A 138,765-nucleotide genomic window follows, 5' to 3' on the forward strand; every position below is an offset into this window, starting at 1 on the left:
AATAAACCTATGAATGAATGGCTTTGGCCATCTAAAGTCCACCTTCTAGCAATACTGCACCCAGACCCTCCAAGCCCAGGACAGGATTTTGCCCTCAGGACTATCACCTTCAATGTAAGTGTATTCTGAATAATATTTAAATATATTTAAATAAATGCCAATGACTGAAGACGACTATCTGTCCCTCACCCAATCTTCAAAGGTGACCATGACCTTCTTGTTCCAGTTGGTTGCTTTCTCCTCCTACATGTGAACTGATTTTTTTCTTACTGAAAACTTTTTAAAAATCATTTTACTCGGGGCTCATACAGCTCTTATCACAATCTGTACATATATTCCATTGTGTCAAGCACATTTGTACATATGTTGCCATCATAATTTTCAAAATATTTTCTTACTACTTGACCCCGTGGTAGCCATTCCTCGTTTTTCCCCCACTTCCCCATGAATCCTTGATAATTTATAATTTTTTTTCATGTCTTACAGCAACCACTGTCTCCCTTCACTCTCCTCCCCCACTTCCCTTACACTCCTAGTATTGCTACTCCCATTATTGGTTCTGAGGGGTTTATCTGTCCTGTATTCCCTGTGTTTCAAGCTTTTATCTGTACCAGCGTACATGTTCTGGTCTAGCCAGATTTGTAAGGTAGAGGTGGGGTCATGATAGTGGGGGCGGGAAGAAGCATTAAAGGACTAGAGGAAAGATGTGTTTCTTTGGTATTGTACTGCTCCCTCACTGGCTCATCTCTTCCTTGTGGCCTTCTAACAAGGGATGTTCAATTGATTACTGACAGACTTTGGGTCTCCACTCAGCCCTCCCCCTCATTCACATTGATCTGATTTTTGTTTTGTGTCTTTGTTGCCTGATACCTGATCCCAGTGACACCTCATGTTCACTCAGGCTGGTGTGCTTTTTTCCATGTGGGCCTTGTTGCTTTTCAGCCAGATGGCCTCTTGTTTATCTTCAAGCCTTTACAACCCCAGACACTATATCTTTTGATAGTCGGTTACCATCAGCTTTCTTCATCACATTTGCTTATGCACCCATTTGGTCTCACTGAAAACATATTGACCTTTTGGAAAGAGACAGGAATTTGTTTGTCAGGGAGCATGATCCCATCATTCAACTGCTGGAACTGGCACATGCCTTTGTCTATGCTGGTTCTGTGTTTTGCCCCAGCACAGCCTGTCCTGCACTGAAACGTGGCCTATCCAGCACCACATACAAATCCTGGCAGGAGGTACCAAAGCGAGGATAGGTTTGATCCCTAGCTCAATGTATTCTTGGATCCCCAAACCAAAGCTTCCAGTATTTGAAGACCTTCCTGTTCTTTTAGGCCTTTCTCCAAGATCTCTTCTGCTTTGATCCCAACAATGCAGTTTTTTCATTTTACCTCATGACAAGGAATCTGATGGATTATCGAGCTTTGGAGAACACAGGGTTCTGGCCTGTGAGTTACCCTACCACCTGGGCTGCCCAGGTCACTCTGGCTCCTCTCTCCCAACAGCAGCTGTTGAGCCAGCAGTTGGTGATGTGATATGATGTTCCCGCATGGGGTCCTCTTTTTCACCTGGCTTCTGTGTCATGATGGAAAACAGGAAGAGAGACCTGAACCTGTTTGGGTCTTTCAACCTTTCGTTCTATTTTTTCCTCCTCTGAGGTCTCATCCATTACTGCTATTTCATCCCTTCGCTCTATGGAGGTGATTTTCAAATCAATCTCACCTGAGCCCTACCCTTTCTGCCAGTTCGTCTGTATTTCCTACAGCTAGTTGGATGAGTCCATCGGAATGTCTCATTGAGGCCTAAAATCAAACATTGCTGAGGCTTGACTCGCGCCTTCCCCTTAAGACTGGCCTCTCCTGACTTTCTGCTTCCACTTGGGCACTCACTGCCCTCCCAGTCCCTAGGCTCAAATCCTGGCACCGTTTTTGGCTCATCTCCCTGAATGGGCCCCACCCTCACCATAGCACCTAATGTCATGAGTTCAAAACCTGCCTCTGTCTCCTGAATTGCTTTACATCATTTCCATGGCTATAACCTCAGACTGGTCTCCTAATGGGGCTCCCGTTTCTGAGCTCTAACCCATCATAGATTAAACCAATTAATTTCCCTCAAGTGCTGTTCTGATTCTTTTGATCCTGATCCTCTGCTTAGAAGCCTTCAATTGTTCCTCCTCATCACCTGCTAAATAAAACACAAGTTTCATACTCTAGTATTCAAGGTCCCCAAGATCTGTGCCTAGCTTTCTCTCTCTTCTGTCCCAGTACTGCCTAAGATGAACATTGGCCCCAAATCAAAACCACACATTCATTGCTCTACGTACAATGCACTTTATTGTCTCTAACCCTTGCTCATACTTTTCAGGCTAACAGACATGCTTTCCTTGCCCCTTCTAAAAAAAAGTAATCATCGTGTCAACGGTACAACTTCCGTTTTCCTCCCTACTGAATCTTGCTTTTACCAGGCTTCTCATAATTCTAGGAAGGTTCTAACCATGTTCAGGCATGCAAACAAACCCACATTCATTTATAACACAAATCATTTCATATATACTATGCTGCAACTTGCACATAAGAGCACCTTTTTTACACCTGCACATAATGATTAACCTCATTCCTGTGTACAGTTGCATAGTGTTCTAGTGAGTGGCCATGTTATAATTTATGGAGTGAGTTCCCTACGGATGGACATGTAGTTTCCAGCGTGTTCCCCTTCCTATCAGAAGCAGTTGTAAAGGCATTCGACTGTGTGGATCATAACAAACGATGGAGAGCCTTGAGGAGAACACCTCATGTGCATTTGAAGGTGCTGAATGTTGAAAGTACCATGGGCTGCCAAAGACAAACAGACCTGTCTTGGAAGAAGTACAGCCAGCATGCTCCTGAGAGGCAACAGTGGCTAGACTTTGTCTCATGTTCTTTGGCCATGTTATCATCCCTGGAAAAATACTTTATGCTTCGTAAAGGGGCAGTAAAAACCAGGAAGGCGCTCAAGGACATGGATTGACACAGGGGCTGCAATACTGGGCTCAGACATAGGAGCAATTGCGTTATGTTGCCCATACGGTCCCTATAAGTTGAGTGAGCATTGACTTGCTGGCACTTAACATCATAAGCAGTGCTGCATTGAGCATCCCTGGACAATTTTCTTTGTGTACTTGCAAAGATCTATAGAACAGGCTCTAAGAAGTAGCATTCCATTTTAATGGTTGTCAAATTGCTATCCTTCAAGTCTGCACCGATTATATTCCCAATGCATTAAAAATGGACACAGGGCCAATCCTTGCGATGTGAAGATAATTCATGCCTGAGCTCTCCGACTCCTCCATCTCTGGCGTCAGCCACCATTTGGCCTTTTCTCTCTATGAAATTGCTGGCAGCGGATGAGGTCCGGGATGCCTGTCACTGTTCTAGCCAAATTCCGAGACCAGGTTGATTTAAGAAATTCTAAGTGGATGCAAGCGCGTACCAGAAAGAAGCAGCGGGATTGAAACCTCCCAAACCTGCTTCAAAACTCAATGAAAGGCAAGCAAGTTGTATGCCTTCAACTCTGTGGCAAGTGGAGGGACTGTGGAACAGGTTTGGTACAATAAATGAAAAAGGGGGTTTCAGCGATGGGGCAAAGGCGGCATGGGTCACGGAAACAGGAAGCAGCCTCTCGAGGTCTCAGGCTCCACTCTTTATCTAAAAGGCCTTGCTTTCCTAGATGGGTTTTGTTCATCCCAAACTTGCTGAATTAAAACTTTCTTAAGTCTAAATGGGGGCTGTACTGCAAGGAAAGGGGTGGTTGTTCCCTTGGATCGTTCTGCAATCCAAGTCTTCCACAGGCCAGACCTCATTGCCAGACATTAACAGCAGCCTAACCCATTCCCACTGGTCTCATTCCCTAGTGCTCATCTACATCACCTCATAATCCAGGAGATCTGTTTAAGAAGGAAACCATGGTGCTGACTTTTATTAAGCATGTAGTGGGGGCTGGTTCCACAGAGGTGCTACCGGCTACACAGACATCTGAAATGTTCATCGCATTCATAACTAAATATACCCCCAAATTCTCATAACTCTCCAGAGGGTTAATGTGCCAGGCCACGTTCTCTGGGATATTGATAAGAACAAACTTATGAGTAAGACCATGCAAAGCACATTTTCAGTGCATCCAGTGGTTCTGCACTCTATTCTTCAGAGGTGACTGACTGGGTTCACTCGGGTGTGGTCTATCCCAGGCTGGACTCCCGCAAGCTCGAAGGCAGTCAGTGTGGAGAGGAGCATGCCAAATGGTCGGTCCACGGCTCGTTGAGCAGGGCCTGTGGGGAGGAAGTCTTCCATGTCCTCAGAGGAACTCGGGCTCTAGGCTGCACGCTGTGTAGAGAACCTGTAGGAAAGAAAGGGGACCTAGGAAGGGCTAGATCATGCACGATCGACCAAACCTGAGTCCAGTGCCTGACATCAGCCTTTTACCTGAACAGACTTTTCTGAAAATCAGTAACATCAACAGTTGTCCGCAAAGGTTTCCCATACACAACTTCATAAGGGCTCAAGGTGGCTCTGCTTCGTTCCAGGAGCCACCAGAAATAGAGCAGGGCAAGATACACTGTTTTCATTTTAGCTGTGGCTCCTGACAAGAGCTTTGCCATGGTCCTTTGAAAGTGTTTGTTTGTTTGTTTATTGGTGGGGCATTCAACCTTTCCCAATGACTGAGTCCTCCCCATACAGCGATACTTCCATTTGATTTGCAAATTGGTACTTACTGGTCGAGTTACCTCTGACATGAAAGTTGATCCAAAGCCACTCTATAGGGTGATGGCAGGCCGTGCCTGGGAATGATCTTAAGTGACTTCAGAAGGTCTCTCAGTCCAACCTGAGAAGGTCTCTACCAGAACTCGTAGACAGCAACAATTCCCATCCTTAAGCAGTTGAGTAGAGTCCACCTGCCAATCCTCAAGTGGCTGTTGACCCTGGTACTATTTGGTAAGGTTAGTTTGTGGTGGGTTTCTTTTGCATTATTTCTCTGGCACAGTCCACGTCTCCTGATGGCTACATCTGCCGTCACCGGCAAACCATGGCCTGATATAATCTGCCAGAGTGCCAGCCAAAGTGAGTGCAAATAGGTAGATGTTGGATTATTGGATTAACCATGGCTCTAGGTAAGAAGATGATTCCTTCCACATTTCATCCATTCCTCTACGTTGAAGCCCTTCTTATCTGCTTGCGCCAACTTGGCAGGTGTATATTCAGGGCTAAAATTGGGCAGGCTTACCTGAGTAAGGAATACCTGAATTAACATAGCTCGAGTAAGTGCCACCAATTCTGCTTTCTGTGCTGAAGTTCTGGGCCTTCAAATGGCAGCGTCCAAAGTAACTCAGATGGTGACTATTGCGTGTCCCACTCTGGGCTCCATTCTCCATGAAGCTGCTTCCTTCCATCCACATGAAGAGTCCAATCTGGATTTGGCAGCGGCTGGTCCTGCAGGTCCGAGCGGCTCAGGAACACATGTTCCAGAGTCTCTAAAGAATCATGCAGAACAGTCTGTTGTGGGTACCAGGGTTAAGGACTGTGTCTTCTACCATCTCGCTTATGGCCCGCAAGTCCTGTACAAAGCTTACTCGCCATTTCTGGGTTTCTCACCCTGGAGGATTAGGTGTTGTGTCTGGGTAGCGGCCATACCAGAGATGCCCACCCTGGAGGAATTCTGATCAAGGGCTAATCCTTTCCAGGGCCTCATTCTTCAGTGAGGATTGTTTCCTGTGAGGAACTCACATACCAGGTTTCATCTTTACGTACCTTGAAGAAACATGCTGGGCCCGAGCAGGCATTCCATTGGTCCAGATGCTTGGAATTCCCCTGATCCTCCAATTACGAAAGACAGCTGTCTAGCTTTCCCTGTTTCCTTCTGAAGGAGTGGCCGAATGTGTTCATTGGATACTTCAAGGTATAGCTGGCCTCTGGCCGAAAAAGGAAACCTGGGTGGTAAGCTTTGGTGCAAGTCCCCTCAAAGGAGAACAGGGCAGCCTGGCCGGCCCGTGAACAACCTTGTGGGTGAGCTTTTCCTGGAAAAGGCACTAATCTTTAGCCCTACGCAGTCACTCCAGCGACAACAACTGCTTGTTGAGGGCAAGAAGCCAAACGCTGGTCCAGCACTGAGGAGGTTGCTCCAGAATCTACCAGAAACGTTTACATCTCTACCTGCTTCTAGTATTTTCACCGGGGCTCCTCCTGAGTGGGAGTGAGGAGAGACCTATGTCACTCACTGGAGCAGAGTCCAGCTTCAGCCTTTCCTACCTGTGAAAGCAGAACTGAGGCACTCTGGGCAGCTTGGGTTTGATTTCTCCCTGTGGTTAAACAACTTGACGGTGATGCCCACCAGCTGTGAAGCCTTCATTCCAAGGCCTCCTTCCACTCTCTGCGATTTCTTGTGAATATCTGGGCGGTTCTGGGCGATAGTGATTGTGAATCACCGGAGTCTTTTCTGGGGCCTCAGGATTTATAACTTTTGAGCCTAATACAGTCTTTCCTAGAGGAGGAGGGGGCCTCATCTGCCCGCTGTTGCACACCTTGGGCCATAGTGAGACTCTTCGGCCTCGGCACCCCTTTCCTCATTCCCGCCTGAACATATCTTTCATAATGTTCCCGCAGCCCTATTTCTCCATGACCTTGGGTCCCAACTGGGCTCAGTGGTGGGAATGGCAGCTGCAGGAGCCCGGTCCCCTAGGGTCCTCCTCATGAAGCTGTTCGGCTACATCCCCAGTCTTATTCCAACCAAGCCTCCTTTCCTCAGTGGTGTGAGCAGAGTTAGTAGCAGTGCCCGTATAGCACGCCAACTTGAGGGCTGCGAGGTGGAGAGGCCCATTCTGTCATCTGGTCCAGATCATCTAAGTAGGATGGGCAAGCAGTTTTCCAGCTGATTAGACCTGACGTAGAGAAGGGAACATGTGACCAGGACTATATTGCTGGCTGTCCACTGGTAGTGACGCCCATAGTGCCATAGTCGCACTGGGCATTGCCCTACCCTGCTCACAGACTCTCTCTGGCCAATCTGGCGACCGGAGGGACTCTAAGGACAGGGAACCAGCAGAGTCTCTTACCTCACTTCCTCTGGGGGAGTGAGCCAGCCAGCCGGAGGGGAAGGAGAGGAGGGGGAAGTGGGAGGCGGTGCCAGAGGCACTAAGGGAGCACAAGTCCTAGCTGTCTCTAGATCTTCCCCCAGCAGTTCTCCGGGATCCGGCAGTGGCTTGTCCCTGGGAGGTTTCAGGAAGGGGTTCAGAATTAGGTTTGCACTCACTGCCACTGAGTCATTGCTGACTCACAGCAAAACATCCCCCACCGCCACCCTCATCCCCACTGAGTTCCAAGGCTGTAACTGTACACAGGAGAAGAAAGCCCTGCTGGTGGTTTCGAACTGCCAACCACGTGGATCGCAGGCCAACATGTAAAACCATTACACCACCACCAGAGCTCCTGTTTGTCAGTAGCATCCATGTTGGGAGTGGGCCCCGAATCAGAGTCAGTGACAAACCATCGGCTCATACACCAGAAACTATATTTAATCTTACAGTGAAAATGCCAGGGAGTGGCGGGGAGCAAGACCTGGAGAGCTCACAGGGCTCAAAGCCAGCACTGCACCTGCCCTCCCAGGCTCCCCAGTCCAGGCAGCCGAAAAGGGACCCTTCCCCATGATCCCTGCTCAGTGTAGTTAGGAAGTGAAATGAACGTGCAGGTGCTGGCAGCGGTCTCTGTCTCACGCAGCTAAGTCTGGAGGAAAGAAGAGTTAAAAGGATGGGCGGTGAGTCATCCTTGGTACAGGAATGGGGTCTGGTTGCCCCCTGAAGTATGTGAGCACCTTGGTATAGAGTCTTTCTGCTGATCGTCATCTTGAGAATTAAGTTGTCATCCTGATGATGGGCTTCACTCTGTCTCTGAGAGAACAACTTCAAGGCTTGAAAATAATGTATTAGTTATTGGGAGTTAATACATATATCATTCCATAGCTCAATCACATCAAACAGAATTGAAACTATATGGTTAATGTACTTCCCTCTATTTTAAGAAAAGACAAGTTATAAAAGGTAATGGAAATTAATTCTTACAGACCTTCATATTCCTTATATTGTAATCCTTCCCTTATCATGAGCACATTCACTCCTTTCTTGCCCGCTTCTTTCCAAACAACTTACTTCAAGTTTCTTTTATTATCTTTTATATTCCATCATAATCAGACATCCTATTACCAGACAGAAAGACCTTTCCGCCCATCTTACTCTTTCTCTTACTATCTTGTTTACTCCGACCTTCTGCAACTTACTGTATCCATCTAAATTCCTTTCTCCCTTTCTTCCAGCTAATTTATACATTAGACGTTAAAACAGTTGCTGAATCTGAAAATTCCATCACTTTTTTAGCTCAACCTCATCACAGGGTTAAGCTGTTCTAGGGGAACTTCCTCTTACCCTTCTGGCTCTCAAGAAACAGGGTCCAAGGCTAAAGCAGCCCCAGGGAAGGCAGAAGAGGCAAATGCCTTCTTCAGTGTTTATTCACATGCATATCTGAACCAGCTCCAGCAAAGCAGAGTGGGGAAAAGCTTGTACACAAAGAATTTCATCTTGTTTACTTAACCTCCTGCAAAACAATTCTAACTGTAAAATAGTATGATAATTTAGAGAACCACTGAGGGGACATTTCTCCCTTGAATCCAGATTATACAAAGGCCAAGTGTTATTACAGCAAATACATCATATTCTTTCTAGTCACAGGAAGACCAGCTGGGCAGAATGCACCCAACTGGGATTCTCTATGGATGGACCATTCAGAAACCCTTACAAACTACTAGATTTACAGATTACAGAAAATTTACTGAACAGAAGATGCCCTGGTAGGCTTTTCTCCCAGACAGACAGTTTGGAACAATCAAATGTACAGATTACAGATGAGAGAACTCCCAGGCACAGTTGCATATGTTGGAAATGCAGAGGAGAGACCTCTGGGGCCACAGTTAGGAGTGATCTAACTCACAGATGAGTGAACTCTCAGGTACAGATAAAAGACAAGATCTCACCGATGCAGTTACGGATTGCCAGCCCTATGAGCTGCAACTTTCAGGGATGTAAGTCACAGTATGCATACAATTACCAGATATGGCTAAATTAGAGACTGAATTCTCAAGTGGAGGACAGCAGCTTGTCCGAGCTCTGGAAAGAAAAAGACCTTCAGCTAGAGGTCTCTGGTACGCCCACTCCTGGGCCCTCTAGTCCTGGCAATCTCTGTCCCCTCACCTGCAAAGGTAGTTCCCCACCTGGGGTTTCTCAGCTTACCCTAAGTCCTCTGCAAATCTGAACTCGGGGATCGACAAAATGATGCTGACTGATAGGGCCAGGATGCTTGTCACTGTTCTTGTCAAATACAGAGACAAGGTTGATTCAAGACATGCCCACGATAGAAGGAAGCTGTGGGGTAGAAACCTAGCAAAAAGTACTTCAAAAATTCAGAGAAAGGCAAGCAAATTGTATACCCTCAAGTTGAAGCAAGTTGAAGGGATGCTGAACCGCTGTTACAATGAATAGCTACTTCAGCCAGGGGACAGAGGAGGCATGCAGAAGGCAGCCTGTCACTCCCTCGAGGTCTCAGGCTCCACTGCTTATCTAAAAGGCCTTGCTTTGCCCAGATGGTTTTGTTCATCCCAAACTTGCTGAATTAGCACATTCTTAAGTTTCAAAGGGAATTTTACTGCAAGGAGGGGGACTGAGTTGGCTGTGATATTTGGATTTTTCTGCACACCAAGTCTTAAACAGATCAGATCTCAAACTATGTCTGATGTAAGCATTGATTAACAGCCCGTTAACTCAATTCTCCCCCATCCCCCCTGTATCAGCATGACTGCCTACACAGTCCTCTTCCATCAGCAGCCACTCAAGGCTAGAATGCTCACAAGTTAGGACTCTACTAATAGGCAGATGCCAGCCCCCTTGGCTTCATGGCCCAGAAGCAAGGATGGGAAGACTTTATCGCACAGACTTTGAACGTGTTACCGGAGGGACCCGTCTTTAGAGATGACATCATTCTTGGTAAACTCATTCAACTCACTGCCATTGAGTTTGGTCTTCCTGTGGTTTTCTGAGACTAGGTGTTTATGGGAATAGAAAGCCCAGTCTTTCTCCCAAGGAGCTGCTGGTGATTTTGAACTGCCAACCTCTTCAGATAGCAGCCCAAGGCATAACCCCGACACCACCAGGGGCTCCATTGCTTGGTAAAGTAGAGGGTTATCGAAAAAGAAGGCCTTCGAGGAGATGGATTGACCTAGTGGCTGCAACAATGAGTTCAAGACCAGGTGGAATTTAATTTTCTGGTGCAGAGGGTCACTGTGTGCTGGAAGCAAGCCAAAGGCATCTAACTACATTTCCAAGAACCAGCGACAGGACCAAATCTTTCTTCCTCATTCCCACCAACCATGTGTTGAGAGTTTTATTCCTCCGAAAAGGGACCCTGATGGGATAGTGGTTATGAGTTGGGCTTCCATCTGCAAAGTCAGTCATTCAAAACCGCTATGCGGGACAGAGACTGGGTTACTTCTGTGCAAAATTGCAGAAATTCACAGGGGCAGTTCTACCCTCTTTATCAGATCACTATGAGTTGGCACTGATTTGAGTTTGTTCTTTTCTTTTTCTTTTTTTGGTTGTTCCCCCAAATTCTGGCCAACCCAAGGTTGTTAAAACATTTTCATTTTTATCAAAAGTCCGATAGATTTTTGATATACCTCTGATTAGAAAAGTCTAACTGTAGTTTTAATTTGCTTATACTCACCCCCTCGCTGTTAAAAGCCCACTATAATCAATTTATTTATCCTTGAAACCTCAGATTTAAAGTCCATTCCCTTTACAGAATTTTCCCTTCACTAGCTACTAATTGTTTCATGTAATCAATTCTACACGGCTTTGAATTTTCACGGCTTTTTTATTTCCTACCACAGTAGACGGCAAGTTCCTTGGAGTTGAGGGCTGATTTTCTTTTCAGAAATATAAATGTCGAGCTAAATAAGAAATTGAGAGATGAACAACAACAACAAAAAGAATTTGAGAGATCAGATTAAAGAAGCTCCTCATTTTATAAATAACAGAATTACCAAGCATTTGTAGAAGGGACAGTTCATAAAGGCCCTTCCTAGACCTTTTACATTTGTTATGTAAAAGTCCTCCCACTAGAAGGTTCAAGCCCACAATTCCCTACCCTCATCCCATTCCACTACATCCCTGCTGCCTTTTCTTTTCTGCATCGCATTTGCTGCACAATCAAATTTTGGTAAAAGAAATGACTGCAAAAAAAGAGAAAAAGTGCCGAGTGTAGACAACATCTGAAATTAAATAAACAAACATGCTGCCAGCCGCGGGCCCACAGCGCTACGTACTCCTTTCTCCCTTCCTTTGGGGTGGTGGGCAGCTTTCCGGTTAGTGACCCTCTTTTCCTGCTGGTAGCACCTTGCCTGTAGCAGGCGCGGCTCGGTCCTGAGGGAAACAGGACGGCACGGCCCCTTTAAGGCTGCGGGCGGCGCGTGCTCACAGCCCTTTCAAACGGACCAATCGGAGCGCGATGGGCAGTCAGTGGCGGACCAATAGACAACGAGGACACTGCGGGGTGTGCGGCGGCCCAAGCGGTTTTAAACGGCTTAGAGCAGGCCCCTCGGTTCTGACCCGGCTGAGGTGAGTGGGCGTTGGTCCCGACCCCCCAGCACAGGCCCGCCGATCCCGGCGTCGCGCGCGGCGAGGAGCCCCGAAGCTCCGGCGGGGGCCCCCCGTGGGCGCGCGCCTCCCTTGCCCCACGAACCCGGCGGGGCGGAGGCGGCGAAGCGGGGCGGAGGCCCGGGGACCCGCAGCTGGCAGTGCGTGGGGCGCGGGCGCGCGGGTGCCACCGAGGCCGGGGCTGGCAGCTGGGTGGCCGGAGGGGCGCGGGCGCTGCCTCCCGGGGTGGGGGGGCCGCGAGCGGCGCACGGCCGCGCCCCGCCGCGGGGCTGTTCCGGCGTCGGGGCGGGGGCCCTGCGAGCCGGCGCTGCGACCGTGCTCTCGGAGCAATTGTCAAATGAATGAATGGGAGCCTGGCAGGCTGCGAGCCCGAGCAGGGCCCGGCCGCGTCGGAGCGTGACCCGAGCCCTGTAGCCAGGCCTGGCCGCGCACCTGTACCCTGCCGGCGTGCTGCGATTTTAACGATGGCGTGCCGTCGCCGCTGTGATGCTCCACCTGGCCGCCTCCCCGGCTGGAGGCTCAGCCTTGCCGACGGTGCCGGCGGAGTGCTAGGGTCGTCACGGTTCTGAAGGATCTGGGGGCAGTACAATAGCCAGCAGGCTGGTTGTGCAGGCCCTGCCACTTCAGGGTGGGGGCTCGGTAAACTGCACTTTTTAGTACTTGCCCGCCAATGAGATGATCGTTCTGTGGCCGTGGCAATTGTCGGGCAGGATCGAAGTGCATTCTGTTTGGTGTCTGTCATAGAAAATTATGAAAGTGGGCTTGCCGAGAGTGGTCCGTCCGGTCCATGGTTGAAAACCTCTTGGGGTGGGGGGCGGGGCGATGGATCTTAACTGAGGGAAGTGTTTTTTGCAGAACTTGCCTCACATTTCTGCATGGCACTAATTTAATTCTCAACGGAGCCAAGACATGGAATCTTGGCCCAGAAAGGCTGCCTGTCTTATTTTATGCATAATTATAGGCATTGAGAACTCATTTTAGCCAGGTGAACTCTTCCTGTCTTGCTTCTTCTCGTTCTGAAAAGCCCCCCCCCTCTTTAACCTTAAGAATAGACCCTACCAGTAATTTAACTAACCTTAGTCATTTGAAACTTTAAGAAAGTCATTAATATTTTTTTTCGGCTGGACAAACAAATGTTTTTTGTAAATTTTAATAAAGGAGAGGGAAGGGTGAAATCAGTGTATTTTAACAGCATAAATGAAACCTGGTTTGTAAAGTATTGATCACAACATTTTAACACAGGTTTTCAGTCAGGCAACAAGCAATGTGTTCTCTCACAGTGAGTTGAACATCTTCACGGTGACGTCTTCACGGTGACGTCTTCACGGTGACGCGCTTACTTTCTGAAAGTTTTCATCATCAGTGTTGCATGATGAAGAGTGGTGTACAGGCCTTCCAGCACAGCCTAAGCTTTCTACGGCCGGCAGCTCGGTTTTAGCATCAGACTTTTAATTGCCCTGCATTCGAGTACATTAGTACTGTGAACACGGTTATAGGTTCTGGAGAAGCAGTTACAATAAATACCTGTTACAGTGCTTCAGGATAGTGTTCAAAGACCTGGAGTAAAGCCTGGCTCCTTTCATTAAATGGAGTCTCGTTCATTGATTTGGCAAATAAGAAAATTGATACCTACTATGTGTTGAACATCATTTAATGGGAATTACATGGATGATTAAAAAGAAAATGACAGAGCCCCAGATCCAAGGGACTGTAACAATTCTATCTCCTCAACAATTTGCTGTAGCAAATTGTAACCTATTGCTATCCAGTTGATCCTGACTCTACAGCAACCCCGTGTGAGTCTGCGCATCTTTACCAGAGCAGTCAGCTCCACCTTTCCTGAGAGAAAGGGTTGGCTGGGACTAAAGGGTTGAACCTCTGACTATAGGTTAGCAACTCAACAAGGTCACGAGGGCTTTTTGTAGCAAATTGTAGTTTTTGTATTTCTTACGGCCCAACTCTGGTCCTTGAACAAAATCAGTTCTCCGGTACCTGTGTGAGCACTGAAAGCAAACCGGACCCACTGCTGTGGGGTAGGTTCCAACTCAGTGATACTATATAGGGTTTTGGAAACGAAATCTTTGTGGGAACAGGCAGCCTTATCTTTCTCCTATGGGTGGCTCCTGGGTTTCATTGTTGGCCTTGCAGCCCAGTGCCATTGATTATTCAGTGGGTGCTGCATGCTCTCTTAATCTTTTACATGTTACAGATGAGGAAACTGAGTCTTGGAAAGGTTATGCATCTTGCTCAAGATCATACAACTAAGTGATAGAACCGAGATTTGAGCCCAAGTCACTCTGTCCCAGGCCCTTTGCTGAGGCCCTTCACCTTAACACGCTCACTGCACTTAAGTTGTCTTCCTGTCAAGTTGACCCTGTAGGACAGAGTGGACCTGTTCTCCTAATTAAGGGTTTCCCAGACTGTAAATTTTTATGGGTGTAGACCCTGTCATCTTCCCCCACCTCCACCCCCCACCAAACCCAAAGCATTGCTATCAGGTTGTTTCTGGCTTATAGCTGTCATAGGTAGGGTTTCTGAGGCTGTACATCATTACAATGCATAGTCTTATCTTTCTACCTCTGAGAAGCTTAGATTTGAACCACTGACTTTGGGAATCAGTCAAACAACACTACCAGGGCTCCATAAGGGAGCAGATAGCCTCATCTTTCTCCCTCCGAGTGGATGGTGGAAGTGAACCCCTGACCTTAACAGCCCCAAACACTAACCCACTGTGCCATCAGGGCAACTTTCTTCATCTTTATAAGTGATGGGATGTGATAGGAAGAATTCAGGAGCAATTCTTTTTGCTACTTCTACTTAGGGTGAAATATGAGTGACAGGCTTAGTAGTTTTTAGAAGGAAGAGGTGGGAAGTTGAAAACTGTTTAACAATATAGTAAGTGGACAGTGACTGTGGTAGGGACTTGGAGGAAGAATGTAAAATTGAGGTCTTGATCACTTATGATTTATTGGTACCTGGTGGGCAGTGTTGGAAAGGTTGGAGGACCTTAAGGGATTCTGATGTTCTTATTTCTAGAGTTGGGAAGATGTTACTTTATCCCATCAGGGCGGGTGTTGCTCCAACTCCAGGAGTGCTGGTGGCGCAGTGGATAAACACTCAGCTGCCAACTGAAAAGTCGGCTCAAACCCAACAGGCAACCCGCAGGAGATGCCTGCTTCCCTCTATAGAGTACAGCATAGGAAGCCCTGTGGGTAATTCTGCTCTGTCTCACAGAATCATTGAGTTGGAATTGACTTGAAGGCAACATGTTTGGTCTTTTGTGTGCTTGTTTGTTAGGGCAGTTACCCTGTCTACTTTATAGACCTTAAACAGACTAAGCTTATTTTGCCTTTTGCACTTGCTATTCTGTCTCCTGAGAAAGATGAGGCTTTCTACTCCCGTAAAGAGTTACAGTCTTGGGAACTCACAGGGGCAATTCTACCCTGCCCTATAGGGTCACTGTGAGTTGACATTGACTTGATCGATGGCAGCGATTTTTTTTTCTTTTTCTTTTTGGTTATTCTTTGCCTGGCAGCACTTCCTACCTCATTGTACCTTTACTGCAATCCTGTCTCCTGTCTTTGTATAACTGCTCCACTCAGGGCTCACCTCACATGTCATCTTAAAAGAGGCATTTTAAGCTCATTAGAGCAGCCTTTCCCTCACTCTTACCTCATTTTGTCCTTTATTTCATAGCATTTATTCCTAGGTGAGGGGTTTATTGCTTACTTGTATATTGTCTGTTTTCCTGACCAGGAGAGAATGGCAGAGATTTTCCCTCCCCCCCTCCCCCACCCCGTTCTGTAACCTCAATGCCTCAAATGATCCCTGGAACAAATTCGGTGCTCAAAACATACCTCATGGACAAAACTAGCATCATGATCCCTGCATTGGTAAGGGCAAGGTATGAGGGCTCCAAAAGCTCATGGGAACATTGCATCACCTTTCAATTCCATTTCTGAAGACCCCTTGTATATAACTAACCAGCTTGTTTTACAGCAAAGACAGTATGGGTTGTGAGCAGTATCTCAATAGACCAATCCAGGGACTCTTCAACTAAGAAAATTGGAAACTGATGTTTTTATTTTTTAATTTTCAAGTCAATTAAAAGCATAGTTTTGAGAACACTCATAGGCTTTTCATTTGAACTTTTGCCGTCTATCTGCAGATACATGTAGAGAGTGCATTCTGCAGTCTGCTTTTGTGAGTATTGACTGGAGTTTTACTAGCTTGAGAACGCCATCTAAGGTGCAACTAGAGGTCTCTCTCTCCCTGTCTGGAACAAAAGAGTGAAGAAAATCACAGATGCTCCCAACAGTTAGTCCACAGGACTAATGGGCCACAGGAGCCTTAGCTTCCAAGACCCTGGGAGAAGAACTAGATGGTGCCAGCCGCCACTGCTGACTGCTGTGAAAGGGATTGCAGAAGCAGACCCTGGATAGAGTGAGGCAGATGTGGGGCAAAGCAAGAGACAAATCCCTTTTCTGCTCACGAGCCGCATTTCACTTAGTTATCATGTCGCTCTTTAGGTTCCTCTGGACTTGGGCAGTGCTTCTCAACTTTCCAAATGTTGCAACCCTTTTACACTTCCTTATGTGGTGACCCCCAACCATAAAATTATTTTTGTTGCTACTTCATAACTGTAAGTTTGCTACTGTTATGAATCGGGTGACCCCTGTGAAAGGGTTGTTTGACACACACACACCGGCACCCCTCCCCCCACAGGTTGAGAACAGCTGATTTAGGACAACTCAGATTTTCCTGTTGGATGGCCTTTACAGTTTTGAGGAGTATTGTCGAGTATCCCTCAGTGGGATATCCGTGTGTGTGTGTGTGTGTGTTTTGAAAATGTATTTAACAAAGTCCTACACTAATTCAACAATGTCTACTTGTATAATTTCATGACATTACCTTCATAAATTATGAAGCCATTATCAATACCCTTTTCCAAATTACTACCATTAACTCAGTGCCGTCTGAGAGAAAACATTTCTTTACTTATCCCCTTCTCTGCTGCCACTAGTAATCACAAATAAGTGTTGGGTTATATATATTTGCTTATTTCATGCAAGTGATATCCTAAAATATTTAGCCTGTTGTGACTAACTTATTTTGGTCAGCATGTTGTTTTCAGGGTTCAGCTATGCTGTGTCATGCATCAAGATTTAATTTCTCTTTAGAATAGTAATCCATTGTATGTGTAGAACACATTTCATTCATCTGATAATCTGTTGATTATCAGTAAGGGTGTGAACTCCACCTACAGGTCGCAAGCTTTAGGGAGAAGTAATCCATTGTCCCCAGCAGCAAGGAGCAGGCCCATCCCTGTGGTGGGGAGAGACAGCAGTCTGGCAGCAGCACAGAGGATGTCTATAAGCATCTGACCTCCCCCCTTGTGTACCCTGCCTAAGTAGTGTTTGTCAGCTGTCTTCTCTGTAAAGTTTCTGCCCCCACTTTATATTCTAGTGTTTGGCATCCTTTTGTAGAGCTAGTTTGTCTCTTGGTCCTCATTTGTTAATTTAGTCATGTATGTATATCTGTATAGATTCATTGGTGTTTATTTTATAGTTTTTATTATATCCAATCCTACATACGGTAATTTGTTTTGCTCAGGCTGCTCTGGCCTTGGCCATTGGAAACTGTTGACTCCTGTGCCCCTTTGACATTTCCTTAGCAGTGTGTAGTGGAAGCTGTGGTGTGTGTTTTGAATATTTCCTTACTTTGTTATATTGTAGGACTCATCTTGTATATTTCTCGCTCCATTACTAGTATCAGTCATTTCTCCTTGGAATCCTGGTTGCTGTTACTGGAAAGTGGTACTAGAAACCAAATACTTAGGTGATAGGTGTGCTCGGTGCTTCAAGACCCTTTGATCTAATACAACCCCAAAAAACCAAATTCATTGCCACTGAGTTAATTCTGTCTCAAAGCGACCCTGTATAAGGTTTCTGAGACTAGATAATCTTTGCAGGAGCTGATAGGTCCATCTTTTTCCCTCCAAGTGGCTGATGGGTTTGATATTTCAACCCTTTAGTTAGCAGCCCAACCCCTAACCCACAGCTTGTGTATACTAGCCCATTTCTACCAATAATATTTTCATATGTAGCCATCTGTGTTTATATTAAGTTTAACATGCGTTTTTATTCATGTATCGAATCCGTTACCACTTGGATCATTCTAGCCTCTTGCTCTTGCTGATCTACAAATTTCCACTTCCGACAATGAGAAACCTAGTTCTCACCAGGGTTTACTTAGCTGTTCAATCCCAGTATGCAGGCAGACCTCAGAGACATTGTAGGTTCAGGTCTGGACCATCACCATAAAACAAAGATCTCAGTAAAGCAAGACACTCATTTGCTTGTTTCCTGGTGCTTATAAAAGTTATGTTTGTAGTATAATCTATTAAGAGTGCAATAGCATTATGAAAAAGTGTGAAATATGAGAATTAGCCAAAATGTAACAGAGGTATATGCTCCTACACTTTGGAAAACGGCATTGATAGTCTCACCTCAACCCAGGTTGCCACAACCTTCACTGTGAAAAAGCTCAGGTAAGTGAAGTGCAATAGAGTGAGACAGCCCGACACAGGTGCACCAGTATCCGAGTAGTTAACCTGTGGAAAACAACTCTGTCGGCTACAGTTCAGTGCTTGCTTGCAGTTCCACAGACCTTTAGTTTTACACACCCACCACCACCACCACCCCACCCCCGTGAGCTTATTTCCTATATTTGTAATGCAGTTAGATTCTTTTGTCACAGTCTTCTTTCTTGGGATTCCCCAATCTCCAAAATGCTGTAGTAAAGCATACATAACAAAGCTTTTCCCTGTAACCATTTTAAGTGTACGAGTCAGTGGCATTAACTACATTTACCTTATTGTACTACCCTTACCACTTTCCATATCGGAAAGTTTTTGATCACCCTATATAGAAACGCAGTGCCCTATAAGGTAAAACTCCTCATGCCTCTCTCCCATCTGTCTCTGCTAACTAATAAACTTTTGTCTCTATGCATTTGTCTATTCTAGATACTTCATTGAAATGGAATCATACAATATCTGGCCCTTAATGTCTGACTCACTTCACTCATCAGAATGTTTTCTAGGTTCATCTCTCCATGTTGTAGCTGCATGTATCAAGCTTTCATTTCTCTGTATGATTCATCTACTAGCACTAAGGTTGTTCCCACTACCCTCCCCCACATCTGACAATTCACTCATAGATCTCAGGAAAGTGCTACATATACACAATACCACCAAACTCACTGCCATGGAGTCAGTGCTGACCTATAGCAACCCCCTATGGGTTGCCGAGACTGTAACTGTTCACAGGAGTAGAAAGCCAAAGTCTTTCTCCTGCAAAGCTGCTACTGGTTTCAAACTGTGACCATGCGGTTCGCAGCCCAACTCGTAACCACTATACCAATATACAATGCAGTGTTACAGAAACATGGTGATGGTTGGACAAATGTTGTAATGTCAGTAAACTATGCACTTAAAAATGATTAAAATGACTAAGTTTTTTATTTTATGTATATATACATATAATTTTTTTAAAAATCCATAGACACTATATTAGTTACCTGGTGCTGTAATAACAATAGCACTATGTTGGTGGCTTTAACCAACAGAGATAGATTTTTCACAATTTAGGAGACTAGAAATCCAAATTTAAGGCACCTGTTTTAGGGGAAGGCTTTTTCCGTGGTTTTGGAAAGAAAGATCCTCATTTCTTTTGAATTTAGGCTCCTGGGCACTCATCCTGTGCTTGCCAATTCCCTTCTTCCATCTCTTTCTTTACTCTCTAATTTAATCTCTTTTTATACTTCAAAATAGAGACGCCCATAAACATAACAAAGACAACCCATTCCCAAATGGGATTAAAATCTTGGTTAGGATTTACAGCACACATATTTGGGGGCACATAATTAAATGTGTAACAGAAAGAAACACAGATTGTGGCTGCTAGGAGCTGGTGAGGGGTTGAGGAACAACTTTTTAATAATATGGGAGTTCCTTTTGGAGTGTTAAATGTTTTACAACTAGAGATGCTGGCTACCCAACATTGTCAACATACGGAGAGCCACTGAATTGTTTGCTTAAAATGATTACCTTTGTGTTATGTGAATTTCACATCAATAAATTATGTTTTAAATATGCGGGAAGGGGGTTCAGAGAGCCTGCTGGGACTGTGTGGTTCTGGTGCAGAGTCTTTCCATGTATCTGCACTCAGCATGCAGATGGACCATCTTGAAAAGTTTAAATCATTATAAATATACTTACTTTCAGAAGCATGCAAGGCCTAAACGTTTTCCTAGGTTTATGTGAAAAAAGATTACATACATAAAAATATTTTATATTTAAGGGCTAAGCTTGTGATGTCTGGAAAATTTGGATAGGTAGAACATATTCATTCCATAAGCACTTTTGTACCTGTTGGCATTACCAGTTTCTATTATTTCATGTCCGCATGAAATTTTAAATTTCTGTAAGTTTAGCAGTACTGTATAATTTCTTGCTTTTGTAAAAGTACACATTCCTCTTAAACAAAACAAAAACTCATGAAAACCTGTGGGTACATCATTTGGGAGTGAAGATCAAATGCTGTATCAGAAATCCCTGTGCAATAAGACCTCTGAGGACTGCCTGCTAACTTTGAATAATGTTTAATATAGGAGATTCCACCAAACCAAATGGAAACAGTGCCCTTGAGTGTTACCAAATGGCATTTAACGTGTCTAACTAATCATAAATCTGCTTTTTGTAAGATAGAAAGAGATTGAATTGCTTGTAGTGGTTAAAGCACCTGGTTGCTAATGGAAAAAAAGGTGGTTGAACCCCGCCTCTGCAATACAAGAGGAAGGTGTGGCAATCTGCTTCTGTAAGTATTTAGGAAACCCATGGATGGTTCTGTTCTGTCCTATATGGTCTCTGGGTGGTTTTCCTCCTCAGTGCCTGAAGAAGCCATTTGTAAGACACGGTGGACTTGCTATTCTACTCCAATTGTGACCTTTCTTGGAGCAGAGAACTGAAAAGTTAGATCTATAGTCTTTAAATGACTTTGAGATGATGGTTATCATACTCACAAATTTATCCCTACCTGTTATGCCTTTCCCTGACTAACCTCTATTCATTTCTTTTAGCTCTTAGCCAATATTACTTTCTCAGGGAGACATTCTGTCTTAGGTATTAGTACTGCCATAACAAAAATACAGTCTCAATTCAGGGCACCAGCTGTGGGGCAAGATTTTCCGTCTGCCAGCTCTGAGGGAAGGGACTTGTCTCCTTGCAACATCTGTGGGCTGAGACTTCTTTGGAGATTTCTGTGTGTCTTTCCGTCAGTCTTCCCCTAGGTCTAGGAGGGTTCTACAGACTTTTCTTTGTTGATGGTAGTGCTTCTCTCCTTGCTCTTTCTCCATTTATCTCTTGTGAGACAAAAAAGAGCTACAGGCCACACCCCAGGGATACTACCCTTACTTCAGACCAGGGCTGTGACCACACTGAGGAGAATGAGAGTATTACATCCCTCCCTAATAATCCCTTTCCATTTGATTGCTGGTCACATCAGATCACATCATGGGAGATGAATGCACCATGACCTGTCACATCGCATTATATAACAGTCAAGCCACTGAGCCAGGGCCCAGCCAAATTGACACATATTTGGGGGGCGGCATAATTAAATCCATGACACCTTCCCTGACCCCCTGCTCTAAATTAGGTGCCTCTGTTACACCCTCTTTTTAATACCTGACTCCTGGGCCACTGTAGTACAGAGTTTGTTCCAGCATCTAGCTCAGTGCCAAGCACAGTAGCCTCACAAGACCTGGCAGGTAAAAGTGTGAGGCTGGAGACTAATATGTGGAGCAGGAGAATAACAACATAGGTGGGAGTTTTAGCACATACAAGGCATAATTTCACTTAATTTTCATAACAATTACTAGTTGAATTTCCCTAGGCAAGTTACATACTTTGTTACCTTTTTCCTTTATTCTTTCCCAGTTTTTTAACTGTGTGCATATGTGTTGTTGTTAGGCTCTAACTCATAGCAAACCTATGTACAATAGAACAAAACCTTGCCTGCTTTGTTTGAGCCCATGGTTGTAACCACTGTATCAATCCATCTCATTGGGGATCATCCTCTTGATGACCCTCCACTTTGACAACCAACCATAATGCCCTTCTCTAGGAACAGGCACCCTGCTCCTCCTGATAGCATGTCCAAAGTACATGAGAGTCTTGTTTCTGAGGTGCATTCTGGCTGTACTTCTTCCAACTCAGGTTTGTTCAGGCTTTTTGTAGTCCATGTTGCATTTAGTATTCTGTACCAACACAATAATAAAAATGCATGAATCCTTTTTTGGTCTTATTCGTTGTCCAGCTTTTTACATGCATATGAGACTACTGAAAATACCATGGCGTGGTCAGGCAGCAGACCTTGAGCTAGTTACAGACTTTTCTTTATTTTGTCACTGTTTTTTTGTGGTTGTTTTGTTTTCTTCTGTTGCTTGTTTTGCTCTGTCTTGTATCTTGTGCATATTATTATCTCTTCAGGTCTATCTAGATAAGATAGACAGGGTAAACAATCTGGAGGAGAAAACAACAGGGACCAACAGTTCCAGGGGGACATGGGAGAGTGGGAGGTGGGGGAAAGGAAGTGGATGTTAACAAACCCAGGGACAAGGGAACAAGTGATGTAAAATCAATGCCGAGGAGGGTGTAGGATGCCTGGTAGGGCTCAATAAAGGGCAATGTAACTGAGAGGAATTACCGAAATCCAAATAAAAGCTGAACACGATAGTGGGACAAGAGCAAAGTAAAAGGAAAAAGAGGAAAGAACTAGGAGGCAAAGGGCATTTACAGAGGTCTAAATACAGGCATGTACATACATGTAAACATATATGACAATGGGAAAATAGATCCATGTGCATATATTTGTAGCAGATAGACATTGGGCCTCTACTCAAGTATTCCCTCAATGCAAGAACACTTTGTTCTATTAACCTGACATTCCATGATGCTCACCCTCCCCACACAATGGTTGAAGACAAAGTGAGTACATAAGCAAATGTGGTGAAGAAAGCTGATGGTGCCTGGCTATCAAAAGATACAGCGTCTAGGGTCTTAAAGGCTTGAAGACAAATGACCATCTAGCTGAGAAGCAACAAAGCCCATATGGAAGAAGCACACCAGCCTGTGTGATCACGAGGTGTCAAGGGGATCAGGGGTCTGGCATCAAAGAAGAAAAAAATCATATTATGAATGAGGGGGAGTGCACAGTGGGGACCCAAAGGCCATCTGTAGGCAACTGGATATCCCCTGACAGAAAGGTCACGCGGGAAGGAGATGAACCAGTTGGTGCAGTATAACACCGATGAAATACACAACTTTCCTCTAGTTTAATGCTTCTTCCTACCCACTTGTGATCCCAGTTCTACCTTACAAATATGGCTAGACCAGAGGATGTACACTGGTACAGATAAGAGCTGGAAACACGGAATCCAGGATAGATAAAGCCCCCAGGACCAATAATGAGAGTAGTGATACCAAGAGGATAAGGGAAGGTGGGGAAGAAAGAGGGAACCGATCACAAGGATCTATATATAACCTCTTCCTTTGAGGAAGGACAACAGAAAAGTGGGTGAAGGGAGACATCAGACAGTGTAAGACATGACAAAATAATTTATAAATTATCAAGGGTTCGTGAGGGAGGGAAGGTGGGGAAGGGAAAGGAAAAAGTAAGCTGCTACCAAAGGCTCAAGTAGAAAGAAAATGTTTTGAGAATGATCATGGCAACAAATGTACAAGTGTTCTTGATACAATGGATGTATGTATGGATTGTGATGAGTTGTATGAGTCCCCAATAAAATGATTTTAAAAAGGAAAAAGAAGAAACAGTGTCTCTGCAATACATTCAGAGAGAGAAAAACAAAACTTGAACTTGGCTGAGAAAAAAGAAAATGAAAAAAATCACAACCACCACAATATTACAACATATAGCTGCAATGCAGTAACTTAATGTTTCTCTTAGCCATAGCCTTTGTTACTCCCATCAAATTTTAATGAGTCTGGGTAAGAAGGTGAGGAAGGTATGGATTGGATTACATAATTCAGCCGAGTGCATGTTAACAAGGTTAATTGTGACTGCCATCCTGCTGGGTAGTCCTTTGGATTCAAGACCCCTCTGCATTGAACTTCCTTTATCCAGGAGATAGGTTTGACACTAAAGTAGCAAAGAAGCAGTATAACTAGGGGCCAGAGCATGAGACAGAGTGGTGACTTCCAGCCCACAGAACAAGTGAAGCTGAGTACTTTGGAGCCAGAGGCTGGCTTATGGAATGGGGTCCTCTGGACACTTTTTTGGGCGAGCTGATTTTGCTGAGCCACAGAGGAGTTGCTGAGTACCTTCGGGCTGAGGCTTACAGTGGAGTGACTTGCCCTTTGGTCATTTATTGGAAGTCCTAAAAGAGGTTTGTAACATTGCCCCATCAGGGCAGAGGCCAGGCCAAGAGACTCGGCCAGAGAAAAGTCTGCTTGCAAGCACAGCAGAGAAGAAAATGTCCTGACTGAATAACTGTATTCTGAGCATTTATCTCATGAATTGTAACCTGTTAATTTCCCTAATAAACTCCACAAACATGAAAAAAGAAAAAAAACCATGGCTTAGGTCAAGGGCACCTTAGTCTTCAAAATGACAGCTTTGCTTTTTAATACTTTCAAGAGATCTTTTGCAGCAGATTTGTCCAATGCATTATTGCCATTTGACTTCTTGACTGCTGCTTCTATGACTATTGATTCCATGGATCCAAGTAAAATGAAACCCTTGATAACTTTAGTCATTTCCCCATGTACCATCCATTTGCAAGGATTTTTGTTTTATGTTGCGGTTTAATCTAGACCAAAGGCTCTAGTCTTTGATCTTAAGTGCTTCAAGGCTTCTTGGCTTTCAGCAAGCAAGGTTGTCTCATCTGCATATTTCAGGTGGTTGGTTAGTTTTCCTAGAATCCTTATATTGGGGTCTTTTTCAGGTAGCTTGGCTTCTCAGATAATTCAAACCGCATACAGATTGAATCAGCATGAAGTGAAAAGATAAAAACCCTAGTACACACATCCTTCCTGATTTTAAACCAGGCTGTGTCCCTTTGTTTACTTTTTCTAATGAGTACTTTGTTCTGTGTACAGAAGAACACAGCAAAATGTTCTAGAATTCCCATTCTTCACAATATTATCCATAATGTGTAATGATTTACATAGTCAAATGCTTTTACATAGTCAATGAAACAAATAACCCATTTCTAACTTATTCTAGTTTTAATTAATTTCTGTTTCTTTAGATTGAAGTTTCATCAAGAGGATGACTTTATTTTGTTGCTGTTGTTGGAGGTTTTTTTTTTTTTAAACAATTTATTGGGACTCATACAATTCTTATCACAGTTCATACATATACATACATCAATTGTATAAAGCACATCTGTACAGTCTTTGCCCTAATCATTTTTTTCTCCTCTTTTCTTTTTTTACATTTTATTAGGGACTCACGCAACTCTTATCACCATCCATACATATACATACATCAATTGTATAAAGCACATCCATACATTCCCTGCCCCAATCATTCTCAAGGCATTTGCTCTCCACTTAAGCCCCTTGCATCAGGTCCTCTTTTTTTTTCCCCTCCCTCCCCTTTCCCCCCTCCCTCATGTGCCCTTGGTAATTTATACCTCGTTATTTTGTCATATCTTGCCCTATCTGGAGTCTACCCTCCCCCCCTTCTCTGCTGTCCCTCTCCCAGGGAAGAGGTCACATGTGGATCCTTGTAATCAGTTCCCCCTTTCCAACCCACTCACCCTCCACTCTCCCAGCATCGTCCCTCACACCCTTGGTCCTGAAGGTATCATCCACCCTGGATTCCCTGTACCTCCAGCCCTCATATGTACCAGTGTACAGCCTCTGTCCTATCCAGCCCTGCAAGGTAGAATTCGGATCATGGTAGTTGGGGGGAGGAAGCATCCAGGATCTGGGAGAAAGCTGTGTTCTTCATCAGTACTACCTCACACCCTAATTAACCCATCTCCTCTCCTAAACCCCCCTCTATGAAGGGATCTGTTGGAGGTTTTTTTGCTATGATTTTCTGTGTATGAAATCCAGGATAGGTAAATCTATAGAGACAGTAACTGGATTGATAGCTTCATAGGGTTATGTCAAGGGAGCTTGGGGGTGAAAATGGGGAGTTAATAATGGATACAAGGATGAAGAAAATGACTTAAAATTGACTGTGGTGACAGTTACAACTCTCTTAATCTTTTTAACCATCAAATTGTATCATACGTGGGTTATATGTAAATAAATTGGTTAAATAATTTTTTAAAATCCTACAAATATCTTTCTGATAGCCTCTGCTTTCAGCCAAGAGCCATCTGACATCAGCAATGATATCATCCCCTGATCCATTGTCTCCTATGAGGACAGTTTGAATTTCTGTCAGTTCCCTGTTGAATACACTGCTGCAACCACTTTTTAGTTATCTTCAGCAAATTTTTATTTATCTGTGATATGAATGATCTTATTATGTATTTCTTTGTAATGGGCAGGAGTCCTGGTTGGGTAGTGGGTTGCCCATTGGGCTGCTAACTGCAAGGGGAGCAGTCGAAAACCACCAGCTGCTCAACTGGAGAGAGAAAACATTTTTTCTCCATAACAAAATTATGCACACAGGCAGTTTTATAAATGAAAATTGTCAATGGCATTGCGTTTGGTTTTGGTTTTGTTGTGGGCACAAATAGTGGGTCTTTTCTAGTTAGTTGTTCAGGTACCTTTCTTTCCCAAATTTTGCTCATTAAAATATTTCATTTGGTATTCTGGTAATTCCTGGAGCTTTGTTTTTCACCAATAACTTCAGTGCAGCTTGGACTTCTTCCTTCCCTACCATTGGTTTGTGATCATATGCCACCTCTTGAAATGGTTAAGTGGTGATGAGTTATTTTTGGTATGACTTTGTATATCCTTCCATCTTTTGATACTTCCTGCATTGTTTGGTATTGTGCCCATCAAATCCTTTATTTATTTATTAAATGTTTTATTAGGGGCTCATACAACTCTTATCACAATTCATACATATATCAATTGTGTAAAACACATCTCATTTTCAAAGCATTTGCTCTTAAGCCCTTGGCATTAGGTCCTCTTTTTTTCCCCTTCCTTCCCCGCTCCTCTATCAAATCCTTTAATCTTACAACTCGAGACTTGGGTGTTGTTTTTTTTCAGTTCTTTCAGCTTGAGAAACGCTAATCATGTTTTTCCCTTTGGTTTTTTAACTCCAGGTCTTTGCACATTTCATTATAATTGCTTTACTTTATCTTCTTGAGTCACCCTTTGTAAGCTTCTATCCAGCTTTCTTCATCATCACTTCCATTTCTGTGGTTTTTTTCTCTAAGATCAAGTCTTATTTTTTTTCCTTTTATTGGGGACTCTTACATCTCTTATCACAATCCATACATTCATCCAGTGTGTCAGGCACATTTGCACATATGCCACCATCATTTTCAAAGCATTCTCTTCCCACTTGAGCGCCTGATATCAGCTCTGTCAAGTCTATTCTGACATCCTTTTTGGACCTTTCTTTCCTGTCTTTTTAATGACCTTTTGCTCTCTTTATATAGGAGGTCCTTCATGTCATCCCATAATTTGCCGAGACTTCTATTAATGTTTAGTGGGGCAAATCTGTTTTTGATTTGGTCTCTAAATCCAGGTGGATATGTGTGCAAGGTCATATTTTGACTCTTATGTACAAATAATTCTCTAAACAGTTTTACTTTGCCATGTTAAGGAGAACAATGAGACTGGACAAGTTGATGGATTATCTGAGTAGCCAGTGTAGTCTTTATCATGTTACAGGATAGAAAAAGTAGCAGTAACGCAAATCAGGTGAAAGAAGTCTGGACTGTTCCTTTGGTGAGCAATCTAAGAATTACTGAGGAATAAACGTTTACTGGGGACAAAAAGTAGACATTCTTTAATTAGTAATTTTGAATTCTAATGTCTGAGATTGAGTTGCAGACTCAGTGGGGTTTTCCTCTTCAGGTTTAGTTGATTAGCACTATGCTGAGTTATCCAGCTGTGAGTGTATATGTGCACAAGTTCTAGCTATGCTATGCTTTGCCTCAGGGCGGTGATCCAGACTCCCATTTCATTGGCTGCCACATTACAGACAGTGTTAGACTTTTGTGATAATTATTTATTAAGCACTTACTCTTTATCACATACTGGAAAGATCCAAAAGATGATTAAGATAGGTTCTAGGCCTTGCCCATGAGGCACTCACTGTCTAATAAGGAAGGCTGATCTGCAAACTGTTATCCTCACAACCGTATGGTAAGTTTGAAGATATAATGAAAAGGTCTTAATTACCTAATTCACAAGTGTCTCAGTCAATTGCACTTTATTTTTATTTATTTATTTTAGTCAGTTTAACTTTAAAGGAGATTAGTATGGTAGTTTAAAATCATACTGTCCTGGTCCCAGTCAGTTTCTTTTTTTGTCACTTAACCTAGAATTCTAGAAAACCAAAAATCAAACCCATTGCCATTCAGTCAATTCCAGCTCATAGTGTCCTTCAGAATAAGAATAACCTAGATGTGTTTTAGTCCCTGGAGAAGGAGGACCCTCCCCAAGATGGATTGATTGACACCGTGGCTGCAACAGTGGGCTCCAACATAAGAACAACTGTGAGGATGACTCAGGATTGGACGGGGTTTTGTCTGTAAGCAGGCTTGCTGTGAGCTGGAAGAAACTCACTGGCACCTAACAACAACAACAACAGATCTGTGTAGTAGAACAGTCTTCCTGTTCTTTGGAATTTAAATTTCTACTTGAACCCTTGTTGGAGATCAAAGATGTTAGGATATATATCAGTCTTTAACTTCACTAAAATCATTTCCATATTGGTCTAAACAGTGGCCTGAAGTTTTAGTAAGGGCAAAAAACCCCAAAACAGTTGTGAATTCTATTCTGACTCAAGACAACCTCCTAAGCAGAGCTGTGTTTTAGAGGCTTGTCAGTGACCAGTTGATTGTTCAGCAGTAGCTCAGCAGGCAGACCTTTCTCCTGAGGCTTCTCTGGGTGGACTTTTACCACCACCCTTTGGTTAGGGGCCAAACATCTTAACTGTGCTGCCCAAGAACTCCTGAAGCTTTAGAAGAGCTGTTTCTTCATCTCGATTAGATGGAGAAATACTCGTGCTGTCTGAACAGTTCATTAACCCCCTCCTGCAGTATGCTGGAGACACGAAGCACAATCAAATCTTGGAAGCTGAGATTGGAGGGGAAATTTTTGTATTAAAAGAAAATTGAAACCAAGATTTATCTCCCTGAGTTATAAATACAGTGTCTTTTACCACTTTCTTAAGGACTCTTTATACAATTAAACATGTATACAAGATTTCTTTGCCTTTATAGACTGATAGCAAATTTTGGACATATCTTTCAACTATCACATGAACAATCCCAAAACCAGGCCATTGAGAGTGGCCCAGCACTTCACCCTTTGTGCCACCCAGGGACTTCTTGCCCACAGAGGGGAAATACTACTTTTCTCTTTGCCCCTATTGTCTTTCTACCTACCTATTGTTCTCTCAAATAGTGTTGTAGGTGAAAGAAGGAAATCATAGAATAAAGGGATGAGGAGGCAAAGTGTAGTGCAAGCTGCTAAAATCCTTTCCCAGGCATCTGAGTGGCCATTTGAAGACCTAAGGGTTCAGGTTCAGGAGAGCTTAATGGACTAAGTAGCTGACATTATAAAGACTGCAGAAATTTACCTTGATGCTTTGGCTATTTCCTGAAGTGGTTCTCCTTTGAAAGAGGGATCAAGACAGTGATAGTGTCAGTGTGGGGTCTGGTCAGCTCCTTTGTTTCTAGAACCTCTGTGTCACACACACAGACACACGCGCGCGCGCGCCGTGGTGAAGCCTTCCCTCTTGTTGACCCTTCATTTGCTTCTTTTGGAAACCCACTGGGCCGGAAGCAGTTCCTGAGGTCATCCAACCCCTGAACAATGTACGATAAGGTCCCTTTAAGCCTTCTGTGTGCGGGAAGAGGGAAGGAGCAAGGCGGGCACTCAGTCACTGGTGCTCTGGGCCCCGCCCCCGGAGGAGGCGTTTCCCAGCAGCCAGCTGCACCAATACCGCCACCGCCCGCCCGGTGTTCCTGCTGATCCGGCTTGGACCTTAGGGCCCCTGACCCCTCCCTGCCAGGGAGCGTAAGTGTCAAACTGTGGGCGGCGGGCGGGGGTCCAGCATCCCCATGCCCCAGCCGGAAGTCCTGGTGGACAGTACGGAGGGGACTTTCCTGGCCTATCAGAGGCTAAGGTGGCGAAAGAGCGTAAACAATGCCGGCTGCTGTGAGCTACAGCCTGGGACATCTGCTCTACCTCTGGGTGGTGACTGCGGCCGGCCCCTAGGATGTTTGTTTGCATATGCAGTGGTTGAGTGGTGCCCACTCCCTGGTTTATCCCAGCCTGGTTCCTGCTGGGGTGAGGAGAGGATTCCCTTTACTAGTGGAGAACTCAGTTGAGCTTCTTATCGGGTGGTGCTGCATCTTTTACTCTGGGCCTTTGGGTCCTCAGCCTGGGAGTAGGAAACCTGGGTAGCTCAGGATGAGTAAGCAGTGGATTTTCAGCCACCTTGCTACAACTGAGCAGTAAAACGCAAAATTGACCTAATTCACAGCCAGGTTTAGATTTCCGACTCCCTAGAGACCCGTGTCGGTGTCAGATCCCCTTTTTGGAGACACTGACAGTGATCATCTATTGGGAAGAGCCCCAGTTAACCTTCTTCCCAGGAGGACAGCGAGCATGTCCAAGTTTGTGGCTATAAGCTGTTAGAGAAGCAATTTAGATTGCTTCCTCAGTAGGGGAGAGTGCTTCAATGAGACACTATCACTTGTCCTTGCTCATGGCAAGTGCCGAGGAGCAATATGTTTTGTTTGTTTGTTTTAAATAGGGAAAGACTATTTTTTTCTATCAGCTAGGAGAGCAGGGAGGTAATTTAGCTAGCCTTGGCCAAGTAATCGAAAGCTTAAATTTTCTGTGAGTTATCTAACCCTATAACACCGAGCGAGACATTTTTATAACATTTATTATAAACCCATGGACGAATGTGACAATTTGGTTACATTTGAAAACATTGCAAATTTTATATTTTTAAAATATATTTTGGTTATATATTGCTAACTATGAAAGTAAAGAGTTAAAAACAAATTCTTTTTCCTGATTAAAAATTCAGGCGTTATTTATAGGGCTAATTGTTTCTTTAGTCCAGATGTCCTTTCCACGCATCTTCTTAGGTTTGAGTCAGGATCCCTGACCTGTACTTCTATTCTGTTTCAGCTCAGTACCTGCTGAGCCTTTCATACACCTACCTCATAGTATGAAGAAGGTGGTGCTTTTGGTGGGCAGAAATGATCCTCAAGACTTCTTCTGTGCTTTCTTCAGGAGCATTTCTTTAGCCAGAAGTGAGACCCTGGGAATGGTAATCCAGTCCAGATCTCGTGTATTGTGTTAGTAACGAGGAGTTTTTGTAGGTCAAGAGCTTGGAAGTTTGCCATAAAAAGTATTTGTATTGCTATGGCATCTTTCCAGGTCGAAAACTCACCTAATCTGTTTAGTAGCACTATGATGATCTGTCAAAGAATTTAAAGTTAAAGGACATCACCCTTGGACCCTCTCGGAGGGGCGAACAGTGGGGAACTGATGGCATAGGTTCTGGGTCCAGTTCTGCAATTTATCATTTTTAATGCATTGTAGTGCCATTCTTTTAGCTAGTTGCTAAATTAGAAAATGCATATACGTATGTCCTGTGATAATATATAATGCATATTTAATTTAATTAGGCAATTAAATTTTATTTGAAAACAGCTAAAAATTTCAGACAATTTGGAATTAAAATCTACTTTTATGTATGGCATTAGAAGCATGTCTTAACCCACGGTCTTAAAAATAAACAATTACATCTCATCTTTTTATTTTATCTGCAGTAGACTATTTGAGCTCTTTGGAAGACATTTTTAGATATAGAATATAATATTTCTGAGCAACAGATTTATTTTAGCTGACCCTTCTGCCTTTGCCCCTGGGCTAGACTAGAGTCAAGTCTCACGAGAGCACTGAATTAAGCTGAAATTCTTTACTGTTTGTTGTCAGGACTAGATTGAATAAACCATTGCAAGCGTCATACATAGTTCAAATTAATTTTATCAATGCTTCTCTTTGTTAATTATAGTCATTCTTAAGGTATGAAACCCTGCTCAGTGGTAAAAACTTGGTTTCTTTATGTTTATAAAATCCTGACCTCTTTCATCACCACTACCACATTTCCAACAACTTGAAGATAACTTTTCAAAGTCTAAAACTAAAGTCATATACCTCACCTTAACTTTTTTATACTCACTGAAAAAAACCCAGAACTTCCAACTTATTTTTGTCATTGTCACCTCTAGTAACCTGGGTTGGAGACACCTTACTCTTTCTTCTACTCCCACTAGTTTGGTTACTAAGGCTTACTGATTTTTCCTTTTTAATGTAAACTCCCTCAGTCTCCCTGGGCCACCCTGGCTGCTTTCAGGAACCTTTGTTTGCATTACTATTCATCTTAGCCTTTGAGTATTGAAATAGTTTCCTATGAAATCTCTATTTTCCATCCCTTCCAATTCATTCCACATAAAATTATCTTCCTAAAAGTGGTATTATCTTACTCCTGCAGTTTAGCCTGCTATTCCAGACCCCATGATCTGACCCTTGTCTACCAGTTTGTGTGGTAAAGTACATAAGTGAGTTCCCACTCCTAGCAACCCCAGGTAAACAGAATGAAACACTGCTTGCCCCCCCCCACCATCCTAGTAAGCACCATCCTCGTAACCGTTGCTATGTCTGAACCCGTTGTTGCAGTCATTGTGTCATTCCATCTCATTAAGGGTCTTGCTCCCCCCACCCCACCCCCGCTGACCTTGTTCTTTACCAACCATGATGCCCTTTTCCAGGTAGTGATTCCTTTTGATAACATGTTTAAAGTATGTGAGACAGTCTTACCAAAGTCTCACTAACTTCTAGAGCGCATTCTGGCTATGTCTTTCAACATACATTTGTTTGTTTTACTGATATTACTTCCAATAATTTGACTCTAATGTGTTCTCTAAACCTCCCCCATACTGTTCTACTTCCAAGCCTTTTTTTGCCTTTCTTGTTTTCTCAGTCTCGCCTTTTGAAAAATCCCACCTACCATTCATTAATGAGTTCACATGCAATCCCTCAGCCACTTGTGATCAGTTCCATCTGTGAACCCTTCTTTGGTCCTTGCTTATGACACTTGCCACACATACTTTCAGGTTAGGATTATTTTGTTTACATGTCTTATTTGTACTATGAACTCCTTGAAGACATTATGGTTTGTCCACAGGAAATTCAGTGAATGAATGCCTTGGGTAAAAATTAGAGTGGAGTAATCTTTATTTGATTCCATTATTAGAAAGGACTCTTAAACATTACAACCAACCAAGATGGTAATTTTAACCAATTGTTCTTGTCTCCTCTGTACTTTTGTTAGTAAACTTTGTTTGGTTAAAACTATTTTGTTAAGATAAAACTCACATATACAGTTTACCCATATAAAAGTATACAGTGCCATCCCTTCGCTTCTAGTAGTCAGTATTTACAGGTTTGTCTTGCTTTTGCCACTCTCATCTTAAGAACATTCTCATTAGCCTCCACCCCATAAACTTCCATACTCTTTAGTCATAAACCCCTTCACTTCCCTACCACCCACTGCGATGGTTTATTGTCCCAGCCCAGATAACTGCTACTCTGCTTTCTTCCTTTGCTGAGCTGTCCCTTTTGGAGATTTCATAGAAATGGAGTCTTGTAATTTGTGATCCTTTGCTACTGGCTTTTTGTACTTATCATAATGTTCTCAAGGTTCATCCATGTTGCATCAGTAATTCCTCTCTTTTTTGTGTTAAATAATATTCCATTTTGAATAGATGATATTTTATCTATCCATTCATATTTGATATTGATAATACTTATATTGATATTCATTAATCTATTTTAATCCTATTCACATAGATATTTGGGTGGTTTCTACTTTGAGGCCATTCTGAATGTTAGTTTGGTCTTAATGTGCTCTAAACATGGAATATTCTGCTGTATGTCTCTAAAGAGAACATTTTGTCTCTAACTTTGTGACTTCTTATGAAATTGTGACTTTTTAAAAAAAATCATTTTATTAGGGACTCATACAACTCTTATCACAATCCATACATACATCAATTGTGTAAAGCACATTTCTACATTCATTGCCCTCATCATTCTCAAAATACTTGATCTCCACTTAAGCCCCTGGCATCAGCTCCTCATTTTTCCCCTCCCTTGATAATTCATAAATTTTTATTTTGTCATATCTTGCCCTGTCGGACGTCTGCCTTTACCCACTTTTCTGTTGTACATCCCCCAACCGGTTCCCCCTTTCAAATCCACCCTCCCTCCACCCTTCCAGTAGCACCACTCTCACCACTGGTCCTGAAGGGATCATCGCCCTAGATTCCCTGTGTTTCCATTTCCTGGCTATACCAATGTACACCCTCTGATCTAGCCACATTTGTAAGGTAGAATTGGGATCATGATAGTGGGTGGGGGAGGAAGCATTTAGGAACTAGAGGAAAGTTGTATGTTTCATCGTTACTATATCGCACCCTGACTGGCTTGTCTCCTCCCTGAGACCCTTCTGTAAGGGAATGTCCAGTTGCCTACAAATGGGCTTTGGGTCTCCACTCTGCACTTCCCCCCTCATTCACCATGATATGATTTTTTGTTCTGATGATGTCTGATACCTGATCCCTTCGACATCTCGTGATCGCACAGGCTGGTGTGATTCTTCCAAGTGGGCTTTGTTGCTTCTGAGCTAGATGGCTGCTTGTTTACCTTCAGGCCTTTTAAGACCCCAAATGGTATATCTTTTGATAGCCGGGTACCATCAGCTTTCTTTACCATATTTGCTTATTCACCCACTTTGTCTTAAGCGATTATGTCGGGAAGGTGAGCACCATAAAATACCAGTTTTAATAGAACAAAGTATTCTTGCATTGAGGGAGTACTTGAGTGGAGGCCCAATGTCCATCTGCTACCATAATACTAAACCTGTAAATATATGCACATAGATCTATTTCCCTATCCTCATATATAAATATGTTTACATATGTGCATGCCTTTATTTAGACCTCTATAAATGTCCTTTGCCTCCTAGCTCTTTCTTCTATTTCCTTTTACTTTCCTCTTGTCCCACCATCATGCTCAGTTTTCATTTGGGTTTCAGTGATTCCTCTTGGTTACATTACCCTTGATCACACCCTATACCAGACCTCCCATACCTTCCTCACCACCAATTTGGATCACTTGTTCCCTTGTCCCTGGATTTGTTAACACCATTACCTTTCCCCCCACTTTCCTTCTCCCATGTCCCCCCTGAACTGTCAGTCCCATTGTTTTCTCCTCCAGATTGTTCATCCAGTCTATCCTATTTAGACAGGCCTGCGGAGATGATAACCTGCACAAAAACAAGACAGAGCAAAACCAAGCAACAATATAAAACAAAACAATAACAACAAACCAATTACCAAAAAAACACAAGAAAAAAAAGCTTGTAGTTAGTTCAAGGACTGTTTGTTGGCCTTTAGGACTGTTTTCCAGTCCAATCTGTTGGGGCACCAATCCCTAGCCCCAAAGTCCACCTTTGGCATTCCCTGGAGACCTCGCCACTCTGTTCCATTGCTGTTCTGTTGCGCCCCCTTAGTGTTTTGCCCCCGTGTGGCGGGATCAGATCGGGCGCAGTTCCCACACTGTATGTCCAGTGTTGTCCCCTGTAGGGCTATGGGTCAGTGAAGGACATCATGTCACATACTGGGGCCGGCCGTGTGGTCCTCTCTGTGGACTGGCTGCTCTGAGTGGGAACATCGTCCTGAAGGCCTGGTGGGTGAAATTGTGACATTTTATGCTGCACATACTCTGTTTTATACTGACCGAAGTTTGTCTCCATTACTTCCTGAGTATATTTTGAATGCTCCCAGGTGTTTACATTCCTTTGTGATAATTATTAGTTAAAAAGTGTATGAAGAGACAAAGTTTGGCTTCCAAATAAATGGCTTAGTGGTGACAACCTCCCTGCCCCTGAAAAAAAATTTTAGTAGAGTTAAACAATCAAATTTAGATCCAATATGAATCAGAGTTCATAGTCTACCACTCTTTTTTTTTTTTAACAATTTATTGGGGCTCATACAATTCTTATCACATACATATACATACATCAATTGTATAAAGCACATCTGTACAGTCTTTGCCCTAATCATTTTTTTCTCCTCTTTTCTTTTTTTACATTTTATTAGGGACTCACGCAACTCTTATCACAATCCATACATATACATACATCAATTGTATAAAGCACATCCATACATTCCCTGCCCTAATCATTCTCAAGGCATTTGCTCTCCACTTAAGCCCCTTGCATCAGGTCCTCTTTTTTTTTCCCTCCCTCCCCTTTCCCCCCTCCCTCATGTGCCCTTGGTAATTTATACCTCGTTATTTTGTCATATCTTGCCCTATCCGGAGTCTCCCTTCCCCCCTTCTCTGCTGTCCCTCTCCCAGGGAAGAGGTCACATGTGGATCCTTGTAATCAGTTCCCCCTTTCCAACCCACTCACCCTCCACTCTCCCAGCATCGTCCCTCACACCCTTGGTCCTGAAGGTATCATCCACCCTGGATTCCCTGTACCTCCAGCCCTCATATGTACCAGTGTACAGCCTCTGTCCTATCCAGCCCTGCAAGGTAGAATTCGGATCATGGTAGTTGGGGGGAGGAAGCATCCAGGATCTGGGGGAAAGCTGTGTTCTTCATCGGTACTACCTCGCACCCTAATTAACCCATCTCCTCTCCTAAACCCCTCTATGAGGGGATCTCCATTGGCTGACACTTGGGCCTTGAGTCTCCACTCTGCACTTCCCCCTTCATTTAATATGGTATATATATACATATACACACATATACACATACATACACACACTTATATCTTTTTTTTTTTTTTTGCATGATGCCTTATACCTGGTACCTTGGCACCTCGTGATCGCACTGGCCGGTGTGCTTCTTCCATGTGGGCTTTTTTGCTTCTGAGCTAGATGGCCGCTTGTTTATCTTCAAGCCTTTAAGACCCCAGTCACTATCTCTTTTGATAGCTGGGCACCATCAGCTTTCTTCACCACATTTACTTTTTCACCCATTTTGGCTCCAGCTGTTGTGTCGGGAGAGTGAGCATCATAGAGTTCCAATTTAATAAAAGAAGGTATTCATGCATTGAGGGAGTGTTTTGAGTAGAGGCCCAAGGTCCTTCCGCCACCTTAATACTTGACCTATAAATATAGACACATAGATCTATTTCCCCATCCTCCTATATATATTTGCATGTACATGTCTTTGTCTAGACCTCCATAAATGCCCTTTGACTCCTAGCTCTTTCCTCCATCTCCCTTGACTTTCCTCCTGCCCTACTACCATGCTTCGTCGCCACCTGGGCTAGAGTATACCTCTTCTCTAAGCAACCTTACCCTTGATCATTTCCCACCAGGCCTGCCACTCCCCCTTCTCTACCATTTGGGGTCCCATGTTTTTCCCTTGTCCCTGGGTTTGTTAACACCACTTCCTTACCCCCCCACCCCAAGTCCCCCCGGAACTGTCGGTCCTGTTGTTTTTCCTCCAGATAGTTCATCCAGCCTGTCCTATTCAGACAGACCTGTGGAGACACTAACTTGCAGGAAAACAAGACAGAGGAAAACAAAGCAACAGTATGCAACCAGACAACAAAACAACCAAAACAAACCACTGACAAAGAACAGAACAAAACAGTTCACAAGAGAAAAGCTTGTAGTTAGTTCAGGGATCGTTTGCTGGCCCTTAGGAGCGTTTTCCAGTCCAGTCTGTTGGGGCACCACGCCCTGGCCCCAAAGTCCGCTTTCAGCATTCCCTGGGGACCTTGCCACTCCATTCCCTTGCTGTTCCGCTGTGCTCTCCCAGTGATTTGCCTCGGTGTGGTGGGATCAGGTCAGGTGCAATTCCCACACTGTGTCTCCGGTGCAGTCCCCTGTATCGCCCTTAGTCACTGATTGGCATCATTTCTCAGTCTACCACTCTTTATTCCTTGTTAATCTCAAAGGGAAAAAAATCTCCTTTTCAACTGGCAGAGCCAACTCTCAGCAGAACAAGGGTTGTTGCCATGGGAGAGGGTTGGACTGCATGGATAACCCCACAGCACAATTAAAACGCTGGTCATTTCTTGCTTGTGAAAGGGCACTTAAGACTTCAAAGGTAATTAGGCCTAATTATTAGTCAGTTACTGATTAAGAATATTTCTTTTCTCAACTAACTGTATTTTGAATTTCTCTAAATTACCTCTATCCTTTTGGGGCAAATATATTTGTTTTTCATGTATAACCTCATATGCTCTGTATACTTTAGTAAAATAACATGGCCACCAAAGTCTTATTATTTGTAAAGTAGAAATATTTTTTCTTATCGATATCTAGAAACCGTATGTGAAGAAATTGTGGGAATCTCACCAAATTAAGAATGTAGAAAACTACTAGATCAGTCTCTCCTACTTAAGTGACCTTGGCCAAGACACTTTACATCACTGATCCTTTATGTCCCCAAATGTAAAAAGCAGATACTAATACCTGTTTTGCCTCTCTTTTTTTGAGACTTATGAAGTTTCAGAGATGAATAAGGCCAAACTTTTGCTTACAAGGTATTAAGAGCAGTATAACTAAGAATAATTTTACTTACAGTAAGAGCCATATAACTAAGAATAATTAAAAAAATAAAAATGAAACCAAAATGAGGTAGCATAACAATGTGCTTGTATTTGTATTATAAAATAAAAACTGTAAACTATATAGAAATAGTTAAATACCTTCTTTACTAATATCTCAACTAAGAAAAATTTTGAAACTGTGAGATGCTGTTAATGGGTTAGCATTAACTCCTGTTATAAAGAGCATTTATGGACGATTGTAAGTAGTGCTCTAAAGTGTTTGAAAATTAGGAAACTTTATGTGAGCACAGACTTTGAAAAGACTTGGGCTTGGTATTGTAATTCAGGGAGAGCCCTGGTGGCATAGCTGGTTACTCATTGGGTGACTAACCCCAAGTTCAGCAGTTGGAAAATACCCACTGCTCCTCAGGAGGCAAAAATGAAACTTACTCCCATGAAGATTTACAATCTTGGAAACCCAAAGTTCCAGTTGTATTCTGCCTTATATAGTGTTGCTATAAATCAAAATCAACTGGATGGCAGTGAGTGACTATGAATGTAAAAATAATGGCATCTTTATTTTCATTAGCCTCTAACTCAGTGGTTCTCAACGGTCCTAATGCAGCAACACTTTAACACAGTGCCTCATGTTGTGGTGACCCCCCCCCCCAACCATAACATTATTTTCGTTGATACTTCAAAACTGTAATTTTGCTACTGTTATGAATCGTCATGTAAATATCTGATATGCAGGATATATTTTCATTGTTACAAATTGAACATAATTAAATAGAATTAAAGCATAGTGATTAATCACAAAACAATATATAGTGAAATATTTATGTTTTTTCTGATGGTTTAGGCGACCCTTGTGAAAGGGTTGTTCAACCTCCAAAGGGGTCTTAACCCACAGATTGAGAACCACTGCTCTGACAGAAATTTCTCATTTCTTTTTGTTCAGAACAGGAGCCCGGGTGCTGCTCTCGGGTGAGCGTTGGGCTGTTAACTGTAATGTTGGCAGTTCAAACCCAGTAGTTGCTCCTGGGGAGAAAAATGAGTCTGTTCCCAAAATGATTTACAAAGCCTCAGAAGCCTGACCTATCGTTGCTGAGTCAGCATTGACTTGGTGGCTACGTGCCTTTTGGTTTATTTAAGAACATAAGAGCATAGAACACTGACCCACAATAATCTTAGAAGAACCTATGGCTCTATCATCAGCAGAAATTACTTACATAATCACATCGTAAAATTTGATAAAATATCTCAAGATATCTTGGCTAGTCATTACCTTAGAATTATAGTAGGTATGTTTTAACATACTAATAATCCCTGTAATCCTTTTTTTTCTTTCTTTTTTTAAATCATTTCATCAGGGCTCATGCAACTCTTATCACAATCGATATATACATCCATTGTATGTCAAATGCATTTGTACATTTGTTGCCCTCATTCTCAAAACATTTGCTTTCTACTTAAGCCCTACGTATCAGCTCCTCATTTTCCCCCTCACTCCACACTCCCTACTCCCTCATGAACCCTTGATAATTTATAAATTATTATTATTATTTTGTCATATCTTATACTGATGTCTCCCTTCACTCACTTCCCTGTTGTCCGCCCCCCCAGGGAGGAGGCTATATGTAGATCCTTACAATCGGTTCCCCCTTTCTACCCCACTTTCCTTCCACTCTCCGGTTTTGCCACTGGTCCTGAAGGGATCATCTGTCCTGGATTCCCTGTGTTTCCCATTCCTATCTGTACCAGTGCACATCCTCTGGTCTAGCCAGATTTGTAAGGTAGAATTGGGATCGTGATGGCGGGAGAGAGAGCATTTAAGAACTAGAGGAAGGTTGTATGTCTCATTGTTGCCACACTGCACCGTGACTGGCTCTTCACCCAATTTCTGTAATTTAAAGTATTTTGTTTTATATATTTAAAAAATGTTATTCTGTAAGCTTCATCTGGTATCAGCATGTCTGTGGCACCAAAAGAAAACCCCTCTTTTGTAGACTTCAGACCAAGTGCAAGGTGAATAGTGTGAATTCCATATTGTACTTGAAGGAGCAAGAGAGAGGGGACAGGGTCTTGCCTCAACTATAACTAGAATAAAGGGAGACACTTGTGAGTTTCAGTGTTTTGTTTGGTCAGAGCTTAGATCTCAGTAAAGAAGGTAAAGTGACTAATAAAAGTATAAGTAGTCTATATACTATACACATATAGTATGTTTTATGCTTTTCCAAAGCTTTGATTTATGTCTATTAATTATATGAGGGGCCTTCAGAAGTTCATGGAAAATGGAATTAAAAGACAGTGCATCTTTTCCATAGACTTTTGTAAGCACTCATAATTTCAAGTGACCGTTATGAATAAAATATCTCCCTAAATTTTGGTTTTGCTATTTGCGTGTGTTGTTTTAATCCTATAAAATTATAAAATAAAGTTAACTATAACTTGTAAGTCAAATAAACATTTTTAATTGAGAATGTCAAATACTACTAACAATAACTTGCTAATATTTATTGAGCCCTTGCCAGATGCCAAGTACCCAATCTAAGAGTTTACCTGTACTAACTCCTTTAATCTACACACAGCCCCTGAGGGAGATAACTCTTATCCCCTCTTTACGTAAGAGCATATGCCTTGACAATGTACCTTGCTCTACAGAGTCTCACCTCAACTTAGTAGTGGTTGTAGATTCAGAATCCATTATTTTTATTGTTAGATTAGTAGACAGAAATAGAGGTTATAAAAATTTTATCTGTTAGCGCAAATAAAACTTGATAAAACGATTACTCCTTTTTGAAAGATTGCCCGTTTTTCCCCCTCTCTCCTTCCACAGTAAGCATTTATTGATCATGTGTGTCTACTGAGCACTGTTCATGACTGTGCGCCTTCCGAAGTGCTGTTGTCCACTCCCTTGCTTTTACTTACTGCGTCTGTTTACTGATAACTGTTAAGGCTTTATCTCCAGGCCAGAACTCTCTCTTGAGCTCCAGGTTTGGCTTGTACACACTTGCCTATCACCTGTCTCAAACTCTGTTTTTCCAAGACTTCATGTCTGTCCCTCTCTTCTAACCTATGTCCACCAGGTAATGACATTCTTTTGTTTAACTTCTTGTATCTCTGAAATCCATCCACTTATCTCCAGGTGCACTGCTGCTGCCCTTTCATTTCATTGCTTCCAGCTTTCATTTAGGCCGTAACAGACTTCAAGTTTGATTTCCACGTTGTGTTAGTACCTTCCAAGTCAGCCTTGAGTGATCCAATTTTGATAGCTTATGAAATTATTTTCTTTCCTACAATTCTTCAAAATCTTCGTTTACCTTTGGAGTAAAGTTTCTGTAACTTGGAGAGCACATGGATAAATTTTCCCAAAAGAATAGTGAGTCAAAAAGTTAACAAAAAGACTGCAGAGGCTATAAGGAAATTGGAACCCTTCTCTGTTGGTTCTAATACAAAATGGTACAGCCATTATGGCAAACAGTATGGCAGTCCCTTATGAAACTAACCAGACCAACCATATGACCATTTGTGCATACCCCAAAGACTTAAAAGCAGAGACTCAAACAGATACTTGTACCTGGATGTTCATGGCAACATTATTCAGAATGGTCAAAAGGTGAAAACAAACTAAATGTTCAACATCTGATAAACCAAATGTAGTATTTACATACAATGGAATACTACTCAGCCAGTAAGGAGAAATAAATACTTGATACAAACTACAATATGTGTGGGACTGGAAGACATTATGCTGAGTGGATAAAAAACATAAAAAGATATTAGTTAATGTACCTTACATCAAGAAGGAAAAAAACAAAACAGGAAAGGCAAATTAATGTATGGAGACCCAATATTATTTTAAGTGGTTACCAGGGGTAGAGGGAAGGGGAGGTATTGTCTATGGGGTAGCAGTTTCATTTGAGAGTGATGAAAAATTACAGTAATGATTAAGGGTAAGATTACAAAGCCAATAAATGTAATTTTCAGTGAATTGTATATTTGTGAAAAGTAGGCAAAAATAGTAAGATATACGTGGGGGTTTAAAAAGTTCATGGAAAAATTCCATCGTCTTTTCATTTCATTCTCCCTCTGATTTTTGAAGATCCTTGTATTTACAGAGTGGTAAAGGGCAGGTGCCAGGGGTGGGGAGTAGCTTCTGAGGCTGCTTCTGTACAACCAAACACCTAGTGGGAAGCTTGGATAATTGAGGATCATAATTTCATGGGGCATACTAGTTAATGACCTAATGACATGTTCAATGCTTCTGTTCTACCTATTTGTTTGTTTTATGATGCTTGTAGTCTTAAAAGTAAGCAGTCATTCATGGTGTAGTTACTAGTCTCTCTCTGCCTAGAGCAGTGGGTCTCAACTTTCCTAATGCCATGACCCTTTCATACAGTTCCTTATGTTGTGGTGACCCCCAGCCATAAAATTATTTTCGTTGCTACTTCATCACTGTCATTTTGCTACTGTTAGGAATCGGACAACCTCTGTGAAAGGGTCGTTTGACCCTCCAAAGGGGTTGCGACCCACAGGTTGAGAACCACTGGCCTAGAGCAACAGGAAAAAGAAAAGTCAGGCAGATAGGTGGACAAAATGAACCACTTCTGCCCTTGCCATGAGAATAGAAGAAGTGCAGGAGGCATCTCATGAGCAGCAAGATCCAGTGGGGAGTGGAGCACCATCCTCTGGACCCAAGATTCCTGTTCAGTGGACCTCCTCGGGCAAGGTAGGAGAACAGGGGAGAACCTACAGAAGAATCCTGAAAAGGGGGAATGAGTACTATTTCAAATTTTCATGGATTCTAGATTTTCTACCACTGTAGAGGCTGGATGAACTACTGAGATAATCTTTAAACCAAATATATCCCAGAACGCTTCTTAACACCAAATAATAATTTTTCTTAGCTAATGAAGACTAATTCAAGAAGCTGAACTATGAAGAATGTGGTATCAAGGTGGGAGGAAAGACTTATAATAATCTGCAATGTGTACATGATAGAACCTTACTTGCTGTGAGAAGAATTTGAAGTACTGGCTGATAAAGGTTAAGGACTGCATGTAAAAACCCAAATCCTCACAGCTTGACCAACAGGTAGCATTACAGTAAACAGAGAAAAGAGTAAAGGATTATTTCCTGCTTGGAGTCACAGTGTTTGTGGAAGCAGCAGTAAATTTGCTGCACAAGACCTCCGTGTTGAAGAGCAAGAACGATGTCTCTTTGAAGAGTAAGGCACGCCTGACCCAAGCCATAGTATTTTCATTCACCTCACATGTATGTGAAATTGAATAAGGAAGACTGGAGGAAATTCAATGCATTTGAATTATGGTGCTGTCAAAATTTGTTGAAAGGATCATGGTCTACCAAAAGAAGAAATCTATCTTGGAAGGACAGCCAGAATACACCCTAAAGGCAAGGGTAGTGAGACTTTATGTGCATGGGACATGTTTTCAACAGAGACCAGTCCCTGGAAAAAAGGACATGGTGCTGGTAATGGAGAGGGCGGTATAAGAGAGGAAGACCTTCAAAAGTATGGGTTGACACAGTGGCTATAACAATGGGCTCCACTGTGACAGTAACAAGCTGGTGCAGGAGTAGGCAGTGTTTCCTTCTGTTGCACCGACCGTTGCTATGAGCCGCTGGCTAGACAGCGCCCAACTACAACAGCAACACCAAGTGTGTGCTTTCAACATCTGTGGAGATCTATGGGAACAAATTGACAATAGAAACTTGCAAGAGAAGAAATTCAGGAATCAGCGAGTTTATGTTCATGAAGAAGGAATAATTCAGAAAGAGAGTGAGAATATTTTCACAACTCAACATCATCACTGTCATTGAATTGTACGAATATAAAAGCATTTGAATCTATTCTGTGTATAGTCTCAACAATAGCAAAATAATTTTTTAAAGAGACTACAAGCAGCATAACATTTTTTAAAGCTCACTGACAGCTATAGCCAATTTCTGAGGACATGCAACTGTGGCATAAAACAAAGTAAACTTCAAGAAAGTTTATTCCATGGAGAGAAGGAATAAGGTAGGAGAGAAACGTGCAGTAATGGTATGGGTCGTAGTCTAACCGTCAGATTACAGTGGGCATGACAGGTCAGTTTTTTGACAAATGCTTCATAGCTGATATATCTTGTTTATAGTTTCTAGTAGATGCTAAAAAATCTAAAATTAATTTTATATTAAATTAATTGTGTGGGGAAATGAAGGGAGAAGGCCTTTTCTTAGTGCATCAGTCCTGAAAGAAGGCGAACACGAAGACAGACCAAGAGTCCCCAGTTCACATGTAGCACAGACACTATCCATTATTGCAGTGGCTGGGGAAATTTTGGTATGAAGCAGGCCCATCCTTGCATAGAAAGAAGCAAAATCATGTAGCAAGCAAATCAAGTAGCAAAATACAGTAGCAGGTGCCATTTCAGAAAAGATAACATAATGGCATCTAAATTTTATATAAGACAGTTAACTTGGATAGTGTTTGCCTTCATGTTTCTGAATAGAGGAGAGCCAACAGAGGGGGAAATATATCCCACGTGAACTCAGGAAAATCACAAATACTGTTTACATCCTCTCGCTTGGAGGATGTTTTGAACACTTCCATGAAGTGTTTCTTTTTGAGGAACAGATAGATGAAGCTCAAATTTTTGCCAAGAGAGTAACATTAGAGGTTTTGAATTCTAGGTGCACACTAGAATCATCTGGGTAGCTTTTGAAATCTATAGATATAGTCGTCGTGAGGAGTCCTGGTGGTGTTGTGGATTGAGAATTGGTGACTAACGACAAGGTCAGCAGTTCAAAACCACCAGCCACAAGACAGGAGAAAGATGAGACTTCCTACTCCCCCAAGAATTCAGTCTTCCCTCAGGCTTGAGGAGTCTCTGCTCTGTCAGCACCAGTTTCTTTGACAGCTACTACTTTTTTACTTTTTGAAGAATGAATATATGTACATGGTAAAATAATTAAAATCATGCAAAAGCAAATAAGCATCCCCCCTGGAGGTCAGCATCCAGTCCCCTAGCCCTCTTCCCCAGTTAATCACTGTTCTTTATCTTCTGTATCCTCTCAGAGCAATTCTATGCATTTACATGTTTATAAATATGTGTGTGTGTGTGTATATATATATCTGCTTTTAATGTAAATGGTAGCATTCTATTACCACCACTACCACCCTCCAACAACAACCAATAAAGAATTTGCAGTCCTGGAAAACCACAGGGGTCCTTTAGGGTTGCTATGAGTCGGTATCAACTCTATGCCAGGGAGTTTGGGTTTACTTTGAGAACGATTGTTACTGTATTGTACACAGATGAGTGCACCATGGAGAGGCAGGAGTTGGTCCTTAACTACATAATGCTTGAGACGCGCTTGCATAGTTCAATTACATTCATTGCTGCGTGACTTTGTGCTCTGAATACATCTCTATTTACTCAGTCTCCTTTTAAGAAATGTGCATTATTTTCAAACCTTGTTTATGAATGGAGTTGCTATGAACTTGGCATCACTTTCTGGTGACTAGTTTGTGGTTGCTGGCTGATGTGCATCTTCATCTGCTGGTTTTCTGTTTGGCTCCCACTCTAAAACCCACTGCTAGTATTTCACGTTGGCTCTGAGGATTCTGGAGAGAAGTGAAAGCTTGCATTATTCCTAGAAACATTTATAATTCAATCTTTATTTGACTATATAACTTTCTCTATGCTATTTCCCTCATTTTGATAGAAAAGAAACAAGATTTTTTTTTTTTTTAAGAAACAAGATTTTTAACCTTTGTGACCTGTGTAAAATGGGGGAAGATCTATCTTTCATGTAATTGGGAATGTTAACTGTAAACCTCACTAATTAAAAATGGTTTGAATTCAAAATTTAAGAGTAGTTCATTTGGAGATTTTATTTTTATAACACTATTCTGATGATAATTATATATGCAAGGTCTTCATAAAGCTCATGGGAAAATTCTGTAACCTTTTCATTACTTTTGCCCGCAGACTTTTTAAAATCCGCCCAGACATACTTGATCTAGATAGAAAATATGGAGATTTTCTGGGTTATTTCCTAAAGGGATTTTAGGTTAACAGTTAACCAAAAACCCTCAAATTCACTGCCATCAAGTCCATTCTGACTTACAGCAACCCTATAGGACAGGATAGACCTGCCCCTGTGGGTTTCCGATACTGTAACCGCCTACTGGAGTAGAGAGCTTCATCTTTCTCCCACGGAGCAGCTGGTGGTTTTGAACTGATGAACTCTTGGAGTTAGCAGTGCAATGTATAGCCCATGCATGTATGATAAAATAATAAGTTCACAAAAATCACTTTGTCTTAAGAGAGTGCTTGACTGCTGGAGTTAATAGGTGTCTATTTTTATCTGACCAGGAATTACTCTTAATTCTAAGGAGAAATTGGAATCACCATGGGAGATGACAGTGAGTGGCTAAAACTGCCGGTTGATCAGAAATGTGAACACAAGGTAAGGCTTCAGACTCACATTTTGGTATCAGTGTCTTGGCTTGTCACTCAGGTTGTCATTGTTTTCTAACTCAATGGAAAAATGAAATTTTCAAGTGTTAAAAATTTTTTGGAAAGAGTTCTAAGAAAGATGTATAAATGAAGTGAAAAGCATGTTGAATATATAAAAATGATTTTATAACAGTTTTTTGTTGTTGTTTTATACTATACCCCATAAAAAACACACAACCCTATTGCCTTCTAGTCCATTCTAGCTCATAGCAACCCTTTATAGGGTTTCTCAAGCTGTAAATCAGCAGCCAGCCTCATCTCTCTTGCAGAGTGACTGGTACGTTTGAAATACCAACCTTCTGGTTAGCCTCCCAACAAGCTAACCCACAGTACCACAGCTTTGTAATGTCTATATATATACACACACAAATATTCAGTAGCTGAGAGCTTGCTATTCATTGCAAAGAAAATTTTTATATGGAGTTGTACTCATATTCTATATTCAACCATACAATTTGAACCTTTTTTAGCTTCTGTAATCAATATACCGGTACTCTGTAAGATTAATACCTACTCTCAACCAACTGATCTTTCTTATTCTTTCTATCTTAAGTTAACAAAAAAACAATTGATTGTGTGTTTATGTATATTTCATCATTATTTCCTCCCAGCTCTCAAGTTGATTTCACTCATTACTTAATGAATAGTTTTCCAAATTATCTTGCTTTTCCCCAATGATCCCTCTAGACTTTTTTTTTCATTTTAAGTTCCCTTTAAGAAAAACATTTACCATTCAGTATGCTTAAAACCTCATTCTTATTATTTTAAGATTTTTCTTAAAAGTTCTCAGATGAAGTCTTTTACTTTTTATGTTACTGGCAGTTCTTTTGCTTCTTTTGGTTGTTGTAAAAAAAAATTAGAGATAACAACTTTTGCTGAATCGACATTTGTCACTTGTGTGGTTCAGTGAAACCAGTTGCATCTCCATTCATCCACCATATTGCTCAACCACCACCAATATCCACTGCCATATTTTCTATCATTAGCATTTCTTTTAGTTTGTTTTGCGTCCATTTCTGTCCCTACTGTTCAGTATTCAGATTTATGTTGTTAAAAATATAGTTAGGTATATTGATTTACACAGTTGTACACTTAAAACTCTCCATATGTAGAGCAGAAATTTGTCATCCAGACCCATATAACTTTAAAAGCCACTTCTTATAATTAGTGAGCTGAATTGAATGCCTTCCCAGTAGTAAACATGTTCCCTCTTCAATGGCCACATTAATAGTAATCAACTTAATTTTTCTAATTAGTATCAAAATAAGCAGCAGATATAATTTTGAAAGGGAATTTTAGAATTTACTTTGAAAGATAGCTGCTTGTAAAGCTTTTTGGGAACTATCTTTTCTCACAGAAAGAGCAGGCAAAATAGCTAAATCTCTTGACCACTTTTCAAATTGGTTACTGTTGGGGAAGAGCTTTGTAATCTAGTATGTTTTGTTGGATTAAAAAAATCTTTTGACTGTTTGTAACCCTACTGTTGAACATTTACTTTTTGTTTGCTTGTCACTTATTATATGTTATGATATTTAGATGGCCTTGGTAGAGTATAATAAATATTACACACTCATATGACATGTTTAACTAGTTAATCTTTTCTGAGAACTATTTGAATTTCTTTAACTCCTTTTTTGCTTCCAATCATGGATCCCTTTGTTCAAGTTGCCCAGTTTGGTAAAGTCATTTTTACCTTTTCTCAAATTAACGATAGGCAATGATATCATTAAGTTTTGTTTTGCTTCAAAATTTTACTTTTCTTTTAGCTGTGGAAAGCAAGATTAAGTGGGTATGAAGAGGCCCTGAAGAACTTCCAGAAAATAAAGGATGAAAAGAGCCCAGAATGGTCCAAATATTTAGGATTGATCAAAAAATTTGTGACTGACTCCAATGCAGTAGTGCAATTAAAAGGGTTAGAAGCTGCACTTGTTTATGTTGAAAATGCACACGTCGCAGGAAAGTAAGTCATTCATTTCTAACAAAAATCTCATCCATGTTTAAAAACCAAAACAAAACTCACCTGGTGCTACATTGATTCTAGCACCTTTAAAATATTTCATTTTCATACTTTCATAACTGCTTGAGCCTTGGTTTTCATTCTGTTTTTATCTACTCAAGTCTAAATGGTCTAGGAATCTCTATAGAGAAAGGGAAAATTAGGAATCAGATCTTGAGCTTTTATCTCAAGGCTTAATGAGCATGTTTTTTTCTTTTTTGAGCCTTTTTAATGGAAACGATTCTAAACTAAACTGGAAAATCACCAGTCTCTTTTAGGAGAAACTGAGGCTATCAGCAAAGGAGTTATCATCAGAATTTAACTGAAGAAATTTAACTGTTTTCTTCTGATATCAGAAGCTGGTTTTCGATAAATGCTTCATGCAATCCCAACCACTTGATTCCACTAATTCCTAGAAGTTCAGGTTTCATTTAATTTAGAAGGAACTCAAAGTTATAAAAGTAGTATGAAGTCTAGCCAGAGACCAGGGAGATAAGAGCAGCCATTTGTCATGAGAGGTGTATACCTATTCTCTTTGTGAAAAAACAAAACTAGTTTGTCCCAGGAAGTGTTTAAAGTGTTTTTTTTAATGCAAGTACTTTTTAATCCTACTTTTTAAAAACATATCTACATATCTTTATCTGTCTATCTGAATACATAGAGAAAGATCTGATAGCTTGAACCTCTAATAGTTAAAAGTAGGGTTTAAAGAGATTTTAGCTTTCTTGTTTGAATTCTACATCTGTAGAATTATATATCTAAACATATATAAACTGGGATTTTAAATACATATAACATTTGAATCTTTGTTCTATTTTTGTTTGTTTTTATTTTAATAAATCATTTCATTGGGGGCTCTTACAGCTGTTAAAACAATCCATACGCCAATTGTAATCAAGCACATATGTACATATGTTGCCATCGTTTGCCAAACATTTTTTCATACTTGATCCCTTGGTATCATCTCCTCTTTTTCACACTCCCTCCCCCACCCTTGTGAACCCTTGATAATTTATAAATTATTATTAATTTCATATTTTATACCCTCCACTGTCTCCCTTCACCCACATTTCTGTTGTTTGTCCCCCTGGGGTGGGGGGTTGTATGTCATTCATTGTGGTCGGTTCCCCCTTTCGCCCTGTTATCCCCCTATCAGCTCTATTTTTTTTTTAGCTGTGATATGTCTTAAATTTTCGTGGTTTGCTTAAAGTTTTTTTAAAATGTACCTGAAAATGAATAAGAAATTAGAGATTTGTTTATTTTTTTACTTATTTATTACTAACCATTTAGTAAAAACACTTATACCTCCTTTTCCATAACCTTTTCCTAGCACTTCCCATGAATGTGTAATTTTTGCTTTTTTGTGGTGGCCCGTTATAATTTATTCCTGTTTATAATCTAAATTACAGAACAACGGGAGAAGTTGTATCAGGCGTTGTAAGCAAAGTGTTCAACCAGCCGAAAGCCAAAGCCAAGGAGCTGGGCGTAGAGATCTGTTTAATGTACATCGAGATTGAAAAAGGAGAGGCTGTGCAAGAAGAGCTCCTCAAAGGTCTGGATAACAAGAACCCCAAGATCGTTGTGGCCTGTATAGAGACGCTGAGGAAGGCCTTAAGGTGAGCACTTGTCCGTGCTGCTGGAGTGCTGCTGATAACTAGGGTATCTGAATCTGAGACTGGCTTCCTGGTGCAGACAGACGTGGAAACTGCTTGCTGGATGGGGACGCCACAACCACCAGTAAAGCACCTGGAGAGTCGGGCTTCTGCTGTGGCTCTTGGCGATGAGCCATTCCGTCTTTCAAATGCGTTGTATAGCTGCTTTATCTAAATGCTTTCCTAATGAAGATGAATGCTCTGTTTTTGGCTTCTCAAATTAAAAATTGACCTTTTCTTGAAAAAGCACTTGAGTTATTTAAACAACTCTTTTCTCTTGCTATTCTTAAATTTGAATTTCTGTGTTTTGAAGTGTTGGCTAAAGTAAACCATTGCCCTTTTAGTAAAGTAGAAGCAAATGCTTTAGGTCTTTAAACAGAAACACAACAACTGCAAATAGAGAATAACTTATGCAATAAGCTATTTTCAACTCTAGACACTCTTGCTGTTTGACAGTGAGGTTTTTCATGAATGAGATCTCTTTTCAGGAGGAAGTGAATCTAATACGCTATGAAAATCCAAATCAGACAAAGCACTGGTGTGTTCTGGTTTGGCAGCCCCTCTAATTTGGTGCCCTATCCCCAATACCATCCATATGAGATGCTTTAAAAAGCAGCTGTAGTAAAATTCTAAGTGCATGGCTTATCCGGAGTGAAGATCATTCCAGCTTTGTTCCTTTGTGATTTCATTTATGACTTACAGTTTGGAGAAACTGTTTCTTTTTGTGTTTATTTTACATGAAAGTACCAAAATTCTTGAATTTTCTTAAACTATCATCAGTTTGTAAGCCCAAATTTTTACATTGTATTTTATTTGCTTCCTAATGTTCTTTATTTTTATAAATTGTGGTTTGAGTGGAAGCTTACAGAGCAAGTTAGCTTGATATTCGACAATTTATACTTCTTTGTTTCAAAATCTTGGTTGCATTCTTCTCAATGTAACATCACTCTTTTCACTTTTCCCCCGGGATCCCCTTTTCATTTGTCCTGCTTTCCTGCACTTTCTTGCTTTCTGGGCTTGTTACTGGGTCCATGCCCATTTGATTGTTCTAAAGACTATGTTTCCTCCTGGTTGTCATTGCTCACTTTCAGGGTCTCTTTTTTGATTGAAAGGTGATCTCTTGGAGTGAATTCCGTTCCCAGTTTGAAGACTGCGTAAGGGCCATAGTGTTGGGGGTACCATAAGTTCCTGTCAAACCAGTAATTCTGGCCTGGTTTGTAGGTTTGAGCTTTGCTCCATATCTTCTCCCACCATGTCCAGAACTTTCTATTGTGATCTTAATCAGATGGGTTAGTAGCGGTAGTCAGGCACCATCTGGTTCTTCTGGTCTTAGGCTAATAGAGACTGATTTTCATGTGGTCCATTAGTCCTTTGTACTATTTCCTTAAGTATTTGATTTCTTCACTCCTCTTTGCTCCAGATGCCAATAATTTGCATCTTTGATAGCTGCTTGCAAACATTTAAGATCTTGTATGATAAAAATTTCTCTTTTTTTCTAGCCTATTATGATATGGTAGGCATTGTAGTTTTTTGTTGTTATTGTTTTAACTGGTAAATGATATGTTCACTTTATCATCTTAGAGTCTAGTGAATTGATTTGCTTATCAGATATGTGCAAGTATCGGTAGTTCTGTTCTGCCTTGGTAGTAATGGAGTTCTGAATAAGACATATTATACTATAGTCTTCTACCTTTAAGCTGGAAGGTTGTCATCTGGAATACAATAAATTGCTTTAGTATCCCAGTCAGCTCAAAAATAAAATTCAGGATAGGAAAAGAACAGATTAGGTGCATCTTCTTATCTATTCCTTTTAGATACTGATTAGTCCCATCTCTGTTGGTTCATTACCTGTCCTAAAGCACCTCTGGAACTAGGTAGTTTCCTAGGGCCCCAAGGAATCTTGAGGCCAAACTGTTCAATCTCAGGTTCCAGGACCTTCTAAAACCTTGTTAGTGATAGCCTCTGGAGACAGAGATTTTGGGACCCTTAAGACAGGCTTCTTCTTTTTTTTACCCTTTAATATCCTACCATTTATTTGTCAGTTTGTCATGTTGTGCTGGCTTGAATGTTGCTGTGATGCTGGAGGTTATGACACAGGTGTATCAAATACCAGCAAGGTCACCAATAGTGAACAGGTTTCAGGAAGCTTCCAGACTAAGATTAAGAAGGATGTAGTGATAAGAGCTCGGACACACAGAATCCAAGTCAGGAACAGAAATGGGAGTGGCGATGCCAGATGCAAGGAAGGTGGAGGGAAGAGGAGAGGAAGGGAGAATTATACTCCCCCCCCTCCCCGCCCCCCGCCACACCCAGGGGGATGAACAAGGGAAACTTGGTGAAGGGAGATATCTAGTGGTGTAAGATATGTAAACACTAATTTATCAAGGGGTCATGAGGGTGGAAGAGGGGGGAAGGGAGGGAAAGAAAAGGAGCTGATACCAAGGGCTCAATTAGAAAGTAAATGTTTAGAAAATAATGATGACAACATGTGGACAAATATGCTTCATACAAGTGATGTATGAAATACTGTAAGGGCCCCCAGTTTTAAAAAATTTAATTAACCAAAGAGGGATGTGATGATCTACTTCGAAAATATTGACTACTGAAAACATTCAGAATAGCAGTGGAACACTGTCTGATTCTTATAATTGTCTGATAAAAAATGGATGACATTGCAAACAATGGAAATTCCACAACAATTTATTATGTTCATGTAGAGCATGTGTATAGACCAAGAGGCAGTCATGCGAACAAAGCAAAGGAATGTTGTATGGTTTGAAATCAGCAAAGATGTGTGTCAGGGTTGTAACTTTTCACCACACTTAACTCAGCCTGTATGCTGAGCAAGTAATTCAAGAACCTGAAGTATCTGAAGAAGAAGGTGGCAACCGGATTAGAAGAAGGCACATTAACAACCTGTGATATCCAGATGACATCACCTTGCTTGCTGAAAGTAAAGAGGACTTGATGATCATCACAGACTACGGTCTTCAGTATAGATTACACCTCAATATCAAAAAAACGAAAATCCTCGCCCCCGAACCAATAAACAGCATGATAAATGGAGAAAAGGTTGAAGTTGTCAAACATACTATTTTACTTGGATCCATGGAATCAGCCAGTAGGAGAGCAGCATTTAGAAACTCAAACAACGTACTGTATAGGGCAAACTTGCCACACATCTCTCTAAAGCGTTCCAAAGCAAACATATCTCTCTGAAGACTAAGGTGCACCTGACCCAAGCCATAGGTTTTTTTCATTCACTTCATGTAAGTGTGAAAGCTGGCGATAAATAGGGAAGTCCAAAGAAGAATTGATGCCTTCAATTAGTGTTGGTGAAGAATATTACTGTATATAATCGAGTATAAGCCGACCTGAATATCAGCTGAGGCATCTAATTAACCCACAAAAACTGCATTAAATGTGTGCTGAAAAACTCGGCTTACACATGAGTGTATATGGTACATGTACCGTGGGCTGTCAGAAGAATGAACAATTCTGTCTAAGAGAAAATTACAGTCAGAATGTTGCTTACAAGCAAGGATGGCAAGCCTTCATCTCATATAGTTCACAGATATTATAAAGAGGGACCTGACCCTGGAGAAGGACACCATGCTTAGTAAAGTAGAGAATCAATAAAAAAGGAAGACCCACAATGAGATGGACTTGACACAGCGGTGCCAGCCATGGGCCCAAACATATCAATGTTGGTGAGAATAAGGGTGCAGAACCAGGTGATATTTTTTTCTGTTGTGCAGTGCATTGCTGCGAATTGTAACCATCGCACCACCACCACCTAACTACAATGTTTAAGGTCAAAGTTAGACATAATTTTGTTAAGCTTGTTTTGTTATTTTACATTTGGACTGGTTCCATATAATTTCCTCTCCCCTCCCCCCCAATCTTTTAAATCTAGGTCAGGATAAAGAAACAAAGAAGTCAGTGAAACTATAGTTATATAAAAGACAATAAGACCCAAATTACACCTGTTAAGTCCATCCTAAGTCATAGTGACTTTAGAGGACACGACAAAACTACCACAAAGGGTTTCCAAGGCCCTCATGCTTGACAGTGCCACTACTTTCTCCTGAGGACTGGCTGGTGGGTTTGGACCCTTTGCATCGCAGCTAGGTGTTTTAACCACTACACCACCGGGCTCCTTCTAAATGGGGATAGTGGTTGCTAGGTACCATCAAGTCAGTTCCAATTATAGTGACCCCACGTACAACAGAACGAAACACCACCTGACCCTGGGCCGTCCTCACACTTGTTCTTGTTTGAGTCCATTGTTGTGGCCACCATGTCGATCATCTTGCCGAAGGTTCTTCCTCTCTGTAAATTAAAAAAAATCATTTTCTAAAGAAAATAATTTTTAATCTGATTTTTAATCTGTTAGCGTGTATCAACAGCTGTTAGAGAAAAATTTTACTGCATGCTTACATCAGATAAAAATCTACTGGGGCCTGCTATTCATATAGATGTTAGTATTCTTTCCTAACTAAATTTCTCTTCCTCTAGAATTAGTTGCTCAGAAATGATAGCAATGCCATCAGAGAGCTGAAATTGAACCATTGGAGACTTGAAAATCTAATATGCAGCAGATATGTAAGGTTAACTGTGTACTCTTTCTTTAAAAGAAGTCAGCCTGCCACTCTTTTCCCCATGGAAAACTGAAGCAAAGAGAGCTCAGTTGCCTGGGGAATTCAGTATGGTAGTTGCAAAGTCTGGGATGAAAAAATCCGCCTGCATCTGTCTAGTTGAGAGAATCTTCTTAGTTAAAGAACATTAGGAATTTCTTAAAGGTTGATTTCACTTAACTTCTAAGTACTTACAAAATGATTTGCATATGTTTTTAAGTTTATGTTATTTTAAGTAAGATTTAAAATATTATACAAGTGCTGGAGTGTTACAGATTTGAATTATTCCTAGCCTGCATATCTTGAAGATTGAATTTTCAATGGTATTATTATTTTGGGTCCTAGACAACAATATTCTTGGAATAATAGAATTGAAATATAGACATGGTTTCAAGTTTATTCTTTTTGGCTTCCCTTTGAAAAGAAAACAAACCTTGTTTATAGAATTATGGAAATATGTTTGACTGAATAAAAGCTAACGTGTATCCAAACAGATGTGTTTGATGATTTTCTCTCTAACTCTTCTAGTGAATTTGGTTCAAAAATCATCTTGCTTAAGCCAATTATCAAAGTGTTGCCAAAACTCTTTGAGTCTCGAGAGAAGGCAGTACGAGATGAAGCCAAACTGATCTCTGTGGAGATTTACCGGTGGATTAGGGATGCTCTGAGACCCCCATTACAAAATATAAATTCTGTCCAGGTGAGCCACCAAGTTGTGTTTGTCTTTGCATAAGGTTGGTATAAAGATAAGTTGTTGATATTCTACCTTTATAAATAATAATTTTTCATTTTTAACTTTAGAAGCAGGTTATTTTCTAAGCATAGCTAACTTTGTCTGATGTTACTTTCAGCTGTGAAGTTACCTACTGTTCATTCAGTGATTTCGGGATGCTGGGGCTACATGTGCAGCAGTATAAACGAGCTTGTTAGCTCGTTGTGATGCTATTGGGTGGCCTCATGTCTGTTGGCCAAAATGAACTCTGTCTTTTGTATTACTGTAGTTGGTTGTGGAGGCTCTTGTCTAATGCAGCTATCTCTGAATCATGAACTACGGAGGCTTACTGAAAGATAGGTTTTGCTCTCTCTCAGTGCTTTAGATATGTCTTTCTTCAGTGTACTAAATGTATGTTGGTTTGAATTTTTTTTTACAAAGTATGTAGTTTCAGTTGAACTGTTCACATATGTAAGACATTGAGTTTTTTAAAAGACATTGAGTTCACTAGCTTTAATTATAATGTCAAGTGTATTTCCTAATGACAGTGATATAGACATGTTTCAAAAATGGTTTATGACTTTTTTAGTTGAAAGAACTAGAAGAAGAATGGGTCAAGTTGCCAACAGGTGCTCCTAGACCCACTCGATTTCTGCGTTCCCAGCAAGAACTAGAAGCTAAACTGGAACAGCAGCAGTCTGCTGGTGGAGATGCTGAGGGAGGTCAGTCGAGTTCAAATATTGGTTTCTATAAAATTTAGCCAAAATGAACACTGACATAAAAGCCTATGTAGGACTGACAGTGAATAAAATTTAAGTTGAATATAGAATTCATAAGCCTAATTTCATTAGTGTGTGAGATATTTGGTTCGTAAAGCCATTCCATCTGTTTGAAGGATTGTTTGGTTTTTTTTTGGAAGGTGGTGATGATGGTGACGAAGTGCCGCAGATAGATGCTTATGAGCTCTTGGAAGCAGTAGAAATCCTTTCCAAACTACCCAAAGACTTTTATGACAAAATTGTAAGTAATGGCTGCACTTGGTTTCATTTTAAAGAATGAGTTGAGTGAAGCTTTTCTGACAGAGGTAGTGTGTGTGTTCTTCTTCTCTATTCCCATAGTACTTTGTAGGTTCTCTTTTAACATGTCTTACCCAAAAATAGAGCATCATTATTCTCCTTCTTCCTCATTGTTTTTCTGATTTTACCTGTAGATAGCTCTGAAGGTCATTCCCGGCCTTCCATCTCCATTGCCACTACTTGACACTTGAGGTTTTTTGACCTTGGCACTGTTGGCATTTTGCTTTTGTCAAAATGTAAAATTACTTGCTTTCAGGGTGCTGCCTGGTGCATTGTAGGATGTTTAGCAGTGTCTCTGGCCTCTGCCCAGTAGATATCAGTAATTCTGTCTGTGCTTCCTACCCTCTTTCCCAAAATCATGAGAATAAGAAATGTTTTAAGACATTGCCAGATATTCCCTGGGAGGCAAAATTATCCTTCAGTTGAGAAAGACACTCTTATCCCAACTTTTCCCATCATCACCATCATCACTTGTCCATAGTACGGCAGTAATCTGAGATTCCCTATCTCTACTCTTGTCTCCTGGCAACCATATTTCACAATATAATTAGAAGTATCTTTCTGGAAAAAAAATATGTCTTCCCATCTTATTACCTGATTAAAACTATTCAAAAGCTTTCATGGGCTTAATATGATGTCTGAAAATTAACTTGTAGCCTTTAAGGCCACCCGTGTTCAGCCCTCCCTGCCTTCCAGCCTCATCTTTAGTTACTGCCATTCGCTGTGCTCCAGCTGCCTCAGACTTCTCCCAATAACTAAGATGCTCTACTTCCTTAAAGCTCTGCATCTTAACACCCTGCGCTTCTCTTTCTGCTTTCCCCATTCACCTGGTGATACCTCTTTATCCTGTAGATCTCACCCAGAGTATCACTTTTTCAAGGGAGATCTTACCTGACTTCCTAACCAGGGTAACTGCTTTCTCTCTCTGACCAAAGCAGCTTGTATTTCTCCTTTTACAGTGGTCACAACCTGCCTAGTTATTTATTAGCCACCTCCCTGGTATCGGACTAACTTCTGATTAATAAACATTTGATAAATGGAATTGAACTATTAGCTTCTCCAAAACAGTGTGTTTGTCATCCTCTTTATGCCCTCAGGTGTTTCCGTCATGGGTGTTCAGATTGTCAAATGATCATCTGATCTCTGCCTAGGACAGCATTTTCTGCTTTAGAGCCATAAAGTGAAAGGATTTCTAGAAATTTGGAAAATAATAATCTCCAAGATTAGAACTGTTTTGGTTGTTGGTTATGTGATTTTTTCTGGACCTTTTTTATGTTGTCAGTGATGAAATTTCACCCCTATATTGTGCCTCTGTAAGATAAGTTAAAATGTTTCATACCAAGGTTTTCTGTTCACCTCCATACTAGAATTTAGGAGCCCGTCCTGGTGGTACAGTGGTTGTTACTCTGGAGCCACGATCTTTAAGTTCCTTAATTTGAAACCACCATCGCCTGTGGGAGAAAGTTGGGGCTTTCTACTCCTGTAACAGCTCACTGCCTCAGAAACTCCCAGGGGCAGTTCTACTCCGTTCTCCATGGGGCTGAGTCGTACTAGAAGTGACCACAACATGGAAAGGAATAAAACCTAGGGTACCTCATCCTGTTTGTTTAATGTACAAGTTAGGAACATGAAAATTTATAAAATAGCTTAAATATGAAATCCTACAAAATATATTCCACACGTGAAAATAAATTGTATACAGAACATTCTGATTGGATGCACAATTTAAAACTTTTGTTTTTAAACTAGCTTTAGAAAAAGTTTCTGGAAACAAATTATGTATCTTTGAATTAGTAGAGAATAAGAAATAGATTTTATTCAGTCATATTTTCTGTTCTATAAGTGACTCTTATTATATCTTTCAGGAAGCAAAAAAGTGGCAAGAGAGAAAAGAAGCTTTGGAGGCTGTAGAAATACTAGTAAAAAACCCCAAACTGGAAGCAGGCGATTATGCGGATTTAGTAAAAGCACTGAAGAAGGTGAGTGTGAGCAGTTGGAACGTGGGTGACACCAATCACAGACCACGTCTGGATTTTTCTTCATCACTCATCTTTTTAGCGCAAATTGTAATCTATTTCAGAAGCATTGTTAATGCTTTTAAAGCTAGCCACATTTTTGTTGACACCTAATCCACATATCCTGCCATTCAATAGTTCGATCATTCAATCCTATCAAGAAGAAATATACAATCATTACTACAGTTCATTTTTAACCTTTTTCAACTCGTGGTTATATGGCCTTGAAGATGAGTGTGTAATCACAGTCAGTTCTAGTGCTACGTTTCCCCTCCAGCCTTCATTGTTGACACCCCAAATCCCGTCACCCTCCCTAGCTTCCAGTGCCCACCCCTACATCCCCTGTAAACGCTGGCATCAGTTGTTTTTGTTTCTGTTTTGTTTTTTGTGATTGTTTGAAGTGACCTGGTTTGCCACACGACTCCAAGTCCATTTCCGTTTCCTTTTCCTCCTTTTTTCTTGAAGCCGCTCAGACCACTGTTTAGATTTGAGGGCTAAGGAATCTGGGGGTTTGGCATCACTTATTATCTCTGTGCATCCACTCCTATGTTTCACAAACTGGGAAACCCAACAGAAACAATAAAATACCAAATCGAAATAAAGTAGTACAGATGAAATAATAATAATAATATAAAGATTACAGTACAGACAGGAACTGCACCCCGTTCCATATAGTCCTATAATTCTAAAGGATTATCTGAACTACTGCTCCAAGCTGGTCTTCAGTTTTTCTGTGTGATCATTTAAGCATAAAGAATACTGTAACTTGACAGTGTCTGTAAGCTTCAAGGTAATGGGATCTTGCTGATTCAATTAGATAGGCCAGGTTTACAGTTCTGTAGGAAAGCTGTTTAAAATGAGTTGATTTAATGGAATAAATAAATATCAAACATGAAGAGTATTTTTATTGACCAGCAGATGGAACCACAATGGTTGTGCAGAGGCAGTGGTAATAAAATAGCCAAGTACTAAATAATAAAACATTTTAAGAAAAAACTGATTGGGTGTTTTGGTCTAACCAGGTTGAGTGCTACTGGTGAGTATATCTGTATTTAATAAGTTTATAGTATCTTGAGAGTATTAGTGAAATGCTGTGGGTTATAGAGTTTGAGGTCAAATCTGAAAACATCTTGACTACATCTACCAAGGTGAAAAGGGTCTTGTTTATAACTACCTCACGACTCAGAGGGTTAGGGTAGTTGTGATGGAGTTGGTTTGTGATTGTGTGCATATGAAAGTAATTCACATAGTGTGCCTTCAGTGTAGACCTGTTGTGTTACAACCTTTGATGAGTCACCAGGCTTCCATCTTGAAGCCCACCTACTCAGGCAAGAGCAATTGAAAGTGAACTGCCCTAGAAAAAAAAAAAGTTTTGTTGAGCTGGGCACTGGTGGGAAAAAAAACGGGAGAGAGTGAAGTGTTTTCTGAGAGGGGAAGTGAGATTCTAGCAGTCTGTAAAGAGAGCTTCCAATTCTGTTAGTTCTTCTAGCATGTAATTTTTTTAACAGAAGTCCTACTGCTCTTTCACTGAATTTTTAATGTGTGTGCATAAGGTGGAGCCCTTGTGGCCCCGTGGTTAAACTGCTTAACTGCTAATCACACGGGCAACAGTTTGAACCCACAACCTGCTCTGAAGGAAAAAGGTGTGGCAGTCTGCTTCTGTACAGATTTACAGCCTTGGAAACCAGAAACCCTATGGGACAATTCAGCTCTGTCCTCTTGGCTTACTGTGAAGTGGAATCAATCAACTAGGCAGCAGTGGGTTTGGTTGGCTTGGTGTGTAAAAGCACCCCCCACGCTCCACTCCCACACCATGATAATTAATTGCTGTTTTCTACCAGCATTTTCTTAGTGTAGTAGGTAGCCTAAGAAACACTGACCTGTGATTTCCAGTGGGACTGTGAAAACAAATGCCTTACTGCACACACACAGGAGAACGTCACGTGGCTGTGCCATCTGGGGCAGCAGGAGGGACTTGTCTGCCTCTGTACATGGCAGGTGGGACAATCCAAGGCTAGAAGAAAATGAAATTCCTTTTTGACTATGATATTTAGAACATCGAAAAGTCAGCCTTGGTTATTTAAGATCATGTGAGGCATGGCATCTTATTTTTTATAGTTGGTTTTTCACTCATCCACAAACAAACTTCATATTCATATACTGACTTAAGAGAATTGTGTCCCCAAGATGAAGAAATGCTGACATGGAAGAATGATTAAAGAATAATGATATTGAGTGATCCCCTTTCCTCCATCAATCTTTTCTCCCCATTGTCTGCATTAAGTATTCCTTTAAGTCTCCCAATTTTTTTCCTCCCTTAATTTACAAGTAGTAAAACTCTGCTATTTTGAAATTAGTTATGATTTTTCTAACATGATTTCTTAAATGACTTCTTTCTAGTTTTTACTTAGCATATTTTATGGACTGTCATGTTCTCATAGATTATCGTATTTTTCTTTAAAAGTGCCATTACCATCACCTTCCCAGCCCCCAAAATGTCTTCTCCAACTTTGCGAATTGGTTGTGGGTATTGGTTGATATGTGTATATTTTAATTTTTAGATTTAGATTTTTTATTTTGAGGCATTTTATTATACAACCTCCAGATTTCCTATGTGAAGATATCTTTCTGCTTTCTCTTTAATTATTTGTTTGTTTTCATCATGGTTTCCCAAGCACAAGAATTCATGATAGGTTTCATTGATTCCCCCCCACCTTTTCCTTCTGCAAAAAAAAAAGTTTGATTTTGTTTTGATTACTATGAGTTAGTGACTTACATACTAATTAAAGATAAAGGCTAATAATCACTTTGCATTTTAACAATGCTCCCTTAGATTAACGAGCGTGAAGGCACTTTAAATTATAGATAATTTCCCATTGTTAGATTAAATTGAGATTTTTATGAACTAAAGCTTGCTTTCCCTACCCTAGAACAGAAGTCGCTCAATGTTTCTTATTTCTGAAGTGGAGGTCCCCACAGACACTGTATTTCTGAAATCGAACACTTCTCTCCTTTTCTTACTCCTATTTTCCAATTTAAAACCACTTGTTTAGTTAAGCTGTAATATGAGACAATGAGTGGTGCTAAGCAGATGGTATACTGAGGTGCCTGGTTCATTACTCACTTGCTACAAGTCCATTCAACTCTTCCCTCTCGATGTAGAACAGGCTTGTAGCTTCTTCTTCATTGCTTTACATAAGGTCCAGTTCTCACTGGCAAGGGAGTGTGATCACCTAGGAATAGATGAATTTTTTTTATATTGGAGTCATAAGGAAAATCGCCTTTTGAACTACATCAAACTACTCATGCCCTTTTAAGAGATCTCAGAACCCCCAACACAATGATTTGCAAGAGAAAAAGACATACTCTTACCAAAATCCCATTCCATAGTCATCAAATTAGAATTTTAATTTGTTGTAATCATGCTTGGTATGTGTTTTTTAAGATGCCAAAAAAATTTTAGCATTTCAGTCATACCTGAGAGGTTTTTGTTAATGAAAATAAAATCAAAATATTAATACATACATCCGTGAGTAAAACAGAAATGGATGGAGAAATTTTTTCTCTACTGACTTAAAGAGTAATTGAAAATTTAACAAAAAAAATTGGTAGGCATCTTGTAAAGAAAATAAGCCTACTATATACCATGAGTGTAGAGGGAAAGCAAGCTTTAGTATAGAGAACAAACGCTTGAAAGTCACACGAGGCCTGGGTTTGCCTCTCTGTGGTGTCCTTTAGAAACAGCCGTTTTGGCAGTGCCAAAGCAAAGCCAAAATCCAGGTTGCTTAGAAAGCAAGTCTCCAACATCTCTGCCATGCTTAGAATCACCTCCTGCAATGTTGACAACCCAGAAATACCACTTTGCCAATTGGTATGGGCCTTGGTCGATAGGTGTTAATTTTACAATTCACACAGTAAGTGAGCAATTTGAAGTATGGTTTCATGTGTAATTTCATTGGTAGAGCTGTAAGATAGGCTAAGCATAAAGAACAGAAGCCCTCATCTTTGTAATGATCAAATGAAAATCTTTACTAGGAAAAGAATATGTACCATTAGCATACTTGTTTTCAGTATCCTTTTGAGAATGAACTTTCAGCCTCCCCTTTTTTCTTCTACCCCCTCCTTAATAGGTTGTTGGAAAGGACACCAATGTTATGTTGGTGGCTTTGGCAGCAAAATGTCTTACTGGCCTGGCTGTTGGGCTAAGGAAGAAATTTGGACAATATGCAGGACATGTAAGTAATACTTCGTAGATACAAATCAACAGATGGCAGGCTCGTTTGCTTTATGCTTTACAACAGCTCTTCAGCATAGAGCTTTTATAGATTGGGCAAATATTTTTCTCACTAAATGTCCTTAATAGTCAGCAGAACTCAATAAAGATGTCAAGTGTAACTAAATTCATTAGCTTTTTGGAAAAAGCTAATGGCCTAGAGTACTTAGTTGAATTCATTTATTTGCTTATATTCATTTCTCTATCCAACTTTGTGCTTACAACATTGTATATATAGTATTACAAATGAAATGAAAACTTACAGTAACCCAAGCAGTGAAAATGGTAAGAAGGGCAGCATAAATCAGAAGTGAGGAGGTAAATATACAAAATGTACATTAGGAGTTTTTTCTGTTTAAAAGAAAAATAACTTAGGTACTTGACATTGTATGCAGTTTTTTATACTGGTGATAATTTAGTGTATTCTAAGAATATCTGACTGGAGATACTTGTTGAATACATTAAGATAGCACTTGTTTGAAACAAATTGAGAACATTTTCTTTGACATCCTAAGTCTGGACCTAGTTAGCTAAGATAGTCCAGCATCTTGAAATCAACCTTACTGAACAGGGTGGGAGAACGTTGACTTAAGAGTCTCCTAATAGCCCCTAGTCACGTGTCATTTTATTTGAGTTATGTATTTGGAGCTTGCTTACTCATAGCATTAAAAATAACTTCAGAGAACTTAAAATAAAGGCTCAAAGATAAACAAGCGGCCATCTAGTTCAGAAGCAACAAAGCCCACATGGAAGAAGCACACCAGCCTGTGTGACCATGTGCTGTCGAAGGGATCAGGTGTCAGGCATCAAGGAACAAAAAAGCATATCATTGAAAGTGTGGGTGAGTGCAGAGTGGAGACTCAAAGCCCATTGGTAACCAACCAGATACCCCTTACTGAAGGGTTGTGGAGAGAAGATGAGCCAGTTAGGGTGCAGGGTAGCAATGATGAAACATAACTTTCCTCTAGTTCTTAAATGCTCCCCCCCCCCCACTATCATGATCCCAATTCTACCTTACAATCTGGGTAGACCAGAGGATGTACATAGGTACAGATAGCAACTGGAAACACAGGGAATCCAGGACAGATGACTCCTTCAGGACCAGTGGTGAGAGTGGTAATGCCTGGAGGGTGGAGAGAATGTGGGGTAGAAAGGGGGAACTGATTACAAGAATCTACGTATAGCCTCCTCCCTGGGGGATGGACAGCAGAGGAGAAGGTGGGGGAGACGTCGAACAGTGTAATATATGACTTAATAATTTATGAATGATGAAGGGTTCATGAGGTGGGGGGGTGGGGAGGGAGGGGGAAAATGAGCAGCAGATATTAAGGGCTTAAGTGGAAGGCAAATGTTTTGAGAATGATGATGGCAACAAATGTACATATATTCTTGACACAATGGATGTATGTATGGATTGTGATAAGAATTGTTCGAACCCCCAATAAAATGATTTTTTTAAAAAGATGCTACCAAATCATAGCTGGTTTATTACCAGGGGAATAAAAGCAAGGATCTATACAACCCTTAAGCAAATAAGTTAGAGCAAAGATTATAACCAATATTTTCCTAATGAGTAATAATGTTTATTATATAATGTGTGTGTATATGTAAGAGAGAGAATACAAGGGAGCCAATAGCTCTGGTGGCATAGTGCTTACACATTCAGTTGGTAACCACAAGGTCTGCAGTTAGAAACTACTGACCACTCTGCTGGAGAAAGACGGGACTTTCTACAGCCTAAGAAGTTCACAGGGACAGTTCTGCCCTGTCCAGTAGGGGCCCTAGGAGTTGGCATGGTGACTCACTGGCCATGAGGTTTTTAATTAGCTTATTAAACAACTTTTTATTGGTTTTGTGTTATTTTATACATCTTTATTAAGAATAGCATTTAAACTAGACACAATTTCTTTTTTTTTTTAAACACAATTTCTAAAATTAATTCTAGCCAGCTCTCTGGTGTGAGTCTGACTGTGGCTTGGTAGCATATTCTTATATCTCTAAAGAATGTCTGCAGTGTTTGATAATTTAAAGATGTGTACCTTTAAAAACTAATATTTAGCTTGTTAATGGTTCAATTTTATTTTCTTTGACTATTTATGAACTATCTTCTTGGAATTATTTTTATATTTTTATAAAAGTGAACCTGAGCTTTATCACCATTAAAATAGTTTGATCTTCAAGTTTATGACTTCTAGTGTTTATGACTCCTATTGTTCATAGACCAGAGGCAAGTTATTCATCCACAACAGGAGGTAGATACTGTGTAGTTTAAGGAAGGGTATAACTCAGGGTTGTATCTTTTTTTTTTTACATTTTATTAGGGGCTCATTCAACTCTTATCACAATCCATACATATACATACATCAATTGTATAAAGCACATCCGTACATTCTTTGCCCTAATCATTTTCAAAGCATTTACTCTCCACTTAAGCCCTTTGCATCAGGTCCTCTTTTTTGTTTGCCCTCCCTCCCCGCTCCCCCCCTCCCTCATGTGCCCTTGATAATTTATAGTTGGTTATTTTGTCATATCTTGCCCTATCCGGAGTCTCCCTTCCCCCCCTTCTCTGCCGTCCGTCCCCCAGGGAGGAGGTCACATGTGGATCCTTGTAATCGGTTCCCCCTTTCCAACCCACTCACCCTCTACTTTCCAGTATCGCCCCTGGTCCTGAAGGTGTCGTCCACCCTGGGTAGACTAGAGAAACATTCATGGAGACACTCATATGTGTATAAGAAAGAGGTTTATACCTCCCTGACACGATCGCTGAAGACAAAGCGGGTGCATAAGCAAATGTGGTGAAGAAAGCTGATAGTGCCTGGCTATCAAAAGATGTAGCATCTGGGGTTTAAAGGCTTGAAGTTAAGCAAGCGGCCATCTAGCAGGGAAGCCACTAAGCCCACATGAAAGAAGCACACCAGCCTATGTGATCATGAGGTGTCGAAGGGATCAAGTATCAGGTATTGAAATATCCAAAACAATTATATCGATGCGAACAAGGAGGCTTGGAGTGGAGACCCAAAACCCATCTGTAGACAATTGGACAACCCCTATAAAAGGGGCAAGCCTGCCAAGGTGCAGTATAGTACCAACGAAACACATCATTCCTCTTACTTCCTGAATGCTTCCTCCCCCTCCACACTACCATGGCCCAGTTCTACCTCACAAATTCGGCTAGACAGAGTACATATATTGATACAGATAAGAGCTCTTGACACTTGCCATCCTCAGGAACAGTAGTGGGAGTAGTGGTATCATGAGGTAGGGGGATGTGGGGGTGGAGGGAGCCCATAACCAAGGCTGGATATATAGGTTCCCTCCCCTGCCCCCCTCCCAAGATTAGAATAACAAAATTCTGAGTGAAGGGAAAAAATTATGTAAGAAACAAAATAACAATGTAGAATTGATCAAGGAATCATGAGGGTGGGAGGGGCTGGAGGTGGAAGGGGGGAAAAAGGAGCTGATAACAAGGGCTCAAGTAGAAAGAAAACGTTTTAGAAATCTTGATGGCAACATATGTACAATTGAATGAATGATAGATTGTTATAAGATTTGTAAATGCCCCCCAATAAAATGATTAGTTAAATATATAGAAAGAAGGAGGAATAGAAACAAACACCGGGAGGAAGTGTACAGTGAGGGGACTGCAGTGGATGAATTGAATCAGAATTTATATGAATTGTTGAGTATAAAACTGAGCTGCTCTGTAAACTTTACCGAATTCCAGTAATGCTGAGCTAAATCTAAAACTTGAGTATGCTGATATAAGTTTGCTCAGGAATTGCTGTAACTTCTGGTACTGGTTCTTTGCTTTTGGTCTAGTGAGGGCACAGGAAGCATCCCACCTGGTGAGGGAGAAGTGTGCACTATACCTATTCCCCCAGTCTAAGCCCACCTGGTCAAAAGTCATTCTGTCTATGGAGAGTTGTTGGAGACAGTTTGGGTGGCTAATACGAGGTACAGAGGCAGAAAGAAGGCTCAGAGCATTGCTACAGTGGGGCAGAATGGGAGCCCTTAATTATGCCACCTTAAGATTTTTATGCTTGTCAAGACGGGAAATAATATTTTTGTTTTGCTGTGGCAAGATGTGTATGACAAAAAGGTTGCCATTGTAGTCATTTTTCCGTATGCAATTCATTGATATTAATTTTATCATGCTATGCTACTGGCACCACTGTCCATTTTCAAAATGAACTCTAAATAGAAAAAACAATACCCTTCAGAGAGAACACCCACTGTTCCCCTTCCCCAAGCCCTCGAGAACCAGTAGGAAACTCCTTTCTCTCCGTATTTGCTCATTCAACTCATTAGCTCACTTTTTTAAAATTTGGTAGAGCCAGGGTTATAGCTTTTTAATAACAGGTTTATTAAAGGACAGTTTCGTTTTTAGAACATTTTTACCAACCCCAATAGAAACGCCATACCTGCTCCCAGCAGGTCTTTTGTGACTGCTTTCACTTGGCTTCATATTCATCCACATTGTAGTATGTATCAACTCTTTGTTTGTTTTAATTACTGAGTAATACGACATTCAAGCTGTCCACTTTTACAGGTTGTACCAACCATTCTGGAGAAATTCAAAGAGAAGAAGCCTCAAGTAGTACAGGCCCTTCAAGAGGCGATTGATGCCATTTTTCTAACCGTGAGTGGATAGTTTGAGTATTTTGCTGAAATAAACTTATCTAAAGTAAATCTTACTGGTGTCCTGTTTGTTAGTGCTGCATTATTGAGTAGAAGAAAGATGAGGCTTTCTCCCCCATCAATAGTTGCAGTCCCACAACTTCAGAGGCCACTCTAGTCTGTTTTACTGGGACTGTTAGGCTCAGTTGACTGGATGGCAGGGAGTTTGTTTTTGTTTTTGTAATTTGGAATTCACTGTCTGCCTTTTCTTTCTAAAGACCACACTACAGAACATCAGTGAAGATGTTTTAGCAGTGATGGATAATAAAAATCCAACCATCAAGCAGCAGACATCCCTGTTCATTGCAAGAAGCTTCCGCCACTGCACTGCCTCTACCTTGCCAAAGAGCCTGCTGAAGCCCTTCTGTGCTGCTCTGCTTAAGGTACGGGCTCTCTTCGAAATTGGGTCATTACTGATAAAACTGCAAGCTTTTTTTCTGAACAGCATACACAATGATGGCTTGTCTTTAAGAATAGGATTATGTGTGGTCTCTTGACCTCTGTTGGTTTGTGTTCCTGTCCTTGAAGAAAAGCCCAATTAGCTTTGTGCTTTAACTAGCCGTGTCCATCTGGATCTGGTCAAGCAGACATCAATTGGGGAGTGTTTGGATTCTACTTGAGAGTGGACGTCTTTGGTATAGAGAGAGGTGGAGGGAGAGAGAACGTTTATTTGCTGAATGAATTAAGAGAGTTTTCCTTAATCCAAAGAGAATTCATGAAAGATTAACAGTTATTTGGCAAAAGGAAAACTACACAACATCAGTGAATTGTGTAAAAGCAAATTCTTTTACCAGCTTCTGCCTATTTGAGTAAAATTGTGTAATGCCTCAATCTTACATTAGAATTATTTTGCTTTCCTCTGGACGATAGCACATCAATGACTCTGCTCTTGAAGTAAGAGATGCTGCATTTGAAGCACTGGGCACTGCTTTGAAAGTGGTTGGTGAGAAAGCAGTGAACCCATTCTTGGCTGATGTGGACAAGCTCAAGCTTGATAAGGTAGGCTAGTGATAGATTGAAAGGCACTTGGACAACAGGCCTATCTCTGCATTTTAGTTTTGACTTTTGAAAACTAGGTAGTACTGGTATTCTTTGGATCAGGGTTTCTCAATTTTCTTTATTACAAACCACAGTGTGAAATAAATTTGACATCCCACAGACATGCAAACAATTGTAACAGCCTTAAAGGAGTCTCATATTTTTTGCTTTCAGTTTTGTCTGTTTTTGTTTTTTTTTAAGCATTTTATTAGGGCTCATACAACTCTTATCACAGTCCATACATATACGTACATCAATTGTGTAAAGCACATCTGTACATTCTTTGCTCTAATCATTTTCTTTCTTTTTTTCTCCCCCTTTTTTCTTTTTTTACATTTTATTAGGGACTCATACAACTCTTATCACAGTTTTGTCTGTTTTTATGAGGGGAAAAAACAACTCATGAAATTTCTGTTGTCCTCTACCTATGGTTGAGACCTGGAATTTGAAAGCCTAACTTTAGAGGATTTAAATTTCACCCCAAGTTACAATGATGTTATTAGTAGAAATTGGTAGAAATATTAGTAGAAAATTTGAATTGTATCAAAGAAAAGCTGAGAGGTCGGTCAATAGAGGTGGTTTTGAGATAAATTTGTTTCTAGTAGCTATAAAATTAACTTTTGAAATAAGAATGTAATCATAAATGGGATCATTATAAATTTACTAAAATTATTTGTTTAGAAATAAAATATCTTATTAATAAGATATCTATAAGATACCTACTTCCAAGAAAGTCTGGTTAGTTTCTGTGTTGAAAAGGAAACTCTTCTTTCCTCTGATTGACCTTGTTAGTAATAATAGTAAATAATAATGTAGTAAAAATATAATAATCACAGTGTAATGGTTTTTCAAAGTTGGTCATAATGATGTTCCTCTCAATTTCATTTTCCAGATCAAAGAATGTTCCGAGAAAGTAGAGCTGGTCCATGGTAAGAAAGCTGGGCCGGCAGCTGATAGGAAGGAACCCAAGCCTGTGCCTGGAAGGACTGCTGCTACTGGGGCTGCAGGAGATAAGGACACGAAGGATGCTGCAGCACCCAAGCCAGGGCCCTTAAAAAAGGCGCCTGCTTCTAAGGTTAATAGCTGGTTTAAAACTGAAAATGAAGTTGGGTAGAGTCTAAGCTCAGGCTCAGAGAATCATTCACATGTGATCTATCTGAGAAATGAATTCATGTTCCAAAGCCTGCAGTTCATCTGTGAAGGCACACACAGCATCCCAACAACATCTAAGGCTATTCAGAGTTTCAGTAGAGATAAAAAAGACGTTGTGAAGGTATAGGAGTATATTTCAGGAAATCAGAAAATATCATTAGAGGCACAACAAGGCCCTTAACCTGAACGCCATCCATCCTGTTTATTTCCCTAACTATACATACCCGTAAATCTCGATGCCAGTGCACGTCTTAATCACCTTTGTCTAGGGTAGCAAAGGTAGACATCCCAAAATAAGGCCTTTTCCCAGTGAGTAGTGTCCCATGGATTCTCTTAAAGGTAAAAAAGATTGTGATGTGAAAAGTTGCATCATTCTTTTCTTAACACCTTCCTGTCCCTGAACCCCAGCGTGGAATTCAGGGGAGAGGGCTGAGAGCGACATCACTGTGTGATGCGCTGTACTTGCGTAATCTTATTTAACCATCATAGCATCCTTGGAGGTGGAAGTTTTCTGATCCCTGTTTTCCCGGGAAAAAAAAAAGGAAACTAAGGCTGAACTCATTACAGTATTTCTCACTCTAAACTATCGCTACTGGATCCACCGTGCATAGGACACTCTGTGGCGTGTAGTAAGAGTTCAACATGTATTTGAATGAAAGGAGTGGTGTGTCTGGGATTTGATCCTCTAGTTGCAGATCTTCTGTACTTTGTGTCACATTCTGTTCTCTGGTGTTTCCACTTTAGGGCGTCCGCAGCCTTTTCTCCTGTCCCTCTGTCATTCTGACCCCCTTATGCCCAAACTCGCTGTCCTTCTCATCAGATTTCTTTTTTCAAAAAGAATGAGACAATGGTCTTCTGCTCCCATTGTAAAAGAGGCTCAGATGTGTGGCTTGAGCTCTCCTCTACACAGAAATGTGATGACAGAAGCAGTATGCAAGTTAACCAGATAATACAAAATTTTCTCTTTTGATAGTTACAAAACCATAAAATTTCCTTCATGACATTTCTTGACAAATACTCAATTGGTAGACAGACCATGTAAGCAGTGTCAATTGCAATACATAATATTACCAAGGTTGGCTTGTGACATACTTCTATTTTCTTGTGGCCTTTTGAAACTGGAGTATAATGAATTTACAGTAATACTTTTAAATAGAATATTCTCCGATAGAATCCGAGTGGTTTTATAAAAATGTCTGATCAGTAAATGAAGCTTATTCCAAGATTACAAGGATGAGTTGATATTAAAATAATAGATCAAAAGAAATCTATAATTTCAGACATTAGAACAATACAATAAATTTCACTGAACCTTCTTGATACAGATACAGAAAAACTACATATAAACACGTAGGGGGAACTTCAGATGTTAATGAACATAGCCAACCAAAAAATTAGTACATGCATAATGGTGAGACATTAGACACATTCACATTGAAGTGAGAAATTTAAATGCTTGCTGCTACCATGATTGTTTCATAATGTTCTATAATTAGACTTAAGAATAAAAAAAACCTGTTAATATTAGGAAAGATGATGTTAAATGTAAATTATTTTTATATTTCATGATTATGTCTTTGTAAAACCTGAAAAATGATTCGACAGTAAAATGATTGAGTGAGATACTTGTGTTGAGCATAACCAGATATTTAACTCTGTCCACCCTTTCTCTGAAAATAATATAGCCCTACATTATTCAATGATCGATCCCATTGCCACTGTGGGTAAATCTTTCAAAAAACATTACAGTTTAGAAACTTGTCTTTGCTAGTGTAGGAATGCTTTAGAGGCACTTAGATACCTGTTACAAATCTGTAAATGTATAATTTAAATTTACCCTAAGTTAGGGTAAACTGCAAAATCAGAGGGAATCATACCCTGCCATGAGGCAAATTTTCGGGAGAGAGAGGTCCAAACCCAGAGCTTCTGGTTGCCCTTTCCCCATTGAATCCTGAATGATTACGTTCTCCTGAGTATGAGCAACAGTACTCAAGAATGTTAGCAACCAAGTGAACTTCATGTTCCACATAACAAAAACATGTTAACAGGTTTTAACAGGTTTTTATGTAGATGATAATTTTATATGAGGAGGTATCTCCCAAAATGGATTTTCCCCCCAAAATAGGTATTTAAAGTGTTTTTTACATCATTTTATCGTGGGCTTTTACCACTCATCACAATCCATACATATATCCATTGTGTCAAGAGCATTTGTACATATGTGGCCATCATCATTTTCAAAACATTTTCTACTCGAGTCTGACATCAGCTCATTTTCCTCCTTCCCCCATCCTCCCTATTTAATTTTTTTTTACAAAACCACCATACCATCTTCAAAGTACTCCATTATACTTGACACATTTGTCAAATCTGCAATTCCGTCTTGAAAACATTTTTCAAATTCATTTGTTTGGATGGCTGCCGGCCCTCCATTGTCTTTTTATCTTCACCTCTTCTATGTCGCCAAATTGCTGTCCTTTCATTTGCAGTCACATGGAGCGAGGTCATATAAGTTCAGTTGGACAAGAGAGGCATGCTGTTTTTGCCAAAAGCTGGCTCACTGAGATGACTGCGTGAGCAGGTGCATTGTTGTAGGGGCACAACCAGTCCCCGTCTGCCTCAGATCAGGCCTTTATTGTCGCACACTTAACGCAGTCTCTTCAGAACCTCTAAATGGAAAGCATGAACAGTCTGACATGGTGGGATGAACTCCAAATGCACTGTGACTTGACATTTTTGTCCGTTTGGAATGTTGACGGATGTCCAGAACAAGGTTTGTCATCCATCGACATTTCACCCTTTTGGAACGAGAAAGCCACTCGCACACGTGGGTTGTTCTTGTGAGCTGTGTTCAACGTCACAACAGTTTCTGGCATTTTTCCCGACAGGAAACAAAATTTGACAACTGCACACACACCTGTTCTCTTGAATCTATCATCACAAAGAACGAGGTTTGATCAAAAATGTTTTTACAGTACAATTCACTGTGACCAGAGAGAACCTTCCCAAGTGACGCCACTGGGTGCACTAAGTGAGTTTCTCAATGCTCGCCTAGTGGGAAAAATATGTACTATGAAAAGTTCCACTCCACCCAGCACAATTCCGGTTTTGGGGGGGATACCCCCTTGTATAATTCTGTCAGTCTTACCTCATTTTACCATGTGAGCCTTCATATCAAATTTTCAAGAGAGTCTGACTCGTGTTAATAAGTCCTTTAAGTGGCTGAATTAATCCATTTGTCTTACTGTTTTAGGCTGGTGGGCCACCTAAGAAGGGGAAGCCAGCTGCACCAGGGGGTGCAGGGAGCAGTGGAGCCAAGAACAAGAAAGGGTTGGATACCAAAGAAATTGTGGAGCCTGAGCTTTCGGTCAGTATTGCTTCGTCACAAGCTTATCAACCAGGGGAAGTGGAAACCTGCGAGGAGATCAGGGTTCTGTCTGAATTTGCCAACAAGTTCTTGTCTTTGAAGTGATTAAAACTGTGCCTTGGATAGAAATCCCCAGACCAAACCCGTGGCTAAGTCCATTCTGACTCCTAGTGTATACTAGAAAGCACATAGTCTGTCGCATACCTGTGAACGTACTTTTTATTTTGGCGGGGGTGTTTTGTCTGTTTCCTTAAGCAGTTTCTGTGTCTTACAGCTAGAAGCGTGTGAAGAAAAGGCGTCAGCTGTCCTTCCCTCTACCTGTATCCCGCTTCTAGACAGCAGTAACTGGAAGGAGCGACTGGCCTGTATGGAAGAGTTTCAGAAGGTGTCTCATCTTCTTTCACTCAGCTCATTCTTGCAAAGAAGATGAGATTTTATGGGACAAAGTTCTCATTCCAATTACTATAATTTACAACAGATATGTGAAGCTGTGTTAACTAAAGATGAGAGTGGGTTGTTTTTTTTTTTGCTTAGTCATAGAAACAGCTTGATTCTGTTTGTCCTCTTTCAATATTTGCGTACTCTTACTTCATAACTTAGTACTTATTCAATAAAATCAGGGTCTTATTCTGAATAATAAGGCTTAGCTGAATTTCAAAACTGTGGTGCTTGTGTATTAAACTAAACGAGACAAGCAGATCTCTCCATGTAAGCTACCTCTCACCCATGTGTTTGTTTCACCTTTTGTCATCCTGGTTCCTTAGTAGAACAGAGCCATCCCTTAGTGTGAGAAACTTCTTTTATAAATCCAGCATTGGAAAGAAGCATAGCAACAGCTCCTTTGGCTTATACTGTGTGCTCTGAAACGTGTAACCGCTTCTAACCTACTCTACTTCACTATTTTTAGAAAAATTACATCGGACAAAATCTGCATAAGCAGTTTCTCCCACCCTAGGCAAATGAAAAAACCATTACTGTTAACTTTCCTTGGAACAAAGAATTTGTGAATTCCTCAAATGTGTAAAAATTAAGAATTTCAGTGCTGATGTCATACCAGCCAAAGCAAGCTTGCATCTTAAGAACCACAGCATCATAGATTATAAAGGGTTCTTCTTTAACTCTCCTCAATGCCATTTCCCTGTCTCCTTCAGATGCACCACTTTTTTTTAGCACTTCTTGATTTTATTGTTTTTTGTTTTCTTAGAACTCAACTTTAAGCCTTATTAACTCACCTTCAATTTACTTTAAGGCTGTGGAACTAATGGACCGAGCTGAAATGCCATGCCAGGCATTAGTCAGGATGCTGGCCAAGAAACCGGGATGGAAAGAAACAAATTTCCAGGTACTTCCAATTAGCGGGTTCACGTCTGTTAAAATTTAAATAGTGTGTTACTATGTCCTGTGAGACTATAGAGGGGTATTATTTCCCATGGTGATATTTAGCACACCCTTTTTAAATCAGTCAGCTACCATGTCAACTCAGGTGATTTCAACTCTGAAATTGAGGACACAGAGTATCCTGACCGAAAAAATGTAATCACTGCCACTAAATTTTTATATGGAAGCTATTGGCCTGGTATATGTTTGGCTGTGTATATTCTCAATATCAACAAAAGAAAGAAAACCTAAACGAAAAGTAAATGTGTAAAATTTAAAATAGGAATGATTGAATTATAGTATGATTTGTGGATTTTATGCCAGTAAAGATGTTACTTTTTAAAAAAACAATAGAGTTTGTATAATCAAATACCCCCCAAAAGTTCTTTTTAAATGGATAAATCAATGTGTTTGGCTGGATCTTGACTTTATGGTGCTTATCCTTGTCAGGTGATGCAAATGAAGCTTCACATCGTTGCTCTGATTGCCCAGAAGGGAAACTTTTCCAAAACATCCGCTCAGATTGTATTAGACGGCCTTGTCGATAAGATTGGAGATGTGAAATGTGGAAACAATGCAAAAGAAGCTATGACGGCCATAGCTGAAGCCTGCGTGTTGCCATGGACGGCCGAGCAGGTTAGTGACACCGTGCTCGATTCCCCACTGCCCCCGAGTGTCCTGTTGGACTTGCTGGTCAAATGCCTGTCCTTTCCTTGAGTGAAATGGTTTTGATACAGCATCACTAGTGAAAAGACATAAATAGTCCAGAGTGTTTTTAATGCTGTTGGCACTTACCTCATTTTCTTGTGATTGTTAGATATTTAATTCCAAAGATATAATTAGCACTTGTTTTTAACATTAAAAAAACCTACCCTCAACCCCACGTCTGCCTTATCACCCTGCTATGTTTCTATAGAAGGAACTAAGCAGAGGGCACTTAACCATGAGGTCAGCAGTTCAGCCCCATCTGCCAATTCTGGGCAAACGATGATGCTTTCTCCTCCCATAAAGGCTTATAGTCTCAGAAACCCTGAGGAGCAGTTCTCTTCTGCCCTGTACACGGTCATGCTGAGTCCGAATCAACTTAGTGACAGTAGGGAGCAGTAAGTATTCTTCCCTAAGAAGTGGGAGCAGAACACATCAATTATTGTTAAATGTTTTTCCCTGTTCCAGGTTATGTCGATGGCTTTCTCCCAGAAAAATCCCAAGAATCAATCAGAAACCCTGAATTGGCTAGCAAATGCAATAAAAGAATTTGGATTTTCTGGGTAAGTCACAGAGAAATCAAATGGAAGATAATTACATATTTTGCCAGCCTTTGGTTGGTAATTATAATATGCCTTAATACGATCTCGTTTCTGAGAAAGCACGTGGCCTGTTTTTGTGCTGTGCTGCTTTTTTGTTGTTGTTTTTTAAATAATTTTATTGGCGGTTCTTACAGCTCTGATCACAATCCATATATCCATCCATTGTGTCAAGCAAGTTTTTACATGTTGCCATCATTTTCAAAGCGTTTTCTTTACTTTAACCCTAAATATCAGCTCCTCATTTCCCCCTCCTCTATCCTCCCTCCTTCCCTCACTCCCTCATGAATCCTTGATAATTTATAATTCCCCTCCCCCCTCCCACTGACTGCTGTCTCCCTTCACCCACTTTTCTGTTGTGCATCCCCCTAGGAAGGGGTTATATGTAGGTCATTGTGATCGATCCCCTTTTCAACCCCCACCTTCTCCTTACCCTCCTGGGCCGTGCTGCTTTTTACAACATGCCTCTTAGCATCCTACCAATTGAAGAACTAGCAAGTAATGCAAAGAACTACTTGTTATGTCAGGATAGAGTTGTTCAGACAGAACACGTTACAAAGTTCTTTCAAGGTTGCTAGTAAATGCCTACTAGGGCATGCCACTCAAATAAACCTCAACCCCAAAGCCCTCTTGCTCCAGCTCCATGAGTCAGTGAACTCAGATCCTGGAATTAAGTTTCCAGAAGCACCCCATTCAAAAAGCCAGCCTCCTTCCTGAAAGCTCTCAGCTTTACTCTGACTGGGACGTCCCCCATGCTGTCTCAGGCACTCGGCTCCAGGTTCTGCTGTTGCTGCTGTGCCTCTCACTCCTCTTACGTCACTGGTACCTTTTGGATCACGGAGTTTCATTGCCCAGTTATCTTGGAGTCCAGAGGATGCACTTCAATCCTGGCTCTTCTGGCATTGAGATCCCTTCTGCTTATAGGAGGTCTTATTTTATATGCAACAGGAAGATGATCACAATGAACCCTGTTCACAAGTACTCACAACTGAAGCCTATCAGCATCTTCCCTCTCTTCTCCCACCCAGACCCAGAAGGACTCTTGTTAGAAAAGCCAGATTAAAATTATCTGCTCAGCATCTTACAATGTTTGTCATGGTCAGAATTAGATGTCTGCCTTCATGGGACCTAAGTCAGAAGTGACAGACAAAGGATAAGCAGTAAAAATAACAGACAGAAGAACAGTAAACTAAAAATAGAGCAGCACAAAGGCTTTATCAGTGCCGTCTTGGAGAATGGTTGTGATGGTGTTCTTTTCTATGGGATAGTCATGGTCCTTCATGAACATCTCTCCCTGAGCACAGCCTTGTAGGAAATGGAGAAACAAGCAGCAAAACGCTGAGCATTCCAGATCATAGGAATAATAAGTACAAAAGCCCTAAAGTAGGATTATGGATGCTGTATTCAGAAATAGCAAGGAGACCTGCCTGATAGGAATGGAGTAAATGAAAGAGTGGGACATATATAGCCTCAAAATTTTGAGCACTTGAAAAACCATTAGGAGTTTTGAGCAAAGGAGTAACGGGATCATTCCGGCTACAATCAGAGCAGAGTGATCCAAGGGCAAAAGCAATGAGACTGGTATAGTGGAATCATTCCATCAGGAGCTTAGAGTGGCTTGGACATAGACTGTCGCGGTAGAAGTATCAGAAATCAGATATTCTGAAAGTAGAGCTCAACGAGAGAGAGGGCAGTTCAGGATGACATGATGTGGCTCTTTTAGTGACACGGAGACGAGTGGAAAGAAAGAACAAGTTTGGAGAGTGGGCAATTGATTTGGTTTTGCATATCAGATCTAGGGCCTGTGCTAATCACATGGTGATGTCACAAAGACAGGTGGATGAGTGACTCTAGAGTTCTGGGAAAATATCCAGAATTGACTCAGGGCTTATCCGCATAGAGGTGGTATTTACAGCTCACTCTAAGATGAGTCAGGCAGACATATCCAAAGATAGCCAGTCTGGCTTAATAAAGCACTGGTTTTATTATGAATATCAATAATGAATGAATAATAATAAATAAGTATCTTCAGTATCATTTGTTTTTAACAGTAAATGGTATTTCCCCTAGGTTGAATGTCAAAGCTTTCATTAGCAATGTGAAGACAGCTCTTGCTGCAACAAACCCAGTGAGTATATACCAGTATGCAGAGTAGTATCACCGCCACCTTGTGGCTGTGTTCTGGATTGGAGAGTCCTTTTTGTTCTGTCTGACAGGCTGTGAGGACTTCTGCTATTACCCTGCTTGGTGTGATGTATCTGTATGTTGGTCCATCTTTGCGCATGTTCTTTGAAGATGAGAAGCCTGCCCTCCTATCGCAGATTGATGCAGAATTTGAGAAGGTAAAGATTCTTCAGATGTTATAAGCCATTGGTGGGCTTGAGGATGTTTGTATTAATTGGTGAAATGTAAACTTTTAATCCTTTGTAATAAAGAATAAATATTTGCTCTCGTCTGCATGAAATATCTCCTGACAAGTTATGGGAAATTATTGATGCAGTGAGGAATAAAGCTAATTGTAGGATGAGAGATTTTCATCTTGGTATCCTTTGTGAATAGCATCATGAATGCATTACCTATTCTAAAAGTACATTACAAATAACACTTTACATTTAGAAATAGAAACTTGCCTCTCCTTAAACTTAATTTTTTAGCCGAAATTGCTCAATCTTTGCAGAGTTGCCTTGTATTTATTCATACAAATCAACGGGAAACTTCATGATTGAGAAATCATTTTCATCTAAGTTTGCATAGAAATAAAAATGAGGAGCTCATATCAAGAGCTCAAGTAGAAAGCAAATGTTTTGAGAATAGTAATAGCAACATATGTACTAATGTGCTTGACATGATAGATGGATGTATGGATTATAAGTGTTATATGAGCCTCCCAATAAAATGATTTTTAAAAAAGAAAGAAAACATTGCTGAGAAAATTTTTAAAAGAAAAAAATACTTTTTGTCATATAATCTCAAACTTAGAATCTGGGTAGGAATGAAAATATCTACTGTACAGATACTAAGAATCATGAATAAATGTGGATGTTTGGCCTCAGTGCTCCTCCAGATTTGTGTGCTCTGACTGCTTTCATAAAGTTCATTAGCCTCACTGATTTGTGTGTGTAGATGCAGGGACAGAGCCCACCTGCTCCAACTCGAGGGATTTCCAAGCACAGCGCAAGTGCAGTAGATGAAGGAGAAGATGGTGATGAACCCGAGGAAGGAGGCAGTGATGTTGTTGATTTTTTGCCAAGGGCAGAGATTAGGTATGTTTTAAATGGGAAAATGGTTGATTTGATGCATCCTACTGAATCCTAAATGATATGTTCTTTGAAGTTGGTCAGGGGTACTTCTGCGACATTATTCTTTGAGGAGTGTGGAATTAAGTATTGTCTTTCATTTTTCAGTGATAAAATCACTTCAGAGTTGGTATCTAAGATTGGTGACAAGAACTGGAAGATCAGGAAAGAAGGCCTAGATGAAGTGGCAGGCATTATCAATGAAGCAAAATTCATCCAGCCAAATATAGGAGAACTTCCCACTGCCTTGAAGGGTCGACTCAATGATTCAAATAAAATCTTGGTATGTAGATCATGTGCCTGTTATTTTTCCTCCCAGAAGTTCCTTTTCAGTAGAACCTTTACTAGCAAAAAAATACATACGAAGGGTCACTTTATTTACTTTGAACTACAAATAACTCCCCCGATCCATTGCCACTAAGTTGATTCCAACTCATGGCGACCCTGTGGGACAGAGTCAAGCTGCTCCTTAGAGTTTCCGACGCTGTGTATGTTCACGGCTGCCTCATCTTTTTCCCACTTCACACACTGGTGAGCAGCACAAATCCTAACCCATAGCCCTGCCATGATTGCCCATAGTTTTTAAAGTTAGCTCAAGATGTGTTTTGTGGAAGACAGGTTTGGTAATCTAATTTCCATGAATGTCAGAGTTTGCTTTTTATAGAAACCTAGCCATTACTGTTGATTCTGACTCTTAGCAACTGTGCAGAACAGAGTAAAAGTGTTCCCTAGGGTCTCCATCTTTATCGAGAACCTCTCGAATGCCCATAAACTGTCTTCTTTTCTAGTGCCTACGTTTACATTGCCGAGTTAGGGTTGTCATACCTTACCATGACATTGTGAAGCAGTAAGGACTAAAGAAAGTCTAAAGACCTCTCAGTAATTAAAAATCACTTCCAAGCCAAATAGGAGTCACATCATAATGATGTGATTGCATTTGCAAGGAGGTCAGAAACCACATACTGTACTGTCTATACTAGCAAACTTGAAACACTTTCAACCCTTTTTACTGTGGCTACTTCTTCCCACTCAGGTGCAGCAGACATTGACGATCCTCCAGCAGTTGGCAGTAGCTATGGGCCCAAACATCAAGCAACATGTGAAAAACTTGGGCATCCCTATCATCACAGTGCTTGGGGACAGCAAGGTAGACCTTGACTCGCATGCCACAGCTCCAGTCTGGACTAGGCCAGCCACTTTCTTGGGCTAAGAATAATTCTCTTTTCTAGAGTACATGTCCAAATCCTTTGTAATCAAGAGAATTTTAGCAAGAAATAGCAAACAGTTTTGCAGCCCGAGCAGTATTAAGGTGCGCGGTTATATGACGTACTACTTTTGTTCAGCCTTCAGTGAGTGATGTACATTCTCTAGGACTCGGATTCTTTTATCTGTGATGCTGATTTTCTCCCTGAATTAAATAAGGGTTTGTACGAAAAGTGCATTGAACTGTGCCTTCTCGCATAGTATGCACTCAATAAGTTGTGCCTCTTGTTTTTTGTTTTAGAGCCACCTTATTCTAAAAAAGTATTAATGTAAAGAGTCTGAGTAAATATATGAATGAGTTAATGACTCATTTCTACTTTTCCCCCTAAACTATTCGAATAAGACCTTCTAGTAGTTCAGGAACATCTTGCCACTTTGACAGTCCAAGGATTAGTGTCATTGAAGATCACCAGCCATTTCTATGTAGCCCCAGACTAAATATTTGAATGTCTATTTTTTCGTTTTATAATCAACTTAATTAGAGGAATTCGTCTATTTAAATTTTTGTTTTCTCAAATCCTTCAATGAATAGGAAAACATAACTTAAATGTGAAGAGTTTCTGATACGTAGAATCTTAGGCTTTTAGGAGGCAGTTTCAGAGCCAGTAGAGATTCAGGAGAGTCTGTTCTTTTCCTTTTAGCTTCTTTTTATGCCCAGGTCACTGTTTAACCAAGTGTGAGATCTTGACATTTGATGTTTATGTCTCTGCCTCTGTATGAAGTTTTAGTACAAGTATCGAATTTGATTCTGTGTCAGCTAACAAGTTTTTCACCCTTGTCTCCCAACCATCGTTGCTGGTTTTGGTAAATTCTCCCTAAAGAGCCATGTTCGCGCTGCTGCTCTGGCGACCGTGAGCGGTTGGGCGGAGCAGACTGGCATGAAGGAGTGGCTGGAGGGAGAGGAGCTTTCTGAGGAGCTCAAAAAGGAAAACCCTTTCTTGAGACAAGAGGTTGGTACTAACGAAACTGATGTGCTTTATCTATGCCTTTTACCTTTTGAGGGGCTTATGCCCACCTAATATATTGGTATGATGTAATCTTATCTGTAGGAGTAACAGAGCTTCATTATATTGAACAGTAAATAAAATGAAACTAAACTTCCTGGAGCTTTTGTGTTCATGTGCAACTGCTGCTCCAGCACCACCACCCACCCATGAGCTCCTGGAATGGACTGCTGAAAACTCAGACACTCAAGCTCACAGCCATTGACCTCACAGGGAGGGTGACCTCACAGGGAGGGTGTAACAGCCCCTGGGGGGTTCACTTGTTATGGCAGCTAAAAGCCCTGCCTTTATCCCAAGGAGCAGCTGGTGGTTTCCAACTCCTGACCCTGTGGTTACCCTGTGATTCGCAGCCTAACTCGTAGCCACTATGCCACCAGGGCTCCATCAGCGTGATAAAAGTCTAGCTCATTTATGAAATTTCTTTCTTTAAACTTAAATTGATAAAAATAGAAATGTAAGTCACGATATAGAAATAAGTACAAAGTTCAGCATTCAAAACCCAGTCAGTGTTAACTCACCGCATAAGTAGGCTAAAGAAGAAAAGTCATGACCATTTCAGTTGACTCAGAAAAAGCATTTGGAGAAACCTAATGTTCCTTTGTCACACAATTCTCAGCAAGTTAGGAATGAAGAATCACATCAACGCGATGACCTTTACGTAGAACCTATAGCTAAGATACTCAATGGTGAAAGGCAGAGTGCTTTGGGAGCAAAACAAGGATGGCTATTGATGACACCAGGGTTTCTCATCACTCAGACAGGCAAGAAAGAGCAGTGAAAGGCACTGACTAGAGCTGTCTCTAATCGCAGTGCCATGACTCCATGGAAAGTACAAGGATTCTACAAATAAGTCCCTAGAACTAACAATGGGATGTGGTAAGATGCAAAATCAGCAGACAAAAATCAAACATGTTGCTTTATACTGCAGTGAACATGTAGAAACCAAAATTAAAAGTGCAATTCAAGCAGTAGTTAAATACACTAACAAAACAAAGATACACATCCTGAAAATTACATGGTGAAGAAACAAGACAAATTAAACTAACCAGCTCTGTGCCTCAGTTAGAAAACTCAGCCTACAAGATGTCAGACCCAAACCCAACCCATTTTCACCCAGTCAGGTCCAAGATAGGTCCAGCCACTGTCCCTGTGGCTTTCTCCAAGGAGGAGCTGGTGGTTTTGAACTGCCAACTCTGTGGTTAGCAGCTCACTGTGCCTCTAGATCTTCTAGTAGGGATTACAATTCTTACTAAATTGATCTATAGGTTTAATGCAATTTCTATCAAAATCCCAGCATAGACATAGACAAACCCATTGCTGTCAAGTTGATTCCAACACAGCAACCCAATAGAATAAAATAGCATTTTATCGCAGGTCTTGGAACAAGACAGTATTGAACAAGACAGGTCTTTTAATCGCAGGTCTTTGTCGAGAAAGTTTTGACAAAGAATAAAGTGGGAAAAATCACTCTCCCCACTACCAGCATGTCGATTTCCACTCGTAGTGACCTTGTGTGTGTCAGAGGAGAACTTCACTCACTGGTTTTCAGTGACTACCAACCCGAGAGGTAGATCGCCAGGTCTTTCTTGCCTACCTAAATGATTGCCGTCATCAAAATACTTTCGTGTTGGTGGAGGGATATAGAAACAGGCATCGGAGAACAGGAGCACCCAGAGATAGACCCACAGAAAAAAGAGCAACTCATTTTTGACAAAGCGACCAAAGTAGTCCAGTGCAGGAAAGGTAATAGAACATTTTTGGAATGTATGGTTAGACAATCTATAGATTCAATACCATGAGCACAATTCATTAAAGGAAATTCCATATAAACCCTTGAAAGGAAAGCTATGTAAATTGGACCTCCTTGTGATGAAAGACCATGCGAAGAGATCAAATATTTGCAAAATTTATATCTGATCAAAAGCTAATGCCCAGAATATATATTAAAAAAACCTCTCAAAACTGAACAATACAAAAGTTTCCATTAGAAAATGGGCAAAAGATACAAACAGACATTTCACTGAAGAGGATATAGCTGTGACCAACAAGTACTTGAAAGATGTTAAATCACTTTTCCCATTGGGGAACACAGATTAAAACTGCACTGAGAGACCGCTACACCCATCAATCAGAATGCTGCTGTTTAAAGAGGGGGATAATAGGGTCGCTGTGAGTTTACAGCGACTCAGTGGCAGTGAGTTTGGTTTGGTTTATAGATGCTTGTGGCCCCTTAGATAAATGTCAAATCATGCTGTGTGTCAAAAGCCAACCCCCAAAGGTCACATATTGTATGGCTCCATCATGTATGAAACGACAAGATTGTGAATCTGGGAGTTGCCAGGGGGTGGGGATGCGAAGGAGGGAAAGGGTGGGAGTCTAGACAACAGGACATTGCTGTGAAGGAACTCTTCAGGATCTTGGCGGGGATGGTGGGTGTTCTCAAATGCATGCATAATGCATACACACACACACAGATGAGCACAAGGAAAGCTGAGGAAATCTAAATGAAATTAATGCATTCTTTCAATTAAGTATCCTAATTGGTTAATTATACTATAGTCTTATCAAATGCTACTGAAGAAAATTGAATTAGGGTTTCTCAAAGTCTCTTCATTATCTCCTATAATTCCACATTAATCTATAATTTCAACCTGTTACTTTAAAATATGGGTATGAATTGTAGATATACAGAAAATATTGCTGTAAAGTAAAAATGTAAGTCTTGTAGAATTTATTTTTTCACTAAATAACTTGTTTGGGTCTGTAAGAAATTAAAACTCAAACCCAGTGCTATCAAGTTGATTGGGATTCATAGCAATCCTACAGAAGAAGGTAGAATTACTTCATGGGATTTTTGTAATCTTTTACAAAAGAGTTGATACATTTGAGTTATGTTATTGACAAAAAGTACTGGATGTATAATGAACTGCTAAAAAGAATTAATCAGAATACTTGAATTATCAACCAGGAAGCTCGCTAGAATTGAGAGTGGTGAGACTTTGTCTCAAGTGTTTGGGCATACTGTTGGGAAGAACCAGTCCCTGTAGAGAGAGCACAAACAAGGAAGACTTTCAGTAAGGTGAACTGACACAGTGGCTGCAGCTTTGGGCTCAAACCTAGCAATGGCTGTGAGGGTGCTACAGACCCGGGCAGTGTTTCCGTCCACTCTGTGTAGAGTCTCTATGAGTCAGGAGAGCCTCAATGGCACCTTTAAGCAGCATACAGAGGCTGACTGTCACAGCTGTCTTCCTTGGAGCAGCTGATGAGTGCAAACTGCTGGCTTTGGGGTTAGCAGCTGAGCCACTTAACTAACACACATCACAGGCTCCTCTTGAGTCCTTATGCCTGAGATACTTATTAGAAATTTAAAAAAGAGAAAGAGAAGTGAAAGCTTCCCATCTTAATTCTAACTCGTGACCACTCTCGGACAGGGTGGAACTGCCTCTGTGGGTTTCCAAGACCACAACTCTTTACAGGAGTACAAAGCCTCGCCTTTCTCCAATGGAGTGACAGGTGGTTTCAAATTGCTGACCTTTCGGATCGCAGCCCAGCCTGTAACCACTAAGCCACCAGAGCTCCTCCCATCTTAAAACTACTTTAAGAATCATTAAAGCTCTTCCTAAAACTGGGGCGGTGGGGGAGGGGAAATCTTTAAAGCTTTATAATTTATGCCAAAATAGCATCTAAAGAACTATGCGCTGATTTTAAAGATGATTGTCATCTTTGCATATAATTCTTCAATAGGGTACAGTTATTGAACAATGAACATTATTGACTGTGCTTTGGAAAGTCATGGTGTAAAAGCCAACAGTGCAGTGTTTGAAACTGATGAAATCATTAAGCCTAAGACTGTAAATAACAATTTTCCACTGAAGTGTGTGACTAGTCTTTATTTCTTTTGGCAGCTTCTGGGGTGGCTGGCTGAGAAACTACCTACTCTTCGTTCCACCCCTACAGACCTTATCCTTTGTGTTCCTCATCTCTACTCCTGTCTTGAGGACCGAAATGGTGATGTGCGAAAGAAGGCCCAAGATGCTTTGCCCTTCTTCATGATGCATTTAGGGTATGAGAAGATGGCCAAGGCTACAGGGAAACTGAAGGTACTACTTGGTTTTTTTATTGTTGCATGCCATTAGAAAAATATTGGACATGAATGTTGTATCCACAAAAACAACCTACTACCCCACCCCATGAGTTCCAAACTGAATTCCTGATGAGAGCACAAATAAAATATTTAGCTGTATAGAACCTTTAAAGAATCTACTGTACTCAAGGGTGAAAATTCTGACCTAGGATAAGTAGTTTAGTATGACTACACACTGTGTGTTATGTCTTTCACACTGTGCTGTCTCCCTCACTCAGAGGGTATTGTAAAACCAGGAACACAATCATTTACTTTAAGTCAGCATAATATAAGTCAGTCATTTTTGTGACCGCTCACTTTTCATGTTGTCTCCCTAGCCAACTTCTAAAGACCAGGTATTGGCCATGCTAGAGAAAGCCAAAGCCAATATGCCAGCAAAACCTGCACCTGTTAAACCAGCTTCCAAAGCAATGGGAGGGTCAGCTCCAGCCAAATTCCAACCTTCGTCAGGTAACTATCTTAAGACGGGCAAGGAAATGACTCTAGGGAACTTGGAGAAGAAACCCAAGCTCTGTTTTCATCACATTTCCTCACAGGTTCTAGATCCCAAGCCCTCCTCCCTCTCTCATTACCCTCCTGTCATAATCATTTGTGAAGTACTGGTTTTATTTCAGGAACTGTATAAAGGTACAAAGAAGATTGTCTTGGTTTCAGAATCCAGTAGAGAGTCTTCAGTGAGTGGTAGCATATTGAAATATTTCAGAAAGCTGGTGACATCCTATATATTAAAGTTTCCACACCATTTTCTGCTATTGGATATTATAATTGGAAGGAGAATGGAGACGACGGCCTTACTAAGGCTAGCACAGAGTCACTGAGCAAAGAGAATTGGTTGATATGCAACCATTTCAGGAGGTAGCATATGATCAAGAACCAAAGGTATCAAAGGAAGAAGTCCAAGCTGCGCTGAAAGGCAATGGTGGAAAACAAGGCTTTGGGAATTGACAAGCTTCTAATTGAGATACTTCAACAAATGGCTACAATACCGGAAATGTTGGCTTGTCTATCCCAAGACATTTAGAAGATGGCGAACTCATTGGAGGGCATCCATATTTGTAACCATTCCACAGAAAGGTGACCCAACAGAACAACATTGTTGAGCAATGGCATAATGCCACAGACAAGTAAAATTTTAAGATTACCCAAAATTAAATCACCAGGGACCTGCCAAAGTTCAAACAGATTCAGAAGAGGATATAGAACAGAGTATAGTTCCCCCCCCAAAAAAATTTTTTTTTAAAGAACAACACATACCATGCTGATGCCATATGATCTTGGCTGAAAGTAAAGAATACTACAAAAATAATTACTTGTATTTTCTTGACTCTGTAAGATCAGTCAATTATGGATCATAACAACTATGGGTATCATTAAGAATGGAATTTCTAGAACACATAATTGTGCTCATGGAGAACCTGGACAGAGATTAAAAGACAGGCCTGAATAGAACAAGTGATGCTGACTGGTTTAAAATTAGGACAGGTATGTGTTAAGAGATTAATCCTTTCACCATACTTACTCAGTCTGTATGCTGAGCAAAGAGTACTAGAAGCTGGACTAGGTAGGTGAAGAGAGCAGCTTCATGATGGAAGGTTGACTCATTGACTTGTCATATAGTTGACACTACCTTGCTTCCTGAAAATGATGTACATCTAAGGCTATGGCCTTTGGTATGGATTATACCTCAATATAAAGAAAACAAAAGTCTTATTCCAGGGGCTTTGTTTCAGAAGTCTAAATAGATATTATTTTGGCTAATGGGGCATATATATTTTTTAATTTATAAAGTTTTAATAATTGTTACTTACTTGGCATAATCAAACTGTACTGTATCCAAATGAAAATGTTAGCTCCTATAATGAACTACAATACTATGGACATGAAAACATGATGACTGAGGCTTGAATTTATCTGACAACAAATAGGATTTATCTACATTCCAATACAGCAAACAGTATATCATGTCCTAGAAGTACAGTTTAGGGACTGGCCCCAATCCCAACTATGTGAACAGCCCCCCCATCCCCACAGAAGAATTCATTTCAGAGGACAACACTGAATCTGCAGCTCAGTGAGACGGACATGTCTGATCAGAGTACACGGGAGCAAATGAAGAGAGAGGAAGAGACAGTGGAACACATCCTGACCCACCAAACCTTGAGGATGATATCCCTGCTTAGAGCCACAAAAGCACAGAGAGAACTATAGTGCCAGCCCCACTCTGAGACATGATGTCCCTCACTGACCCATAGCATTATGGGGGACAACACTGGAGATACAGTGCGGGAACTGTGCCCGATCTGACCCCACCACACTGAGGGGAAACACTAAGAGTGTGCAACAGAATAGTAAGGGAACAGAGCAATGAAGACCCCAAGGAATACCAAAAATAAACTTTGGGACCAAGGTGTGGCACCCCATCAGACTAGACTGGAAAACACTCCTAAAGGTCAACAAAGAGACCTTGAACTATTTACAGGCTTTTCTCTTTTTTTGTTCTTTTGCTTTCTTGTGTTGCTTTGTTTTGTTCTGTCTTGTTTTTCGTGCATATTTTTTTATCTCTGCAAATCTATCTAGATAAGATAGGTGGGAGAGAAAACAAAAGGACTGATGGTTCTTGGGAAACGAGTGATGGGGAGGTGGGGCGGGGAGGGGGGGGGATAGGAGTGAAGAAGGGATATTAAACCCAGGGACAAAGGAACAACAAGTGATTCAAAATCTATGGCAAAGGAAGCCTGGTAGGGCTTGATCAAGGGCAATGTAACCGAGAGGAATTACTGAAACCTAAATCAAAGCTGAACATGATAATGGGACAAGAGGAAAGTAAAAGGAAATAGAGGAAAGAACTAGGAGGCAAAGGGCATTTATAGAGTTCTAAATACAGGCACGTACATTTGTAAATATATTTATAGATGACAATGGGGAAACAGATCTCTGTGCATATATTTATAGGTTTAATATTAAGGTAAGCAAATGGACATTGGGCCTCTACTCAAGTACTCCCTCAGTGCAAAAACACTTTGTTCTGTTATATTGGCATTTTATGATGCTTATCCTCCTGACACTATGCCGAAGACAAAGCAGGTGCATTAGCAAATGTGAAGAAAGCTGATGGTGCCCGGATATCAAGTGGCCATCTAGCTGAGAAGCAACAAAGTCCACATGGATGAAGCACACCAGCCTGTGCAATTACGAGGTGTCGAAGGGATCAGGTATCAGGCATCAAAGAACAAAAAAATCATATCATTGTGAATGAGAGGGAGTGCAGAGTGGAGCCCCAAAGCCCATATTGTTTGTGTCTTGAGTGTTACTGTAGCCCAGATGCATGGAGATAAAGCCGCATAGAGCAGAGAAATTAATTATTTAAAATTAGCAGGTAGGCCACATGTCTAGCATCACATTTTCTGCATAAAGCCTAGATTCCTTCCTCTTGTCCAGGATTATGAGCCTCTTAGATATTCAAACATTTGACCCAAACATTCACTTCAGAAGAAATCTTAATTCACCCAAATTGTGTTTTATTAAAAAACAAACTATGAGGCACTGTTTATGCTCTTCATTAACAGTCCTGTTGGGTGTCTTTTAAGCCTTCTGCGGATAACTTCCTCTTACTCAGGAAGGGTGAGAGTACTAACCTCTAGAGTTCATAGATAAGCTATGAAAGTAATTTATTCTTTTTTTTTCAAGTTGGTTGGTTTGCAGGCTAAAATTTTTTTTATATAAACCATTTTATTGGGGGCTCTTACATCATTTGTATCAAGCACATTTGTGCATATGTTGACATCATTTTCAAAATATTTTTCTCCTTGAGCCTTTGATATAAGCTCCTCTTTTTTCCCTTACCCTCCCACCCTCGTGAACCCTTGATATATTACACATTATTGCTATTTTCACATCTTAAACTATCTACTGTCTCACTTCACCCACATTTCTGTTGTTCATCCCCCTAGCGGGTTATATGTCCATCATTGTGATCTGTTCCCCCTTGCTCCCTCCACCTTCCCCCTACCCTCATGGTATCACTACTCCCATTATTGTTCCTGAGGCGTTTATCTGTCCTGGATTCCATGTGTTGAGAGCACTTATCTGTACCAGTGTACCTGCTGTGGTCTAGCCATATTTGTAAGGTAGACCTGGGATCAGGACTGTGTGGCAGAGGAAGCATTAAAGAACTAGAGCAATGTTGTGTGTTTCTTCAGTGGAGTACTGCACCCTGGCTGACTCATTCCTTCCTGTTATGTTTGTCTGAGGGGATGGCCACTTGTCTACAGATAAGCTCTGGGTCTCCACTCCACCCCACCCTTGTTCACATTGATATGATGTTTGCTTTGGATCTTCTGATGCTTGGTCCCTGATCCCGTCAACACAGAGTGATCAATCACACAGGCTTCTTCCATGTGGACTATGTTGATTCCCTGCTTGCTTAATTTCAAAGCAGGCTAAAATCATAAGAATAACCTGTGGGGGGAAGGAGCACTAGAATTGACTGGTTGCACAACTCATTTGAAAGACATTTTAACCATGGTTGTGTGTGGGTGTGTTTTCTAAAATTGATATGGTAATGATAGTTCAATCTTATCAAAGAGAATTGTACAATTGGATTGTATGATACATAAATTATGTGCCAATAAAACTTTTAAAAAAGGACAAATACCCACCCCCCCAAAAAAAAACCCATGAAATACTGCTTGCTTTCGTAATTACCTCAAAGTATAAACTAGAAAAAGTCCCTCTTTATTAGCAGATTTTTCTTAAATTTTGGAAAAACAAGTCATGTGAGGTAGTTGATAATGAAGTGCAATGAGAATGTATTAATTGTACACACAAATCATTTAGCGCAAAAATACAGCTTGGATATAAAATGGCTAAGGTTTATAATCATTCTTTTACTAAACACCTACCTAGGCAAGTTGTTACCTCAGCTGTTAAATAATTATACCTCATTAAAGATTTATGTGGACAAGAAAAAAAAGTCCTCACAATTAAATCAACAAGCACCAACATCACAGTAAATACAAAAAATATTTCAGTTGTCAAGGATTTCACATTACTTGGAATCCTAATGAATGTCCATAGAAACAGTGAACCAGAACATGTAACAGCTGTTTGATTTGGGAAAACCTACTCGGAAAGACCTCATTAAAGTGTTGGAAAGCAGAGAGAACACTTCGAGGACTGAGCTGCACTGTCCCCAAGCCATGGTATTTTCATTCGGTTCGTGTGCATATGAATAAAAAAGACTGAAGAATGTGCAGTTTTGGATCTCGATGATCCCATGAGCCGCCAGAAGAACGAACAAGTCTGTGTCAGCACAGAGCCAGGATGCTCCGTAGAAGCAATGGTGGGAGGACTGCGTCTAGTATACTTCCTGAACAAGGACATCACCCAGAGGCTGCCACCGTGGGTTCAAGCATAGCCACCACGGTCTGAGCATCGTCTGCCTGTCTTGTTGTACATCAGGCCCCTGTGAGTCAGAACCAGCTGGGTACCTGAATGCTAACTTGGGATGTTTTCTCTTGAAAACGTAATTATTTAGGACATAAAACAATAGTCTTTGGTTTAGTGGGATAGAAATTTTTTAGGTTATATAGAAATTTTCCAAGTAGACAGCTTTTGGCATCAAAGCATATATTCAGCTATAACATTAATTAGAGTCTTGCTAGATAGCACATAACCCACTGCTGTCCATTCAATTCCAGCTCAGGGAAGGGCAGTGTAGAACTTTCCGTCTGTTCTGAGACTGGCTGCCTCATCTGTTCCCTGGAGCCGCTGATGGGAGTCCAACCCGCGGCACACTGGTCAGCCTCGCAGCCCTTCATCTGTGCCACCCGGGCTCCTTCAGGGGTGGATACCAAGTGTGAAAGATGGAGGACATTTTCTACCCTTAAGGAAATAGCAGCCTAGCAAAAAATTTTTTATTTTTAACTATTTTTATGTTAATTTTTTAATTAAAAATCATTTTACTGGGGACTCTTACAGCTCTTACAACAATCCATACAGCAGTTGTATCAAGCATATTTGTACATAATGTTGCCATCATTATTTTAAAAACATTTACACTCTATTGAGCCCTTGCTATCAACTCCTCATTTTTCCCTCACCCCCCATTTTTAACTATTTAGAAAATTGTTTTTTACTGAAGCTCAAATATTTTTGAAAGCTAAATTTTCTGAATATAATACGTGTATGCTTTAAAAGGAAGCTAGGGATAGAAGATGACGGGTGTGTGGAATCTTAACTGAAACCTTGATTAAATTTGTAAATTAAAATCTGCAGGTGATTTTTTTTATTATCATTACATATGAAACTTGCCTGGGATGAAATATGGTTTAGAGCTTATTCTTTGCTTTTTCCTTTGAAGCACCTGTTGAAGATTCTGTTTCCACAACTGTAGAATCCAAACCTGATCCTAAAAAGGCCAAACCTCAAGGAGTCTCCTCTAAAGCAAAGGTATGTTCATGCTGCTTATTTAAATGGAATATTGACCCTGACATATCATACTACTATGAAAGATGTGATATTTGAAAGAACATTGCCATCACTGATCTTATCAAATTATGTGTACATAAGTATTTTGAGGCTCATTTTTAATATAAGCCCAAACCAAACATCCCATCCTAAAGAGGTACTTTCATAATTTCTGTCACTCCGATCTTTGCAGTTGGAAATCTGCAGGAGCGCAGAGCAAATTCTTACGTAGGTGTGGTAGAACAAAAGCATAAGATTGATTTAGATTTCAGAAAATTGGCTTCCTTCAAATTTGGTAGTGTTAGATCCTTTTACTGGAAAGTGTCCTGATTTCCTCTTTTTATCAGCTTTATTGACGTGTAATTCACTCTATGGCTTCATAGTTGAAGCATATTAAAAAGAATTGTGCCATCATCACTGTAATCAATTGTAGAACACTTTCTTCTTCCTAGTACTCATCGTTAGCTACCCATTTCCCCCCAAACCTCCCCTGCCATACCCCAAGAAGTTATCAATCCACTTACCCTGGGTTTCGTATAAAGAAAAATAGACATAAATAAAAAGGAACAAAACCACCTCAGTTGAAAAGGTAACATCGTCCTGCCCGCGCCCTCTCGATGCAGCAGCAGTGCTCTCTGCACGCACTCGGAGGGACCGTGGTAAAGGACTCCTGTCCAGGTGCGCATCTCTAACCGTCTCCACTCGCCCTTGTTCAGCGTGAGTCCATGTGTGCACCACAGCACATTGTCACTCATCTCTAACTTGTTACTGTGCCCACAGTAGTGATTATTTTTACAAAAGGAAAATTATAGATTAGTAATTCGTAGTATTCTAATAATCAGTGTAGAGAAAGTTATTTCACTAACTGCATGTACCTGGTGAAAAGGTGTGTGTGCCTGTGAGTGGAAACTGTTTCTTTCCCCAGGACATGTGTGGTCACCCTCCTTCAATAGTCTGGGCACTCTGGCCATTCTTCTAAATGTTGCAGTTAGTTGTTTTCTTTGCTGTGTATGTATTTCCAGTCTGTTGCTCAGTGAATTGGTTTAAGTGAGTCGTCACGGGCTAAACCCTGCACTGAAGCGGTTACTTTCCTCTTCCTCGTGTCCACACCCAATTCAATAGCCCTTGTTAGCGTGATCTGTTCAACGCTGTTAATGTCGCACCTTGTCGCACCTTCCTTCGTTTGCAGTTTACAAAGCATTTTCGCATACATGTTTTCATATTTGTTTCAATCAAATGATTTTAATATCTGAACTAAAAAAAATCTGACCGACTAGAAATAGTGAACTCCTGCTACATTTTTAATGCAAATTTTACTTTAACCAGAGAGGCTTGGTGTTTACTGTATTCTTTCTGTCTGAAACAAAGATTATAAATCTTTAATTATTTCGTAAAACCACTGTCATGGCTTAGTTACTTAAAATGCTTCTTGCAACTCTCCCTTGAAGCAGGCCCAAAGCATCTCAGATGATACTAATGTGATAAAGATACATCTAAATATAGAGACAGAAACAGGGTCTGAGCCAAGTGATGTGAAAGGTGTAAATGTCATTCCAGATGTTACAAATATGGAAAGCTTATAAGTAGAAAGAATAGAATTATACAATCAACAAAAACAGTCTGTGACCCAGGCTTGTGATCGTAATAGCGGTTTTCCCAGCCACTTTATATGCCATTACTAGGACTAAGCAGCAGTTTACTTAAGAATGCTATTTGGTCTGATGGTGCCTGGCTATCAAAAGATATAGCGTCTGGGGTCTTAAAGGCTTGCCGATAAACAAGCGGCCATCTAGCTCAGAATCATCAAAGCCCATATGGAAGAAGCACACCAGCCTGTGTGATCACGAGGTGTCAAAGGGATCAGGCATCAAAGAACAAAAAATCCTATCATTGTACATGAGGATGAGTGCAAAGTGGAGACCTAAAGTCCATCTGTAGGCAACTGGACACCCCCTTACTGAAATATTACAGGAAGGAGAGGAGCCAGTCAGGGTGCAGTGTAGGAACGATGCAACATACAACTTTCTTTAGTTCTTAAATGCTTCCTCCCCCCACTATCATGATCCCAATTCTATCTTAGAAGTCTGGCTAGACCAGAGGATATACATTGGTACAGATAGGAACTAGAAACACAGAAAATCCAGGTACAGATAGGAACTGGAAACACAGGGAATCCAGGACAGATGACCCCTTCAAGACCAGTGCTAGAGAGTGGCGATACCTGGAGGGGGGAGGGAAGGCGGGGTAGAAAGTGGAAAGCGATTACAAGGATCTACATAAAACCCTCTCCCCACGGGATGGACAAAAGAAAAGTGGGTGAAGAGAGATGTCGGACAGTGTAAGATACGACAAAATAATTAGGAAGTGGAGTTCTTGAGGGGAGGGGGTAATGGGGAAGGAGGGTGGAAAATAACGAGCTGATATTAAGGGCTCAAGTAGAAAGTAAATGTTTTGAGAATGATGATGGCAACAAATGTACAAATGTGCTTGACACAATGGGTGGGTGTATGGATTGTGATAAGAATTGTACAAGCCCCCAATAAAATGATTTTTAAAAAAGAATGCTATTTGGAATATTTCTAGAGAACATGTCCAGAAACATAGTGTTGCATGCTTGATTCTATGGCTCCTGTTCCTTTCACGGGAACATCATGTAGAGAGGTGCCTTTGTTGTCTAGAGTGTTCTTTTCGGGGGCTGCAGCAGCATCTAACCGAGCTTCCCCGACCCCTGATTGTAGAACGCACAAGGGAAGAAAGTGCCGAGCAAAACCAGCTTAAAGGAGGAAGACGACAAATCTGGTCCTGTTTTTATGGTTGTTCCAAACGGAAAAGAGCAGAGAATGAAAGATGAAAAGGGATTGAAGGTAAGGAAAGCAAAATAATCTTCAAGAGTTTAAAGCTAGTTAGTTTTTGTTAAAAATAGTTTTGCTGTTTGAAACTCTATAATCAGTGTGAACTATTTTGATGTTTAACTGAATATTTTGCTTGTGAATCCATTGTATTGTTTCTCTAAGATAATTTTACGAGAGTATTAATTCCTACAAAAGATTACAAAATGGAGCTACTGCCTATTGTTTCCTTTGACCAGAGAGGAAGAATTTTTTTTCAGATAGGAAAAATTTGACGAGATTTTGTTTATTTGAATTTTTAGAAGAAACTATATGTCAATAGATTATTATCGGCATATGCCTGCATAGCCGTGGGCTCCTTCTGGAGTCTGTGTACTCACTCCAGCATCCTGAAAGACAGATTTGGTGATTTTATATACGATGGATGTCATGTAACTTTTGATAATAAAAGTCATGGATCTACATATATTGACATGACAAAGATAGCTGAATTAGCAATGCCTAACATAGTATGTATTATCTTTATTGGTACATTGTCTGTCTATGCCTTTCTGTGTCCAAGCCTGCTGAGCGTTTTGGTGGTTTCTAGTCCTTCGCTATATAAGCACCTGTGTAAGTGACTCTGTGTGCACATAGTTAAGTATTTGTATTTAAATTCTCCAGTATATGTATTTTTAAATTTTGGTGGATATTTCAAAAATTCCTCTATTAAAGTTGGGCTGGAAGTGTTCACTAGGTTGTACATGATTGTATCATTTGACTTTTCTAGTAGGAATTCCTAAAAACTGTATGCCTAAAAGATTTTCCTATTTGTTAAACATCATGATGTGCAGCAGCTTGTGGGTCCATCTTGCATTGATCTGTAAGAAGGGCGTCGTGTTAAGTTCGCCGGTCTCCTGTCGAATTGATTTCCCAGAGCTGGTTCTCTCCCTCCCTCCAGGACAGCCCAGCTGTTCGATCTGCAGCTCCTTGTCACTGTTGGCTGTGTTTTGTTCTCAGGTGCTAAAATGGAACTTCACCACTCCCCGGGATGAGTACATGGAGCAGCTCAAGATGCAAATGTCCAACTGTGTCGCTAAGTGGCTACAGGATGAGATGTTTCACTCGGATTTCCAGCATCATAACAAAGCTCTAGCTGTCATGGTTGATGTAAGTTTACAATCGACAAATTGTAAACTTAGGCATGTAAATGCACTGATCTCTGTGAAAGAGTCAGAAGTTTGTATGATTTCAGAAGGAAGTGGGATGTATACCATGTTCACTCTTTAAATAGAACAAGTGATTGTGTGCCTGGAATTTTTAGGTCTTAAATTAACCCGTCATTTTCTTTTGGGTCTCCAGTAGAATTTAAGAGGTACTTAACTAGCCTAATAGAACTCCAGCTTTTCTATAGTCTTACTTACGGGGGTTTTGTTTTCTTTTATTTTAAGCATCTGGAGAGTGAAAAAGAAGGTGTCATCGGTTGCCTGGATCTTATCTTAAAATGGCTTACCCTGCGGTTTTTTGACACCAATACAAGCGTCCTAATGAAAGCCCTAGAGTATCTAAAGTTACTCTTCACCCTGCTCAGTGAGGAGCAGTATCATCTGACTGAGAGTGAAGCATCTTCCTTCATCCCCTACCTCATCCTCAAGGTGACGTGCTGGTCTCACTGTAGGATACTGCTCAAGCTCCCGCTTGAAGACAGCCAGTGCCGTGCATTTAAGCATTCTTTTCCTTGTTGTTGGTTAGGTTGGAGAACCAAAGGATGTCATTCGTAAAGACGTCCGTGCCATCCTGAACCGGATGTGCCTTGTCTACCCAGCCAGCAAGATGTTCCCTTTCATCATGGAAGGAACAAAATCCAAAAACTCTAAGCAGAGAGCAGGTGAAGCATTTCATTTAAATTGACCCCTTAAAAAGGAAAATTTAGAAGTGAAGACCATTTGCCTGGGATTTGTGTCCCTTGCTCCCCACCTCTGATAGGGACTGTGAGAGTGATGAGTTGCACACTGGTGGAGCCACAGTATCAGGTGATACAGGCGCCACTCGGTACCACCCTGGTGACAAAATCATGTGCACAGGGGCCATCTGACTCACTGGCATCCCTCCTCCCAAGAGCACCACTGTTTTACTCTGCTCTATGAAAAGGTGGCAGCAGTCAACAAGCAGAAACTCTAGGCAGAACAGGAATACAATCTTAGTCTTTCACTTACACATAGCCCAGTAATCTAGTGAAGGAGACAAGTGTCTGCCAAAGATGTGCTGAGTCTGTCATTCATGTAGCCTTTCTCCCAACAGAGTGCCTGGAAGAGCTGGGGTGTCTGGTCGAGTCCTATGGCATGAACGTTTGCCAACCGACTCCAGGAAAAGCCTTAAAGGAGATAGCTATCCACATAGGAGACCGGGACAACGCTGTCCGCAACGCTGCACTCAACACCATTGTAACGGTGTACAACGTGCATGGCGATCAAGTGTTCAAACTGATAGGAAATGTGAGTGGCTCTTGTTTTGAACATTGGCAGCGTGTGTAGTCTCTTAGGTGTCAGCTTTCATGCCACCTCAGCTCAGTCGAAATGTTTACCACTTTTTATTCAGCTCAACTGATTAGTCTGCCGTAGAGGCCAGATAAGTCATGGAGGGTGCCCCTGACTATCAGAGACCATTTAGGCTTAGAGTGTCCTGAAAAAAACACTTTTTCTTCCCGGAGCATTCTATGCCTGCCAATTGCTTTCCAGAGAGGAGAGTGCTTTTGAAAGAAAATCTTGAACTATAGCCATTTGCCAGATTTCCCAAGCCCTTTAAGTTCTGCCTCGAAATGCTGTTACGTCTGAGCCAGTCACTGCGTTCACTGAGCAGAGAACTGACGACATGTTGACTCCCAGTCGTGACTGGAGTCATTTCTTTACTTCAGCTGCCTCTTAATAGCTCTGTGTATTTACACTGTGCTGTATCCATGTATTTACACTGTGCTAGAAGATTTTCATTTGATTCTACAATTTTAAATTCTCACTACTACCCAGAGAAGGAGATGAAGCTGGCGAGCATTTTATTGTCTATATTCGCAACTAACAAAGCATCTGTTAATCTTCTGACCTTTTAACTTAGTCGTGATTTTCCCTTTTGTATTCTTTTCTTCTTTGATAGGTAGTCTCTCAGCTAGTCAGTTATTAGCCATGGTTACTTTTCAGATGTAGACAGTGTTTTGGAAGTAAACATGTTCTAAGGTTGTCAGTTCTCTTAGTCAGAAAACGGGTGTGCTTGAGTTCTGCAACTAGCTATTTGCTTCTCACGTTCTAGTAGAGGGGTGTGCAAACACATTCATTGTGGCCTCGTTGCAGCTTTCTGAAAAGGATATGAGCATGCTCGAGGAAAGGATTAAGCGGTCAGCAAAGAGGCCTTCTGTGGCCCCGGTAAGACAGGTGGACGAGAAGCCACAGCGTACGCAGAGCATCAGCTCCAATGCCAACATTCTACGCAAGGGACCAGCTGAAGACATGTCCTCCAAGCTCAAGTACGTGAATGGAGAATGTGGTCCAAGAGTGTCCCTGTGGACTTGCTTTATGTGCTCAGAGCTTGTCTCCTAACACAGTCTTGAGTTCTCGTAACCATTATCATGCATGACCGAGCGTCTGGGTAAATGGCTTGTAATCAACTGTTTAATCCTTCAGTCTTCATTGTCTTTGTCTTTGTCTCAAACCACTTCTAAATGGTCTTGTGCCTTCTTTCACTGCCTTTCCGTGGACAGAATTATGTATCGCACTTATAGGATGTAAGTACTGCCTGCTAATTTCTCATTAGCAGGGCTCTTCTAGCTTGCTTACTTCTGACTTGGCTCCATCCCCTCTTGCTTAGAGTTTAACCAGGGTGGAGGGTTCCGTTAGCGTCCCAGAAATCGAGCCTTCCACTGGCAGACATGACAGCTCGATGTCACGTGACCAAAATAAACCGCTTCACCTTGTTCCTTAGGTTAGCTGTGCTTGGTTGTTTGTAGGTTCTTGTTCTGGAGAGAAGGCTAACTAAAACACATGTAACCCAGAATTGGCAGAAAGACTCAAAATACTGCCCTCCAAGCTGGACAGCTGTTTTGGATTGTCAGGGATACAGTTTTAACCAATTTGAATTTGGAAACAGAATACCTATGATTTGCATGTAATACTTCTCTGCCCTTCCTAGAGTGAATATTCCTAAAAAGAAGAGATGGCTATCCCTCCACGTAGAAGATGTATAAGATTAGAAAAATGTAAACACTGATTAATTTGATGAAACCAGTCATCTAGAGTTTTCGCTTATTTGTGTCCACAAGAAATGAGCTCTGAGTCAACATACGTATTATATGTGTATTATTAGTATTTTCTGCCCTGTCTGGTTTGTTGGTTTTAGTGAAGTAGAGCGAATACCTTGAGCTGGCAGGTTAGTCCTGAACCAGTATTGTTCTCCACTGAAAGCACTGGCTTAGGCTCGAGGGGGGCTGAAACCAGACGTGAAACATCTGTCTTGAAGCTTTGGGGCAGCTGGCAGTGCTGCGCTTGCCCTCGGGTTAAGAAGTCGCTTTTAGTTCAGGAGCCTTCTCTGTTTCCCTCAGCCAAGCCCGAAGCATGGGTGGACATCCTGAGGCAGCCCAGACGGTTCGCCGAGAATTCCAGCTGGACCTAGATGAGATTGAGAATGACAATGGGACAGTCCGATGTGAGATGCCCGAGCTTGTCCAGCACAAACTGGATGACATTTTTGAACCAGTCCTAATTCCTGAGCCCAAGTAAGTAAGAAAGACTCCTTCCTGTGTATTGAAGCAGTTCACCCGCATCATCAGAGTGCATATGTTAAAAAGCCCTCTGCCCGTTACACAAACATGTTGGTGTCCAGTGATAGCATAGAACTGCCCCGCAGGATTTCCAAGACTAGACTCTCCACCAGAAGTAGACTACCAGACCTTACTCCCACGGAGCGGCTGCCAAGGTCCCACCACTGACTTTTCAGTGTTAGCGTCCAAGGACTCACTCACCACTGGGCCACCAGGCACCTACCTTTTAGAGTAATGACCTAAACCTAGCAGGGGTTTGCATAATTCCAGTTTACTGAGATGTCTTGTCACTGAGATTGAGTTTCCCTTTACTCCGCTGTCTAGGATCCGGGCCGTTTCTCCACATTTCGATGACATGCACAGTAATACAGCATCCACGATCAATTTTATTATCTCCCAAGTAGCGAGTGGTGACATCAACACAAGCATCCAAGCTCTGACGCAGGTAATGGCAGTGCTACCCACAAGAGTGATTCCAGTACTAGATGTAGAGGCTGTGAGAGCAATGAGTTAAACGCTGATGGATTCACAGTGTTAGGCCTTACGGGAAACATTAGTCTCACCCTGATGGCAGAAAAATAAATGCACGGGCACCTCTTCAGAGTCATCACTTGACGTGGATATAGCTGTAGTAGGGACCCTCACTCGTTTATCGTTGCACTCATTCACCGAGACCAGCAGCATAACAGTGAATGTGTGGGGACTAACGATTTTGTAGCATCCCCAGGTTGTAATGACAGAGCCCCACACAGAAAGAAGAACCTAATGACGGCTGTGCATGTGACTGCTGTGGAGACATGGCCCAGAGAGAATGCAGTTACACAAAGACGGAACGATGAGCTCTGCAGGCCATCCCAGGCGAAGGGTCACGCATCCTGTGTACAGAGAAAGGTGCAGAATGAGGTCGGCCTCTGGACCCTCAGAATAAATTGTTTTAGATTTTAAACTTGGTAGGAAGTCACTAAAGAATTTTGAAAAGCTACGTGTTCTCTGCTCCTCTACAACAATCCAGCCCTAAGGTTAGTATATTAGTTAGCACAGAGCAAGGTAGAAATCCAGTGGCAAGGAGACTGGAACATGGAGCCATGGTGGCACAGTATGAGGGCCACACTGTGAGGAGGGAGTGCATACTGAAAGGATGGTGCGGGGCGGGGAGGCAGAGCCCACGTGGGATGAAGTCAATGTTCATGCAGACGGCCCATCTGGCATGGCGAGGGAGGAGAGCCCACGTGGGTAAGGAGGGAGGATGACACAGGAGTGCCGGATGGTTCTGATGAAGAGTTAGAGCTGAAGCAGGAGAAGAGGTCATGTGCGTAGGAGAGGCCTGGGGTGGAGATGAACAAGTGGTAGCATACAAAGAGATTAGGGTGATGGCAGCCAAGTTGCTCACTGTCGGACAAGGGAGTTATAAATAGCGAAGTGGGACAAAACAGAATGAACAGAATTAGGTACAGCGATGGGAATTTATATTTCACAATATAGAAGAATATAGATGCAAATGTATTTAATACATAGGACACCTTATAAGCATAAAGCTATATAATATATATTCCTAAGCATTTTCACTGAGAGGTCCCGACACAGCAACACTCCAAAAGCCACATGCGTGCCAGATATTTGTCTAGTAAATACTGTTTGCATGAAAAAGAAGGAGAAGCCTACGGAGAAATGGCTGACTCCAGAAAAAGTACAAGATAAGCCTAGACCACTTGGTGGCATACAGCAAGTATAGGCTCAAAGAACAATGGGGACGAAGGCTGACAGGAGTTAACTTTCTTTCTGAAGAGTGGACAATTTGAGCACCAAAATAAATAAGCATAATAATGAGTTATAAATCGACTAAAATGTAATCAAATTTAGTTTTAAATAAAAACCTGTAACTCATGCACGTAATAATTAATCAATTAAGACTTTGAAAATAAGTGCCCTATGTAGATAGTGGCTTAGCACCTCCCTACAAAGTTCTTAAAATGCAACGATTCAAGACATTAGAAAAGCCTGGTAGATACCTTAATCAAATAGGTCAAAATGAATAACCTTAATAATTAATGAGCTAAAAGGAAATCATATTCCCTGGAACGATTCAGTGAGAATTCAGCATCTTTCTGATAATATTCTAGTTAACAATCCATAACTTGAAATTAATCACAAAAACCACATCAGCAAAATGCAAATTGAAGAACATTTTATAAAGTAGCTGGTCTGTCCCCTTGAAAAGTATCAAGGAAAGACTGAGACATTGCTACAGGCTGGAGAGAGACACAGGAAATGTTAACTAAACAGGGTGGATCATTCTAGAATAGCCTTTTGCTTTAAAGAGTTTAATGGGATAAATGGAGACCATTAAGAACAAAGCAAGAGGTAGCGCGGTGCGCCCCGGGAAAGGCGGAGGGCGCCATGGTGGGTGGCGAGGCGGCCTCGGCGGTGGAGGAACTGGTGTCCGGGGCGCGTCAGGCGGCCGACTTCGCGGAGCAGTTCCGCTCCTACTCGGAGAGCGAGAAGCAATGGAAGGCCCGGATGGAGTTCATCTTGCGCCACCTGCCTGACTACCGCGATCCGCCCGACGGCAGCGGCCGCCTGGACCAGCTGCTGTCCCTCTCCATGGTTTGGGCTAACCACCTCTTGGGCTGCAGTTACAACAAAGACCTTTTAGACAAGGTGATGGAAATGGCTGATGGGATTGAAGTGGAAGATCTGCCACAGTTTACAACCAGAAGCGAATTAATGAAGAAGCATCAAAACTAAGGTAGAAGCTCTATCCCACTTGCATCAGCAGCTGCATGCTCAGAAAAAGAGGCCAGGAAAAATGGGACTCTTATTGCCCCAGCGTCTGTCTCAGGACTCCTGGACTTCTCAACACAACGCACGAGAGGCAGCTGGCATGAAATGGAACCAGTCCAGATTGGCTTTTTTAACGTTTTTATTCATCTAGAAACCTATCATTGTAAACATATCTGTGGACATTTTATATATTTATAAATCATGCATTCCCAGATGAGTTCAACAACATTTGTTTATAAATGGCAAACTTTTTATTAAAACTGCTGACTTTTTTAAATGTTCATCTAATAATGGCAGGTAATGAGTTTTACCGTAAGGATTTGTAAATAATGTTCCTTTATGATAGTTTTATGCCTCCCCCCTCCCCAGATCATTTCTGCCTGCAATTGATATATGTGTAGAACCCCTCCCCCTCCTCGCTCTCTGTCTTGAGAATAAAATTCAAGGCCTGCGGAAAAAAAAAAAAAAAAAGAACAAAGCAAGAAACCTAAAACCTTAAAGAGAGAACACATTGTTGATCTTATAAAACTGTAAAATTTTTCATTTGGAGAAAGTTAGCAAGTCCTCCAAATAAACAAGTGATATGTTATCGAATGTGCTGCATCCCATGTGGGACAGGGTTAATAGGTGCAGTAACCAGAGCTGAGAGACTCCGAGAAAAAGACAAGGGACCAAATCGGCCAACGTGAAGAGATATTCAAATAAGCCCCTCCCTCACACACACAGAAATACAAATTAAAGTCACAGATATTTGAAGTCATCAGGTTGACAAATAGTAATGATACAGATTTTGGGAAAAGTACTGTATTATCTTAAATACAGAAATGTGAGTTGGTGCCTTTTATTTTTTGAGAAAGTGATACAGTAATATACATTAAACCATAATTATACTCTTAGTACTCTTTTAGGAATAAAAACATGAGAGAAAGAATCAGGGAGTAGTGAGGCGGGCTTGTGTTTGTATGTTGTTAGGTCCCATTGAATTGGTTCCAACTCATAATGGCCCACGTAGAGCAGAATGAAACATTGCGCATGCCCACGCTGTCCTCAGAGTCATCGCTGTGTTTGAGCCCCTGTGTCACTCCCTCTTGTTGACGGTCTTCGCTTTATCCCTCACTGACCCTCTGTCAAGCCTGATGTCCATCTCCAGGAATCAGTCTTCCCTGGTACCGTGTCCCACATCCATGAGACAACATCTCGGCATCCTTGCTTCTGAGAAGCATTCTTGCTGTACTCTCCACCTCAGACTCGTTCATTCTTCTCCCAGTCGGTGGTGTTTGTCATTTTTTTTCCCAAGGCATAAAAAATAAGTTTATTTTCATATTTACAAAGCAAACGTGGTTGCCTTTTGGATTTTCATTGGAATTAATAGGTAAGGCTACATTTAAAAGTCAGGACAATATCCATTCAATGATGGTATTTGGGGAACATCTCCCGATGCATTTCCTCAGGGAACAACTCTGCATCCTCTTCTACAGATCAGGATTTTTCTCGAAGGGCTTCGGGCACATCCACCCGCCTCAGCTGTCTGATGCCGCTTCCCCGGGTGGCTTCCATAAGGTTGTCGTGGGGTAGACAGTCTTGAGTTGTCTTCCATTTTCTTCTCTTGGACGGACCTCAGGGAGTTTTTTATTTCCTTTAGGATATTGTTGGACTCTTTCTTCCCTTTCTTCCCTTTTTTCTTTTTCTGTCCATCTTATAGTACCTGCTGAGCACTCTCCTGCTTCTTTATTCACTGTACATTTTTCATATGCATGTGAGGTGATTGGAAATCCCAGGGTTTGACACCTTTTTTTTTAGCACTTTAAAGAAGTCTTTTGCAGCAGTTATGCCCAGCGAAGTGAGTAGTTTGATCTCTGCTGTGTTCAAAGGCTTTGATTGTGGATTCATGATGTTGTCTGTGGGTCTAGTTGTAAGAAATTTTGTTTTCTTTAAATTCTGGGTATAATTCACACTGAAAGCTGTAGTCTGGTTTTCATCAAGAAGTTCTTCGTGCTCCCTTCACTTTCAGATAATGTATGTGTGTGTGCACATATATACAAACACATGTACACACACAAAGATGTGTATTGCCACATTATTTGTGCTGAATGAAGACAAAGTAGAAACACACGGCAAGTTCATCAAGAATGCTCTCCCTCACGTGAAAATAACTGAGGACATTAAATGCTGTAGTGAGATGGCAGGACACTAGATAGTGCCCTGCCATCTCAGTGAGGGGTCAACCGAGTCCACGTGGAAGAAACACACCAGCCAGTGTAATCCAAGGATTGTAAATAACAAAATCCAAGTCCAAAGAAAGTGTGGTATCTGAGGTTAAATGGTAAAACACCTGGTTTGCAGAAAGCTGTGGCTAACAATGGAAACCCAAAATCCATTTGCAGCATCTGCACATGAATTACGCCTCCTGTGACTCCCCTCTGAGCAGTCAGGGAATGTGAACAAACAGCCTTGCTACCCTCACAGAGAGTACTTTAAAGTCGGTGATGACAGGTGATGTTAGCGTGAAATGTAATAACATTTGATCTCCCCTTTGACCCATTTAAAGTTTCAATGAAAAAACAAAAGGTAAAGGGGAAATACACATGGATTACGCCCCCAGCGGATCCCTCTTTCAGACCAGGGGTCAGACCAGGGATGTGATTGGCCTTGCTGTCTTGCAGAGTAGTTGGAGAGTATATGATTGCAGGTGTACTTACGTTAAAATGTAACATCTTAGTATTTGGTCACCCTTTTGACCCATTTTAAAATTTGTTTTGTTTTTAATATTTTCGGTTTCATTTTCAACTGCGGCTTTTCTCTGTTTTACTTGGTTGTTGCTTTTTCCTTTTGGGGGGGGTATGTTTTTCTGTATAGAAAATCTAAGATAGGTAAATCTATAGAGACTTAACTGGATTAATGATTTCTTGTAGGGTGCTGGGGGGCAATGGGGAGCAAATAATCATGAATACGAAAAAAGGAGAAAATGTTCTAAAATTGATTGTGCTGATATTGTACAACTCTGAATGTGATTGAACTGTTGGGGTAAAGAAAAAGGAAGTTCATCAATAAGAGAATGACTGAATAAATTTTGGTGCATACATACTATTAAGTAGTCTTTGATTAAGAACTGTTCTGTTGGCTTTAGGGATTTTCATAATTTTCTATCATGTGAGAGAAATGTATGTTGTAGGTAGTCCTCTTGTACAATAGAGAGCATGCCAAACCTTACTCTGTGTAGGTGCATGTATTTATGTGAGATTGTGAGCATAAAAATATATACATCAGGTTGGTGGTGATAATTACCTTGGGAAAAGGAGGGGACCTAAGCCACACCCACCAAAAAATGAATGCCTTGCTCTCCCTCCATAACTGAGGGATGGGAGAGAGGAGTATAGGAAACCAAAGGAGTAAACTGTTAAAACATTTAGTTGATTCCCCCCCCCCCCCCCTCTGATGCACACTGGACCTAATCTGGTTTTCAACATTTTCTGTATTTTTGTTTTGTTTTTGTTTGTTCGTATCAGGGCTCATCTCAGGTGTTGTGCTCACTCTCTTGTATTTGTTATATGTTTTTCGATATATGAAACCCAGAATTGATTAACTGGTGAACCTGTAGGGTCAGCAAGTAAAATAAGGGTTTGGGGGGAGGTGGGGGATAAAAGGGTTTGGGGGGAGGTGGGGGACAATGTCAAGGAAAAAGAACATTTGGAAACTAATTGTGGTAGCAATTAGGCAATACTGCTTGATATGATTGAACTATGGGATGATATGATATATGTATTAACTCCCAATTAATAATTTTTTTACAAAACGAATGCCTTTGAGTTGATTCCAACTCAGCAGTCCTGTAGGACAGAATAGGACCATCAGGTTTCCTAGGCCATGAATCTCTTTGAAAGCAGGCTACCACATCTCCCCCCAGCAGGGAGGCTGATAGGTCTGAACTGCCAACTTTTGATTAGCAGAGCAGCATTGAACCACTACTTTTAACCAGATTCCTCAAAGAGTCAGCATCCCAATACAATGGTACCCTTTTTTCTGTGTTCCATGTTGAAATAGTTGTTACAAAATATGTAAAACTGCATGTGTGGGTTTATGGGATGTACATGTGTGAAGGGATGAATGAAAGGACTGCTGGCGTGTACAAAATGCTACTTCCTGGAACATGGGTGCGGTGTGGAATTCAGTGCCCTCTGCAGTTATACAGTGTTGCCGCCCTATATGACAGGATGGTCACTGAAGAATGATAATGGTTGCCTCAGTGTCTTATTTATTTCATCTTAAAATAGAGCTGTTTTTATTGTAGCCAATAGTAACATGTTATCATTTATGACAACCAATGGACAGAACCCAAAAGAGCAAGATGTGGGAAACCCGAATTTTATATTGGAATCAGTAGTCCCATCTTTCTGAGCCTCACTTTTCTCATCTGGTAAATGGAGATCTGAACATGAGCCCCATTTACCTGCAGTGCTGTGAACATGATCACATAAGAAACTGAGCAGAAAGGCATGCTTACAAAGCGAACATTTATGCATGAGAATTGAGAGGAACGGGATCTGCCACTAGTTCACCTGACAGTACCTTACTCAGTCAATATTTGTTGAATGATTGGATCTGAAAAGATGGGTTATTTCTATATATAAATGACTAGGTTTTTCAACCGCTAATGTCTCAAAAGAGGTTTGCCTGTAAGTACTCTTAGAGAAATTTCTTGCACTATGTCCTGCTTCTTAGAAGTATGACGCTTGGAAAACACATCTTGGATTTTTTTGTTATCAGATTGATGAGGTTCTGAGACAGGAAGATAAAGCCGAAGCTATGTCGGGCCATATTGATCAGTTTCTGATAGCCACGTTCATGCAGCTGAGACTCATCTACAACACACACATGGCAGATGAGAAATTGGAGAAGGATGAGATCATCAAGTTGTATAGCTGTATCATTGGCAATATGATTTCGGTAAGGACACCTCTGCAGACTGAGCCTTCCCTCTCCCTCTGGTCCCTCCTGGCAGCCAAGTTCAGTGCAGATGGGCCAGTCCCATGGCTCTGGGTAGAATTAACGTATGTGGTAGAGGGAGTCTCTGGCTACTTCCACTGAATGGTGGAGTATTCTGCAGCGAACCTTGTCATCAGGAAAGAAAGTAGAATGCTTCAGACTACCTAGAAATCCAGTTGATGGCCGTTTCTTCAACAGACATGGTGGGACCTGGGATGGCTTTGCACAGGTCATATTTGGTATATTTCATAAACAAAGGAGACAATTCAGTTAGTTCTGGTTATCACAGCTTTGGAGGATTGTGTGATTTTTATTTTTTCTCAATACCTTGATTTTTTTTTCAAATACTTTGATTTTTAAAAATGTATGGTTAAATATGTATTAAGGCATGCCACCCTCAGATGACAGCAGCAATGTGAAAGATAGGAAATTTAGGGGCAGGAGGAGGAAAACAAACAAACAAAAGATAAAGGAGGGGGAAGAATTCCAAACAGGAGAATGAGAACACTTGTGTCACAGACTTGTACATGGAGAAGCTATGGAACTAGGTTGTGTGCCACTGTGTAGATTGCTGTTCACAACAATGAATTCCTATTGTTTAAAAAAAAACAAAACATGCCACTCGAGTTCTATCTTCCTTACTCCACACACCTAACACAGTTGTGCCTGGGTAGCTGTTTCAGATAGAGAGCCTCGCCCGGGAGGCCTCCACGGGAGTGTTGAAGGATCTGATGCATGGCCTCATCACCTTAATGCTGGACTCCAGAATTGAAGAGCTAGAGGAAGGTCAGCAGGTGATCCGCTCTGTGAACCTCTTGGTGGTGAAGGTTCTGGAGAAATCGGATCAGACCAATGTCCTGAGGTAAGTCTGTTCGCTCAGCATTAGAACATAGAACACACTCTCTTGTTCACACCTAGAAAGCACATCCGTTGTAACTTTGTTTGCCTCATAAGTTATTTATGTGTTAGGCCAGCTTGGCTAGAGAAACACCACCAGTGACACTCACACGTGTAGAAGAAAGAGCTTTAGATCAAGAAGTAATTGCATATCAAGGAAAAAACATCCCAGCCCAGTCCGACGCAAGTCCATCAGTTCTATACTCATCCCTAAGTCCCTCTTCCGACTCACACAGCCACATGCAGTAATACAGAATGCAGGAAGACCACAGGCTGGTGGGTACAGAGCCCTGTGGATCCAATCCAGTGGCAGTGGACATATCCCAGAGCTCTTGCAGCAACCAGGGCCAGCCAGCAAAGACCAGAAAGAGGGCAGTGGAGGTCCCAGGGCCCTCCTAATGAGAGGGCCACACCCACAAGGAGGCACCATCAGTCGGTGCCCTGATTGACAGGTTGAAAAGCATCTCTACCCTTTTATTTATCTTTGACGTGAATTTTTGTAACTACCACACTTTTATAACTCTTCTTTTCCCATCGAAACAAAGGTGGTATTCCAACCTGAGGCAAAAGCTACGTCTAGTCCCAATTCAGTAAGCCATCCAGTATCATGGAAGAGTACTGTAAATTTTTAATTACAGAGCTTGCGTGGAATGCCGTTTTGAATCTTAGGCCATTGTTCTGTTTCTTCCCAGTGCCCTTCTGGTTTTGCTCCAAGACAGCCTGCTAGCAACGGCCACTTCTCCCAGGTTCTCAGAGCTTGTCATGAAGGTACTGTGGGAATCACTCCATTTCATTTCTTTGTATGCCTTCTGGGATAAGGCATAGCTACAAATCAAGCAGGCCTTCATTTGAAGAATTACTCAGTCTTTCAATTTTCTCTTTTTCCAGTTTATGCCCCAAGGTCATGCCTAAACAATTCTTGAATCACATTGGCCTTAAAGAGTAAAAAGAAGAGCTCTTGTGTTTTAATATCTTGCCAGTTCTCCCAGACTCACAAGGCAAGAAGTTTGAAACCTTGAAAGTTAATGACTTTGTTTGGAGATAGGTATCATTTCTGGGCAGTAAGAAATGTGTATGTTTTTAACTGTTTGCTAGAAATCTCCAGCCAAACCTTTCTATGGCGTCTTAAAAGGTGCCTGGCCACGTTAAGCGCTGAGCTGCTAACTTACCTGTGGCTTCACGGGAAAAAAGACCCAGACATTTGTTCCCTATAAAGATTACAGCCTAGGAGCTCCTTTGGTTCAGTTCTGCTGTCGCCGAGTTGGAATTGACTTGACACACAAGGGAAACAATACACTGTCTAAGTGTACGATGCTTTGTCTCCTCGGGTTAGGTGTGATTAAGCAATCTGCTCTGAAGTACCAAGAAAGAAGTTCCACACGTTCACAATCATTTAAGGTCCTTTTCTCAGTGAGGGAATGATGGGAGTATAGATGATAATGTGTCATAGCAGACAGTGATGTGGTTGGAATGGTTTAGCATTAATCTTGCAAGACCTGGTGTGTCTCTCACCATCTTGTAGAAGTGGTCCCAGAGCTGAAAGCAGAAGAATGGTGACAGAAAGGATTCTCATTTTGTAGTCACTCCTTGTAACATTGGTTCTGTTTTCAATAGTGTCTCTGGAGAATGATTCGTCTCTTGCCGGATACCATCAACAGCATTAACCTGGACAGAATTCTTCTGGATATACACATCTTCATGAAGGTCTTCCCCAAAGAGAAACTGAAGCAGTGCAAAAGTGAATTACCCATAAGGACCTTAAAGACCCTGCTGCATACATTATGCAAATTAAAAGGACCCAAGGTGAGCCGCAATGGTGACAGGTCACTGAGCACACTTAAGAAAACATCCTGGACAGGGCATCACTCCCACCTGAATGTGCATGTGTCTCCCTCCCTCAGATCCTAGACCACCTCACAATGATTGACAACAAGAACGAGTCTGAGCTAGAGGCCCACCTCTGCCGAATGATGAAGCACAGCATGGACCAGAGTGGGAGCAAGTCTGAGAAGGACACTGAAAAGGGAGCATCTCGAAGAGTGAGTGTCCTGACTGCAGAGCCTGAGGGAGATTGGCCACCTCAGGCATCTGCCAGCTGGGCTAGTCTTTCCTTGGGCCGAAGGTGGAGGTCAGGGACCAGTGTGACCATGCTCCTTCTGTAACCGTTTCTGTCGTGAAATGTTTTAAATATAAACTCTTCATAGCCACGTGCTTCTTGGTCCCTAAGGGAAGTTTCTGTGTATGGTCACCAGCGAAATCCACTGCATGCCCTATTCCAGGGGTCCTCAAACTTTTAAACAGGGGCCCAGTTCACTGTCCTTCTGACCTGTTGGAGGGCCGGACTATAGTTTAAAAAAAGAATTATGAACAAATTCCTATGCACACTCTACATATCTTATTTTGAAGTAAAAAACACCAGCGGGCCGAATAAATGTCCTCTGTGGGTCGCATGTGGCCCTCGGGCCGTAGTTTAAGGACCCCTGCAGCCTATTCAGTTGGGGTAGCCTATTCAGTTGAGTGTAGTTAAAAACCTGAGGCTGGAGGCGCCTCTGACCTGGATTGTTGGTCTCCCTGCTGCAGAGTCTGTTGGTCTACAGCGACATGCTAAGGAGATCTGGAGTCTGAGATTCTCAGATGTGTAGTTCGCAGTTGAAGTCTAAACAGCTCTCCTTGTGTCTTTCAACCTTTTAGGATGAAAAATCATCGAAGGCCAAAGTGAACGATTTCTTAGCGGAGATTTTCAAGAAGATTGGCTCCAAAGAGAACACTAAAGAGGTGAGAGGCAAAGAGTTCAGTCGAGGTCTGCTTTGTGCCTAAGGGCCCTCGTGAACCTCCATCTCCACCCTTGTCTTTTCCCTGTTGCCCAGGGCCTAGCAGAGCTGTATGAATACAAGAAGAAATACTCAGATGCCGACATTGAACCGTTTCTAAAAAATTCCTCACAGTTCTTCCAGAACTATGTGGAGAGAGGTCTTCGGATGATTGAGCTGGAGAGAGAGGGCAAAGGCCATATTCCCACTTCAGCAGGTATGGTCTCTTCAGTGTCATCACTGGCTGTCATTGAGTCGACTTCTAAGTCATGGCAGTCCTCTGTAGAGTGGGACAGAGCGCCACCCCATCGTGTGCCCTCCTCCTGGTTGAAGCGTGTCATTGTAAGCTCTAGGGTTGGATTCTGGAAGTAGCTCACCAGGCTTTCCCAACTAGTCTGTCTTCGTCCTGAAGCCTGTTCAGCATCATAGCAACACACAGGAGGTACATGGCTGAGAACTGAGCCAGGGTCCCACGTGGTAGGCAAGGTCTCTGCCACTCAGCCCCCAAGGAACTCTAGGAATAAACCCAAGAATTTAGCTTTCTGAGTAGTGTAAGTTTATATCGATGAAGGTCAAGGTCACCAGTGGTCTTCACATTGCTCCCTCCTTTTCTCAGTTCCCTGGTACCCTGATGAGCTCACCGTCAGTCCTGGACAGTCACTTCTTCATTTGGCCTTGCTCTCTCCATCTTCTCCACACTATCTTGGATGAACTTCTCCTTTACTGGCTTTTTTAGTCTCAATTTTCTGGGGCTGCCCTAACAGTCCCAAGTGGCTGACTTTCACACACAGACCTCGATTTCTTCATAGCCCAGAGGGCTAGACTTCTGAGTTCCGAGTAACAGCTCTCGAAAGTTCTTGCTCTCTTCTCTGGGGCAAATGCTCAGCGTTCTTCTCGGGGTCCCGTAGCGGTCTCTGTGTGGTTTTCCCTTTTCCCCGTTTGTGCTCTCTTGTTTCTTTCTGGCTCTGCCGCAGAGGCCTGAACACGTCTTCACCGGGTTGTGGCCTCATTAACAAACGGAAGAAACCCGCTTCCCATGTGGGCTCCCGCCAGCGGCACAGCGAGTAGGAGTCCAGCACCGATGTCTGTAACACAATTGAATCCTTCAGGCCGTCTTTGGCTGCTTCCTGACGTCCCTTGACCTCATGGTAGCGCTGCTCCTCATTCTTCTTACTCTTCACTTGTAATGACTGTGCTGCCATCCTTGTTTGTCCACCTTCACCCTCCTGATCTCCAGGTGGGGCTTCTCCAGTGGGGTGGAGGCTAGTGACCTTTGAGTTGATTCTGACTCTAAAACTGCCCCCTGGGGACTTCAGACTTAGCTTAAAGAAACAGATGGCTCAGTCTCTTCTCCCACAGAGCGACTGGTAGGTTGGAACCACAGGCCTTTCGTCTGGTGGATGTGCACTTAACCAATGCACTACCAGGGCTCCTTGGGCTGGAATCGATGGAAAATCATGGAAAAGTCTCCCTGCAGAGCTCAGGATGTAGCTAGATGGCCCAGCTTCCATCTGCCCACTGTGTTCACCCTACCGGGTGTGCTCACCACCCTTCCACGGGGCCTTAGGAAGGGCTTCCTGTGCCCTTGGGCAGCACGTCAGCGTTCAGTCTAGAGGGGGAAGTGAGTATCTGACGCTGCTTCCTGCGTTCTCCCCTCTAGGCGTCTCCCCCCAAATGGAAGTCACCTGTGTCCCCACCCCCACAAGCACAGTGTCCTCCCTAGGTAACACGAACGGAGAGGAGGTGGGGCCATCTGTCTACCTGGAAAGGCTGAAAATCCTGCGGCAGCGCTGTGGGCTGGACAACACGAAGGTACTGTGCGCATCCCCCGGCAGGGGCCTGGGAAGGCAGGCCTAGGACAGGCCCAGCCTTGGTATGTGATTCTGCTGTCTGACCCGGCCTAATAGCGCCTCTTCTCCCCACAGCAAGATGAGCGGCCTCCGCTGACCTCGTTGCTCTCGAAACCAGCAGTCCCAACAGTCGTCTCCTCCACCGACATGCTGCACAGCAAACTCTCTCAGCTCCGGGAGTCCCGGGAGCAGCACCAGCACTCAGACCTGGAGTCGAACCAGACCCCCTCTTCAGGATCCATGACCACGTCATCCTCCTCCACAGCCAACATCGATGACTTGAAAAAGAGACTGGAGAGGATAAAGAGCAGCCGCAAGTGAAGCCGCCCTCTCCCCTGGCACCGCCCTTCAAGCTCACTAACCACAAGTCCTCATGGCTAGGCGGCCATGGCAGGCCTCTCGGACCCCAGCAGGCCATGTGTACCATCCCGTGACAGCGAGGAGTCGGCGGGGCACAGGTCTGTACATAACGCGCTTCTCGCCGTCCGCATCCTGCCTCATTCGCCGAGACTGCCAGTGTATTAGTGTAGGGTACAGACTGGTCAAACGCTGCGCTCCTCTCCACGCCTTTTTCTTTGTTGTCTTTTTCATTCCTCCGTTGTCAAGCTGTCCAACTCTTTCCTAGCGTTGAACTATTAGGGCTCTTTCATGGTTTACCTTTGCGTCTGTGAGTTCTCTCCCTGTAGCCCTGAAGGGTCCCTGTATTCTGTATGAATGCACGGCATGATGCAACTAATTTTAAGAGTCTTCTGTAAATAAAGTTTGCATTAACTGTACTTACCTCCAAGAGGCCCCACATGGAGGTGGCTCTTTTTGTCACCTTGCCTTGGGACTCGCTGGCTATAGGGCTAGCTGTGAAGGATAAGTTGGCTCTGTGTTCAACAGCCCACCCAAAGCCCCTGCACCCTGTCTCGTGCCCGTCGTGGCTCACACCCAAGAGCCCTTAGTCTTTGGAAAGAGGGGGGACACCTGTCTTCTAGGGTAACAGAGAAACCTTCTCCTGTTCTGAGATCTTGGTCATGACTTCCATCACCGACACAGCTCCCATCTGTCACAGTCCTGCCCAAGGGCCCTGGGACCAGCCCAGACCCTCAGTGGTGCTGGGGAGCCGAGGTGATGGGACCTGGTGTGCTTGTCTCTGGGTCTGGGGACAGGCTTCACATTCAGTCTGGGATGGAAACCAAAATGTGATCTGAGGCTTCATCTCTGCCATCACCTCACAGGGCCTCCTCCAATTGCAGACCCGCGGGACTGAGAGGTCTAGCTCAGCTGCCTACGGGAGGGAAAACAAACAGCAGGCCTTGGGGCTAGGTGGCTCTGCTGTCTCCCCTTCCTTACCTGGGGGCGGGGAGGGAGGCGCTCCTGAAGGGAGCTGAGTTCTGGGCTGCAGAAGGACAGGTGAAAGAGTGGCCATTCTCGGCTCTGACGTGAGCACAGCTAATTGAGAAAATACAAAGTGCCCAGAGCTTGCATCCCTGAGAAACATTCTCTTTCAGGCCTCCCTCTGGTTACTGTATATACTCTGGTCTAAGCCGACCCGACTAACAGCTGAGGTACCTAATTTTACCATAAAAACTGCATTTTAAATGTACTAAAAAACTTGGCTTACACGCAAGTATGTACTGTAAGCTCTGGGCTGCTGAGATCCTACATGTTCCCTACAATTCCAGTGTCTTTACCCTTGTCAGCCAGCACCGAGTGCCAGAGCAGACGCCAGTCCTCACCCTCGCTCTCCTGCTGGCCTGGACCAGGGGAAGGGAAAGGGGCAGGAGGCAAGGTGACCCAGCAGCCTGGGGTCATCTTTCAGCCTTGCACATTAGTTGAAGATCCTAGGCCAAGAGTGGAGCCCTTGGGGGATCCATGTGCCACTCGTCCCCTGCCCCAGGCCCAAAGCAGCCAGTCTTCACCCTGGCCCTCTGAGCTCAGAGGTGAGACTTCTCCAGGCAACTGGCTTCCATTGGTGAGCATTTTCTTTTTTTTTTCACACCAACAGCCTTACATCATTTATTGTTAAACTTGATTAGGAAGCAAAAAAACAAGGAATAAACCAGATTATTTGCCAACAGAAGTTCAAGTCATCAGATGGGGACAAAATTTGAGCCTGGGAAAATGCGGCTATGCGTGCCACCCTTCAGGGGGCTCCTTACAGCCCCAGCTTGGTTCTTCTCCAATGTCTTCTCTTGGAGTTGTACCTGATTTTATTACCGGTTTTCATTCGAATCCATTGGGGAATGGGCCGATTCTGCTTCTTTTTCTTGGCCAGGAATCTCTTAATCCTGAAAGTCTTATGAGATGACATGGTGAAGTCGGAGCACCACCGCACTCGGGGTGGCAGAGAAATGGAGAGCCATTGGTGAGCATTTTCACACAAGTCCATCAACTCACTCTCAGACCTGCTGTAGCCTTCTCTGTGTCCAGTGCCCCATTGAAAAGTCTCATTTTCAGGGCAGCAAGGGTTAGGACCAGGCTCCTTGCCCGACCAGTAACCTCCGGCAACCTTCAAAACTGTCCAAACCCTGTAGCCCCCACTTCCTGGAAAAACCGATGGCTCAAGTCTGACAATTCTGTGTGAGGAGACATTCTGACCAGCCACACCCTGCCTGAATAGGCATTTTGCAGGGGCCCGAGAAGGGCCCTAGTCTGTGGCAGAGGACTGCCAGGCAGCAGTGAGAACACAAGCAGCATACTAGGTATTGGCGCAGAGTTGTGTAATTGATCCCCCTTAATCCCCTCAAGCCTGTGAGGAGAGGGTCATTGCATCTTGTGTAAATACGGAAAGCAAGGCCGCGGAGGGAGGGTAACTAAGCCAGGCTCCCTTTACAACAGGAGACCACGAGAGCTCAGGAACTCTGATGCCAGGGCCATGCTCCCAACCTCCAGGTCCCATAGTGCTCTCAGAGGAAGCACAGAGAAGGCAGTGCCTTGGATGGGAGGCTTAGCCTCAGTCCGGCTGCAACATCAGTCAGGGCTGATTGATCGCCAGGCTGATGTCACTGACCGGGCTGGCTAGACAGATGCCCCCTTCCTCCCTCACTGCTCCATGTGCATCCCTTTGGAAGAGGATGACTTTAACCCCCCTCCTCAAACACTAAGCCTTTTAGGAGGAGTACTATGACATCCTCCTCCTGGGCTACCCATGGGCATCTGGTCACAAGGTCAGCAGTTGAAACCCACCAGCTGTTCCTCAAAACAAATGAAGCTCCTCTGGAGACGTAGCAAGTCTTCTTGGTGACCCACAGGGACAGTTCTGCTCTGCCGGTGGGCCATCGGGTCCCTGGGAGTTGGAATGGGTTGGACAGCAGTGGATTGGTCTGGGTTTTTTTAAGGACAGATGTAGGGACAGCCTTAGAAATGTTGAAGGTAGAGAAGATGGTAGTCACTCATCCCTCTAACCTCCCCCCCCTCACCAGTCCCCTCGGCCCTGGGACAGGCTCCTCACAACAGACCCACTGAAAGCATGCCCGGGCCTCAGCACCACATGTCAACTCCCAGACTTGCTCCTTCGCTGTGTGATGACCAGCTCAAGCCCAGAGGTGAACCTTTCAGGGGTTCATAAATTCACACTGCCCACTCCCTCCTGGAACTCTGTCCTGCAGGGGGTGACTTGTCAAAAGTTCTTGGTAGCCAGTGACATGATGGAGTCTCCCTGAAGCCCCCCTGGGGCGCTGCCCGTGAACAGCACCAGGAACACTTAGGCTCATTAAAAAGACTTAGCTTATTATTTTATTGAGAACTCTAGTTTTAGAAACAAGCAACAAAAATAATCCCTGAACTGGCTTGGTTTCTGTGGTGTTGCCATTAAGGAGCCCACGATGTGGGGGGGGCGCCGCTACTCCCCAAACCGTTCAATGACCTTCTGTATCCACTTCTTCAGGCGGAACACGTGTGTGTAGAAGCCGTATTTCCCATTCCGGTCACAGCCTTCACCCCACGAGACGATGCCCATTTGATACCAGCGGTTGTTGAAGGTGCTCTGAAGAAGAAAGATAGTGTTCCCATGAGTCAGTTCTAGGGGCCTCCACAGTACCCTGGCAGGCAGCTGTTCCCAGAAATGGGCCCCTCACCTCACCCAACCCTACCTAAAGACCTACCCACTGGTCCCAGGGCTCTAGAGAAGCTTACCTTCATGACAAAGGGTCCCCCACTGTCGCCTTCACAAGCATCCCCTCGGAGCCCTTCCTCAGGCTTGTAACCTTGAGAGAGAAGGCAGGTCCTCAGAGGAGCCCAACTCACCAGCCAGCCCCTCCCCCCTCAGGAGACCACGCCGGTGAGTGAGATGCAGCCACCTTTCTTTGTTGATTAAACACCTGTGGCTTTGAAGACTGTTAACGTTACACATCACCCAGCAAGAAGCAAAAACAAGCATGTGGAGAAAGGAGCCCAATGACGAATATGAACATCTGTCCAGTGCACACGTTTCCTAGTCCTGTCTGCTGAGAGGGGCCTAAGAGCTATGGCGCCTCAGCAAGCAGCGTGCACACCTCACACCCCGATCCTGGTCTCTTAATACCATCTCCCCTCAGCGTGCTCTTTGGAGAAATGGCTGAGCCCAAGACCACAGCTAGGAAAACTGGGCTGACGGAAACATCCTGCTGGGCCAGACAATGAGAAAATACTTAAAGAATAGAGAAACCTCTCCAGAGGTTAGAAAAATGAGTTTGAAGGGACTCCCATTGGCCAGATCTGGAAGAATTGGAACCTCAAAATGAATCCACAGGGATGAGCAGAAAACTTGCCCTTGGACTAAAATGCCAACTAATCCACATAGCCAGGATCTCTGGTGGCATAGCACGTGACTGGCTGGGCTGCCACGGTCAGCAGTTCAAAACCCCAGCCTCCAGAGAAAGATGAGGCTTTCTACTCCCGTAGAGATTTCGTCTTGGAAACGGACAAGGTGAGCTCTGTCCTAGAGTTGCTGAGTAGGAACTGACTCGATGCCGGTGAGTTTGGTGTAGAATCCACAGAAGGCTGAGAAGAGGCCCACTGGGCGGCCACCAGAGCCGAGAAAGTGGATGAGAAGGGAGAGAGGCAGCACCAGTGGGTCTCCCACCAGATGGTCACTCATGACAATGGGAAAAGCAGGACGTTTCACACCAGGAGCAGGCTGGCAACCACCAGCTCCATCCAGTGATGAGAATTCCTGTCACCAGTGAGGGAGGGGCCGAGTGGAGCCCAAGTGCCAAAGGGCTACAGCTAAGCCTGAGGAAAGTGAACCCACTTCAGAATCAGCCACCGGTGCTCCAGACAAATGGCCAGGTCGTGGGAGACTGAGAAAGACAGGCGAGGGAGCGGATGGCACTGTGGGATCCTGGCAAAGCATGTCTTTTGTTCTGTTACAAAGGACCAGCCGGACAACTGACGACCTTGGGGAAGGGCTACAGGTTAGGTAAGAGTGTTATATCAGCAACTTCCTGGTTTTCCTAACTCTACTGGCGTTATATAAGCACAACCTTGTGTTTTTTTTCTTTTAAAAATACATACTCAAGCGTTTCGGGACACACAGGCAGCAAGATAGCGGGGGTGGTAGGTGCCGTTGAGTCTGTGTCAGCTCTGAGCAACCCCGTGCACAACATACTGAAACCCTGCCTGGTCCTGAGCCATCTCACCATTGTTGGCATGTTTGAGCTGTATGTGCAGCCACTGTCCACTCATCTTGTCCAAGGCCTTCCTCTCTGTTGCTGCCCCTCTGCTTCACCAAGCAAGACGTCCTTCTCCAGAGACTGATCTCCCCTGACAACAAGGCTCGCCATGCTCGCCTCTAAGGAACGTGCTGGCTGGCTGCCCTTCTTCCAAGACAGATTTGTTTGTTCTTTTGGCAGTCCATGGTACTTTGAGTAGTCTTCACCCAACCCCATCATTCAAATGCATCGATTCTTCTTCAGTCTTGCTTTTACAGTGCCCAACAAAAAGACATCCTAAGACCATTTATTCTCAAACAATATGTGGGTATGCATATGTGTATACACTTAGGTACGAGTATGTATACACACACACACACACACAAAGAGGACCGATGGTGCAATGGGTACCACTTGGCTGCTAATCAAAAACTTGGTGGTTCAAGGCCATCGAGTGGCTCTGCGGTAGGAAGCCCTGGCAGTCGCGGTCTGCTTCCATAATGATCACAACGCGGGAAAGCCGAGGGAGCAGCCCCACGCAGGCATATGAGGTCCCTAAGGACTGGAATCGACGTCACAGCATGCAATAACACATATACATCTCTACCTATACAAACACGTACGTCTGCATGGACACATACATAGAGAAGTGGCAGCTAGGTGAAAAAGAATACAGAGAATCATGGCATCTTTTCTCCGGGTCTGAAATGAATTATACTTCACAGATCACATAACTGATGCCTATGGAATTTGTGTACATTTTAAAACATTTTTCAGCTGTTCTAAGCCCTCCGATCACGTCCCAGCTCACTCACGTCCTTCAGGGCCCAGCCTCCTCTGCCCGTTCTCCCTCTCCCTCATCCCCAGTGGCTTCTTGTTTACAGGCCTCCGAGCAGTTTCTCAAACTCCCGCCCCAGCATGCGTGCTCTGCTCCCACCCCAGGTCCTGTGCCCTGCTTTCATCTCAGCCTGCAGTGCACCTCCCGGGGTGCCTAGCTCACACCTTCACGCCTTCCTTCTCTGCTCAGACACCTGGGAGAGGCCTGCTGGAACCCTCCATTCAGAGCACCCATCGCTCCCTGCTTCCCTCTGCTTCATTTCTCAGCAGCATCTGGGCCTTATGGTCCAGTGCAGGCACTGTCTGCCTGGGTCCCTGGTGTAAACATGGCCTGGGACACACAGAAAGCATTCAGTAAATATCTGCTGAATGATTGGGTGGATGCATGGATGGATGGATGCATGGGTGGGTGGATGCATGGGTGGGTGGATGCATGGGTGGGTGGATGCATGGGTGGGTGGCTTTTCCCTCATTTCCATCCCCTGGCTCTCCTGGAGCAAGCCCTCTTTCTGCCATCTTAAGCTCACCGTGGCTCAGTGGCTAGCACCAAGCCAAACATTACATACACTACCTGAGCCAATCTGAGCTTCAGGAGTTTCAAGCAATTTGCCCAAATCCATCGGGTTAGTAAGTAACCAGACCCACAACCCAAACCCAGGTCTGTTCTCTTAACATGCTTCAGTCCAAGGTGCCAAAGAATCACAGACAGCAAAGGTAACTCCTGTTACGTACACAGTCCTGCGTTAACCGATACCACACAATAGTCTGCCAACGGATACACAGAAGGACGTGCCAGCTGATCAGGGGTGGGAAGGCAGTGAGACTGCACGCACAGGCAGAGGATATTTCTGCATTAGTGGTAGCATGTATGTACTGCGGACTTGTATATGGTTGAGCCAAGTGGGTAACCGGAAAACAGCCATAACCCAGTACTTTCAAAGGAATGAGTCACGGCTTGGGGACTTGGGACCACAATCTTTGAGGAACATCGGGCATAATGCAATACACAAAGACAATATTGTACGTCCTACTGTGGTCTTCTAACAAGCGCCCATCTAAGCTGTCCTGTCTAGAGGAGAGAGGCAAATCACGGACTCAGGAAACAGTCTGAAGGACGAATGGACCCTGTGCACCAGAGCCCGAGATGGGGAGAACTAGATAGTGCCCAGCCACCAGTACTGACTGTGCCAACCAGGACCACAGAAGGTGCTGGACAGAAGAAGGGGAGAAAAATGGACAACAAAATCCAAAAGTCTGAAAGGAACTAGACGCACTGGTCTGAAAGAGACTAGTGGAACCCCTGAGGCCACGACCCTTAGGCGCCCTTGAAACCTGGAGCTGAACCGTCCTCTATACAACAAACACAAACCTCTCTGTTCCATGTGCCCATGCACAGCCTTTCCCTCTGACACAGTGACCTGTAAATGACCCCACGTGCTCTGTGCGTGACCCCAGCCCCTTCATGTCTAGAGAATGTATTCTCCTCTGAAGGGATTCCCAATGGTTGTACGGGAAGATTACACGATCTTTTCGTTCCATTTTCCCATGAGCGCTTTGAAGCCCCTGGCATCTATCCAGCCTTCCTCCATCTGAACAGTGAAGGTAAACAAGTAAACAAGCCTGCCTCAGTCGCCCCAGCCCTGCATGCCCGGGACTTGCCAGCACAGAACATGTTGTCCGTGATGCGGATGCGGGTGGAGGCCTTGCACACGGGCCTCTCCACGATGGGCAGGTTCACCACCTGCAGGATGCTGGGCTGCAGGTCACCTTCGCCAGGGGTCCACGTCTCCTTCAGGTTGCCCCAGCCAGTCACTCGCCCTTTGTGCCCAGCCTGCAGCAATCTTTGGGGGAAGGAGAAAGCATGAGTGAGACCCAACCCCCTCCAGGAGCCTCCTGGCCACAGTCACCCCCACACACCTGGTTGCTGTCTCCTTGTCCGGCAGGCAGACTGGGTGGATGTGGTCGCTGAAGATGATGGGTTTCTTGAGCTTCAGCAGGGCGATGTCCCGGTCCAGGTTCTCCTTCCAGTTGTACCTGGGGTGGATGATGATCTTCTCCAGCATGGAGATCTTCTCGATGCCCCGCTCATACCTGCGCAGAGCCCAACAGAGATGGGGCAGCTGTAGGCACCTGCCAGGGAGCTCAGGCCAGCAGCGGGTCACAAGGAAAGGCGATGGCTGTCTCCCGTCGCCTCCCTGGCCCTGAGGTGTCCTCAGCAGCTTCTCCCTGTGCCTGAAGCTGCACAGGATTTAGGATCAGGTTGCTCAGGCAGTCCAGAACGACAGACCACATTCCCAAGAACCCTCTGCTCAGAGCCTTCTGCCAAGGCCACATCCTGGCATCTGGAGGGGAGGAGGGAAGGGTGCTAGACCTTCACACTCAGCAAATGTCTTCATTCTTGCCCCAGCTCCTAGGCTTGGTCAGGACGTGGCTGAGTGAGCCTTCCTGCCAGGATGCCACACAGCAGGATTTGTCCAGACAGCCCGGTTACAGTGCGGTCTACCCAGGGCCACTAGAACTCTCTGTGGTCACCCTGGAGGGCCCACAGGGGGTCTGCTGTGTACCTGGTGCGGTAGTGTTTGCCGATGCGCACCAGAAGGTCGTTGACAGTGAAGTTCTTGTCCCAGGGCGGGTACAGCAGGCAGTGGGCTGCGGTGAGAACCCAGCGGTCACTGATGAGGCTGGCCCCGCACAGCAGCTCCTGGGGACTCTTCCGGAAAAGCATCACCTGCCTGGGGCAGAGAGGCAGGAAGCATTCAGAGCCAGCCGGTGGTGGGGTGGGGAGTGGCTGCTGGCTACACAGAAGTAACTAGGTTAGTGCCACCTGACTGCACAGAAGCCTGAGCCAAGCCGGGCCTGGCTGCCTCCCGCTTCTGCACCCCCTCCCCAGCTTCCTCCAGCACAGTTGGCTTAGCAGCCCTCAGGAGTCATAAAAACTGCAACCAAGCAGCCCTGCGAAATACAGGTCCCTGCAGCACACCACGCGCTGGCTGCGCCCCCTGCAGAATGAGAGGGGAACCGCACCCTGTCCCCCGGTTGCCATGAGGACCAAGGACTCTGGGCCCTAGGTCTCTTACAGCTGGGGCTGGGAGAATAGGGGCCCTCTCCAAGCGCTGCAGGGAGAAAGGGAGCAGGGTGCAGGGGACCGGGGCGGCCAGGGCCCCAACGCACCAGGGTGCGAGGCCAATCTCTGCCTCGAAGCCCTCCACAATGCGGCCTTCTATGTAGGAGTCCAACAGCTCGTTTTCCGTCTTGTCCGACACAGACTTCTTCTCGAAGAGAGGCCGCAGGCCACAGTCTGCCAGGCAGGGCGAGCGCACCGTGAGGGCGGGGCGGCCCCCCATGAGGTGAAGCTCCCCGCCCCTGGCCCATGCCCACCTCACCTGCCTCCCCACTGCCGAAGGTCCTCTCATTGAAAAAGGGCTGGTACTCCTGGGTGGTGGTGCGCCCTTGGATGGGCCCGTCGCCGTCCTCCTCTTCCTCCTCGTCCAGGGGCTGGTCTGCAGGGAGACCGGGCACTGGCTGGGGTGGGGCCGGGCCAGCCCTTGCCCACCCCCTGGACCTCCCCTCTAGCCCCTGATCGGCCTTGGGGACCCTTTGGAGTAGAGGCTTAAGAGCCCAGGAGCACCTGCTTCTAAGGGACTGACAACCCTCAGGGAGGTCAGCTGACAGCCAGCTTTCACGAAGCCTCAGGCAACCGGACATGGCATATTCTTGTGACTCCCCCGGGGTCTTGTTTCCTCTGCCTCTCAGGTCGCCTGGCCTACCCACTCACCGCAGTAGTTGAGGTCACAGTACTCAAAGTCACCAGGCTGCCCGGCCACGTAGCACCACACGCCCTCCTCATCCCCGTCCGGGTTCCGGCAGAAGTTCTCCACCAGGGACACCGCTTTGTTGAAGTCCTGGTCCTTGCTCAGGTCCTTGGCCTGAGAGCTGCCCCAGGCCAGGCACTTTGAGCCAAGGGTGGTCACCGCCAGGTGGCCCTCGTACTGCTGGCCACGGTCGGGGACACATGACTCTGATGGGGCTGTGGTCTGCTGGCTGGTACCTCCAAAGCGTGGCCTGGGCTCCGCCGTGAAGCCCTCCTGACCTGGGGGGTGTGGGGGGAGAACACAGAGTGGGTTAGGAGCCCCATATGGAACCAGGCCTCGGAGGATCTGAACCCTGTCTTGTTGCTTTCTGCCTAGATGAGCCCAGATAGCTTGAGGCTCAGCTGCAGGGTGGGTGTTTGCTTACGAACCAAAAGGGTCACAATGGGGCTCCCTCAGAGAAAAGGCCTGGCAACCACGGCCGTCACAATTCCAGCCCTTGTAGAATTCTCCTTGAGAAGACTGAACTAGCCAAGTGGAGGCTACGTAAATGATGTGCCCATAAGACTGTTTTAAAAAAGAAAGGTTCCGACCAAGGAAACCCACGGGCAGTTTTCTCCGTCTGTCCCATGGGGAGACTCCAGACCAGAGCATCATCCGCAGTGATGCGCATGGGTGCTGTGCTCATCTGCTCTTGCTGCCTCCAGTCATCGCAGACCTTACAGGGCACAGGTCTACAGCGCCACCCCGTGGGGCGCCATGAAGTGGAGTCAGCTCTGTAGCAACAGGTTTGGGGAGAGGATCAGGCAGACGCGGGGGCGGGGAAGGGTAGTCTAGAATATCCTGCCTAAGCATCCATCTCCCAGAGGGCTACTCTGGTCACGTGGTCAGGCACCGGAGACCCCACGTATGACAGAACAGGATGCTGCGGGTTATGCTTGGGTCACTGTGTCATTGTTGAAGTCACTGTGTCCGTCTGTCGCATGAAGGCCCTTCCTCTTTTTTTTTTTTTTTTTGGTTGACCCTCTATTTGATCAAGCATGATGTCCTTCTCCAACATCTCCGAAGTCCATGAGGCGAAATCTGGCCATCCTTGCTTCTGAGAAGCATTCTGACTGTAATTCTCTGAGACAGGTGGATTTGCTCTTCTGGCTGCCCGGGGTACTCTCAGTATTCTTCCCCAACCCCATCATTCAAAGGCCCCATTCTTCAGTCTTTCTTGTTCATTGTCCAAGTTTCACCTGTACTTGGGAACACTGAGAACACCGTGGCTGGGGCCAAACACTCCTTCGTGCTCCAAGGGCCATGCTTGCCCGTCCCAAGGCTAACGGGGTCGGACTGTGGCAGACTGGCCCGCTGCGACCCTCTGTTTGATCTCTTAGCTGCTGCTTCCATGAGCACCGACTGCACCCAAGTTCAATGAAAGCCTTGCGAACTTCCGTCTTCGCTCCATCCAGCACTCTGGTGTCAGTCAGCCTAGTTGCGAGGACTCCCGTTTTCTTGATAGTCAGTGGCCGTCCACATGGAAGGCTTCAGTCGTTGATCTTCGCCGGCAAGTACCTCAAGTCCACCTCGCTTTCAGCGAGCAAGGTCGTGTCCTGTGCATATAGCAGGTGGTTGCCGACAGAAGACCTCATGAGCTGTGGGGTGACATCAATACGCCAGCACGGAAACTTGGTCCCCCTGGGCCGACTGAACTCTTGATTGGGACTGCCTTCCAGGAGCGCTGCGGTCGGTACCACGGGTCATGGACTGGGACGGACTGAGGAGTGGACTGCCTGCATAAGCCTGTGTGTGTATGTGCAGTGGGGGGTGGGGGTGAAAGGGCTTGGGAAGTAGTGGCCAGTTTTGCCATGAAGACCGATGACATGCTGTAGACCGGTTCCAGGCTCAGGGCCCAATAGGGATCCATGAAAGGCAAATGCTGGGTCTGGATCAGCGGTTCTCAACCTGTGGGTCGCGACCCCTGTGGGGTCAAACGACCCTTTCACAGGGGTCACCGGATTCATAACAATAGCAAAATGATAGTGATGAAGTAGCAGCGAAAATAATGCTATGGTTGGGGGTCACCACCACATGAGGAACTATGACAGGGTGACGACATCAGGAATGTTGAGAACTACTGGGCTAGATGGGATGATTGACACCCATTGTGCACCCCTGCCGGTACCACTGCGCTTTCACTGGCAGAGGCAGCTGTGTGCCTCTGGACTGTGGCCTTGACCGTTGCCTTGCTCTGGGCCCTGGCCTGTGCGGCACAAGGTACCGTGCCAGTTCTGAGCCAAGCCAGGGACAGCAGCTCCTGCGTGCTCACTGATCAGCTGCTCCCAGAGGGCGCTGCCCCTGGGCTGGCCGCCCTGCACCCCAGAATGCACATCTGGGTGGCAGGGCCCAGTCCAGCCTGCAACAGGCAGCTGCGCTCAGCGACATCTGCCCCGGCCACAGACCCTAAGTGAGTCCAGCTGATAATAACAGAGCCTCCGGGGCTGACCTTCAGGCACGTGAGCAATATGGTTGCAGGCCTCTGGAATCCTGTGGTGGTCAGGTTTGTAGGCTCGTGACAGTCAGAGCTGCTTCCAGTTCCAGTTGCCGGCTGTGGGATCAGCCCTGTCTCATGGCCACCCCGTTCTGGTCCCTGATCTGCAGCCCATAGGGTGCTGCCCGGCTAGTTTTGGAAAAGTGGATGGATCACCAGGCCTTTCCTCTGAGAAGCCCCTGGGCGGACCCCCTCCAACTTTCTAGTGAGTAGTCAAGTGCCACTCAGGAACCGGCTTACTGATTTAAAAAAAGAAGGGGGGGGACCCACTGTTGCCCTCGATCTTGTGCTGACCCCAGGCATGTCAGAGTCCCCAAAGCTTCTCAATGGCTATTGTCCCCCACCCCCCAAGCCAATGGCCAGGCCTTTCTTCCGAGTTGCGTGGGGCAGGGAGTGTTGAACCGCTAACAAGCCAGGGAGCAAGCTAATGGAGAAGCAGGTCTGGCGTGAATGCACCTTGCTCTCTGGGGTTCAGGAAGGGTGTGGGGATGTCAGGACCGCCTGCCCAGGAAGCAAGCATTTTGTGTCCAGCTCACAGGGGCAGCTGGGAAGGCAGCTCCTCGGGGTCTCCCCATCGCTGCACACCTGGCCAGGGCGTGTGTAAGGTAGCAGGGATGCTGTTCCCACCGCGGTGGGCCTGGGGATCGGCGTGACCATGACCAGGGCAGATTTTGCTCACCACACAAGGGGATGCTGCACTCCTCCCTCCGCACCGTGGGGTCTGTCGTGTAGCACCAGGGCCCCGTGGTGCTGCCGTCGGGGTTGCGGCAGAAGTTCTCCCTCAGGTCGGCCTTAGGGTGTGTGGTGGAGTTGATTCTGGAAAGGGAAACGCACTGCTTGGGGCCTCAGCAGGAAGCTGTGTCCCCTGTCCCCCCCCACCCCGCCCAGGCCCAGGTCTCCCTCCTCCCTGTGCAGCTGCCAGGCTTGCCCACCACTCACTCAGGCTTATGCGGGTAGCGGCTCCTCCAGAGCTGGCACTCGATGCCTGACCGGGTGACGCTCACATTCCCAAAGTAGAACTGGACCAGCCCCAGCATGCAGTTCCCTGCAGAGACCCAAGCCCGGCTCAGCTCATATGAGGATGTCCCCGCCTGTCTCTTCCACAAAGCTCTGCCTGTCCACCCCCTCCATGCGTGTTAACCAGCATTTCCTCAGCACCCCAGGTGCACCCAGCCACCGACATCAGTTAGCAAGTCACCAAACAGACTGGCCACACCCACCATGTGCCAGGCCTTCTGCCAGGTAGTCAGGACATGGATGGATTTGTCACGGTCAACCTTTCCGCAGCCGAGAGGACAACCTAGACCTGGTGCGTTTACCCCATCTGCTGTCTTGGTTCCTGACCCCCCCCAGCCCAGCAGGCTCACTCAGACCTCAGAACCTTTGCACATGCTGTTCCCTCTGCCTGGAACGCGGAGTCCTCCGGTGCTTCCCACCGGGCCAGGTAAACGCTGCTTCCTCTGCGTGCCCACCCTGACACAGAAGCTCCCCCAGCTTCCCCTTGGAGCACCGTGAACAGAACGTTTCTAGGTCCCCTGGGTGCCTGGTGGCTGTTTCTGGTTTTGTTCATTTCCTCTCCCTGTGAGAGGGGGAGCTCCCTGACGGCAAAGAGTGCTGCCTGCGTCTCTTCGACTTCCTAAGCCCCCACGTCGCCATGCCTGGCGCGCAGCAGGGCCTAGTGAGATGCTCTTTGGTGGGGTCCTTTGACTGGGCCCCCCTCCCCCTGTATAGGAGAAGTCTATTCAAATGCAGCGGAGGAGGAAGGAGGCGTCCTGCCTGGGGCGGCATTTGAAGTAGCCCTTGGAGGGTGGAGGCAGGAGTGAGTGCTCAGGGAGAAGGAGACCTGTGGACAGGAGCCATGAAGGGCAAGCATCTGGACATGGGTGAAGAAGTGCATGCTGGGAGTTGGGTTCACGATTGGTGCAGCAGACGGTGAGGCTGGAAGCGAAGGTTAAGGTACAAAGCTGGCCAAACTTTCTGTGGGCCACGGGGAGCCCCTGGGGGTGGGGGGGTCTGGAGAATGAGGTAACAGCCCAGGAGCTTGGCTCTGGGCACAGTGGGCAAGACTGGGGTCAGACCAGTGAGAAGGCCGGCTGCAATCATTCTCCAGGCAGCCACTCATTCATGCTCTCCACCAACATGGAACACCTGGCTGGCTACCAGCCACTGAGCCAGGGGCAGGGATTGTAAGGAAGGCAGTGTCCATGCTAGAGGGCCCTCACTGGGTCCTGGCCCAGCCCAGCCCTCCTCCTCCCTGGGCTCAGGCACCTTCATCTCAGAACCTGCTTCCCCCTCAGAGCCTCTGGTCCCGTCAGCTCCTCACCTTCCAGACACTTGGTCAGCTTCTCACGAGGTTGCCCCACCAGCGACTCACAAGCTGCAAAAGACCAGAAACACCTTTGAGATCAAACTGGGCGGGGACAGGATGGGTGAGGTGACACTCAGAAAGAGAGAGGTGGACAGACAGGTGGATGGAAGGAAGAAAAGGGATAAGTGGGTGGGTGGATGGATAAATGGATGGATGGGTGGGTGATGGATGGATCGATGGGTAGATGGGTAAATGGGTGAGAGAGTGGATGGATGGGTGGAACGGTGGGTGAGTGGAAGGGTGGGTGGGTGGGTAGTGGACAGATGAACAGACTGGTAAACCAGATATTTCTGTGAGGCTGAAATTTCTCCAACTGGAGTCTCCAGGCCTCCTGTCCAGGACCACCCAATCTCGGTGCTCACCTGTGTACTTGACCCAGAACGCATCCTGAAAAACAAGGGCTGCAGTGAGCCTGGGCCGGGGCCTCTCCTTCCTTTCTGCTCTCCAGGAAACCTGGCACCTTCTCCTACTAGTCTCCTGCCCGGCCGCCCGCCCTCAGTCACGCAGAGCTGGGCCCGGGAGCTTTCTAACGTTGTTTCCAAAAGCCTGAGCCCATTAAAGAGAAGGGTGTCCAGGGAGAGTTGAATGCCCACTCCTCACATGACAGAAGAGGGCCCCCGGGGCCGGGGTAGGTGAGAGAGAGCAGGGCCTGCGTCCTTGCTCAGGGCCCTGGCAGCCCCTCAAGGCTCGGAGGGCTGCTAGGCCCCGCCAGTCCTCAAAAACTCACAGCCATCGAGTCGGTTCTGACCAATACTAACCCCGTGAGCTTCTGAGGCTGCAAGTCTTTAATGAAGTAGAAAGCCTCTTCGCTCTTGGAGTAGGGGGTGGTTTCAAACTACTGACCTTGAGGTTAGCAGCCCAACCATCACCCACTATGCCACCGGAGCTGAGAAAGGCCGAAGCGGAAACCATCACGTGGGCCTGGACAAGAGACTGCCAAGATCTCCGGGTGACAGGCCCTGGGACCAACACAGCCCAGGGGGCCTCAACACAGCCCAGGTGCAGCGGCCTCCAGGATGCCTGTCTTGGTTCCCTGTCAGCCCAGGGCACTGGAGCTCAGGGCTGAAAGCCAGTGAACTTGGCCCCGCGTGAGCCCCTTGTCCCATGCCGCGTCCTCACCGTGTCGTCGGGCGACTCCAGGGCCTCGAAGGCCTCCTCGTAGCTGCACTGCTCCTCGATGCACTCTCGCTCCAGGTTCCCCTTGCGCAGCTCCTCCAGGAAGCCGCTGTTGGCCCTTCGCACACGCTGCAGCAGCGACAGAGCTTGCTGAGGAGCCAGGAACACTGCGGCGGAGGGCGCGGACAGGGGACAGGGCCTTAGGGAGCTGGCTGAGTTGGCCTGAGCGGGACCAGGCGGTGCGCCCTGTCTGCCATGCTGGCTTGGGTGTGCCTGGTGGCGGCAGAACCCACCAGCACCCCCTTCCCACTGGCCACCCCTCACCCACCCACCCCTATCGCAGGAGTGAAGAGGACCCAGCTGCTTTCCTACCCGAGGGGGAGACCCACCCTTGGCTCTGCCTGTGTTCTCTGTCCTACCAGGAGACCCAGACCAGACCGTGGCTTCTGGCCCAGCCTTCCAAGCTGCCCCTTACCATGCTGGCTGTGCACAAGGCTGACCAGGGCAGCCAGGATCAGCCAGCTGCCCGGCTGCCGCGGGCTGGGGATGTGCGCCATAGCCTGAGCTCGGGGACTCTGAAGGCTCCACCTGAGCCCTCTGGGTTAATGTTGAACCAGCGTGAAGAAATCTGGTCCGAGAGGGAGGTCATCGGGTCAGGGCCATGGGGACAGCAGGTAGCTTGTCAGCTGGCCACCCACGCCATCCTGTGGGACAGGTCCTCCTGGACCCCGTGAAGGGTGGTCTGGGAGGAAGTCCCACAGGAAAGGTCAGTGGAGCAGCCCTCCCCCCACCTCCCACCTCTCTGGGGCCTCGGGTGAACATGGACCAAGATCTTCCTGGGGTGCCTTACAATCCTGACACACGGCGTGGGGCTGGCTTTCATGCCCGGGCCTCAGAGGACCACCTGTGAGCAAATCCACTGCCACGGACTAATTCTGGCACAGAACCACCCCACAGGACAGCGCAGAGCTGCCCTTTCAGTTTCAGAGCATAGAGCCTCATCTTTCTTCAAAGAAGCTACTGGGGGTGTTCAATCTGCCAGGGCTCCTCATGGGAGAGCAGAGGAGATTGTATGTGTACAGGCCTTGAAGTGGGGAAAATGACATGTGCCTGGCTCCTACCCGTAAGGTTGATGGTTTGAATCCAAGCCAGTGGTTCCCAGGAAGGAAGCCCTGAAAACCTACTTCTGAATGAGCACAGCCCTGCGCAATTCAATGGAGCCCGATTCGACTCTGCCAAGACTGCGGTTTGGAGTAATCACTGGTAGACAACAGTATGGGGACTCACAATATGCAAAGGTCGAAAATAGAGACAAGGGTGTGGGCAGCCATAGGAGTCCACTTCATCCCAGAACACGCTGGGGCAGGGACAGCCAGCATGGGCACCAGTCTCTCCGCCACTGATGGAGAATCCCATTCCTGTTTCCTCTCACAGTCGCTGTGGCAGTGTGTGTGTGTGTTTACCTGGGATGTATGTATGTGATTACCTGGGAAATGTGTGTTTGTGCTACTTACCTGGAAGAGAGATGTAGGGTGTGTGTGTGTGTGTGTGTGTGTGTGGCCTGGGAGAAGGACTGCTGAGGCCTTGGGTTTATCTTGTATGTGGTGTGGTAGTGGTGGTAGTGTGTGTGTGTGGTTGCCTGTGAGGAGGACCACTGAGGCCTTGGGTTTATCTTCTCCCATCTCCCAGGACCCGCTGGCTAACCCAGACCAGGAGCCAGCCAGCTCCCAGGGCCCTACAGTGCAGCCCCTCCCTCTCTCTCAGTGGCTGCTGGTCACATTGCCTCTAGGTCCCACCTGTTCCCTGTCCCTCCCCCGTTTCTTATTTGCAGTCTGCAGGGTAAATATTAGTCCTGGGTCTAATTAGGACAGAGGGACAAAGAGCAGGAACACAGGGAAGCTCAGGGCCTGCCTTGCTGCCCTCCGCCTAGGCCTGGCTGTTTGGGGTCTGCACTGCGGTCACGAAATCAGGGAAGATCACAGGGTGGGGCCTGGGGCTACCCCAGGAACCAACAGGGTTGGCAGAACCCAGGGATGAGACCAGGCCTCCCACAAATCACCTAAGTTCTTGAGTGGCCAATATGTGTGTGTTCGCTCATAAGTAACCCTGGTGTCTCAGTGGTTAAGCTCTCAGATGTAAATACAGAGGTTGTGTCTGGGACCCTCCTAGTGGCCCTGCTTTTCCACGGAACAGTTCTGAAATATTTATGGGAAAAGAAAGCCTCATCTATCTCTCTAGGAGCATCTGGTAGTTTTGAACTGATGACCTTCAGCTGGCAGTCCACCCTGTTACCCACTACGCCACCAGCTCTCCTCCCTGAGGGTGGCAGCCTGGCAAACCTAAGGCAGTGTTCTCAGCCTCCCCCCTGCCACCACCCTTTCAGACAGCAACTCGTGGGGGTGACCCCCACCATAACATGATTTTCATTACTACTTTATCACTGTCATTTTGCTACTGTTATGAATCGGGTGACCCCTGTGAAAGGGTCCTTTGATCCCCAAAGGGGTCGTGACCCACAGGTTGAGAACTGCTGCCCTATGGAGCCGTTCTTCTGTGTCCCACGGGTCATATGAGTCAGACATGGGCTCAACACTAGACTAATCATATGCATACATGACGTCTTTAACATACACACATGGGGGCGGGAAGTTCAGGAAGTTCATGGAAAAACTGAGACAAAATGGACTTTTGGAAGAGGTCTCCTCGCATATCTAAAATGTGGCACACTGAAAACCCATTACAGGGAAAGTAAATACATAAATAAGAGTTCCTGGAGGGTGGGGGGAGAGGAGGGGAGGAAGGGAATAAAGGGGAGGTGATATTAAGGAGCTCAAGAAAGAAAATGTTTTGAAGCCCCGTGTGGCCCGGCAAATGGAGAAATAGAGTGGGTCCAACAAGTACCTCCTGCAGAGAAGGGAGTGAGCTCAACCGAACTCGGAAATACGCCGAGGGGGAAACGAGAGCAGGCACGGACTGTAGATTCCCACTGCCTGCAGTTCACGTCCAGGCAAAGCTGCTCCCTGCTCAGAGGGCTTGGAGCGGTCATCCTGCGGGGGTTGACTGAGTGTGAGAAGAGCCACTATCGGAGCAGATGAACAGAGCAGTCCTCCAGGAGATTGACAGAGCAGATGAACAGAGCAGTCCTCCAGGAGATTGACAGAGCAGATGAACAGAGCAGTCCTCCAGGAGATTAACAGAGCAGTCCTCCAGGAGAGGCTGCACCACGGGCTTCACACAAGTGTGTGCTGCTCACCTGTGATGTGTGAACGTGATGAACGTGTGGTGGTGACTCTCCATTTCAGTGCTTCACTGTTGGAAAGGCCAGCTCAAACTTCTGTCAGCTCGGCTTTTAAAATTTTTCAGGTCCCCACCTAGACCTAATGCAGCAATAACATGAATGGCATGCCTTTTTCCTGGTTTCCCAGCCATATGGAAATTACATTTACCAAAAAGACAAATGGCATTGACATTCACGGTACTTCATGGGGTGTGTGGTAGCAATACAAAGAGGCTTGAACTGTTCTTTAAAAAAAAAAAAAAAGCTGATACCAAGGGCTCAAGCAGAAAGCAAATGTTTCTAGAATGAAGATGGCAACAAAGGTACAAATGTGCTCGACACAATGGATGGATGGATTGTGATAAAAGCTTTACAAGTCCCCAATAAGAGTATGAAGGGTGTTCAAGGCTGTGGGAAACCAGTGCTGAGAGAGAGACTAGCTCCAGGGAGAGCTGCCACAAAGCTCCCACCTGTGACCACCCAGAGCACAACAACGTGAACGAAGCTCAGAGACCAGCGATGCCTGTGTAGTAGAAGCACTGAAGCCTGTCGGGCGAGATGCCAAGGAGTGGATTCGCTGGGGCAAAAAGTAGGTATATGCTTTGCTTAAGCATCTAGGACCGAGAGTTTTCCTAAGTGGTAACACTAGCTTACTCCCCTGCCAATGATGGCTGAGCGGTCCCGTTGCTTCATATCCTGGTCAACACTCACACTGTCCGTCTGTCCGTCCGTCTGTCTGTCTGTCTGATATGAACCATTCCGGTGGACAGAGAAGCCTGTCTCACTATAGCTTCCATTTGTCATCCGTTTGCTTTTCCCTTCAAGGACCAAAGAGCTTCCACCCTCACAAACATTAGTAAAATCTTCCTGTGTGACCTTCAGGAACTGCCCCCTCCAGACCCCCACCCCCGTGTCCCTGACCTGGGTATGCCCCCAGTGCCCACTCAGCAGCTTCTGGTCTCATCACTGGTCATCTGCTCACTAGGCAGGGCGCCCCTGTGGTGTCCCGGAGGCTATGAGGGCTGTGGATGGTGGAGGTGGTGAAAGCAGAGGGCTCTGGGGGTTGGGCGGGGGTGGGGGGTGATGAGGCGAGGCCCAGAAGTTTGCAGTAGGGGCAGGGGGTTGGTGGCAGACCAGGCTGCCCTGTGGGCTGACATGGACGCTGGGAACACAGGTATGTACGGGGAGACTAGCTGGCACGGCAGACGTGTGGCAGGTACAGGTGGGTTCTTAGGAAAAGGTGCTCAGGGCAGTCTCGAACTTCCAGTGAGCGACATCTCAAGAGCATGATCCGCAGCATCACACTGGAAGTGTTGGGTTCCCAGCCTCCCCTCCCCACGGGAGACCACAGCCCTGTGTTCCTGCTGACCACTGACATTGAACTTTCTCTTTCTCGACGTGCTTTGTTTTCAGGGGAGTGAAATAGCGAGTCAATCACACATCGCTAATTTATTTAAACATTAAAAAATTTTGCTTGACATTGGCAGCGGGGGGAGAGCAGGGCTCCTGGGAAGTGGAGACCTTTCCTGGAAGGTCAGCCTGGACCCAGAGGTTGAGACACAGCACATGGGCACCCGTTCTACAGGGGGGCCGAGGAGGAGCGTCCCCAGGATGCCATTCCCCCAGCTGGAGTGGGAGTTGGGGGAACAGGAGATCCTGGGCCAGTGGGCTGGCTGAAAGCCATCCGCCTCTCCCCAGAGTGTCACCACTTCCTGGTCTTCTCCCTGGGCGCAGTCCCAGAAAGACGCATCACCAAGGAGTCCTTCAGAGTGGGTAAATGTCAATGGCACATTGTGGGCAGGACTGCATATGGCATTACGGTTAAACACGGAGGGGCAGCCGGGGGCATGTGTGCCAGATTTGCATGTGTTGGTGGGGTGATCCTAGCATCCTGCTTACCCTCTGGATCCTCACCAACTTCTGGAGGCCAAGTTTGCATCACCAAGGAGGGACGTTCTTCTTCCTGTCTCTGCCGCCCCTCCTCCTCAGAGCAGAGCAGCCAGGTTTCCAGTGGCCAGTGCCTTCCCAAATTCCAGCCCCTTCAGCAGCACCGCCCCCCCCTCCCCACCGGCGTCGTGGCTCTGCGTTGGGCAGTTCAAAACTACCAGCCACTCCTTGGGGAGGTAGAGGGGGCTTTCCACTCCCATGACAGTTACAGCCTCAGAAACTTACAGAAGCAGTTCTGTCCCATCCGATAGGGTCACTGGGCAGGCATCAGCTCCAAGGCAGTCAGAGCGAGTTTCACAGCAACAGGGAGCCCTGGAGGCTGCTGTCAAGGCTGAGAGTTCAAACCCACGAGCCACTCTGTGGGAGAAAGATGAGGCTGTCCGCACAGATTTACCACCTTAGCAAGCCCGAAGGGCAGCCCTGCCCTGCCCCGCAAGGTTGCTATGGGTTGGCACTGACATGGTGGCAGAGGGCTCGGTTTGGGGTTTGGAGGGTTCTGCAGCAAGGGGCTTGGGGACTCCCGCCAGCTCCTGTGTACCAAGCCTCGCAGGCAGGTTCTCCTACCACACAGGATGCTGGTTTGGGGTCTCCTTAGCCAAGCCCACCTCCTCTTGCCGGACCTGAAGGGCTGGGCCCTTAACCCTTGTCCCTGGGTACTCCCTTGTCACCTTGCAGGAAGGGAACTGAACTCACGCCTGCAGCCCCATGTTCACCCAAAGAGACAGGTCTGACACTAGTGAGGGAGGCAGTCAACCGTCTGAGACCAGCAGGGCAACGTTCAGAAGGGTAAGGAAAGGAGAAATGGGAGCCAGAAATGTGGGGAGGATGTGGGTCATGAAGGGGATTGCTTTCAAAGAAGTGGAACAGGAAGCATACGGGTTGCTGAATGTAAAACTGCCAATTCCTTCAGTAACCCCCCCGCCCCCCGCACCCGTTCACACTGAAACAGCAAAGCCCTTCGGCCAGTGCTGGCCTGTGTGGGTCTGGGCCTTAGCCTGGCCCCCAGCAGCAGCTGTGACTTTGGTTTCTCATCTGTAAAAGAACAAGGTGTTCTGTACCGACCCATGGCCCTACACGGGACAGCACTTGAGACACAGTGGGGGATGTGTGACTGAGCTGACCCACCACACTGAGGCAAACACAGGGGGCGTGCAATGGAGCAGCAGGGGAAGCAGAGCAAGGAGGTCCCGAGGGAGTATAAAGGATGGACTTTGGGGCCAGGATGTGGCACCCCACAAGACTCATCCGAAAAATACTCCTAAAGGCCAACAGGCCTTGAACTACTAACAGAATTTTTCTTTTTGCTGTCTTTTTGTTTTGTTTTTTCTTTTTTTGCTCTTTTAAATTTTGTATGTCAGTGTTTTTTTTGCCTGTCAGCGTGTCGGTGCTGCTGCTGTCAAAGCCATGTTCATATGTGCCACTTGGGTGCTGTCAAAGCCATCTGCATTTGTATGCACATACTACTATATCTGCAGGTCCACCTAGATAAGATAGGCTGGACAAGCAATGAGAGAAGAAACTAACGGGACCAACGGTGCTGGAGGGACATGAGAGTATGGGAGGTAGGGGAAGGGAGGAGGTGTCGCCCAACACAGGGACAAGGGAACAACGAGTGGTTCTAAACCAGAGGAGGGAGGGGATGGGAGGACTGGTAGGGAGTGGCCAAGGGCAAGGTAACTGAGAGGAAATACTGAATCCAGAATGAAGGCTGAACAGGGCAGTGGGACAGGAGGAAAGCATAAGGAAATAGAGGAAAGGAGTAGGAAGCAAAGGGCATACAGAGAAGCCTAAATACAAACATGTACATATGTAAATATATTTATGATTATGGGGGAAATAGACCTATGTGCATATATTTATAGGTTTAGTAGTAGGGTAGCAGGTGGACATTGGGCCTCCTCGTGCATACTCCCTCAATACAATAGCACCATGCTCTGCTAAACGGTCATTCCATGATACCCACCTTCCCGGCATGATCACTGAAGGCAGACGTGTGCATAAGCAAACGTGATGAAGAAAGCTGATGGTGCCCGGCTATCAAAAATATATAGCGTCTGGGGTCTTAAAGGCTTGAAGGCAAACAAGTGGCCATCTAGCTCAGAAGCAACAAAGCCCACAGAGAAGAAGCACACGGCCTAAGTGACTACAAGGTGTTGAAAGGACCAGGTAGCAGACAGCAAGGAACAAAAACAATCATTGTGTGATCACCTTCCTCACATAAACGCTGAAGATGAATGTATGCATATATAAGTGTGGTGAAAAAGGCTGATGGTGCCTGGCTACTGAGAGATATAGCATCTGGGGACTTAAAGGCTTGAAAGTAAACAAGCGGCCATCTAGGCCAGAAGCAACAAAGCCCACATGGAAGCAGCACACCAACATGTGTGATCATGAAGGGCTGAGGGGACCAGGTTTCAGAGAACAAAGGCGGTGGGGGGGGGAATATCATATCACCGTGAATGAGGGGGAGTGCGTGATGGGGACCCAGTGCCCATCTGTTGACTATCCCTTGCAGAGGGATAGTGGGGAGATGAGTCACTCAGGGTTCAGTGTAGCAACAATGAAACTCAAAACCTTCCTCTAATTCTTGAATGCTTCCTCCCCACCAATTATCATGACCCCAATTCTGCCTTGCGGACCTGGTTAGACCAGAGGATGCACAGCGGTGCAGTAGGGATCTGGAAACACAGGGAATCTAAGACAGATGAACCCCTCGGGACCAGCGGTGGGAGTGGCGACACTGGGAGGGAAGGGGGTGTAGAATGGGAGAACCGATCTCGGGGATCTATATGTAACCTCCTCTCTGGGGGATTGGCAATGGGAAGGTGGGTGAGGGGAGACGCTGGGCAGTGTAAGATAAAATAATAATTTATAAATTATTAAGGGTTCATGGGGGAGGGGGAAGCGGGGAGGGGAAAAAAGGAAAATGAGGTGATTCCAGGAACCCAAGTGGAAAGCAAACTTTGAGAATGATGAGGGCAATGAATGTATAAGGGTGCTTTACTCAATTGATGTATGTATGGATTGTGCTAAGAGTTGTATGAGCCCCAATAAAATGATTTATTAAAAAAAAAAAAAAGAACAAGGCGTTCAAACCCACATCAAGGTTGAGGCCTGGCCCCAGCTCGGCCTATGTGAACTGTCCCAACTGCTCAGGGACTGCTTCCGGATGCCCGGGAGCTCACGGAGCGCTCCTCTTGGAACTTGGCTGGTGCCATCCACCCACATATCCGGAGTGCTGAAAAGGACACCAGCTGCCGTCTGGTCCTGGCTGTGCCCCCACCACCTGCCGCTGCCTGGGCCCACAGCCCACAGCTAAACAAATGCTAACACCTGTCTCCTTCCCCTGCAGGGCTGGCCTTGGGCCAGGTTTAGACCCTACCCACCTCTGGCCCCATCCCAGAGTCCTCAGCGCCTAGCTGCAACCAACTCTCACAGATCGCAGTGGTGAGAAAAGCTACCAAAATTGCCTAACGGCTGAATCACAGAGCGTGTGACAAGCCACCTCTCTGATGGCTGAGAGGTGAGCTCCGGCACCAGCCTTTTAACCCTCACGTGTCTACAGGAGTGGACAGCCTCATCTTTCGGCCATCCAGTGGCTGGTGGGTCTGAATCTGCAACCTTGTGGTTTGCAGCCCAAGGCCTAACTCATGGTGCCATTTGGAGCTCTGAAGCTGGTTTCCCAAAGGACTTGCCCCCTAGGGGGCAGGGTGGGGGTCCCTGTCTAGTACCAGACGTGCAGACAGGTGTGCCTCATCCACCCCCACCC

The 138,765-nt window shown here is 43.9% G+C and overlaps 2 protein-coding genes, 1 non-coding gene and 1 pseudogene across 7 annotated transcripts; 3 read left to right on the forward strand and 1 right to left on the reverse strand.

Moving 5' to 3' along the window:
* Nucleotides 1-11,591: 11,591 nt before the first annotated feature.
* CKAP5 (cytoskeleton associated protein 5) lies at nucleotides 11,592-114,264 on the forward strand. Of its 5 annotated transcripts, none has more exons than XM_075545772.1 (44): nucleotides 11,592-11,686; nucleotides 46,941-47,034; nucleotides 48,851-49,044; nucleotides 50,490-50,696; nucleotides 55,898-56,069; nucleotides 56,671-56,803; nucleotides 57,001-57,101; nucleotides 59,023-59,136; nucleotides 63,303-63,407; nucleotides 67,995-68,084; nucleotides 68,341-68,505; nucleotides 68,993-69,121; nucleotides 70,053-70,235; nucleotides 73,566-73,679; nucleotides 73,954-74,064; nucleotides 74,929-75,021; nucleotides 75,507-75,692; nucleotides 76,230-76,324; nucleotides 78,431-78,488; nucleotides 78,577-78,702; nucleotides 79,484-79,623; nucleotides 79,765-79,939; nucleotides 80,690-80,803; nucleotides 81,741-81,869; nucleotides 85,829-86,023; nucleotides 86,385-86,517; nucleotides 92,429-92,517; nucleotides 95,274-95,399; nucleotides 96,384-96,533; nucleotides 96,815-97,018; nucleotides 97,116-97,251; nucleotides 97,665-97,858; nucleotides 98,705-98,877; nucleotides 99,949-100,122; nucleotides 100,492-100,612; nucleotides 107,713-107,892; nucleotides 108,606-108,793; nucleotides 109,521-109,596; nucleotides 110,443-110,631; nucleotides 110,730-110,867; nucleotides 111,520-111,603; nucleotides 111,696-111,855; nucleotides 113,299-113,450; nucleotides 113,564-114,264. In XM_075545772.1, the coding sequence occupies exons 2-44, from the start codon at nucleotides 46,978-46,980 to the stop codon at nucleotides 113,807-113,809; spliced, it is 6,099 nt and encodes a 2,032-aa protein (XP_075401887.1). In that variant the 5' UTR covers nucleotides 11,592-11,686; nucleotides 46,941-46,977; the 3' UTR covers nucleotides 113,810-114,264. The 5 variants fall into 5 exon arrangements, with proteins under 5 accessions (XP_075401887.1, XP_075401891.1, XP_075401890.1 ...); XM_075545776.1 differs by having other exon boundaries at nucleotides 113,362-113,450; XM_075545775.1 differs by lacking the exon at nucleotides 11,592-11,686 and adding an exon at nucleotides 11,847-11,865.
* On the forward strand, nucleotides 97,354-97,464 carry LOC142447762 (small nucleolar RNA SNORD67). Its single transcript, XR_012784415.1, has one exon. It is a non-coding gene; the product is annotated as a small nucleolar RNA SNORD67 (small nucleolar RNA).
* LOC142444668 (CDKN2AIP N-terminal-like protein pseudogene) lies at nucleotides 102,533-103,379 on the forward strand (annotated as a pseudogene).
* A 3,053-nt stretch (nucleotides 114,265-117,317) lies between the features above and the next one.
* F2 (coagulation factor II, thrombin) lies at nucleotides 117,318-130,329 on the reverse strand. The gene is made up of 14 exons (XM_075548354.1): nucleotides 130,248-130,329; nucleotides 129,776-129,939; nucleotides 129,019-129,043; nucleotides 128,612-128,665; nucleotides 127,228-127,333; nucleotides 126,968-127,104; nucleotides 123,719-124,033; nucleotides 123,327-123,443; nucleotides 123,115-123,241; nucleotides 122,508-122,675; nucleotides 121,861-122,034; nucleotides 121,603-121,784; nucleotides 117,611-117,681; nucleotides 117,318-117,461 (listed from the first exon to the last, which is right to left on the reverse strand). Exons 1-14 carry the CDS (start codon nucleotides 130,327-130,329, stop codon nucleotides 117,318-117,320), a joined length of 1,866 nt encoding a protein of 621 aa, XP_075404469.1.
* Between the last annotated feature and the right edge of the window lie 8,436 nt (nucleotides 130,330-138,765).

The sequence above is a fragment of the Tenrec ecaudatus genome, chromosome 4 (genome assembly GCF_050624435.1).
Source record: "Tenrec ecaudatus isolate mTenEca1 chromosome 4, mTenEca1.hap1, whole genome shotgun sequence".
Classification (NCBI taxonomy): Eukaryota; Metazoa; Chordata; class Mammalia; order Afrosoricida; family Tenrecidae; genus Tenrec; species Tenrec ecaudatus.

Bases quoted from the DNA above. Each gene is read 5' to 3' on its own strand.
- F2 (XM_075548354.1), bottom strand. From the start codon at position 130,329: ATGGCGCACATCCCCAGCCCGCGGCAGCCGGGCAGCTGGCTGATCCTG. The intron at 129,940-130,247 runs GTAAGGGGCAGC...CCTCCGCCGCAG, and splicing joins CCTTGTGCACAGCCAGCATG to TGTTCCTGGCTCCTCAGCAA. The intron at 123,242-123,326 runs GTGAGGTGGGCA...CCTGCCTGGCAG, and splicing joins CTTCGGCAGTGGGGAGGCAG to ACTGTGGCCTGCGGCCTCTC.
- CKAP5 (XM_075545772.1), top strand. From the start codon at position 46,978: ATGGGAGATGACAGTGAGTGGCTAAAACTGCCGGTTGATCAGAAATGT. The intron at 74,065-74,928 runs GTGTCTCATCTT...ATTTACTTTAAG, and splicing joins GTATGGAAGAGTTTCAGAAG to GCTGTGGAACTAATGGACCG. The intron at 96,534-96,814 runs GTAAGTTTACAA...TTTTATTTTAAG, and splicing joins CTCTAGCTGTCATGGTTGAT to CATCTGGAGAGTGAAAAAGA.